Source organism: Lonchura striata, chromosome Z (genome assembly GCF_050655825.1).
Source record: "Lonchura striata isolate lonStrDom1 chromosome Z, ASM5065582v1, whole genome shotgun sequence".
Taxonomy (NCBI): domain Eukaryota; kingdom Metazoa; phylum Chordata; class Aves; order Passeriformes; family Estrildidae; genus Lonchura; species Lonchura striata.
Window position 1 is genome coordinate 3,820,454 of NC_140740.1, and position 108,782 is coordinate 3,929,235.

Here is a 108,782-nt window from a genome sequence, read left to right on the forward strand (position 1 = left end):
TTGTTTTGCTGGTTTAGTAGAGGAAAATTCCTGTTGATTTTCTCATTTCCAACAAGCAAAGATGCTTCTGCACAACGTTTCCTGACCTTTTCCAGCACTGGATGAGATTCAGATCCAGTTGTAGTTTTCCATGTCTGCAGCAGCAATAGCAAAGGCGTAGCTGTCTCTTTCTTTCTTTTCCATTTCAGAGCTTTCAAAAGCTAAAGCTCTGCATTGCAGAGACAACGTTGCTTGCTGATGGCAGCCAGGGAGGAATATCAGCTACATATCCATATGCAATTCTGTTGAATTGGCCTGTTTTAATTTGATCTGTGTGGCTTAGAATCCTTTTACTATCCTTTTACTCTGGAATTTTATGATGTGTCCTTGGACGATATGGAGGTAGGTGTGAGAAGGAAGGAGGTTATATGTGATAGGTAATGGCTTGTCCCACATGCTTCTCTCTTGTGCCAGAGCACAAAACCAGCATCGGTGTCTGCCCCAGCTCCCTCTGCTCCTGGAGAAGATGAAGAGGAGCAAATTGAGCAGTATGACCACGAGGCTCTATCAGTGGTTACACCAGAGCCTGAATCTTCTGAGCCAGTAAGTGCCAGTTGTGGGTGGTGCTGTCTTTAGTGCAAGGCAGAGCTGCAGGTTTTGCTTTTGCATTTCAGAGCTTTCAAGATTAAAAGATCAGTTACACAAGTAGATCATTTCTACCTGATAGTAGGCAGTGTGGAATATTTAAATCAGAGCAATTTGCATTACAGATGGATCCGCCAATTTTAATACAATGAATCCCATTTACAATCAAAGTTTCTGAATATTCCTTGGAAGATTTAGTGTTATATGTGAGAAGAAATGTTCTTATAAATGATAGGTAACGGTTCATCCCTCATGGTTCTCCATTGCTACAGCTGACAGAGGCAACAGCAGTGTCTGCCCCATCTCCCTCTGCTCCTGGAGAAGAAGCCAAAGAGGAGCAAATTGAGCAGCATGACCGCGAGGCTTCGGCAGTGGTCACAGCAGAGCCTGACACTTCTGTAAGTTCTGGGTGGTGCTGTCTATAGTGCAACACAGAGCAGCAAGTTTTCCTCTTGCTTTTCAGAGCTTTCAAGAATTAAAAAGTCAGTTACAAAGAGATCATTGCTACCTGATAGTAGGGAGGGTGGAATATTCATTTCAGAGCAATTTCCATTTCAGGTGGATTAGCCAATCTTAAAACCATGAGAGTGCATTGGAATCCAATTGCAATTAAAGTTTCCCAATTTTCCTTGGAAGAAATGGTGGTAGATGTGAGAATATAGAAGGTTATAAATGATAGGTAATGGCCTGACCCTAATAATTCTTTCTTGCCACAGATGACAGCGGGAACAGCCGTGTCAGCCCCAGCTCCCTCTCCTCCTGGTGAAGAAGCCAAAGAGGAGCAAATTGAGGAGTATGAGCGTGAGGCTGCATCAGTGGTTACACCAGAGCCTGACACTTCTGAGCCAGTAAGTGCCAGTTGTGGGTGGTGCTGTCTTTAGTGCAAGGCAGAGCTGCAAGTTTCTGAGCAGCCAGCTCTTGCTGTTGCTGCCTGAGGGTGCTGAGTACTGCAGTCCTGCCAGGAGCCAGCGATTTCCTGCAGGCAGTGACCACCAGCTACAAAATGGCTTTTGATCTGTCACCTTGAGGCACCAAAGAGCTGGGGGTTCTGGCTGAGCTTCTGGCTGCTCAGCTCAGGGAAGTTCTGTCTCTGGGCTTCTGCAGTTCTGTGGCCAAAGGCACAGGATGTAGTGCTGCAGGTAGCAGGGCTTGGTTTGTTTGTTTTCCCTTTGTGTAAAGGTGTGTTTGGCTTGTGGAAGTGATCTGCCGTTCTCTGCAATAGTTCTTCACTTGTACAGTCTCTTTTGACTTTTTCTAAGCTGCATGGAGATGATTGTGTTTGCCAGGAATCTGTGGGGTGCCATTCTTGTCAGGTGTGGCCCAAGAAATCAAGTGCCTCGTTGGGAAGGCTTCTTGTGCGGCAAAAAAGCAGAAGCAGCAATTTTCTGTGGATGCCTTTTGCAATGAAGCCTGCAGCTTTAGAACTGGCATTAGGGCCTAGGGTGGGGGTGAAGCTGCAAGTCCTTGACTGCTGTCTTGTTTTGCTGAGAAGAGGCAGGACGTCTCTGAACCAGAGATGCTGTATTTGAAATCAAACAGGCAACTTTGTGGCTGGGCAGCTGTGTGGACCAAAAGGACCCAGGGGTGCCAGTCAAGAGCAGCTGAAGGTGGGCCAGCGCCTGGCCAGGTAGCCAAGAAGGCCGAGGGCATCGTGGCCTGTGTCAGCAGCAGTGGGGCAGCAGGAGCAGGGCAGTGACCGTCCCCCTGGGCTGGGCAGCGCTGCGGCCAGAGCTGGGAGTGCTGTGTCCACTTGTGGGCCCCTGTGAAGCAGAAAGTCCTTGAGAGGGCTGGAGCGTGTGCAGAGAAGGACACGGGAGCTATGGAAGGCTGTGGAGCGCAAGGCCAAGGAGGAGGTGCTGAGGGAGTTTCAGCCTGGACAACGGGAACCTCCTGAGGGAACTTCAGGCACACTTCCATGGTTCCATACATGACAGTGCTCACCGCCAGGGCTGTTCCCCTGCCAAACATGCCCTCACTTCCTCCAAGTGTTTTAGCCACCATAGGAGGGGACACTTTTGACTTGTGGCTTGTTGCTTTGCTAGGAGGTGAAGCCCTGCTTGTGTTCTCTCTTTCCAACAAACGCAGATGCTTCTGCACAAATTTTCCTGCCCTTTTTACGCACTGGATGGGATTCTGATCCAGTTTGAGTTTTCCATGTCTGCTGCAGCAATAGCAAAGGCCTTGCTGGCTATTTCCTACTTTTCCATTTCAGGGCTTTAAAGAGCCAAATGATCCTTTGTGCAGAGGCAGAGTTGCTTGCAGATAGCAGCCAGAAAGGACTATCAAACACATAGAGTGCATCAAATAGAGTTCTGTTGGGTTAATGCGTTTTAATCTGGTCAGAGTGCCTTAGATTCCCATTGCTAACAAAGCTGATAATTTCTCCTTCAAAGAGGTGTTTGTGGATCCGAAGAGAAACAAGGCTATAAATGATAGGTAATGGCTGGTCATCATGCTTCTCTCTTGCCACAGATGGACGAAGGAACAGTGGTCTCTGCCCTGGCTCCCTCTCCTCCTGGTGAAGAAGCCAAAGAGCCCCAGCAAATTGAGGAGTATGACCACGAGGCTCCATCAGTGGTCACACCAAAGCGTGAATCTTCTGAGCCAGTAAGTGCCAGTTGTGGGTGGTGCTGTCTTTAGTGTAAGGCAGAGCTGCAATTTCCAGAGCAGCCAGCTCTTGCTGTTGCTTGCAGTCCTGCAGGACGTAGCCATTTCCTTTAGGCAGTGACAGCTAGAAATTGGCCCTCAGCTCACTACAAGGGGTTTTCCCCTACCAAACATTCCCTCGCTGCATCCCAGTGCTTTAGACGGTGTCATCAGTGACACTCCCTGCTGGTTGTTGGTTGCTTTTTTGTTTTGCTGGTTTAGTAGAAGAAATGTCCTGTTGATTATCTCGTTTTTCAACAAGCAAAGATGCCTCCACACAATGTTTCCTGCTCTTTTCCAGAACTGGATGAGATTCAGATCCAGTTGTAGTTGTCCATGTCTGCAGCAGCAATAGCAAAGGCGTAGCTGTCTGTTTCCTACTTTTCCATTTCAGACCTTTCAAAAGACAAAAGCTCTGCATTGCAGAGACAACGCTGCTTGCTGATGGCAGCCAGGGAGGAATATCAGCTACATATCCATATGCCGTTCTGTTGAATTGGCCTGTTTTAATTGGATCTGTGTGGCTTAGAATCTTTTTACTCTGGAATTTTATTTTTCCTTGGAAGATATGGTTGTAGATGTGAGAAGGAAGGAGGTTATACGTGATAGGTAATGGCTTGTCCCACAAGCTTCTCTCTTGCCCCAGACCACAAAACCAGCATCAGTGTCTGCCCCAGCTCCCTCTGCTCCTGGAGAAGATAAAGAGGGGCAAATTGAACAGTATGACCCTGAGTCTTCCTCAGGGGTCAGAGCAGAGCCTGAATCTTCGGAGCCAGTAAGTGCCAGTTGTGGGTGGTGCTGTCTTTAGTGCAAGGCAGAGCTGCAAGTTTCTGAGCAGCCAGCTCTTGCTGTTGCTGCCTGAGGGTGCTGAGTACTGCAGTCCTGCCAGGAGCCAGCGATTTCCTGCAGGCAGTGACCACCAGCTACAAAATGGCTTTTGATCTGTCACCTTGAGGCACCAAAGAGCTGGGGGTTCTGGCTGAGCTTCTGGCTGCTCAGCTCAGGGAAGTTCTGTCTCTGGGCTTCTGCAGTTCTGTGGCCAAAGGCACAGGATGTAGTGCTGCAGGTGGCAGGGCTTGGTTTGTTTGTTTTCCCTTTGTGTAAAGGTGTGTTTGGCTTGTGGAAGTGATCTGCCGTTCTCTGCAATAGTTCTTCACTTGTACAGTCTCTTTTGACTTTTTCTAAGCTGCATGGAGATGATTGTGTTTGCCAGGAATCTGTGGGGTGCCATTCTTGTCAGGTGTGGCCCAAGAAATCAAGTGCCTCGTTGGGAAGGCTTCTTGTGCGGCAAAAAAGCAGAAGCAGCAATTTTCTGTGGATGCCTTTTGCAATGAAGCCTGCAGCTTTAGAACTGGCATTAGGGCCTAGGGTGGGGGTGAAGCTGCAAGTCCTTGACTGCTGTCTTGTTTTGCTGAGAAGAGGCAGGACGTCTCTGAACCGGAGATGCTGTATTTGAAATCAAACAGGCAACTTTGTGGCTGGGCAGCTGTGTGGACCAAAAGGACCCAGGGGTGCCGGTCAAGAGCAGCTGAAGGTGGGCCAGCGCCTGGCCAGGTAGCCAAGAAGGCCGAGGGCATCGTGGCCTGTGTCAGCAGCAGTGGGGCAGCAGGAGCAGGGCAGTGACCGTCCCCCTGGGCTGGGCAGCGCTGCGGCCAGAGCTGGGAGTGCTGTGTCCACTTGTGGGCCCCTGTGAAGCAGAAAGTCCTTGAGGGGGCTGGAGCGTGTGCAGAGAAGGACACGGGAGCTGGGGAAGGCTGTGGAGCACAAGGCCAAGGAGGGGATGCTGAGGGAGTTTCAGCTTGGACAACGGGAACCTCATGAGAGACTTTCAGGCACACTTCCATGGTTCCATACATGACCGTGCTCACCACCAGGGCTGTTTCCCCTGCCAAACATGTGCTCACTGCATCCCAGTTCTTTAGACGCTGGTGTCAGTAACACTCCCTGCTTGTTGTTGGTTGCATTTTTATTTTGCTTGCTTAGTACAGGAACAGCCCTGTTGATTTTCTCATTTTCCAACAAGCAAAGATGCTTCTGCACAACGTTTCCTGCCGTTTTCCAGCACTGGATGATATTCTGATCCAGTTGCAGGTTTCCATGTCTGCTGCAGCTATAGCAAAGGCATAGCTGTCTCTTTCTTACTTTTCCATTTCAGATCTTTCAGGAGATAAAAGCTCGGTCTTACAGAGACAACATTGCTTGCAGATGGCAGCCAAGGAGGAATATCAGCTTCATATCCATATACAGTTCTGTTGAATTGGCCCATTTTAATTTGATTGGTGTGGCTTAGAATCCTTTTAATCTGAAATTTTATTATTTGTCCTTGGACGATATGGAGGTATATGTGAGAAGAAAGGAGGTTATACATGAGAGGCAACGGCTTGTCTCACATGCTTCTGTCTTGCCACAGATGACAGAGACAGCAGCAGTGTCTGCCCTGGTTCCGTCTCCTCCTGAAGAAGAAGCCAAAGAGGAGGAAATTGAACAGTATGACCACGAGGCTCCATCAAAGGTCACACCAGAGCCTGAATCTTCTGAGCCAGTAAGTGCCAGTTGTGGGTGGTGCTGTCTTTAGTGCAAGAGAGAGCTGCAAGTTTCTGAGCAGCCAGCTCTTGCTGTTGCTGCCTGAGGATGCTGAGTGCTGGAGTCCTGCCAGGACCCAGAGAGTTCCAGCAGGTAGTGACCACCAGCTACAAATTGGCCTTCGACCTGTCACCTTGAGGCACTGAAGAGCTGGGGGTTCTGGCTGAGCTTCTGGCTGCTCAGCTCATGAAAGTTCTGTCTCTGGGCTTCTGCAGTGCTGTGGCCAAAGGCACAGGAGGTAGTGCTGTAGGTGAAAGGGCTTGGTGTGTTTGTTTTCCCTTTGTGTAAAGGTGTGTTTGGCTTGTGGAAGTGATCTGCAGTGTTGTGGAGTAGTTCTTCACTTAAACAGTCTCTTTTGACTTTTGCTACATTCAAGGAGATGATTGTGTTGTCCAGGAATCTTTCATACAGATTACACAGCTGCCATTCCTGTCGCGTGTGGTCAAAGAAACCAGGTGCCTTGTTGGGAAGGCTTCTTGTGCGGCAAAAAGCAGAAGCAGCAAGTTCCTGTGGATGCCTTTTACAATGAAGCCTGCAGCTTTAGAAATGGCATTTGGGCCTAGGGTGGGGGTGAAGCTGGAAGTCCTTGACTGCTGTCTTGTGTTGCTGAGAAGAGGCAGGACATCTTGGAACTGGGGATGCTGTACTTGAAGTCAAACGGGCAACTTTGTGGTGAAGGAGCCGCGTGGGCCCAAAGGACCCAGGGGTTCCGGTCAAGAGCAGCTGAAGGTGGGCCAGCGCCTGGCCAGGTAGCCAAGAAGGCCGAGGGCATCGTGGCCTGTGTCAGCAGCAGTGGGGCAGCAGGAGCAGGGCAGTGACGGTCCCCCTGGGCTGGGCAGCGCTGCGGCCAGAGCTGGGAGTGCTGTGTCCACTTGTGGGCCCCTGTGAAGCAGAAAGTCCTTGAGGGGCTGGAGCGTGTGCAGAGAAGGACACGGGAGCTGGGGAAGGGTGTGGAGCGCAAGGCCAAGGAGGAGGTGCTGAGGGAGTTTCAGCCTGGACAACGGGAACCTCCTGAGGGAACTTCAGGCACACTTCCATGGTTCCATACATGACAGTGCTCACCGCCAGGGCTGTTCCCCTGCCAAACATGCCCTCACTTCCTCCAAGTGTTTTAGCCACCATAGGAGGGGACACTTTTGACTTGTGGCTTGTTGCTTTGCTAGGAGGTGAAGCCCTGCTTGTGTTCTCTCTTTCCAACAAACGCAGATGCTTCTGCACAAATTTTCCTGCCCTTTTTACGCACTGGATGGGATTCTGATCCAGTTTGAGTTTTCCATGTCTGCTGCAGCAATAGCAAAGGCCTTGCTGGCTATTTCCTACTTTTCCATTTCAGGGCTTTAAAGAGCCAAATGATCCTTTGTGCAGAGGCAGAGTTGCTTGCAGATAGCAGCCAGAAAGGACTATCAAACACATAGAGTGCATCAAATAGAGTTCTGTTGGGTTAATGCGTTTTAATCTGGTCAGAGTGCCTTAGATTCCAATTGCTAACAAAGCTGATAATTTCTCCTTCAAAGAGGTGTTTGTGGATCTGAAGAGAAACAAGGCTATAAATGATAGGTAATGGCTGGTCATCATGCTTCTCTCTTGCCACAGATGGACGAAGGAACAGTGGTCTCTGCCCTGGCTCCCTCTCCTCCTGGTGAAGAAGCCAAAGAGCCCCAGCAAATTGAGGAGTATGACCACGAGGCTCCATCAGTGGTCACACCAAAGCGTGAATCTTCTGAGCCAGTAAGTGCCAGTTGTGGGTGGTGCTGTCTTTAGTGTAAGGCAGAGCTGCAATTTCCAGAGCAGCCAGCTCTTGCTGTTGCTTGCAGTCCTGCAGGACGTAGCCATTTCCTTTAGGCAGTGACAGCTAGAAATTGGCCCTCAGCTCACTACAAGGGGTTTTCCCCTACCAAACATTCCCTCGCTGCATCCCAGTGCTTTAGACGGTGTCATCAGTGACACTCCCTGCTGGTTGTTGATTGCTTTTTTGTTTTGCTGGTTTAGTAGAAGAAATGTCCTGTTGATTTTCTCGTTTTTCAACAAGCAAAGATGCTTCCACACAATGTTTCCTGCTCTTTTCCAGAACTGGATGAGATTCAGATCCAGTTGTAGTTGTCCATGTCTGCAGCAGCAATAGCAAAGGCGTAGCTGTCTGTTTCCTACTTTTCCATTTCAGACCTTTCAAAAGACAAAAGCTCTGCATTGCAGAGACAACGCTGCTTGCTGATGGCAGCCAGGGAGGAATATCAGCTACATATCCATATGCCGTTCTGTTGAATTGGCCTGTTTTAATTGGATCTGTGTGGCTTAGAATCTTTTTACTCTGGAATTTTATGATTTTTCCTTGGAAGATATGGTTGTAGATGTGAGAAGGAAGGAGGTTATACGTGATAGGTAATGGCTTGTCCCACAAGCTTCTCTCTTGCCCCAGACCACAAAACCAGCATCAGTGTCTGCCCCAGCTCCCTCTGCTCCTGGAGAAGATAAAGAGGGGCAAATTGAACAGTATGACCCTGAGTCTTCCTCAGGGGTCAGAGCAGAGCCTGAATCTTCGGAGCCAGTAAGTGCCAGTTGTGGGTGGTGCTGTCTTTAGTGCAAGGCAGAGCTGCAGGTTTCTGAGCAGCCAGCTCTTGCTGTTGCTGCCTGAGGGTGCTGAGTACTGCAGTCCTGCCAGGAGCCAGCGATTTCCTGCAGGCGGTGACCACCAGCTACAAAATGGCTTTTGATCTGTCACCTTGAGGCACCAAAGAGCTGGGGGTTCTGGCTGAGCTTCTGGCTGCTCAGCTCAGGGAAGTTCTGTCTCTGGGCTTCTGCAGTTCTGTGGCCAAAGGCACAGGATGTAGTGCTGCAGGTAGCAGGGCTTGGTTTGTTTGTTTTCCCTTTGTGTAAAGGTGTGTTTGGCTTGTGGAAGTGATCTGCCGTTCTCTGCAATAGTTCTTCACTTGTACAGTCTCTTTTGACTTTTTCTAAGCTGCATGGAGATGATTGTGTTTGCCAGGAATCTGTGGGGTGCCATTCTTGTCAGGTGTGGCCCAAGAAATCAAGTGCCTCGTTGGGAAGGCTTCTTGTGCGGCAAAAAAGCAGAAGCAGCAATTTTCTGTGGATGCCTTTTGCAATGAAGCCTGCAGCTTTAGAACTGGCATTAGGGCCTAGGGTGGGGGTGAAGCTGCAAGTCCTTGACTGCTGTCTTGTTTTGCTGAGAAGAGGCAGGACGTCTCTGAACCAGAGATGCTGTATTTGAAATCAAACAGGCAACTTTGTGGCTGGGCAGCTGTGTGGACCAAAAGGACCCAGGGGTGCCAGTCAAGAGCAGCTGAAGGTGGGCCAGCGCCTGGCCAGGTAGCCAAGAAGGCCGAGGGCATCGTGGCCTGTGTCAGCAGCAGTGGGGCAGCAGGAGCAGGGCAGTGACCATCCCCCTGGGCAGGGCAGCGCTGCGGCCAGAGCTGGGAGTGCTGTGTCCACTTGTGGGCCCCTGTGAAGCACAAAGTCCTTGAGAGGGCTGGAGCATGTGCAGAGAAGGACACGGGAGCTGGGGAAGGCTGTGGAGCACAAGGCCAAGGAGGAGGTGCTGAGGGAGTTTCAGCTTGGACAACGGGAACCTCATGAGAGACTTTCAGGCACACTTCCATGGTTCCATACATGACCGTGCTCACCACCAGGGCTGTTTCCCCTGCCAAACATGTGCTCACTGCATCCCAGTTCTTTAGACGCTGGTGTCAGTAACACTCCCTGCTTGTTGTTGGTTGCATTTTTATTTTGCTTGCTTAGTACAGGAACAGCCCTGTTGATTTTCTCATTTTCCAACAAGCAAAGATGCTTCTGCACAACGTTTCCTGCCGTTTTCCAGCACTGGATGATATTCTGATCCAGTTGCAGGTTTCCATGTCTGCTGCAGCTATAGCAAAGGCATAGCTGTCTCTTTCTTACTTTTCCATTTCAGATCTTTCAGGAGATAAAAGCTCGGTCTTACAGAGACAACATTGCTTGCAGATGGCAGCCAAGGAGGAATATCAGCTTCATATCCATATACAGTTCTGTTGAATTGGCCCATTTTAATTTGATTGGTGTGGCTTAGAATCCTTTTAATCTGAAATTTTATTATTTGTCCTTGGACGATATGGAGGTATATGTGAGAAGAAAGGAGGTTATACATGAGAGGCAACGGCTTGTCTCACATGCTTCTGTCTTGCCACAGATGACAGAGACAGCAGCAGTGTCTGCCCTGGTTCCGTCTCCTCCTGAAGAAGAAGCCAAAGAGGAGGAAATTGAACAGTATGACCACGAGGCTCCATCAAAGGTCACACCAGAGCCTGAATCTTCTGAGCCAGTAAGTGCCAGTTGTGGGTGGTGCTGTCTTTAGTGCAAGAGAGAGCTGCAAGTTTCTGAGCAGCCAGCTCTTGCTGTTGCTGCCTGAGGATGCTGAGTGCTGGAGTCCTGCCAGGACCCAGAGAGTTCCAGCAGGTAGTGACCACCAGCTACAAATTGGCCTTCGACCTGTCACCTTGAGGCACTGAAGAGCTGGGGGTTCTGGCTGAGCTTCTGGCTGCTCAGCTCATGAAAGTTCTGTCTCTGGGCTTCTGCAGTGCTGTGGCCAAAGGCACAGGAGGTAGTGCTGTAGGTGAAAGGGCTTGGTGTGTTTGTTTTCCCTTTGTGTAAAGGTGTGTTTGGCTTGTGGAAGTGATCTGCAGTGTTGTGGAGTAGTTCTTCACTTAAACAGTCTCTTTTGACTTTTGCTACATTCAAGGAGATGATTGTGTTGTCCAGGAATCTTTCATACAGATTACACAGCTGCCATTCCTGTCGCGTGTGGTCAAAGAAACCAGGTGCCTTGTTGGGAAGGCTTCTTGTGCGGCAAAAAGCAGAAGCAGCAAGTTCCTGTGGATGCCTTTTACAATGAAGCCTGCAGCTTTAGAAATGGCATTTGGGCCTAGGGTGGGGGTGAAGCTGGAAGTCCTTGACTGCTGTCTTGTGTTGCTGAGAAGAGGCAGGACATCTTGGAACTGGGGATGCTGTACTTGAAGTCAAACGGGCAACTTTGTGGTGAAGGAGCCGCGTGGGCCCAAAGGACCCAGGGGTGCCGGTCAAGAGCAGCTGAAGGTGGGCCAGCGCCTGGCCAGGTAGCCAAGAAGGCCGAGGGCATCGTGGCCTGTGTCAGCAGCAGTGGGGCAGCAGGAGCAGGGCAGTGACGGTCCCCCTGGGCTGGGCAGCGCTGCGGCCAGAGCTGGGAGTGCTGTGTCCACTTGTGGGCCCCTGTGAAGCAGAAAGTCCTTGAGAGGGCTGGAGCGTGTGCAGAGAAGGACACGGGAGCTATGGAAGGCTGTGGAGCGCAAGGCCAAGGAGGAGGTGCTGAGGGAGTTTCAGCCTGGACAACGGGAACCTCCTGAGGGAACTTCAGGCACACTTCCATGGTTCCATACATGACAGTGCTCACCGCCAGGGCTGTTCCCCTGCCAAACATGCCCTCACTTCCTCCAAGTGTTTTAGCCACCATAGGAGGGGACACTTTTGACTTGTGGCTTGTTGCTTTGCTAGGAGGTGAAGCCCTGCTTGTGTTCTCTCTTTCCAACAAACGCAGATGCTTCTGCACAAATTTTCCTGCCCTTTTTACGCACTGGATGGGATTCTGATCCAGTTTGAGTTTTCCATGTCTGCTGCAGCAATAGCAAAGGCCTTGCTGGCTATTTCCTACTTTTCCATTTCAGGGCTTTAAAGAGCCAAATGATCCTTTGTGCAGAGGCAGAGTTGCTTGCAGATAGCAGCCAGAAAGGACTATCAAACACATAGAGTGCATCAAATAGAGTTCTGTTGGGTTAATGCGTTTTAATCTGGTCAGAGTGCCTTAGATTCCCATTGCTAACAAAGCTGATAATTTCTCCTTCAAAGAGGTGTTTGTGGATCCGAAGAGAAACAAGGCTATAAATGATAGGTAATGGCTGGTCATCATGCTTCTCTCTTGCCACAGATGGACGAAGGAACAGTGGTCTCTGCCCTGGCTCCCTCTCCTCCTGGTGAAGAAGCCAAAGAGCCCCAGCAAATTGAGGAGTATGACCACGAGGCTCCATCAGTGGTCACACCAAAGCGTGAATCTTCTGAGCCAGTAAGTGCCAGTTGTGGGTGGTGCTGTCTTTAGTGTAAGGCAGAGCTGCAATTTCCAGAGCAGCCAGCTCTTGCTGTTGCTTGCAGTCCTGCAGGACGTAGCCATTTCCTTTAGGCAGTGACAGCTAGAAATTGGCCCTCAGCTCACTACAAGGGGTTTTCCCCTACCAAACATTCCCTCGCTGCATCCCAGTGCTTTAGACGGTGTCATCAGTGACACTCCCTGCTGGTTGTTGGTTGCTTTTTTGTTTTGCTGGTTTAGTAGAAGAAATGTCCTGTTGATTATCTCGTTTTTCAACAAGCAAAGATGCCTCCACACAATGTTTCCTGCTCTTTTCCAGAACTGGATGAGATTCAGATCCAGTTGTAGTTGTCCATGTCTGCAGCAGCAATAGCAAAGGCGTAGCTGTCTGTTTCCTACTTTTCCATTTCAGACCTTTCAAAAGACAAAAGCTCTGCATTGCAGAGACAACGCTGCTTGCTGATGGCAGCCAGGGAGGAATATCAGCTACATATCCATATGCCGTTCTGTTGAATTGGCCTGTTTTAATTGGATCTGTGTGGCTTAGAATCTTTTTACTCTGGAATTTTATTTTTCCTTGGAAGATATGGTTGTAGATGTGAGAAGGAAGGAGGTTATACGTGATAGGTAATGGCTTGTCCCACAAGCTTCTCTCTTGCCCCAGACCACAAAACCAGCATCAGTGTCTGCCCCAGCTCCCTCTGCTCCTGGAGAAGATAAAGAGGGGCAAATTGAACAGTATGACCCTGAGTCTTCCTCAGGGGTCAGAGCAGAGCCTGAATCTTCGGAGCCAGTAAGTGCCAGTTGTGGGTGGTGCTGTCTTTAGTGCAAGGCAGAGCTGCAAGTTTCTGAGCAGCCAGCTCTTGCTGTTGCTGCCTGAGGGTGCTGAGTACTGCAGTCCTGCCAGGAGCCAGCGATTTCCTGCAGGCAGTGACCACCAGCTACAAAATGGCTTTTGATCTGTCACCTTGAGGCACCAAAGAGCTGGGGGTTCTGGCTGAGCTTCTGGCTGCTCAGCTCAGGGAAGTTCTGTCTCTGGGCTTCTGCAGTTCTGTGGCCAAAGGCACAGGATGTAGTGCTGCAGGTGGCAGGGCTTGGTTTGTTTGTTTTCCCTTTGTGTAAAGGTGTGTTTGGCTTGTGGAAGTGATCTGCCGTTCTCTGCAATAGTTCTTCACTTGTACAGTCTCTTTTGACTTTTTCTAAGCTGCATGGAGATGATTGTGTTTGCCAGGAATCTGTGGGGTGCCATTCTTGTCAGGTGTGGCCCAAGAAATCAAGTGCCTCGTTGGGAAGGCTTCTTGTGCGGCAAAAAAGCAGAAGCAGCAATTTTCTGTGGATGCCTTTTGCAATGAAGCCTGCAGCTTTAGAACTGGCATTAGGGCCTAGGGTGGGGGTGAAGCTGCAAGTCCTTGACTGCTGTCTTGTTTTGCTGAGAAGAGGCAGGACGTCTCTGAACCGGAGATGCTGTATTTGAAATCAAACAGGCAACTTTGTGGCTGGGCAGCTGTGTGGACCAAAAGGACCCAGGGGTGCCGGTCAAGAGCAGCTGAAGGTGGGCCAGCGCCTGGCCAGGTAGCCAAGAAGGCCGAGGGCATCGTGGCCTGTGTCAGCAGCAGTGGGGCAGCAGGAGCAGGGCAGTGACCGTCCCCCTGGGCTGGGCAGCGCTGCGGCCAGAGCTGGGAGTGCTGTGTCCACTTGTGGGCCCCTGTGAAGCAGAAAGTCCTTGAGGGGGCTGGAGCGTGTGCAGAGAAGGACACGGGAGCTGGGGAAGGCTGTGGAGCACAAGGCCAAGGAGGGGATGCTGAGGGAGTTTCAGCTTGGACAACGGGAACCTCATGAGAGACTTTCAGGCACACTTCCATGGTTCCATACATGACCGTGCTCACCACCAGGGCTGTTTCCCCTGCCAAACATGTGCTCACTGCATCCCAGTTCTTTAGACGCTGGTGTCAGTAACACTCCCTGCTTGTTGTTGGTTGCATTTTTATTTTGCTTGCTTAGTACAGGAACAGCCCTGTTGATTTTCTCATTTTCCAACAAGCAAAGATGCTTCTGCACAACGTTTCCTGCCGTTTTCCAGCACTGGATGATATTCTGATCCAGTTGCAGGTTTCCATGTCTGCTGCAGCTATAGCAAAGGCATAGCTGTCTCTTTCTTACTTTTCCATTTCAGATCTTTCAGGAGATAAAAGCTCGGTCTTACAGAGACAACATTGCTTGCAGATGGCAGCCAAGGAGGAATATCAGCTTCATATCCATATACAGTTCTGTTGAATTGGCCCATTTTAATTTGATTGGTGTGGCTTAGAATCCTTTTAATCTGAAATTTTATTATTTGTCCTTGGACGATATGGAGGTATATGTGAGAAGAAAGGAGGTTATACATGAGAGGCAACGGCTTGTCTCACATGCTTCTGTCTTGCCACAGATGACAGAGACAGCAGCAGTGTCTGCCCTGGTTCCGTCTCCTCCTGAAGAAGAAGCCAAAGAGGAGGAAATTGAACAGTATGACCACGAGGCTCCATCAAAGGTCACACCAGAGCCTGAATCTTCTGAGCCAGTAAGTGCCAGTTGTGGGTGGTGCTGTCTTTAGTGCAAGAGAGAGCTGCAAGTTTCTGAGCAGCCAGCTCTTGCTGTTGCTGCCTGAGGATGCTGAGTGCTGGAGTCCTGCCAGGACCCAGAGAGTTCCAGCAGGTAGTGACCACCAGCTACAAATTGGCCTTCGACCTGTCACCTTGAGGCACTGAAGAGCTGGGGGTTCTGGCTGAGCTTCTGGCTGCTCAGCTCATGAAAGTTCTGTCTCTGGGCTTCTGCAGTGCTGTGGCCAAAGGCACAGGAGGTAGTGCTGTAGGTGAAAGGGCTTGGTGTGTTTGTTTTCCCTTTGTGTAAAGGTGTGTTTGGCTTGTGGAAGTGATCTGCAGTGTTGTGGAGTAGTTCTTCACTTAAACAGTCTCTTTTGACTTTTGCTACATTCAAGGAGATGATTGTGTTGTCCAGGAATCTTTGATACAGATTACACAGCTGCCATTCCTGTCGCGTGTGGTCAAAGAAACCAGGTGCCTTGTTGGGAAGGCTTCTTGTGCGGCAAAAAGCAGAAGCAGCAAGTTCCTGTGGATGCCTTTTACAATGAAGCCTGCAGCTTTAGAAATGGCATTTGGGCCTAGGGTGGGGGTGAAGCTGGAAGTCCTTGACTGCTGTCTTGTGTTGCTGAGAAGAGGCAGGACATCTTGGAACTGGGGATGCTGTACTTGAAGTCAAACGGGCAACTTTGTGGTGAAGGAGCCGCGTGGGCCCAAAAAACCCAGGGGTTCCGGTCAAGAGCAGCTGAAGGTGGGCCAGCGCCTGGCCAGGTAGCCAAGAAGGCCGAGGGCATCGTGGCCTGTGTCAGCAGCAGTGGGGCAGCAGGAGCAGGGCAGTGACGGTCCCCCTGGGCTGGGCAGCGCTGCGGCCAGAGCTGGGAGTGCTGTGTCCACTTGTGGGCCCCTGTGAAGCAGAAAGTCCTTGAGGGGCTGGAGCGTGTGCAGAGAAGGACACGGGAGCTGGGGAAGGCTGTGGAGCGCAAGGCCAAGGAGGAGGTGCTGAGGGAGTTTCAGCCTGGACAACGGGAACCTCCTGAGGGACCTTCAGGCACACTTCCATGGTTCCATACATGACAGTGCTCACCGCCAGGGCTGTTCCCCTGCCAAACATGCCCTCACTTCCTCCAAGTGTTTTAGCCACCATAGGAGGGGACACTTTTGACTTGTGGCTTGTTGCTTTGCTAGGAGGTGAAACCCTGCTTGTGTTCTCTCTTTCCAACAAACGCAGATGCTTCTGCACAAATTTTCCTGCCCTTTTTACGCACTGGATGGGATTCTGATCCAGTTTGAGTTTTCCATGTCTGCTGCAGCAATAGCAAAGGCCTTGCTGGCTATTTCCTACTTTTCCATTTCAGGGCTTTAAAGAGCCAAATGATCCTTTGTGCAGAGGCAGAGTTGCTTGCAGATAGCAGCCAGAAAGGACTATCAAACACATAGAGTGCATCAAATAGAGTTCTGTTGGGTTAATGCATTTTAATCTGGTCAGAGTGCCTTAGATTCCCATTGCTAACAAAGCTGATAATTTCTCCTTCAAAGAGGTGTTTGTGGATCTGAAGAGAAACAAGGCTATAAATGATAGGTAATGGCTGGTCATCATGCTTCTCTCTTGCCACAGATGGACGAAGGAACAGTGGTCTCTGCCCTGGCTCCCTCTCCTCCTGGTGAAGAAGCCAAAGAGCCCCAGGAAATTGAGGAGTATGACCACGAGGCTCCATCAGTGGTCACACCAAAGCGTGAATCTTCTGAGCCAGTAAGTGCCAGTTGTGGGTGGTGCTGTCTTTAGTGTAAGGCAGAGCTGCAATTTCCAGAGCAGCCAGCTCTTGCTGTTGCTTGCAGTCCTGCAGGACGTAGCCATTTCCTTTAGGCAGTGACAGCTAGAAATTGGCCCTCAGCTCACTACAAGGGGTTTTCCCCTACCAAACATTCCCTCGCTGCATCCCAGTGCTTTAGACGGTGTCATCAGTGACACTCCCTGCTGGTTGTTGGTTGCTTTTTTGTTTTGCTGGTTTAGTAGAAGAAATGTCCTGTTGATTATCTCGTTTTTCAACAAGCAAAGATGCCTCCACACAATGTTTCCTGCTCTTTTCCAGAACTGGATGAGATTCAGATCCAGTTGTAGTTGTCCATGTCTGCAGCAGCAATAGCAAAGGCGTAGCTGTCTGTTTCCTACTTTTCCATTTCAGACCTTTCAAAAGACAAAAGCTCTGCATTGCAGAGACAACGCTGCTTGCTGATGGCAGCCAGGGAGGAATATCAGCTACATATCCATATGCCATTCTGTTGAATTGGCCTGTTTTAATTGGATCTGTGTGGCTTAGAATCTTTTTACTCTGGAATTTTATGATTTTTCCTTGGAAGATATGGTTGTAGATGTGAGAAGGAAGGAGGTTATACGTGATAGGTAATGGCTTGTCCCACAAGCTTCTCTCTTGCCCCAGACCACAAAACCAGCATCAGTGTCTGCCCCAGCTCCCTCTGCTCCTGGAGAAGATAAAGAGGGGCAAATTGAACAGTATGACCCTGAGTCTTCCTCAGGGGTCAGAGCAGAGCCTGAATCTTCGGAGCCAGTAAGTGCCAGTTGTGGGTGGTGCTGTCTTTAGTGCAAGGCAGAGCTGCAAGTTTCTGAGCAGCCAGCTCTTGCTGTTGCTGCCTGAGGGTGCTGAGTACTGCAGTCCTGCCAGGAGCCAGCGATTTCCTGCAGGCAGTGACCACCAGCTACAAAATGGCTTTTGATCTGTCACCTTGAGGCACCAAAGAGCTGGGGGTTCTGGCTGAGCTTCTGGCTGCTCAGCTCAGGGAAGTTCTGTCTCTGGGCTTCTGCAGTTCTGTGGCCAAAGGCACAGGATGTAGTGCTGCAGGTGGCAGGGCTTGGTTTGTTTGTTTTCCCTTTGTGTAAAGGTGTGTTTGGCTTGTGGAAGTGATCTGCCGTTCTCTGCAATAGTTCTTCACTTGTACAGTCTCTTTTGACTTTTTCTAAGCTGCATGGAGATGATTGTGTTTGCCAGGAATCTGTGGGGTGCCATTCTTGTCAGGTGTGGCCCAAGAAATCAAGTGCCTCGTTGGGAAGGCTTCTTGTGCGGCAAAAAAGCAGAAGCAGCAATTTTCTGTGGATGCCTTTTGCAATGAAGCCTGCAGCTTTAGAAATGGCATTAGGGCCTAGGGTGGGGGTGAAGCTGCAAGTCCTTGACTGCTGTCTTGTTTTGCTGAGAAGAGGCAGGACGTCTCTGAACCGGAGATGCTGTATTTGAAATCAAACAGGCAACTTTGTGGCTGGGCAGCTGTGTGGACCAAAAGGACCCAGGGGTGCCGGTCAAGAGCAGCTGAAGGTGGGCCAGCGCCTGGCCAGGTAGCCAAGAAGGCCGAGGGCATCGTGGCCTGTGTCAGCAGCAGTGGGGCAGCAGGAGCAGGGCAGTGACCGTCCCCCTGGGCTGGGCAGCGCTGCGGCCAGAGCTGGGAGTGCTGTGTCCACTTGTGGGCCCCTGTGAAGCAGAAAGTCCCTGAGGGGCTGGAGTGTGTGCAAAGAAGGACACGGGAGCTGGGGAAGGGTGTGGAGTGCAAGGCCAAGGAGGAGGTGGTGAGGAAACTTCAGCCTGGACAAGGAGAGCCTCGTGAGGGACCTTCAGGCACACTTCCATGGTTCCATACGTGACACTGCTCACCACCAGGGCTGTTCCCCTGCCAAACATGCCCTCACTGCCTCCAAGTGTTTTAGCCACCTGAGGAGGGGACACTTTTGATTTCTGGTTTGTTTCTTTACTAGGAGGTGAAGACCTGCCCATTATCTTGCTTTCCAACAAGCGCAGATGCTTCTGCACAAATTTTCCTGCCCTTTTCACACACTGGATGTGATTCTGATCCAGGTTGAATTTAATATTTCTGCCGCAGCAATAGCTACGGCCTTGCTGGCTATTTCCTACTTTTCAATTTCAGGGCTTTAAAGAGACAAAAGCTTCTTTGTGCAGAGGCACAGTTGCTTGCTATAGCAGCCAGAAAGGACTATCAAATACATAGAGTGTATCAAATAGAGTTCTGTTGGGTTAGTCCATTTTAATCTGGTCAGAGTGCCTTAGATTCCCATTGCGGATAAAGCTGATAATTTCTCCTTCAAAGAGGTGTTTGTGGATCCGAAGAGAAACAAGGCTATAAATGATAGGTAATGGCTGGTCATCATGCTTCTCTCTTGCCACAGATGGATGAAGGAACAGTGGTCTCTGCCCTGGCTCCCTCTCCGCCTGGTGAAGAAGCCAAGGAGCAGCAAATTGGGGAGTATGCCCATGAGGCTCCATCAGGGGTCACATCAGAGCCTGACACTTCAGAGCCAGTAAGTGCCAGTTGTGGGTAGTGCTCTCTTTAGTGCAAGGCAGACCTACAACTTTCGCTTCTGCGTTCCAGAGCCTTCAAGATTTAAATGGTCAGTTACAGAAATAGATCATTGTAACCTGATAGTAGGCAGGGTGGAATACTTTATTCAGAGCAATTTGCATTACAGGGGGATTAGACAAATTCATTACCATGAGAGTGCCTTAGAATCTCATTGCAATCAAAGTTTCTCAATTTTCCTTGGAAGATATGGTGGTCGATGTCAGAAGATAGGAGGTTATACATCATAGATAACGGCCTGTCCCTCATGCTTCTCTCTTGCCACAGATGACAGAGGCAACAGTAGTGTCTGCCCTGGCTTCCACTGCTCCAGGAGAAGAAGCCAAAGAGGAGGAAATTGAGGACTATGACCACGAGGCTCCATCAATGGTCATACCGGAGCCTGACCGTTCAGAGCCAGTAAGTGCCAGTTTTGGGTGGCGCTGTGTTGTCTTTAGTGCAAGGCAGAGCTGCAAATTTCTGACCAGCCAGCTTTTGCTGTTGCTGCCTGAGGATGCTGAGTGCTGGAGTCCCGCCACGACCCAGCAATTTCCTGCAGGCAGTGACCTCCAGCTACAAATTGGCTTTGGACCTGTCATTTTGAAGCACCAAAGAGTTGGGGGTTCTGGCTGAGCTTCTGGCTGCTCAGCTGAGGGAATTTCTGTCTCTGGGCTTCTGCAGTGCTGTCGCCAAAGGCACAGGATGTAGAGCTGCAAGTGGCAGGGTTTGGTTTGTTTGTTTTCCCTTTGTGGAAAGGTGTGTTTGGCTTGTGGGAGTGATCTGCAGTTCTCTGCAATAGTTCTTCACTTGTACAGTCTCTTTTGAGTTTTGCTAAGCTGCATGGAGATGATTGTGCTCTCAAGGAACCTGTGGGGTGACATTCTTGTCAGGTGTGGCCAAAGAAACCAAGTGCCTCGTTGGGAAGGTTTCTTCGGGGCAAAAAGCAGAAGCAGCAAGCTCATGTGGACGCCTTTCACACTGAAGCCTGCAGATTTTGGAACTGGCATTAGGGCCTAGGGTGGGGGTGAAGCTGCAAGTCCTTGACTGCTGTCTTGTGTTGCTGAGAAGAGGCAGGACATCTTGGAACCGGAGATGCTGTATTTGAAATCAAACGGATAACCTTGTGGCTGGGCAGCTGTGTGGGCCAAAATGACCCAGGGGTGCCAGTCAAGAGCAGCTGAAGGTGGGCCAGCGCCTGGCCAGGTAGCCAAGAAGGCCGAGGGCATCCTGGCCTGTGTCAGCAGCAGCGGGGCAGCAGGAGCAGGGCAGTGACCGTCCCCCCGGGCTGGGCAGCGCTGCGGCCAGAGCTGGGAATGCTGTGTCCATTTGTTGGCCCCTGTGAAGCAGAAAGTCCTTGAGGGGCTGGAGCGTGTGCAGAGAAGGACACAGGAGCTGGGAATGGCTGTGGAGCACAATCCAAGGAGGAGGTGCTGAGGGAGTTTCAGCCTGGACAATGGGAGCCTCGTGAGGGACCTTCAGGCACGCTTCCATAGATCCGTACATGACAGTGCTCACCACCAGCACTGTTTCCCTGCCAAACTTGCCCTCACTGCCTCCAAGTGTTTTAGCCACCTGAGGAGGGGACACTTTTGATTTCTGGTTTGTTGCTTTGCTAGGAGGAGAAGCCCTGCCCATTTTCTCTCTTTTCAGCAAGCACAGCTGCTTCTGCACAAACTTTTCCTGCCCTTTTCATTCGCTGGATGGGATTTTGATCCAGTTTGAATTTTCTATATCTACTGCAGCAATAGCAAAGGCCATGGTGTCTCTTTCCTATTTCTCCATTTCAGAGCTCTCAAGAGCCAAATGCTCCTTTGCGTGAAGGCACCGTTGCTTGCTGATATCAGCCAGGGAGGACTATCAAATTCATAGAGTTCATCAAATAGAGTTATGTTGAGATAGCCCATTTTAATCGGGTTGAGTGATTAAGAATCCCAATTATAACAAAGTGGATGATTTCATCTTTGAAGAGGTTGTTTTGGATCTGAGGAGAAACTCGATTATAAATGAGAGGTAACGGCCTGTCCCTCATGCTTCTATCTTGCCACAGATGGCAGAAGGAACAGCGGTCTCTGCCCCAGCTCCATCTGCTTCTGGTGAAGAAGCCAAAGAGGAGCAGCAAATTGAGGAGTATGACCACGAGGGTCCATCAGTGGTTACACTGGAACCTGAATCTTCCGAGCCAGTAAGTGCCAGTTGTGGGTGGTGCTGTTATTAGTGCAAGGCAGAGGTGCACGTTTTGCTCTTGCATCTCAGAGATTTCAAGATTTAAAAGGTCAGTTACACAAATAGATCATTGTAACCTGTTAGTAGGCAGTGTGGAATATTTAATTCAGAACTATTTGCAGTACAGTTGGATTAGCCAATTTTAAGACATGAGAGTGCCATGGAATCCCATTGTAATCCAGGGTTCTCAATTTTCCTTGGAAGATGTGGTGGTAAATGTGAGAAGAAAGGAGGCTATAATTGGAGGAAACAGCCTGTCCCTCATGCTTCTCTCTTGCCACAGATGGCAGAGACACCAGCAGTGTCTGTTCTGGCTCCCTCTCCTCCTGGTGACGAAACCAAAGAGGAGCAAATTGAGGAGTATGACCACGAGGCTCCATCAGTGGTCGCAGCAGAGCCTGAATCTTCAGAGCCAGTAAGTGCCAGTTATGGGTGGTGCTGTCTTTAGAGCAAGACAGAGCTGCAAGTTTCTGACCAGCCAGCTCTTGCTATTGCTGCCTGAGGGTGCTGAGTGCTGGAGTCCTGCCAGGAGCCATCGACTTCCTGCAGGCAGTGACAGTAGAAGGAGCCAGGTTCTGTGGATGCATTTTTTGGTGTAGTCTGTAGCTTTGTGAAGTGCATTGGAACCTGGAGGCAGGGTGAAGCTGCAAGTCCTTGACTGCAGTCTAGTGTGGCTCAGAAGAGGAAGGATGTCTTGAAATGGCGGATGCTGTGTTTTTAGTCCAATGAGCAACTTTGTGGCTCGGGCAGTCAAGAGCAGCTGAAGGTGGGCCAGCACCTGGCTAGGTAGCCAAGAAGTCCGAGGGCATCGTGGCCTCTGTCAGCAGCAGTGGGGCAGCAGGAGCAGGGCAGTGACCGTCCCCCTGGGCTGGGCAGCGCTGCGGCCAGAGCTGGGAGTGCTGTGTCCACTTGTGGGCCCCTGTGAAGCAGAAAGTCCTTGAGGGGCTGGAGCGTGTGCAGAGAAGGACACGGGAGCTGGGGAAGGCTGTGGAGTGCAAGGCCAAGGAGGAGGTGCTGAGGGAGTTTCAGCCTGGACAACGAGAGCCTCGTGAGGGACCTTCAGGCACACTTCCATGGTTCCATACGTGACAGTGCTCACCACCAGGGCTGTTTCCTCAGCAAATATCCCCTCACTTTATCCAAGTGTATTTTCCTCTGGCATTTGTGGCTCTCCTGTGTTTGTTCGTTTGGTAGGAAGAGAAGTCTTCTTCATTTTCTTGTCTTTTAGCTATGCAAGTCGATTTTCCTCCATCTTTTCTGTCCTTTTCCTGCACTTGTAAAGATTCTCCTTGCTTTTTCTTGTGTAAGGGGGCCCTTCTAAAGGATGCAGTATTTTTGCATGACACATTGTTTGGGACAGGGAGCTGTTCTGGTGCCAGGCCAGTCAACAGGCCCTTGCTCTTTGATGTCTTATTAACAGTCCCTGTGTCTTTTTGCAACCCACGGAACCAGTAGGTGTGGTGTTTGGGAATTGAGCAGGAAATCAATGCCCTTGCATTCCAGCTGGTCCCCAGAGATCAGAGGAGCTGGGAGGGGCTGGGCTTTATTTCTGCTTACAGCCCCTTTAGCACTGTCAGTGTGGTCAAGTCCATGAGAAGTACTTAGCCAAGTACAGATGCTGCAAGAGTGCAGTTCCCAGTGCAATGCTCTGGATCTGATTGTATTCCATAAGGATCTAAATGCTCTAAATTCCCTGAGAGTGTGGTTTATTGAAGGAACAGGAGAGCAGTCTCAGGATTGCTGCTGGCTGGGGCAATGGCTACCAAGTGTTGATGTGTATAGGAATGGAAATTATAGTAACAAGAGATTATAAGAGTGAGATCTGTCTGTCTGTCTGTCTGTCTCTCTATCTATCTATCTATGTATCTATCTATCTATCTATCTATCTATCTATCTATCTATGTAACATTTACATAATTGAATCTTCTTGGCTCTGGTCCAAAGCAGTTGGAGGTGCAAAGTTCACCTAAAGCATCCCTTTCAGGAGAGGATTAAAGACATATTCCATTGACTAATTCAGGCAGAGCTATTTCCTCCTCTAGATGTGGTGTTTTTTTCCCCTCAGACATGGTTTCCTCCTCCAGCCTCTTCTTCTTGAAGTCCCCAGTTAATGCTTTAATGTTCTGCCTGTCCCAGAGAGGTGGAAGAATTCCATATTTTAGGTGGTGAAGAGAACATGAACTCCAGAAGTGTCTCTCACAAGGGCTGAGCTCACCCAGGAAGCCACCTGCGGAGCCAGGATGGAGCTGTGGGACAGGGTGGGGTGTCAGTCACTACTGAAAGACAAACAGAGCATGGAAGAAGCAGAGGGAGGTCCTCAGCAGACCCTTGAGAAATGCCACATCTTCCCTGTCAGCTGCCTCAGAGGCTGTTGGACCTTCAGCCCCTGATTGCAGTGCCAGGGTCACTTTGGCATCTGTGCCTCTCCACAGGGAGAGAATGACGCAGGAGAGCTGCAGCACTGCAGTGCTTTGGGAATGTGTGAGCCCATCAGTCCTTGAGTCTTGGCCCACAAATGTCATATGGAAAGTTGAAACCCATCTTCTCTGGATTTCTGTGCAGGTCCTTCCAGAGAAAGAGCAGGAGCAGCCTGCTTTGCCAGAGATGCCATGGCAGACTCGGGGAGAGCTGCTCCCAGCCCAAGAGCAGGAAGAGCAGCTCAGGCAGCAGGTGAAAGAGCCACAGGAGAAAGGCCAGGTAAGCCTGACTCGCCAGGTGTCAGAGGGAAGGGCAGGAAGAGGGGCATAAAACGGAGGCACTGAAAGCACAGAGCCTTGGAATCTGCCAAAGTCAGCACTGGGACAGGAGGGTTACACTGGAAGCAGAGGTGGGTAGGGCAGCAGAAAGAAGTGGCTGAATAAATGTGATTTTGAGGCTGCAAGAGGAAAAAGCTGAGCCTGATGGCAGCTCCCAGTCACTTGCTCTGCATTTGTGTGTACAGAACATCAAGGCAGAGTCACAAGCAGAGCTGCCCGGAGCTCAGAGTGCCATCATGGACGTGAAGAAGGGGAACAAGGAAGACATGAGAAGAATTGAAGAGGACATGAATCTCCATCAGCAGAGGGGCGATCAACAAAACCAGGTGAGTGAAAGAGTGGCAGCCACTCCACTCGTGAAAGATCCTCTCTCTTGTATTTTACAGAACTTGAAGGAACAGCTGGACACGGAGTTTCAGAAAGTTCACAGTAAGATGAAAGCAAAGGAGAAGAGGCAGGAGGAAGAAATTAAAATCATCAGAGAAAAGCTTCATCCTCTCCCTCAGGCTCTACAAGAGCAAGTGAGTGAAAGAGGGATAGCCACTGCAGTCACCAAACTGGTGGTTTCTGCCCTTCTTGCCTTTCCAGTGCAGAGCTGCAGGGAGTGAGGTGATGCCTCTGAGTGCCATCCTGCTGTAGTGTGTATCACACTCACTCTGAAGGATTTCCTGGTGCTGAATCTCAACTGCTCCCCTGGACAGTGTGACTTGTCCTTTGGCCTTTTGGCCAGCAGTCATCCAAATTGATTCCTGCTGGCCTGTTCCTGCTCTCCTTGTTTCTTGAGGTGTTTTTACAGGGGAGCATGGTGACCCAGAGGGAGGATTGAAAGAAGCTGTCTGTACCCCTTGTAAATCTGTTCTCTCCCTTTCCTCACAGTCAATGACTCTTGACTGACAGAGGTAAGCCGTAGTCTCTGACTGTTTTCTTCTGTTTAACTTGAGGTGAAAGTGTTGACATCTCACCGGGCAGCCTACAAAGACTTCCAGCAAATGGGTGGCAATGAAGATCCCCAGGCTTGGCATGAGGTACAGAAACTGTCCCCATCAAAGCTGCTACAGGTTGAGCATGACCTGAAGATGGTGCAGGAAAAGAGGACACAGTGGGAGGAGGCAGAACATTTGAACAAGGAGCTGCAAGTGTGTCTGAAGCCTTTGGAGGGGGAAAGGAATCCTTAAGAGGAAGCAGAATGGCCATTGTGGCAGTGATCCTTCAGAAAATCCATGAAAATGGAACATGAATCTGGCCATGAACTTGAGTAGAGCTAGCCTTTGGTTTTGACCCATCCAGTTTGAGAAGTGGACATCAGAAAAAACCCATTTAAGAGCCCTGCATGTGGCTGAGAGCACCTTCCTAAGGGCTTGCATTTGAAGTGGGATCTCAGGCTAATCTCTGCCAGGCACCTTTCTGACATGAACTCACTTCTTGTCACAGATCTACAAGGGCTTTGTCAAACCTGCTGCAGGAGCAGCATTGTCTAAAGGAGCCTTTGCTCCCCAACCTGAGAAGTGGAACCGGGGCCATTTGCTCATCTCCAGCACTGCTCAGCAACAGGAGAACAAGGATGACTCCGTGGAGCAACTGAGTACGTCGGCTGTATTTCTTCTCTGAGGGACAGTGTATTGTGTGCATGTTTCAGCATAGCTGTACCAAATGGTTTTCCTGAGTTTGGTGTCCCAGGGACATTTAGAGACATTTCCCCATGGGAACTGCTGTAGAAAATCAGTCTCTGTGCTGGCCACTTGTGCTGCAGAGCTGTCTGCCTGGTTGATGTTGTTACCCAGGAAACCACAAGAAGTTCAAAGCTCCAAGCTCTGGGGCTGCCTTTTGCATTTCCTGGAAGCTGAGGTCTGTGCTTTAAAGTGAGCATCTTGCATTTTGTTTCCCTCAGGGAAAATAGTGAACATGGAAAATCCTGTGGGGAAATATTCTGAACTGGAATATATTGGAAGCGGGTGAGTCCAACCACAGTTACTTCTCCATAACCATGGGCCAGGTGTTTTTCTGGTGGAATATCTATGCAGTGTGAAGTCAGGCCAGCTGCAAACAGACATCTATGGCCATGTTCACACACTGGGGATAGATTGTCCCATCTCTCAGTGCTGCTCAGAATTTGTGAGTGTGCCCTGAAGGTGTTGTCAGAGACACATCCGTGCTGCCAAGATCTCTTGCCTTCAGCAAGGAACAGGACCTGGAAATTCTCCTTGTCTCTCAAGTGTGGGACAGTTCTCTGTTAATTTCCTTAGCATTTCTGTATCTCTCCAAATCATACAGCCACACTAATAAAAGGGCAAGAAACTTGCTTGCCTGAAAGAGCAACCTACTCCCTGATAGCTGTCAGATAACAGTTCTCAGGAACATTTCTTTCCAAGAGTTTGATGAAGGAAATTCTCCATGGTCAGGATGAAAACTATGAAAACTGCACAGTTTAGAACCTGAAACCTGAGATGAAAGAAGGAGCTCTCTTTAGGAGCTGAGGCAGTAAACCCCAACACTTCAGGGACAGGCCCAGTACCCATGCACTTGAGAGGAAAATGCATCATCTGCCTTCTGGCAGAGCCCTCCTGCATCCTGCAGGTCTTGGGCATTTACAGCAGAGATCTCCTGTGTGGGCTGGCTTTCACTGCACGATCTAAATGGCTTCTCCTTTCTTTGCTGCTTTTTTTGTTTCTAGGACTTTTGGATTTGTGGTCAGAGCACTCAACAAAGCCACAGGAGTAGAGGTAAATATCAACATCCCTCACAGACTCTGCTGCACTCAAGGGCTTTCCCCTCTGGTGTGGGCAGCTGTGGCCAGAGCTTTGGGTAGAGCTGTGCTGAGGAGGCACAAGAAACACAGACAGGTACCAGGCTGCAAAATACATTGGGGACAGTCTTTGTCCTTCTCAGCTGCCAGAAGGAAGTCATGCAGGGCAGCAGTTCATTTCAGAGAAGGATGTGCTCACTCGCTCTCAATTGCTAAAACAAAGGTGGTGCCTTAGAGCATCTCACTGCTCTTTGGGGCTACAGCTTCAGAGTCCTGAATTCTCACTTCTGGTTGCCAGCAAATACATCTGAAAGTTACTGGTAGCTCTTTAGCCACCTGCAGTGCTGCACTTGGGAACTGCACAAAGGGAGAGATCTGCAAGGCGTCCCTAGAAGCCCAAAGTCCTGCCCATAGCCCAGGATGTAGCCACAGAATATTCAGGCATGGATTACTTCTTCTGAATCCCATACAAAACAGCAGGGAGTGGGCTCAGAGGTTTGTGGGTGATAGTTGAGACACCACTGTCACCAAGTGTTCACGGCAAAACCTCAGCGGCCACGTGTCCTGTTACTGGCCCCCAAGGGAGCGGAGCAATGGGCTATTGCAATGTCAGTTCCTAATTACTGCAATGCCTGATCACAAGGCAGTTTGGCACAGATCGCTGTGTCATTGCAAAATTACTCGCTCCAGGTGGTCTTGTGCCACCAACTTCTCAAGTTACTGGTTTTCAATGTCATTTTAGGTGGTCATAAAGAAAATAAATCTCCAAGGACCGAGGAAGAAGGAACTAAAAGTCAATGAACTCATGGTCATGAAGATAAATAAGAATCCCAACATCGTCAACTATTTAGACAGGTGAGTTGTTGTAAATGTTTGTTTACATTCTGCAAACATGCAAGGATATTCAGTGGCAGAAAATAGAGCTGTAATTATTGGTGAATTATTACTGCTCTGCTCATGTCCAATGGATGGGAAGAGAGTGCATCTTGTCTGCAGGAGTATTCCCTGGCACACATAGTTTGAAAATTATTCAAAAACCTGCATCAGTCATATCTACCTAAATCAATAGGCTGTAAGTTCACAGCCACCACATTATTTTGGGGCTTGATTTTTTTCAACAGTCCTCTTACATCTGGGTAAACTAACATGGATTTTCCTTGGATTGTGTCCCCTCTTTTCCATTGCTTTGCATGCCAGGAAGACTAGGTGGTTATTTCCAGAAACATGCAGTGGGACAGGCTTTTTTATCTGTTCCTAAACTGCAGTTTTTACTTGCTGGCTATTTAAGGCCTCTCCTTTTTCAAAGCTGTGCCTTTCTTCTTGAGACAGGTTGCAAAAAATGCACAGCCCAGAGGGAATCTCTATTCCCTTTATTCTGTCCTTGTCACAAAGGGACTTGGAAATAAGAATCAAGAAAACAAACTAACCATGCATGTTTACCTCCATGCTCTTGTTTCCTTCTTTCAGCTACCTTGTGGATAATCAATTCTGGCTGGTTATGGAGTTCATGGATGGAGGCACTCTGAGCGATGTCATCAGCAAGACCTACCTGTCTGAAGAGGAGATAGCAGCCATCAGTCGCGAGGTCAGGGATCCCACCCGTGCTTCAGAGGGCTTGGGCAGGATTGTCTGGGAAACAGGGGCTCGGAACAGAGAGGTTCCATGTATAAAGCTTTGTTTCCCTAGTGCCAGTATGCTATGGGCAAGTAAAAGCATCTCAAGGGAACTGCCTGCCAGTGCCCCTGCACTCACTGTACTCAGTTCTTGTACTCTTCTCTCCTGCTGTTGTATTCTCGCTCTGCCTACTGTATTTGTATTTGCTCTTCTCCACCTTGCCTCCTTCTTCAACCTGTCTGCACTGAATTCCTTGCCTGTAAAAGCAAAGGTGCTGGTGGCAGGATTTGAAATGATCAGCTAAGAAACAAAGAGAGACTCATTTCTCACAGTCCTCAACTGAAAAGAACAGTAGTGCAGCCAAACTGCTCTTTGCTTCAGGAAGGTGACTGATGTTATACTTTAAGTCTGTGCTGAGGCCAGCAACAAAACCTTCGTCATGCAGCCTCCCACCCAAAAGTGATCCACTTCACACCAGAGAGAGGGACTTTTGCTTTCTTGGCCAAACCCCTCCTTTGCCCTCTGCATGGAGAAAGCACATCCACTGCAGCAGCAGTCATCCTGGCAGGTTTGCAGGGGACAGTCTAGAACAGCAGGTGCTGTTGCTCTTTCAAAAGCTGACATGCCTTTCCTTAGAAAGGTCCTCCTCTGCAAGTGTTGCAACACAACTCTTCCTCTCAATGGCATTGTGTTCTGCCATTACTCGCCATTCCCATGCAGAGGGAATCTTTTAGAGCTGTTTCCTTTCTGGTGTGATGAAATCACATCACTAATTTTTGTCCTCCTGTTTCTGTTTTCCCTCTCAGTGCCTGCTAGGATTGGATTTTCTTCACTGGAACCACGTGATCTACCGAGATGTGAAGAGTGACAACATTCTTCTCAGAACCAATGGCTCTGTCAAGCTGGGTCAGTATATTCCTGGTCAGGTGTAGCGTTCAGGGATGTGGGGTGAGGGGCTGCTTTGAGTGGCTGCCAGCTCCCCAGAAATGGTGCTGGTGGCAGTGCAGGGCCCCACCGCTGTGAGCTGAGGGCACAGTTGTAATGTGCACAGAGGTATAAGGAACCACGAGAAGTCAAGAGTGGCGTTGGTTGGTGTGTGTCCCTTCCAGAGGGAGGGAGCCACAAACTAAAGCTTCAGGGGAATAAAGGCCACTGCTGTGAGCAGCGTTAAAAAAACTGGGATTTTTTGGAAGTGGCCAATTTCATATGTCCTTGGCTAAAGCCCCAAGGAAACCGAGCATGGACAGTTCTCCAGGAGATTCAACAACACATAGACTGAGAGTGGGGAATTCTTTTGCTTGGTTTCCTAACTTGAGCTGGCTTTCATGGTATGTTTATTACTCCACAGCTGACTTTGGCCTCTTTGCTCAGCTCACCCCTGAGCAGCGTAGACGGAGCTCAGTGGCCGGCACTTCCGGCTGGATGGCGCCTGAAGTGCTGACAGGTCAACCATATGGCCCCAAAGTGGACATATGGTCTTTTGGAATCGTGGGCATTGAAATGGTGGAACGAGAAGTTCCTCACAGGAATGAAACTCCTGTTTCGGTAAGGTGCAAATACTCCCTGATCCCATCTGTTTTTCACACCTGTCCCATGTCCTGTGTGCCATTGGACAAATCCCATTGCCATCTGCTGGCACCACTTCCACCAAGGTCCCCTTCTAAACATGTCCCTGCAGCACATCAGCATCTGCTGTACATTTGGTTGCATCAGAAGTGAAGTGGCAGTTCAGAAACCTGCCATTTTGGCCTCCAGCCTGCCTGACATTTCTCATTTGCTTTTTGAACTCCGTTGGTGCTCTGTCTCTGAAGGGCAAGAATTTTTCAGTGGAGAGGTTAGACATGTGATAAATATCCTGAGAAACTGAGGTCAGACCTTCCCAGATTCAATTTTATCGGTAACGTAAAAAAAAAATGAAAAAGAAAAAGAAAAAAAGAAACAACCACCAAAGCAATGCCCAAGTAGTTTTGTGTAGGAGTTACAGTGGGTAGGATTGTCCGGATGGAGGGAGACGAGACATCTTTGAAGCCAGGTCTTGGAACTTTCAGTTTATTGCAAAGGGCGTGGGTGCAGGGCCCTGCTTGGAGCTGCCAGCCACAGCTCGGAGCAGGCCCAAAAGAGGAGCCCAAAAGAGAGACCTGAAAGAGTGAGGAAGTTCCTGTTACAGTACAATAAATCTTCTTCTGGGCTGAATATTCAATTTTTCACTAACCAATCTAGTACAAGATACAAACACTAGAGCATTTAGCTACAGCCTATAAGAATCATTACATTACCATATTGTGTTACATTTTAAACCCTAAAAACTAGTCTTTGGACCCCTTCTGCCAAGTTAGTAGGGTCTGCTCTGACCCTTGGACCTGTCTGCCAGCAGAGGGTATAGTTTAATCAAAAGGGGATTACCTTCAGCTGGCCATACCATTGTTTTCCAGTTGTTCATTAACTAAGGCTAGTAACTATCTCAAAGCTTACTTTCATTTCAATCTCACTTGCAGTTTCCATATTCTCAAAATCTTTTGCCAGGCATACATATTTGTAAGGTTTTCCCGTATCATCTTCCCCAATAGTTTTGCTTTCTTTTTCTTTTTTCAACCACAGCACATCAAGTTTCCTCCATACTGTAGCATCTTTTCCAAGACCTGTGGGTCTTCAAAACTTCCAGGCTTTCAAATCATCTGTACATTGTTCAGTCATGTGTGTGGGTGGCCTGGATAAGTTGAGGATGTGTTTTTCTCTGACTGCAGTAACACTAAACCCTTGGCTGTTCCTGGGTACTTTAACAAGTTGATGAGCTTGCAGCCCAGTGCCTGGGGCTGGGACCCAACATGGGCGGTTGATGCCGGTCCTGTGTTCCTTTACCACAGGAGCAGGGACATCCCTGGCTTGCACAGTTCTGAGGACAGTGAGGACTCCAGCTCCCCACCATGTCCAGTGGCTGAGCTCAGTTGCAAGCGAGACAGGATAAAACCCCCTTTGTGACCTCTGGGGGTGTGGGAAAAGGAAAGAAAGCTGCCATAATTATTTATACTCCAGGGGAGTGTGCTTCCTGTTTTAGGCTTGGAAATTTTCCTCTGAGTTGAAGAGGATAATCACGAAGTCTTTTTGGTCACCATCTATTTCAGTGCCACCAGCACAGAGCTGTTACTATTGTGATGGGAATTTTTATGGAGACCAGGGTGCAGTCTGGTGTCATGGAGAGCCTGTCAAAACCTCCCACTTCTTACCTACACTGTTTGCGATGGGGACGCCATTAATGCATTGACTTCTTCTTCAGATTTGACCTTGAAAAGGTTTCCTTTTGCCACATAAAGAGGCTGAAACTTGCAGCTGAGAGACAGAGCTGCAGGTGGCTCCTGTTTGCTCAAGCAAGCATTTTCATCCCAATACATTGTGCAGGCATCTTAAAGGGTCTGTGTTGAATATGAGATTCCAAATGTTTGTTTCCTTACTTTGAGGAATACCTGGTGGATTTCTTTTCTTGCCTCCCATGTACCACTGTTTTCTAGAAGAGGACAAGAAGCTCAATGAGTTTTGGTTTATGACCACTGTGCTTAAGGGACCAACAAGCACTGCAGAGATGCCTTTCCTGTACTAATCCTTGGAAATAGTAGAGTTAGTTAGTGTAGCAGAGTCCATCTTCCGAAAAGCCTGTCAGGGTGGTGTGAATCCTGCAAGAAGGAAACATGCTTTGCTGATGTAGCTCCCACTAAGTGGGTCAGTCAATGAAATTGACTGCCAAGGCACGATCAGCGGGATGTTGGAAAAGCCGTGGCTTTTTGTTGGTAAAGGAAAGTCATCTTTCCTTTACCATCTGCATCTTACCAGAACCTGCTCTGCAGAGTGGAGCTTAAACACTGGGCTCAGGGAGAGCAGTTACAGATGGGAAAGAAGCAGGTGGAGCCTCGTGTTTCCTTTTCCTGCAGGCTGAACTCCTGATAGCCAGAGGAGAGAGACCACAGCTGCGGCAGCCCAACCGATCCTCACCTCACCTGTGTGACTTCCTGAGCTGCTGCCTGCAGACAGACCAAGAGCAGCGCTGGTCTGCCAAGAGGCTCCTGCAGGTAAAATGCCAAGGGGCTGAGGTGAAACAGTGTCCGAGGGATGGGCTCCTCCTCCACTGAGGTCCGAGGCATCAGATGAGCCCCCTTCCTCCTCACCTCCAATCTTGGTGATGTTCAAATGAAAACAGTGAGGAGTGCTAGACTGGGCTGGGCTGGCAGGGCTCTGCAAAGTCCTTTGGTCCAACTGTCCTGAAATGAGCAGGGACATCTCTAAAGAGATCAGGTTGCTCAGAGCCCTCTACCACCTGAAGTGGAATGATTCCAGGGATGGAGGCACCTACAAGCTCTTGGGACAACCTGTGCCAGGGAGACACCATGCTCCAAGTAAACAAGTTCTTCCTTAGACCTACTCTGATTAGATCCCCATGTGTTTAAAACTATTCGCCCATACTCTCCTTTAACTGTCCCTGTTAAAAAAGGTGTTCCCCACTTTCTTCAAAGCTACTCTGAAATCTTGGAAAGCAGCAATAAAGTCTCCCTGGGGCCTGTTCTTCACAAAACTGAATAACTCCACCTCTCTGAGCATTTCCTGAGAGGACAGGTGCTCTGTTTTCTGGCTGTTTGTCTTGCCCTGATTTGGTGGGGTGTTCAGTTTTATCTAATGGCAAAAGAACTGAAGTACAGTAATGCAGGCTAGAGAGACATGAAATGGTGTTGGAGGAAGCCAAGGCTGCCAGTCCTGGCAGAGCACTCTGGAGAGATTTGGCTGTGGGCAGGAGGGGCTGTGAGGGACTCACTGTGAGCCTCTGAGGGGCCCCCACACCACCCTTAGAGTTTTCTGGCACACAAACAGGGACAGCTGAGAGGGACTTGTCCCAGCCCCATGTGCTGCCTGGCACACTCAGGCAGAGGGGAACTGGCCCAGGCTGACTGCCAGGTTGTGTGGCAGAGAGGGAACTGCAGGACCAGCACCGCTCGGCTGGCCCTGCTGGGAAGGAAGGTGCCATCCAGCACAGGAGGGGCAGGGCATGGAAAGGCAGACACTGCTCTGTGTGCCTGTGGAAATTAGCACGGTGCCTGTCTTTCCAAGACAGGGACCTATGGGAGTCATTGGAGCTTCTTGAAAGGAAGAAACCCCAGGGACAGAAAGCACCATTTCTAGGGCACTGGCAGGGCAAAAATCCCGGCAAGATGGAGAAACCAGAGTAAATGGATGAGTGGGATTCTGGGCCAGGTTTGCCTGTGATGGCAAGGTCCTGCACATGACGACTAGGGAGCAGATGGTCCCGTTGGTTTACTTTCTGGGTCTTTCTAGGAGTTAGAGGAATCCTGATTGAGTCTGTGACGCACTGAACTTGGAAACTCATGTTTCACTGTTCTTTGTTGTTTTTTTTCCTGTGGATTAGCATCCGTTTGTAACAGCAGCCAAGCCAGCATCCACCCTGGCACCACTCATCAGCTCAGTGAAGAAGAAGAAGACAAAGAAGACAAGAATGTAACAATCAAGATATTACCACCAAGTTAGAGTAGGAATGTAGAGTAGGACTCTAGGATTGTTAAGTAGTTTTGTAGTATAGGTTTATAGATAGGATTATAATTAAATAGTTTTCAAAACATCAAGTCATTTGGAAGATTCCCTTCCTTCTGGCCCCTTCACAAAACATTTCCTTCTGAATTGCCAGTTGTCTTTTATTGGTGCTAAGACATCCTTATGGCTCCTTTGGTATGGTTTGTAAGTGGAGAAGGCTCTTCTTCATTCATCCTCTCCAGACCACACTGCCTTTGGCATACGGCCCACGGGCCCTGTTTGGCACATCTGTGGCACCTCCAGTTGAGGCAGAAAGGGCAATGGCATTTGCAGGAAAAAGCAAAGGGGGAGTGGGGCAGCCAAAACATCCTGTGCAGATGCAGGCCTTCAGCTGTGACTCGAGAGCATTTGGGTGCCTGCCACTTGGATTTGTATCACGAAGGGCAAAGTCTTTGGCTGGAGGAGAGCCTCGCTCAGCGGAGAAAGCAGAAAGATCAGAGAGGTGCTCTGAAAGGTCTCCTGCGGTGCAGAGCTGTCAGCGAGTGTGAGCTGAGAGCGGGCCCGGCCCTGCCCGGCGTGGAGCCGCAGCAGAGCCCTGGCAGAGCCCGGAGCAGCCTGAGCCTCGGCAGGGCCAGGCTGCAAGGAGGCCCTGGTAGCTGCAGGAGGCACAGCCCGGCCCTGCGTGCCTCTTGCTGGCAGCGGGCGCATCCTCCGCTCTCAGAGCCCAAGCGCAGCCGGCTGCTCCCGAGGGCAAGCGGAGCCCTGCTGGGCACAGCCCAGCCCGGAGGCATTGGCCCTCTGGAGTCTGCCCGAGGAGAGAAAGGCCAAGGGCAGCCGAGGCCCGCTGGCCTGGCTCAGCATTCCCACTCTTGTGCCGCTGCCCTGCGACTCCTGGCAAAGGTCAGCAGTGTGTGCAGCACCCTGGGCACCGGGGCAGGGAGCCGGGCTGCTCGGCAGGCTGGAGCACAGGGCAGCGTCCTTCGGGCACGGCACTTGTGCCAGGGGACCCGAGGCCAGCGGGAGGCAGGGACAGCTTGTCAGCTCACGGCTGCAGGAGCCAGTGCCTCACACAGCTCTGGGAGGCAGCGCCCGCAATCCTGCAGCTCTGCACTGAGCCACAGCAAAGCTGGGAGCTGCAGAGTGCTCTGCAGAAATATTCAGGGCCGGCAGGCCAGCCTGCTTTGTGCTCCCTGGCACACAGCAAGCGCTGTGCCACGCCGCAGCTGGGAGCTGCTGGGAGAGAGGTACTAGAGATAAACTCTTATGTGCAATTAAAAGGAGACAAAGTCATTAAAGCAAAAGAGAACCTTCTTTTTAGCAGAAGGCTCCTCTTGAAAACAATAGCAGGTTTCTGAATATAGCAGGAATTGGATTAAACCTAAAAGTCTGCCACTGCTATGACTGAAATACTAATTTGCATGTTTTCTTATTTCGGAATCAAAATATGACCATGGCTTTTAATGTTGGGTTTTTTGCAGCTAAAAGTGCAGATGCAATAATCACAGAACTGAGGTCATTTGAGATTACAGAAAGTTTAAAAACTATGCATGGGAAGGTAATAACAGGAATTTCTAACTAATAACAAATGGTTTGTCCTGCAGTCTTGAGGTCATGTCCTTCTACCCTTCCCAAATGAAAACCTATTCACTGAAGACCCATCATCATCCCAAAACCATGTTTAAATTAATTGGACCTGTTGATTAGCCCATGTAAATTAGATCTTTTATTTTTATTTTCACTGACAAACTCTGATTCAATGTTAAATCATCAATCTTTCAAGGAAAAAATATACCATGCAGAGTAAAACCCAGGGCAGAGGCTTCTATACATAGTGTTGCCAATCCCTGTGTGACAGCTCCTGCTAGCTTCCTACATCAGCCAGAAGGCAACTTCACTGCAACACAGACTTTCTTAATATTGGTGACATTTTCAAATCCAAAGACACTGCTTGTTTTCAAAGTCCTGAAAAGTGCATTCTAAGTTCATGAAAGCAAACACAGAAGCACTGATTTGGTTTAGGAGAGAAGGTGTTTGTGCAGTTGAATAACAGCTTGCATGTTGAGGTGTTGGGGGGGATTTCTATGTTTGCGCTCACCTTGTTTGAGACAATGAGCACAGTGTCACCTGTGCATCCCTGGATATGCCTTGAAGGTGCAATGATTAATTTGTAATCAAAGGGGAAATGTATCTAAATTTATTAGGATAACCAGTTACTTTGCAAATAGACTGATAGAGAAACTTAGCAATTTTTGTTGGAGAATGGCTGCAGGAGAGGGGTCATGGATCAATGGAACAGTTATTCATTGATACCACTGTTTAAGACCCCAGAATCAGAATCAGCCTGTGTCTGGCCTGGGAACAAAGCTTGGGAAACAGGCTCTGTATCTAGGCCCGGGAAACTGTACAAGGTCTGTCTAGGCCTGGGAAATAGAACAAGGTCGGAATGAGATAATAAGGACAGGCATAGCCTTGAAGATATGCTCTGTCCTTGGAAGGCATGACTTAGCAATGAGAACTTGGCTTGGAGAGCTCAGCTACAGCTGTAACCACCCGTAGGAGAAGTAAAACAAAGACTGTTGCAGATGATAGCTAGATATGATTGTTCTCTCAGCTAGCTGGATGTCACGCCTGCCCTTGGATGAGTCCTGGAGTGAAATGGACTATTCCATTCCACCCCCCAGAAGATGTATGGCTCATCCCACACCTCTGTACCTGCCCCTAAAACATTAGTGTCTGTAACCCCATTGGCCCATGCCTTATCTCAGCCCACCTAGGAGCCCCGATAAGGGGGTCCGAGAAGCCATGCGGTCTCTTGGACCTTTCCCTCTCTCTTGGAACTCCTTCCCCCTCTTGGAACCTCTCCCCCCTCTTGGACCTCTCCCCCTCCCTTAGAACCTCCTCCCCTCCTGGGGCTTCCCCTCTCCTAAACCCTCCGTTTGTCTCTCCCCTCCCCCGTCCTCTTAAGCCCGGCCACGTGCTACGCCTGAGAGCACGAGGCACGGGCCTTCCTACACCCCCAATAAACCCCTTTCCCCAAGAGCAAGCTTCAGAGATCCCTGCCTCCCTCCACCCACACCGTGCTGGAGCGTGTTCGTCCCGCAAAAGACCTTTGTAAACTTGACCAATGAGAGCTGTTGCTGACTTTGCTTGTAGCAAACCCTACATAAACTGACAGGATTTTTGAATAAAAGAAGCTTGCTTATCAATCATACTGACTGTGCTTATCTTCCCTCCGCCCGCGTAATCACCACTTGTCCATTCTTTGTACAGAACAAGCTTTTAAACCTTTTTAACTTAATGTGAACATGATACATTCCTTACCTTCATATTGCAACATATTTTCTAATTACATGATTTCGTAAGCCCTTGTAGACCATGTGCAATTTCTACAGGACGTCATCGTCAGCCTCTGTTGGTCATTTTGGATGAAGGCTCAGAAGACTTCCTCAGGCTTCAGCTGTTTTACCTCTGTTTCTGCACATGCTCTACAAGACTGTCTGCTCAAATAGCCATTGGTTAGCCTTTTGCAGTTAGCTTGTTCTGCTAAATTTGCTGATTTCTAGAAAGTGCTTCACTCCCATCCCCTGGTACAAAGTAACTACTTCTTTCTGCATAGCTTTTAGCATAGCTCAAGCATTATCTCATTGCCTCAGCACCTAAAAGAAGGTAGGGAGGAGGGGGCAAACCAGTGAGGGTGATGGGTCATTATCTTGTTATCTAGGTATCAATTCTTAGATTAACTAAGGTGTATTCTTGTCCATAAAGTACGTGTGGGGATACCACAGGGACAGAGGCAATGTGTGGATTTGGAGCACTGGGCTTGGCACCAAAATCCTGCTCTTGAGAGGGGTGCAGGGACACAGGGAATGTCAGAGGACAATGAGAGACGGGGACATGAGGCCATAATGGGCCAGGCATGATCCTGCACAGGATGGCAGCAAAGACACTTCCTCACCATGGCCCTGGCACTCCAGGACACCCCAGAAAGGGCTGAGGAGTCCTATGTGTAACCAGGAGGGGAGACTGACATCACTGTGGGTCCCAGCATTCGCCAGTCCCTTGCTGGCCATTCAGTGCACACTGGGGACGCTGGGCATCTGTGGGACATGGGGATGGGGTGCACAAAGTTAAAGGGGGACCCCAAAGTGGAAGGAGTGGAAGCCAAAATCGCTGGGTAGAGATACCCAAAAAAGAGGTGTGCTATCCCAAAATGGACGGAGGACACCAGAAAATTGGGGCGACCCCCCAAAAGGACACAGAAAGCTGTTCCCTCCCTCCATTACTTACCAACAAGAACTATCTACCAACTGTGATAATGACATCAGGACCATTTACTCCATAACCAGCTAAGAAAAGGACTGAAGAGTAGTTTTGTAGAGTAGGATTGTAGAGTAGTATTATAATTTAGAATTGAAAATAAAGCTTCTGAAACTTTAACTTGCCTGGAAGATTCCCTTTTTTTTCACCCTGTGAATACACTCAGCATTTCCTTCTGAGTTGTCAGCTGTCTCTTAAAGCTACAAAGTGACATTTCTTGGTGTCTTTGGTATGGTTTAAAAGTGGGGATGGCTCTTCTTTATTCATGCCCTCCAGACTACACGGCCCTTGGCATATGGGCCACTGGCCCCACTTGGCACATCTGTGGCACTTCTAAATGCAGGCAGGAACCAAAGCAGAAGTGGTGCAGCCATGGACATCTCTGTGATGTCACTTTGATCCTATGAGCTCACACAACTTTTTGTGATGTCACAATGACATCACTGTGATGTCACAGAGCTGCCTGCAATGTCGCATGGACATCCCTATGATGTCATACTGACTTCTCTGTGATTTCACACAGTTGTCTGTGATGTCACACTGACCTCTTGGTGACATCACACAGCTCACTGTGATGTGACATGGACATCACTGGGATGTCACACAGACATCTCTGTGATGTCACACAGCTCTCAGTGCTGTCACATCCACATTTCTGTGATGTCAGGATGAGATATCTGTGATGTCACGCAGCTGTCTGTGATGTCATACTGACATCTGTCTGATGTCACACATATTTTTGTGATGTTACAATGACATCACTGTGATGCCACACAGCTATCTGTGATGTCACAAGGACATCTCTGTGATGTCACACTGACAACTCTGTGATGTTACTTCAATCTCATGAGGTCAAACAGCTTTTTGTGGTAACACACAGACATCTCTGTGATGTCACAATGGCATCTGTCCATGTCACACAGATTTTTGTGATGTCACAATGACATCACTTTGATGTCACACAGCTGTATCTGATGTAACACAGACATCTCTGTGATGTCATTTCCACCCCATGAGGTCACCCAGCATTTTGTTGTGTCACACGAACATCTCTGTGATGTCAAACAGACATCTCTGTGATGTCACACAGCTCTCTGTGATGTAACACTGACATCACTGTGATGTCACATTGCTTTCTGTGACGTCACAAAGCTCTCTGTGATGTTACACTGACATCTCTTCAATGACACAGAATCTCCATGATGTCACATGGATATCTATGTGACATCACACAACCTCCTGTAATGTCAAATAGACGTCTGTTTGATGTCACACATGTCTCTCTGATATCACACTGATATTTCTGTGATGTCTCAGAGACATCTCTGTGATGTTATTTTGACCCTATGAGTTCACACAGCTTTTTGTGGTGTCACACAGCCTTCACTGTGATGTCACACAGCTCACTGTGATGTCACATTGACATCTCTGTGATGTCAGAGTGACATTCTGTGATGTCACACAGACATCACTGTGATGGCACACAGCTATCTGTGATTTCACACTGACATCTCTGCAATGACACAAAACTCTCCATGATGTCACATGGATATCTATGTGACATCACAGAACATCCCATGATGTCACTTTGAACCTATGAGGTCACACAGCTTTTTGTGGTGTCACACAGACATCACTGTGATGTCACACAACTCTCTGTGATGTCACACTGACATCACTGTGATGTCATAGAGCTCTCTCTGATGTCAGAGTGACATCTTTTTGATGTCTCACTGATATCTCTGTGATGTCACACAGACATCTCTGGGATGTTGCAATGACATCACTGTGATGTCACACAGGTGCCTGTGACGTCACACAGACATCTCTGGGATGTCACAATGACATCACTGTGATGTCACACAGGTGCCTGTGATGTCACACAGACCTCTCTTTGAGGTCACACTGACATCTCTGTGATATCACACAGACATCTCTGTGATGCAACTTTGACCCTATGAGGTCACATAGCTTTTTGTGGTGTCACACTGACATCTCTGTTGTGGAAACTCAAAATGTCTCTCAGACATTTTTAGAGGTTCCGGGCCTTGGTCAGAAGCATTCTAGACCCGGGCAGACAGCTGGAAACAGCTGTGATTTTGAGCTTGAACCATGGAATGAATTACCAACTTTGAAGGTGGAACAAGCAGTCACAAAGGGTTAGATAGTATAGTAAATGTAGCTACAAAGTAGAGGGGAAATTTTTTTAGTATTGTACAGGGGGGTTTTAGCACCTGTACAGGGGGGTTTTTACTTTGTACATGGGGGTCAGAAGTTCTAAGATGGAGGAAAGTGGGCTGATCCTGTCCTTCCTCTTTCTTCTTCCTTGCCTCCATGTTCGTGGTGATGTTGGCATTCACAGATTGGTTTAGAGTAGAAAAACACTTGGTAATATAGGTAGTAGGTATTGGGGAAAGACTGTAAACAAGTTATATGTAATATATCTTATAAAAGATAACAGCAGCCCTGGGCGGGGCGAGAGAAGAAGAAGACACTGGACAGTCAGGGTGTCAGGAGTGTGTGTGTCTCTGCTGGGCCGCTGATCAAACAGCCGCAGTCCGTGAACACAATCTGTTAGATAACTCGCAATAAACTGCCTTGAGACCGAACAAGAGGCTGAGGAGTTTTTCTTTGGAAGCACGGGTTGGGGGAGAGACTTTACCACCGCTCGAGATGCCAAACCAAACCCAGGGTTCTCACATCTGGCGTCCCTGTGCGGGCATCAACAAGAACAAAAAGAAACATCAAACAACCTCCAACCTTCATCAGCGGAGAAGAAAAAAAAGAAGAGCAAACCACACACACTCTCCGCAAATTCCAAGAAGAGAGGGAGCAGAAAGCTCAAGGTAAGAACCTGACATTCATCAAGACAACTCGTCTCAGGGACTTTCCAGGGAGGAGACAACCCAGAAGCACGCCTGGGATCTCTCACCTGTGACCTGCTGTACGGTGATCAGTGCCATCTCCGGATTGACCTCAGACCAACTCAGCTTTTGGTGAGAAAGGTCAAAATTAAGAACATGGGTGGGCAATTCTCCCAAGAGGAAACACAAATTGTATCTGCCTTCCAGGGCATCATCTCTGCCCATCTGGTAGAGATCGCTCAAAAGGAGTTGAAAGATTTGTTATTGTGGGTGCGGTGTAACTTCCCACACTCAGACCCAGATTTGTTTTTTGAGCCAAATTTTTGGCTGGAAATTAATAAACAATTATATTATCAAGCTATAAGGAAAGATAAGCTTGCCACAAAACTTTTATCTTCAGCAAGAACAGTTTTAGAGTCACTCTCACAATGCAGCAGCTCAAGCCAGGCAGCTAAGGCTCCTGGTGAAAAACAGGGTGGGGGACAGTCCAGCCAGCAGCTTGGGACAGCCCGTCTCAACACAGGCACAGGACAGGCAGGATTGCTTCCTATGGAAAATCAGGGAGATGATACCCCATTGCATCCCGTGTCCCCGGGTTCTCACTGTTCCTCAGTTTCCCAAGAGTCCCTAAGCCCCGCCAATGCAGAAACTCCCCAGACGGAGGCAAACGAGCCAGGCACAGCCGCAGCCCTCAGTGGGAGGAAGGCATTGCCCAAGTCCAAACCCACGGTGGAGGGGGAGCGGCGGCAGCTCCAGTGGGGGAGGGTGCGAACGTGAGTGCAGAGCAGGGGGAGGAGGGAGAGGAAAGTGCTTTGCATCTGCGCGGGCTGAGAGTTCAAAAGAGCCCGTGCAGAAAGCAAAGCTGGGGAGAGCGGCAGGGCCGGGATGGATTGGGGCGAAAGCGGGGGGTGCGAGTGCGGCGGTGGTACGCTCAGAGCGCCCGGTGACGCGTTCGGTGTCGAGAATCCGTGAGGCCGCAGAAGCGGCCACTAAAAAGGCGCGGGAGGACAGCTCACTGATTGTGGCAGCCAGATCTGCTGAGGAAGCGGCAGAGGGACAGCGAGAGGCTTCCCTTGCTGCAGCTCAGGCAGCAGGCAGGCGCGTGAAGGTTGAGCAGAACCACCCGAAAGCCACAGGTGGAGAGGATTTCTGACATCTCGAACGCGCGGCACTGGTGCAGGTGGGGCAGAGCCGGCGCACACGGGCTGTGGGTGCTGGCACAGAACCAGGAGAGGGGCAAAGCGAGGCGGAGACATCGGGGCCGGAATGGGAACAGGAAGGTGGATACATCAGTCTCGGGGGGGATGACAGTAGCTCTGAATCAGAGGTGGTGCTGGCCAGAGCTAGGCTGGGGTGGGAGCAGGAGCGTCCACACTCCCGTGATGATGCAGGCAGGGACAGGGCGTGGCCAGGATGTAAACATTCCTCAGGGCACAGTTCTGTCGCAGTTCCCATGGCAAAAGCTAGCACAAGCCCACGGCCAATCCCTGTCAGCTTCAGACATGGCCAAATTAGAACAGTTATTGCAACAAGAGTCAGTTACACCGACTGCAGGGATTGCAAACGTGAACGAATTGTTAGGAGAAATGCTCAAAAGTTCATCAGGAATTAGTGCAGGATTTGCAAATATAAATCAATTGTCAGAAGAAATGCTCAAATGTTTGTCAGAAGTGCAGATTGAAGAGCAGAGTGCAGTTCCCACCTCAGCTGGTCAGGCGGCAGCGCCACCTAGTGGCGGAACCACAACATTGCAACAGGCTTCACAGAACTCGGCCGGTCAGGGCACTGCGCCACCCAGTGGTGGGACTGTAACATTGCAGGACTTTTTTTCCATTTTCTTATAAGAAAAACTCCAGGGTGAAAAAAGTCACATCTGCACGGCAGCAGGAACCTCCACTGACACCGGAACAGTGCGGGACTCAGGACACTTCTGCTGAGGAGCAGCAACGGGAGGAAACGATACGCATCACTGCTTCAGAGGGTGTCCCAGCTTGGACAATTCCAAAATCAAGTTCTGCCAAAATTTCAGAGCAGGGAGAGTCAATTTTAATATCAAAGGGGGTTGTTGAATTTCTTTTACGATATTTAAGCACAGCCTTGGAGTTACAGCCAGAACTGTTGGTTCATCTTCCAAACATTTTCCAAATAATGCAGGGCAGTCGTGTGTTCTCCTCCACAGCAGATGCGTCACTTTTCTCCAGAGACTTCCAGCCTTCATCTTCGCAGATGCTGCAGACACTGTTGGTATCGGTGAGTGCTGCTGCACCAGAGCTGCAGTCACAACAGATGACTCCACTCTACAGGCAAGTACCCACTGAATTTACAGCTTTGCAGAGTGCAAAAGTGGACTGGCAGGACATTCTAGCAGAGTTGGAGAAGGGGAAAGGTTTATTACAGGGTTAGGGAAATATAATGATGCCGGTGAACTATGACGCTCAGGGCCAAAACCTGAGATGGGAATGCCTGGATCATGGTGCAATCAAACATTTAGCTAAGGCCATTCGGGACAATGGGCTGTCATCACCATATTTCAAGCAGATGTTAAAAAGCATTTTTGGCCTGTATGACTTAACACAATATGATCTTAAATATCTTGCAACATCAGTTCTTACAGACACCCAAGCTCTCATATGGCAGAAAGCGTGGAGGAGATCCCTGGAGGATCTGGGAGCCAGATACCAGGGCGGGCCAAACGCGAACCTCACCATGGTGCAGCTTGCTGGTGATCCTCCTGAGGACGATCCAACTCAGCAGGCAGTGAGGCTCCCGCATCACGTGCTCAGCGACATCAAAGAGGCAGCACGGAGGGCAATTCTTCAGATTACTCCAGCGGGGGTCCAGGACAACATCTGCACCGAGATCAAACAGGGTCCTTCGGAGCCATTTTCTTAATTCGTGGATCATCTTTCCCAGGCGGTGGAGCGGCAGGTGACCGAGGAGGGAGCGAAACCACACCTGGTCAAAAGCCTCTCGTTCTCCAATGCCAATCTGGAATGCGGATGGATCATCAGCATGATGCGCACCAGGCCACCTTGGCAGATACGATCGAGGCGTGCAGCAAGGTGGGGACACCACAACATGTTGCTTCCATCATGGAGGAACATTTGGGGGATCGAATTGAAAAACGTGTTAGGGAAGTTCTTGCAAATTATACAAAGGGCAACTCTAATGCAGAGAGACGGTGCTTTGGGTGTTTGGCACAAGGACATATTAAAAGGAACTGCCCACAACTTGCAAAGCCCAACAAGCCACCAGACCTTTGCCCTCGATGCAGGAGAGGGAAACATCTCGCAAGTGAGTGTCACTCACAGACAGATGTGGATGGGAAACTTCTTCAGATTCCGGGAAACGGGAAAAAGAGCGCGAATCAATGCTAGCGCACTCAGACACAAATCCTGGCAGTGACACAAAACCAACAGGAACAATCCTCAGGGAGCAACAAACAGAACCCCTTGGCAGAGCAATCTCCAAAATCCCCAGCAACCCAGACTTGGTACCACCCGGATTCCAGTGCATCTTGGCAACCTCCAAATTGACGTGTCTTTTGGACAATAGCCATGCAGTGATACCCACAGGTGTCACAGGGGCTTCTTGGAAAAGGCAGGACTTTTTAATAATGGCCAGGGACAGGAACAGTATCTTTGGACTTGTTGTTTATTCATGTTTGATTTCAGCAAACCATAATGAGGAGCTGATGGTCATGGCAAAAGCCTTGTGACTACCTCTGAAAATTCCACAAAACACACCGATTGCTCGAGCTATGTCTTTGCCATCTCATCCAGAAAGGCAAGCCACGGTGGTGTTCAACAAACGGGACTCTTTTCCTGATGATCAAGCAGAGGTGCATGCATCTTGGGTGAAACATCTGAGCCGAGATCGGCCCATCGTTACTTGTCAGTTGACTTGTAACGAAAAGACAATTGCCATCACGGGGATGCTCGACACAGGAGCAGATGTTACAGTTATTTCATACATTTTTTGGCCTTGGGAATGGGACTTGGTTGCACCTTTGCATTCTCTCACGGGCATAGGGGGGAGTTCCCTGTGCATGCAGAGTGAAAATGCAATTGTTGTCACAGGTCCAGGAAAAAAGACAGCAGTTATCCGTCCTTTCATCGTGCAAAAGCCCATCACAGTATGGGGAAGGGACCTTTTGACACAATGGGGACTGAAATTAGAATTGGATTTTTAACAGGGGTCACTGTGGCACTTGCCACTCTGAAATTGACCTGGAAAACAAATGACCCTCTTTGGGTGGATCAGTGACCCCTGGAGCGGAAAAAATTGAGTGCATTGAAAAAGTTGGTCCAGGAACAGCTGCAGAAGGGACACATCAAACCAACAGACAGCCCATGGAACTCCCCAGTGTTCATCATTCACAAGAAAACTTCAGGGTCTTGGAGACTGCTTCATGATCTCAGGAAAATCAATGAGGTCATCGAGGACATGGGGCCACTGCAGCTTGGGCTTCCATCTCTCTCGATGATCCCCAGGGACTGGTCGCTTGTGATCATTGATCTCAAGGACTGTTTTTTCAGCATTCCACTTCATCCAGATGATGCTCCACGCTTTGCATTTTCTGTCCCAAGCATCAACAGAGAAGAACCTCTGCAAAGATACCACTGGACAGTTTCTTCCTCAGGGGCTCAAAATTCTCCAAGTATTTGCCAATGGTACGTGGCCCAAGCTTTGCATCCAGCATGAGAAAAACATCCAAACCCAAAAATTATCCATTATATGGATGATTTGCTCATTGCAGCATCAATAAAACAGGAGGTGCAAGAGGTTCGTGACTGTGTGATTGCGCAGGTGCAAAAAGCAGGACTAGAAATCAGTGCACCAAAAATACAAGAAATTGCACCTTGGAAATACCTGGGATGGAAGATCACGGAGGAAACAATAAGGCCACAGAAATTGGAAATCAACACGAAGGTCACCAATCTCCAGGACTTGCAACAGCTTTTGGGGGAGATCAACTGGATGAGACTGATCCTGGGAATCACCAATGATGACATCTCGTCATTGCTCGATCTTTTGAGAGGGGACAACAACATCAAATCTTCGAGAACTCTGATGCCTGAAGCAAAAAGAGTCCTTGAAAAGATCACAGACATGATTCAGCAGAGACAAGCACATCGCTTTGTAGAATCATTGCCTTTTCAATTAGCAGTGTTGGGGGAAACAGCACAGTTATATGGGTTGATTTTTCAGTGGGATTTGTCTCAAATGGATCCTCTTTTGTTGATAGAGTGGGTTTTTTTAGCTTACAGGCCCTCAAAAACAATTCTCACAGATCTAGAAATAGTAGCACAGATTATTATTAAGGCGAGAACCAGGTTGCTGACAATGTCAGGCAGAGATATCTCAGTTACTCATGTACCTTTGAAGAAAGTGTATTTTGAATGGGCAATGCAGAAATCACAGGATTTTGCAATTGCTTTGTTAGGATATCCGGGAGTTTGCACAATTCATTTTCCAGCTCACAAGATGCTGAACGCAAAAGTAAGTTTCAGGGAAAAACAAAAAATAAGCCAGGAACCAGTGGAAGGGGTGACAGTGTTCACTGATGGTTTGGGAAAAACTCACAAATCGGTAGTCCCATGGCAAAACCCAAAAACAGGGGAGTGGGAATCAGATACTAAAATGGTACAGGGTTCACCACAAATTGTGGAATTGGCAGCAGTGGTCAGGGTTTTTCAATTGTTTCAGGAACCTCTCAATCTGATCACAGATTCAGCATATGTTGCAAATGTGGTCAAACGGTTAGAGGGATCACTTTTGAAACACACTGACAATGAAATTTTATATTCATATTTATCGTGCATGGGGACAATTCTAGAAAGTAGAGAACACGAATATTTTGTTACACATATCAGGGCACATTCATCACTCCCAGGGTTCTTAGCAGAAGGAAATGCTCACGCAGATAGACTTACAATGACCATATCTCAGACATTGCCAGATATTTTTGAGCAGGCAAAACTGAGCCATGCATTTTTCCACCAGAATGCACAGGCATTGATGGAATCCTTTTGCCTTTCTAAAAGTCAGGCAAAGGAGATCATCAGTGCTTGTCCAGACTGTCAGCTTGTGCAGCCTCCTGCATCTACAGGAGCTGTCAATCCAAGGGGACTGCAGACTCTTCAGCTGTGGCAAGCTGATGTCACAAAATACCCATCCTTTGGGAGGATCAAAAATATCCATGTTTCAACTGACACATTTTCAGGGGCGATTTTTGCATCATTACATACAGGGGAGACCACAGAACATGCCTGCAGACACTTTCTACAAGCATTTGCATAACTCGGGGTGCCACAAGACATAAAAACAGATAATGGTCCAACTCATACAGGCAAGGTGCTTGACAAATTTCTGAAAAAATGGGGAGTGAAGCACATTTTTGGTATTCCTTATTCTCCCTCAGGTCAAGTAATCATTGAAAGAACACATCACACCCTGAATCCCTTTTGGATAAACAGAAAAGGGGAGAGGCAGGCACAACACCGTATATGCGGCTGAACGAAGCTCTGTATGTGTTGAATTTTTTAAATGGTTCTTTCTCAGAGCCCACACCACCAATTGTCAGGCATTTTACAAACAGTGCACAAGCAAAGTTAAGGGAAAATCCTTTGGTTTTGATCAGAAATCCGGAATCAGGACAAATTGAAAGTCCATTTACATTAATAACTTGGGGCAAGGGTTTCCACAGAGCGAGGACCGAAGTGGGTGTCGGCGAGGCACGTGAAACCTTTTCGGGTGCAGACGCAGGTGGACGCGGACCCGAGAAGCAGAGAAACGAGCACGCAGACGGAGGCAGACAACGACGCTGCAGAGGTCTCATCAGACAACGATTGATTACCCAGAGACTTGGGTTTTTTCTGGGGAATCAAGTGTTCTTTGAGTGTTGCTGTATTGCAGGGTTTTTCACAGAGGTTGGGGACATGGACATGGAGTTTAGACAGGCAGTGTTCATGTGTCTCACATGTGTCTCATTCTCTTGCCTGTTTCCTCGGGCAATGGGACAGACTTTCCCATGAAACAACCAAGGGAAAATGTGTGGGAAACTTTGGCAAAGGCAGCGGGTCTGGACAGTATTTGCCTGACTCATTCAAAGCCAGGGAAACCATTTTCAACATGTTTGGTAGATGTGCCAGTGAAGGACTGGCCAATTCCAAAAAATATCCCTCCAAAGGTTTTGAAAACTTCTTCGGATCCTATGGAAGGGTGGCATGTTTGGACGCAATACCTTCCTGTGGCTCACCTGGAACCCCCAGAGTTAGACATTTTTGGGTCAACAAAAATTAAATACTGCATCCAATTTAATCCAGTGGGAGTGGCAAAGACAGATAATCATACAATAGATGTCACTTCAAATCAGTCTTTTTATAAAAATGTATCAACCTGGTGCAATTACACCAAGGTGACGAGCAAATCATCCCTTCAACACCAAGCCACTTTACTGAAGGGAGTGTTTTTGATTTGTGGGGACAGAATTTGGCCTGCTATCCCTGCAAAAGTCAAGGGCGGTCCATGCAGCACTGGGGAGCTCTCATTGATAACACCTGATTGGAAACTTTAAAGGAGCAGACACGCAGGGAAAAAAGATCCCTTGATCAATATAGTCCGAATTGTGATGATGATGTTTATACCTGGGACAAGGCTCGGAGAATTGCAGTAGCAATTTTCTCACCCCAAACAGCATTGGGGGTGGCCTTGACACAATTAGACCACATAGCTTGCTGGTTGAGTAAACACAGTCATGCCATTTCGTCTGCACTGAGTGACATGTTAACAGATATCAGCAGTGCAAGACAGGCAGTGCTCCAAAACAGGGCGGCAATTGATTATTTGCTGCTGTCACATGGGCACGGATGTGAAGAATTTGAGGGGATGTGCTGCATGGATTTGTCTGATCATCCAAAATCCATTCATGAAAATATAAAACAAATAGAAAGTAGTATCACCAAATTGAAAAAAGTAACAGGGTCCTGGTGGGATGATTTCTTTAACCTTTTTGATCTCTCACCAGTGTGGAAAGAAATTTTGAAAGTAATATCTTACATTCTTATAGGGCTTGTAGTTCTTCTGCTTGTCATGCCATGCATTTTCATGTGTATTCGAAGGGCCTTGAACAAAGTGGCAAAGCAGGTGTTTTTGGTTCAAACAGGGAGTGGAGATGTGGGAACTCAAAATGTCTCTCAGACATTTTTAGAGGTTCCAGGCCGTGGTCAGACGCAGTCTGGACCCCAGCAGGCAGCTGGATTTAGCTGTGATTTCGAGTTTGAACCATGGAATGAATTACCAACTTTTAAGGTGGAACAAGCAGTCACAAAATGCTAGATAGTATAGTAAATGCAGTCACAAAGTAGAGGGAAAAATTTCTTGGTAGTGTACAGGGGGGTTTTAGTGCATGTACAGGGGGGTTTTTACTTTGTACATGGGGGTCAGAAGTTCTAAGATGGAGGAAAGTGGGCTGAACCCATCCTTCTTCTTTCTTCTTCCTTACCTCCATGTTCTTGGTGATGTTGGCACTCACAGATTGGTTTAGAATAGAAAAACACTTGGCAACGTAGGTAATAGGTATTGGGGAATAATTGTAAACATGTTATACGTAATGTATCTTATAAAAGATAGCAGCAGCCCTGGGAAGGGGGGGGGAGAAGAAGAAGACACCAGACAGTCAGGGTGTCAGGAGTGTGTGCCTCTCTGCTTGGGCCGCTGACCAAAGGGCCGCAGCCCGAGAACCTAATCTGTTAGATAACTAGCAATAAATCGTCTTGAGACCAAACAAGAAGAGGCTGCGGAGTTTTCCTTTGGGAACACGGGTTGGAGGAGAAGCTTTACCACCACACGAGACCCCAAACCAAAGCCGGGGTTCTCACAAGGAGCAAGAAAAGTAAATTCTGTGCTGGAACAATGAAGTCCTGTCACTCTAAATCAGTGTGATGCCTAAAGGGTTTTATAGCAGGTTTGCACCTATGTCAGTGCTAAAGAAGTTTATAAGGTCCAACAAAGACCTAAGGTTTGCACAGCAGAGTTTAGGCTGACAGCTAAGGGAACATAAATTAAATGGTCTTTCCAACCCAGAAGGCTGATGAGAAATGCTTTTATTTCTGCTCTCCTTCCTTGTTTAAAGCATGGCAACGTATTTGATAAGATTTTGGAATTGCAGCTAAAAATCATGGCCAGATTAAGTAATGGAAGTGGTTCTTGTGCATTTATAATTGTGGAGATCACTATCAATGTAGCTGCTTCTGGTAATACAGAAAGCTCTTTCAAGACACTTCTTAAGAGAAATATCTTTTTCCTTTTCACTCTTAACTGCAAGGTTTCTTCCAGGATGTACAGCAAACAGGTTATCTAGATTGTCTTTTCACAATAACAGAAAACTTCCCTTTTAATCATCTTGAATTGTACAATTGCAACATCTGTATTAAGGAATTTCACTTCATCTCTACTGTAAAGAAGTGATTGGTATGCAACAGGGCTGATAAAGGACAGACCCAAATTAAGAGGAGGGATACTTGTTAGAGCTACCATTCCCCATCAAACACTTTAAACAACACATACCATCAAGCCCAAAGCTAATATGGCTCCATGTGAAATATTCCTGATGGATTATACATCCTTGTGTGAAGATGGAATTAGGATTTAAAGCCAGTATTTATGCATATACAAACATTGTGAAAGAACATTGCATATTCAAAATAGAAACCAAGTATCACCTGTACAGGGTAAACACTGCAATAACATGAGTACACTTCTCCCATCAGGTTCACAGGCAGTTTAACCAATTCTTTGCTTGCAAATAATCTCTTCTGGCATCTTCTGGGACCCTGAACCAGGAAAGTCACACCTAAATACTGTGGGACCATGAAAACGTCTCCAGATACATTTTGGAGACAAACCAGTCTCCGGGTGACACAGGTGACTAAGGCAGCCTCCAATAATGTAGCGGGACCCAGGTTTGCTGTGTTCTCTTTGTCATTGTGGGTTTGGAATTTAGACTCACAGAGGAGTTTGACTTGGAAGGGACCTTAAAGACCCTCTAGATCCAACCCCTCTGCCATGGGCAGGGACACCTTCCACTGAAGCAGGTGACTCAGAGCCCCTCCAAGCTGTTGCAAATACCCAAGGACCCCTTTTTCTCTGTTTTGCAAGGTCAGATTTCCATGCTCACGTACACAGATGGCCCCAGTCTCACACAGAGCATTGGTGGCTGGTCACTTATCTCCACAACCCAGCAGAGATCCTATTTTGGATGGCTCTCACTGCTCCCATGTCCTCCAGGGACCAGCCACTGCCTCTCCTCCTGCTTGTCCAGGATCAATGATTTCCTGCTTCTTCTTGCAAGTCAGAGACAACTGGAAGAGATAAGGGGCTGAGGATGCAGCTTCTGGCAGAGAGTGGATAACACTCAGCTGAGTGTTTTATTCTCCTGCCACTAAGCTGTCAGGCTGCTTCCACAAATTCTTCCTGCTTGGAAAGCGGCTGGTGTGAGCAGCAGGAATTGTTGCTGGCTGGAACATTTCAAAGAGCTGGACAAAAGAAAGTTTTTGTGGAAGGCCACCAGCTGTCCTTTGTCAGCAGCTCAAGGTGTGAGGTCCCCTTGAAGGCCATCCCTGCACAAGGACAGCCTGGCCTTCTCCAGTACCCACAACACCTTTCAGGCTTTCGGGCTGGCCTCGTCCCTCACTCTGGAGAAGCAGGTTGCTGTTGGAACTCTCATATCCACCGTTTCTGGCTGGATTGCCGTGTCTTACCACAGACAGCCCTGGAGACAACAGTACAGACAGGCTCCAGCTGCAATAAAAGGGGACTCGGTTCCAGCTTTTCCCTTGGACCAGAGTGCAGCAAGCACACCTGGGCCTCGTTCAGGTCTGTGTGGGCTGGTAGTCAGCTTCTGCTGGGAATTTAAAGCTTTTACCCTACTTTCCACTGCAAATAATGGAGCAAACCCAGCTGCACCAAACCCCAAATTTCACATTTACAATTACAATTTTCATTTTCCTCTATTCAAGCCTTGAAGAAAACAAATGTTACTTGAGCTGGAGGCACAGTGTCCTCCAAGATCATCCTTGAGTAGCACAATAGTCCAGGGGAAGACTGGCAAAGCCAGAGTTTACTGATGCTCAGGAAGCTTTGCAAAACCTTCCACCTGCAGAGCTCTTGCACCCTCCTGAGCTCCTGGAGCCCTCACTCACCTCAGGCACAGTTTGGACAGGAAGGGGATGGTTCCCTTTGTGAGCTGTGGGGACAGGAGGAGGGAAGACTTTGCAAACACTGTCACGAGGGCAGGGCTGTTTTCATTTAGGGTGCCACATGGTAGTACATAACCTTTGATTTCATGTCAGGTGACGAAGGGCAAACATTCTCAGTGAAAAGGAGAGAGTGTCTCCACTCACAGAGCAAGGTAAGTAAAGGGGAAAGTGAAATCTGTTATTTCATGGGAGGTGCTCAGTTTTGGAGTTCTACTCTCAGTGGAGTCCTGGAGTTTCCTCAGCAGGCCTTTGCAGCGAGTTCTGAGCCAACGTGTGGCTCTGCTGCCATCCAAAATCTGCGCTTCCCTTGCCCAGCCTGAGTGCAAGTCCTGGGCATGGCCAGAGATTTTCATGGACAAAATCCTCGAGCATTTCCATCTGCTCATGGCTTTGGGCAGCACAAAAACCAAAACACCCAGTGCAGCTGACAAATGGCATTTCCTGCAGATTGCTACAGCCACACTGCTGATTGACAAATGCACAAGAATCAATTTCAGTTGGAAAACGTCATTTATTACAAATTGCTACATCCGCACTGACAATACGGAACTATACAAATCTTAATTAAGGCTAAAGTCAGGAATTTATTAGATTATTACAATCTAGGTAAAAATATACAAATACAATTTCAGTTAATTTATTTCCAACCTCTACAACAATTCACTATATGCAAATATTAATTAGTTGTCTCACAACTTAATTTATTACATATTTCTACAAGAGTAAAGCCCATCTAGGAATACAAAAATATCAATAACTCTCCCTAAATAGCCTTGTACTAAAACTCAATGGATAGAATTATACAACTATACAACTGCATCCATGGTTAAATAGAAAGTAATACATATATAACCACCACCACATACAGGTGTAAATAGAGATTAAATACTGCATATTACATACAATATATAAAAATAGATGCATGAAAAAAACAATCTGTAAACAGACAACTGCGGCAATCTAAATATCCATCCAACTGCATCAATTGACATATACAGCTATACATCTCTAGATATGTAAAAAGAAATACATCCAGAAAGAGATAAATATATATAAAAAAATAGACATATATATTTATACAAATACCAATATATCTTTTAAAAGCCAACTACTAATGGAAATAAACCCATACAAATAGTAAGACACATATGGAAATATCCACATAATTATCACTGTCTATGTGCAGGTCCGTGTATCTCTAAACAGAATTCCAAGCAGAGGGATCCCAGCTGCCCCATCCCCAAAGCCTCTCCCTCGGTCTCTTCCTCCTGTGCAGAGCAGCTCTGCTGGACAGGGACGGCAGAAGGCACAGCCGGCAAGCAAAGGGAACACCGAGTCAGTACGGGGACCTTTCCCTCGGCAGCAGCTGCACTTCCATCGGGGAGGAGAAGATCTCAGAGCCTCCCCAGGAGGGCCAGAAGGAAAAAGCAGCCGAGCGGGCCAGGCCGCGGTGAGCGCAGCCGCGGCGGGCCCGTCCCGCAGCCCCGGCAGCCCGGCACGGCCGGCACAGCTCCCGGCCCTGCCGGCACAGCTGCCTGTCCCAAGGACAGCCCCTGTGCCGGCCGGGGCAGCTGCGCTGAGCAGCCCCAGGCCGGGCAGGGCCCGCTCCTGCCCCGCCGGGCAGTGCCCGCGGCCTCAGCCCCGCCGCCCGCAGCCCCACCCTGCCTCCCCGGGCCGTGGCCTCCCCGGGCTCTCTCCAGGCTGGCAGCAGCAGCTCCCCGGCCCCTGCTCCTGCTGCTGGCCGGCAGCTTCTCCCTGCTGGCTCCCGTCAGCCTCCGGCTGTCCTCGAGCTCTTCAGTGCAGCTGTGGCAAAAGCGGAGGCTCTGGAATTGCTTCCAAGGCCCGGCAGAGCTGCAGTCCCGGAGCCCTCTGTGCTCCCTGCCGGCCCCTCCATCCCCTCAGCCCCGCCATGCTCCGGGCAAAGCCCCAGCCCCCTTCAGTTTCTTCAGCCCTCACAGTCCTCTCACCCCTCGGGCCCTTCTGACCCTTCCCGTCCCCCTAGACCCGCCACGGCCTCGGCCTGTGCCACTTCCCTGTCCCCTCAGTGCCACCATCGCCCTCGGCTGCCCCACACCCTCAGCCCCAGCAGCTCCTCAGGGTCACCGTCCCTTCAGCGTCCCCGGCCCCTCGGCCCCTCGGTGTCACCGTCCTTCAGCAGCTCCTCAGGGGACAGTGCCCGGGGCCAGCGGCAGCTCCCAGCGCTCCAGGGACACCCGGGCTGGAACTGCTGCTCCGCCCGGCCCGGCCCCAGCTCCGACCCAGCACAGGGAGAGGGGACACAGGGGGCACAGGGGAAAAGCGAGAGCTGAGGCAGGAGGCAGAGCAGGGGAGGAACTTACAAAGAGGACTATAACTATACAGATACCAATCTATGTAACTAAACTCACATATATCAAAATAAAGATGCCTTTCTAGAAATGTAATTATATTGCAGCTATAAATGCGATTATACACATGTATAAATGCAACTATGGACATCTATAACTATAACTGCACATCAAAAAATATAAATATATACACCTAAAATTAAAAATAAATTATCTATACAGATCTCTAACCATCTACCTAGATAAATAGAACTATATAAACCTATACATACAACTACATACATAAATATAACTATACACATCTATTAATATAACGAGAGACAGAGGAATTCTACCTGCCCGACGGTCACAGGCTCTCCCTCTGTCTCTTCCAGCCACATAGGGCAAACCTCCTGGGGAAGTCAATCGCACTGGATCTGGGAAGCAAAGGAAACACGGAGTCAATATTGGCCTTTGCCCAAGTGTCCCCTGAGCACCAATTGTCCGTCCATGAGGGACTTCAAAAGATGGCCTGAAAGGCAGACTCTCACTTGGCAATTTGAAGCCTGCTCTTTAAAAAACAGGGATCCTTCCAAGTGTTCAAAACTGCACAGTATAAAGTATTTAAGTATCCTGATGAAGTCTCAGCACTCACAGCACAAATGGCACCCACGAGAGCTTGAAACAGAGACGGTGCCAGTGACAGAGACACCACAGCCCTCACTGAAATGGCTGAAGGCTTCTGGGGGCTGAGTTATGAACCAAACTGGGACACCCAGCTTGGTGACACAACTCCCACAAGGTCAGGTTTATTCCCTGCTCCCCTGCCACAGCAGAGGACTCGGTGTCAGAGCCTCTGCAGAAGTGTGGAGGGCAGGGCTCGGGCAACTTGTGCCTGTGCAGGATTTGAACTAAAGGCACCGGGGAGCACCAACCCTGCAGACAAGAACTCAACTCTTCTCATCTCCCTTCCTGCCAGAGGCAGGCTCAGAGCAGCCGTCTCACACCTCTCTAAACCAATGGGGGCTCTGTCCTTACCAGGCTCCTCGGGCTCTGGAGAAAGAACTGTTCCCGCAGCTCTCGGTGCCAGATGGAGTTTCCTCGGCTGAAGCTCTCTGCACAGGCTCCCCTCCTGAAGACTCAGGAGCAACATTAATACTCCCCTTGAAAGAACAGTAGAAAAAAAGAAAATTAGAGATCATTCAGTATTTCGTTGGAATCACATCAAGGTACAGTTACTCTCCTTCTCCATGTAACAACGTTCAAAATCTCTCAGCCCAGCCTCTTCCATTCCTCTCCAATGGGACTACCTGAGCAGAGGGAGACCTTTCAGACACGGACCTCCTGATCTCCCGAATTATTTGTTCTATGGCAAAGCCCAGATCCACTGGTGGCAATTGCTCTTCCCCAAGTGCCTTCTGTGCTGAGCTGGAGGCTGTCGATGCTGCAAAACCAGCACTGCCAGGTGGAGCACTGGGGGCTGAAGTGCCCGAGGCAGCTGCCAGAATCCAAACGCATTGGTCAGGCTCCACAATGTGGCTCTAGGACACAGATCTCTGTTGCTGCCTTGGATCAAACATCACAGGAAACACGCAGGAAAACCAGGCAGAGAATCTTTTGGCTGTCTAGGTACCCCTTCTTAATAGGCTTGACGATTTTGGGCCAAGAATGACAGAGTCTTGTGGAAAAATAGTTCAGGCACTTTTCATGACCTTTTGGAAAAGCAAGGAGCTACAGCTCTTTTCCTACCTCGTGGGACGGAGGCTGGGGGCTGCTGCTCCCTGTGGAGAGCCTGGAAGCTGAAGGGCTGCATCCTGAGCAGCTCCTGGTCGACCGGAGGCAGCTGCTCTCCGTAGAGGTCCTGGAAGCGGCTGCGGGGCTGCGCCCCCCCGAGCGGCAGCAGCGGCTCCCCGCAGAAACCGAGCAAGTCTCAGGGGAGGATCGGGAGCACCTCCTGCTCGGCGGGCGGCGGCCGCTGCCCATAGAGCTCCTGGAAGCGGCTCGGCCCCTCCCGCCGGGCCGGCACCGGCCGGTCCCGGTGCAGCAGGTGCAAGCCGCAGGGCGGGCGCCGGGCGAGCAGCGGCCGCTCCCCGGGCGGCTGCTGGAAGCGGCCGGGCCGGGGGCTGCGCAGCTCCCGCCCGTCCGGCCGCGTCCGCTCCCGGTGCAGCAGGAGGAAGCCGCTGGGCGGGCGCCCGGGCGGCAGCGGCGGCCGCTCCGTGGGCAGCGGCTGGAAGCGAGCGCGCCCGCCCCGCCCGTCCGGCAGCGGCCGCGCCCCGGGGAGCTGCCGGGAGCCGCAGGGCGGGCGCCGGCGGCCCTCCCGCCCCGCCGCCGGCCGCTGCCTGGTGGCCGCGCTCCGGCGCCGGATGCGGAGCAGGAGGTCGGGGCGGTCGCGGCGGAAGCAGGGGTTGCTGTAGTGGAGCCGGGCCCCGGCATCGCCCGGCGCGGCTGAGCCAGCCCGGCCCGGCACGCTGCGGAAGCCGTAGCGGTGGAGCTGGCGCACGAAGCTGCGGAACCGCGTGGCTCTGAAGGTGCGCGGGGCCGGCCCCTGGGCGTCGCCCGGGCCGAGCAGCTCCCGCTCGAAGAGGGAGCGGTCGATGAGCAGCCCCTGGGCCCGGCTGTCCCCGCGCACGGAGCGGACGCGGGGGCTGTTCGCCAGGCGCCACAGCTCGGCGGGGAAGGTGCTGGGCAGAGCCCGGCGGGCAGCGGCAGCTCCGCCATGGCACCGATCGCCGAGTGCCGCCACAACGGCCGCGGCTGCGCCGGCGGCGCGCGGCCTGAGGGGGGCGCTGCGCTCGGGCCCCCGGCGCGGGCCGGGCTCGGCGGGGACGAGCGCGGCAGAGCCGGGGCCGCGGGCACAGCGCGGGCGGGGCGGCTCCGGGGCTGGCCGGGCTCGGCACGGCACGGCACGGCACGGCACGGCACGGCTGGGCAGGGCAGGGGAAGCCCCTGGCGAGGGCGCCGGGAGCGGCGGAGGGCTCTGTCCCCACGCTGCATCCCGCGCCTGCGTCACCATCGGCTACAGAGGGAAAGGACATTGCTCTGTCTTGGTTGGGGAAAAGATGAAAAGGGGGGATTAGAAAACATCCCTGTGGCCTTCTTTTCAGCAGACTAGCTGGTTTTATCTCAACATCTCTGCCTGTCTTGGCAGAGTAAGCACATTTCTCGTGATTTAGAGTCAGCAGCAGGAAGGGGCAGCAATTTTGTTAGCCTTGTCATCAAAACCATACTACTGCCCCACAGATGGATATTGCTTATCCCAAGGGATTATAATGCCTGGGCAACAAGATAATGTTATCCCATCATCCTCTCTGGCTTGCCCCATCCTACTTCTCTTCGTTTTGGTGTTGAGGCAAGGAGGTAATGCTTGAGTTGTGCTAAAAGCTGTGGCTATGCAGAAAGTAGTTCCTTTGTACCCGGGGATGGGAATGAGGTGCTTTCTAGAATTCAGCAAATTTAGCAGAACAAGCTAACTGCAAAAGCTAGCCACTATTTGAGCAGACAATGTTGTAGAGCATGTGCAGAAACACAGGTAAAAACATTCAAGCCTGAGGAAGCCTTCTGAGCTTTCATCCAAAATGACCAGCAGGAGGCTGACAATCATTTTGTGCAGAAACCACACGTGTGCTACAAGGGCTTTTGTAATAGTGTAATTAGAAAACATGTTACAAGTGGGAGGTTAGGAAAGTATAATGTGTAATACTAAGAAAGAAAGTGTAAAAGTACTACTGTGCAAAGAATGAGCAAGTGAGTTTGAGGTGTAGCTTTCCCCCTCACAACTCGTGGTGAATAAACAAATACATGCTCTATGAGCTCCACACTATAGAGCTCTGTTTTCTTGCCTGGTTTCCAGGCAGCAATTAATGGCCTACAGTTGTAGTGAACTCATGCTGGTACCTTCCCAGAAGGTGTTGCATTTTTCTTTCCTCAGGAATCACCTCTCCTTCCCTCCCCATCTAGGGTAAGTGCCAATGCAAACTCCTCCTAGAGCAAACCCTTGTCACTGTAGACTGACAAAGGAGGTCTTGCAATGGAGAGAGACTCCCTAGAGCTGCTTGTGGAGAGCTGGAGGGGGAAGCTTTGTCCTTTAGTCTTCAAGTCTTGTTGGGGAGCTGCTTGTGCTCTGGGAGACAGACACCGACAATGCTTATCCAAGCCTTGCAGGTTCATTCCTGAGCTTCCTGACACACCACAGAGACTTTGGGGATGTCATGTTGGGGCACAAATTTCAGTCTGGGCACTTTTTGAAGTGCTTCACTTAACTATTTTTGTTTTATTTTTCTGCAGAAATGTTGTCATCATCTGTTGCTTCCAGAGAATCTTTTCCTATTTTTTGGGGAACTTCCCTTTGCTGCCCTCCCAAATCAGGCCGTTTCCTAGGGCTCCTTCCAAAACCACAGAGTAGGCCATGGTCTCCATCCTTCAAATGGAAAAGAAGGAAACATAAAGGTTTCTATGAGAGAAACCTCTCATAAAGGTTTCTGCTGTGGGGACCTTTGATTTCATTCTGCTCTTGGTTTTCTCCCCAACCCTGCCCAGGGCACAAGGAGGAACCAAGGCCAGATTGGCCTTATCCAGTTCCCTAATGCCAGAAGGTGAAGCTGTGTTTCACCAATGAATGTATACGTCAATCCTTTTTGGTTAAGGAGCAGATACGTAGAACGCTTGGCTGGAAAGATCATCTAGAGGGCAGCTTTGGCTCAGGTCCTGTTGTTGAGGCTTCAGTCAGGGCCTGTTGTTCAGCCCTCAGTCCTTCAGTATTTTGTGGTGCAATCAGTGCTGTGCAGGGCTGGAAACAAACAAGACTGTCTTGGGGACATTTGAGACAGGGAAGAGGATTAGCCCTGCAAGGCTGGGCTAGGGCCAAGAGCAGAAGGCCAGCACCCTGCATTGCCCACAGGGAGCTGTCCAGAGCAAGAAGCCACTCCTGCCCAGGGCTGGGGTGCCCGAAGCTGCCTCCCCGCTGTGCAGCTCTGCAGAGCCCGCGGAGCGCAGGGCCCTGGGCAGCCAGGGCAGCCCGGCTGCCTTGGGGCACAAGGAGTGTCCCAGAGAGAAGCTGCTGCCCTTTGCTTTGGAGCTGCTGCTCAGAGTCTTGTCATTAATCCGCAGCGTCAGACATGTTTTCCTTTCCTCCCACAAATGTAACACAACATTTTGAGAAAATTGACTGGTGTAGCTTCTGCTGCTGGTGGTGCTTTTGTCTGCAGGTGAGAGCTAGTGATTTGAACCAAGGACAGAATCCACTGTTAACACCCCAGTATTGCCAAGTCAAGAAAACCATTCCCAAATGGGCTACTGGTGCTGAGCAGTTTTCCTAGTTTTTGGATAGCTACAACCTTAAGAAACCCAACAGATTTTCCTCCATGAGGATACCAGCAGTAGCATGATGCCAATTTTTTTCACCTCTTTTCTGTGTCTTGGGTGCTTTTAGGAGTTCCTCAGTGGCCAGCAGGAATGAAAGGACCTGTGATAATGCGGTTTGAGAGCTCTGTGTTGTGCCCTGCCACATGAGTATTCATGACAAGCTGGACACCCTGCTTGTGGGTCTGTCAGGTTAAATTCATCCCAATTCTGTGCACACAGCAGCCCCGAGATGCTGAGAAGAGCAAGGACAGTGAGTGGGTGTGCATGCACAGACTCAGGGCTGACTGCTGTGTGGGCAGAAGGTTTTGGACAGCAGAACATCTCCCAAGTTGGAGGAATATATCAGATCTATATGAAATGAAAATATAGAAATCTATATGAAATCAAAATAAATCATATTAAATAATGCGTAGTAATTTATCATCTATGTAATTGAAATCTATATGCTTTTGCCAGCCAGAGGTCTGTGTATAAATCACAAACAGGATGGGACTGTTGCGGAACACACCTTGAGCTGTTTGTTTTCCAGCATCAGTCTCATTACATGCTTATGACAATGGGAGGATGCCAGCAGCTCACATCCCTGGCAGAAGACAAAGAACTTATTGTTACAGCTTACTTGAAAAGTTTTCTGACCAATCACACAAAGCAAAAGCATATTGACAGTAGTTCCTTCCAACCACTATAAACACACATACCTTTTATTAAAACAATGTTTGCTTATTTTGAATACAATACCTGCTTGTAAGCTTTAGGATACAATGCACAGAGCTTCATTATTAAGCTTAGAACTTCCTAATATTTTGCTAGATATACTTCTCTGTAGCTTAGGGAGTTATTCTGTCCAAGCGTTAATACACAGACCACTGTTCTATTTATGCTTACGTTTCTACTTATTATATAACTTTTCTGCTGACAAATCTTATGGCTCCTGCTTAGTTCTAACCGCAGTTCTGCTGCCTCTGAGGCCTGCCTTTTGCAGCTTTCCCAAAAACTCTCTGATTTTAAGGATTCCCACAGACGCCACAGGAGTGAGGGCAATAGGTCCACCACAAACTCACTTGTCCATTCTTTGTACAGTAAAAGATTTTAAACTTTTTAAACTTAATGTGAACATGATACATTCCTAACCTTCATATTGCAACATATTTTCTAATTACATGATTATGTAAGCCCTAGTAGCACATGTACAGTTTCTACAGGTCAGTCTCTGGTGGTTGTTTTGGATGAAGGCTCAGAAGACTTCCTCAGGCTTCAGATTTTTTACCTCTGTTTCTGCACATGCTCTACAAGATTGTCTGCTCAAATAGCCACCGATTAGCCTTTTGCAGTTAGCTTTTTCTCCTAAATTTGCTGATTTCTAGAAAGTGCTTCACTCCCATCCCCGGGTACAAAGTAACTACTTTTTTCTGCATAGCTCAAGCATTATCTCATTGCCTCAGCACCTAAAAGAAGGTAGGGAGGAGGGGGCAAACCAGTGAGAGTGATGGGTCATTATCTTGTTATCCAGGTACCAGTTCTTAGATTAACTAAGGGCTATTCTTGTCCATAAAGTACGTGTGGGGATACCACAGGGACAGAGGCAATGTGTGGATTTGGAGTGCTGGGCTTGGCACCAAAGTCCTGCTCTTAAGAGGGGTGCAGGGACACAGGGAATGTCAGAGGACAATGAGAGACGGGGACATGAGGCCATAATGGGCCAGGCATGATCCTGCACAGGATGGCAGCAAAGACACTTCCTCACCATGGCCCTGGCACTCCAGGACACCCCAGAAAGGGCCGAGGAGTCCTATGTGTAACCAGGAAGGGAGACTGACATCACTGTGGGTCCCAGCATTCGCCAGTCCCTTGCTGGCCATTCAGTGCACACTGGGGACGCTGGGCATGTGTGGGACATGGGGATGGGGTGCACAAAGTTAAAGGGGGACCCCAAAGTGGAAGGAGTGGAAGCCAAAATCGCTGGGTGGAGATACCCAAAAAGGACATGTGGTATCCCAAAATGGAGGGAGGAACCCACAAAATTGGAGCGATGCTCCAAAAAGCCACATGAAGCTGTTTTCTCCCTCCGTTATTCACCAACAAGAACTCTCTATCAGCTCTAAGTTCAGCAAATAATTTCAAGTGTTTTAGCTGAAACTCATTCTGAGCAAACTTTGTAGAACTGATCACAGAACCACAGAATGTTCTGTGTTGGAAGGGATCCACCGAGTCCAGTTCTGAAGGGAATGGCTTGCTGGCAGGGTCAGCACCAAAGACGCCCCCTGCAACTTAAGGAAGAAGTGTAATTTACTGTAGGGCAAAGCAGCAAAGAAGTACAAAATGAGAAGCTAAACAATGCACCTGATTATTACTACAAAAGATACATCACCAGTTACCCTAATGCTTGACCATTGTCCTGACACGCACATCAGCTGGGGATGCCCTGTCACACCAAAGGATTGGAGAAGCACTCCCAGTAACTGGGAATTCCTGTGTGGTTTGCCCACCCTCAGGAGAGGCCGCCAACTTTGCTGTGAGAGGGCCCAGATTTTATACTGTTGAATAAACAAGCTACCATAACTTCTAGTGCAGGAACATCTGGTTTCATCCTCTCCTTGGCCAGGGCTCAGGGAGGAGCCAAGGGAGTTTGCTTTGACCCTGTACCTTCAAACAAAGCCAGATAGAATTGTGATAAGTGAATATGATTTGTGCTAATAATTGTAACTTTATCAATATTTTAGAAAATATTTGTTAAAAAGCAATAGAAGTGATATGTAATTAGCATCAAAAAACAGATGTTCGCGGATGTTCATAAGATACAGGATAGAGTACTGAGATATTTTAACACAAATGACCTGGGGAAGGACAAAGCTGGGAAAAACTCCAAGAGCAGAGTCATCACTGAGACAAATTAAATTCCTGGCAACTTCATAGGCAAGAACGCCCTTGAAGACTAATAAGTTGATATAATTCCAAATAGAGAGCCCAAAACTGGAACATAATTCTTATGTTTATAACACCAAGCTCAGTGTTCATGTGCAACCTGCCAGGTTATTCAGAGGACAGTGAAGAAGGCCATTGGCCTTCATGCAAGAAGACCCCTGAAGAGTCTTCCCTTTTCCTTTGTCTTGGACTCCTTGTGTTGTGCCTCTGCTGTGTCACCCACACCGCAGCAATCACCACCACCCTAGGCGATCTCGGCAGAGATCCGGGGGTGGCCGCTCTTGTCAGTGTCCTCTGGCCACCAGGAGTGTGCTGGCCAGCAAATCTCCACTCTGTGGCCACAGTGTGCCACCACAGGGGAGGAGCTCAGGGTGGAAGGGGTAGAGATGGGGTCCAATGCAATGTTGGTTATTTCTGCATGCTTATTGTTCTTATTGTCGATCGATTGTTCGTTTCTAATGGTGCTTGAAGAATAATTGTCTATAGTAGGCATTGCAACTCAGTAACATTGCATCTGCTTTGAACTTTGGGGGCACCACCACTCCAAACACCCTGGTCAGATCATTGCAGTGGTGCTGCAGGAGCTGCTGAAGCCACTGCCTTCCCAAGAGCATCCTCTAAGAGAAGAGGATAGCTCAGTGCGCACCAGACGCTCACACCACACGTTGTTATCTGAGGGTTGATGAAGAAGCACAGAGGGGCTCTTTGTATGGTATTCCAGTGGCCTTTATTATCAGCACACTGAAGTGGACCAGGGAAAAAGAGCGAAGAACAAAGAAGGGTCCAGGATTAGGGATGAGAGAGGTGAAGCATTGAGTAAAGAGAATAGAGGCAGTACAGAGGCAGGGTTATAGGGTAATAGCCAGTTGGGATTCAGGGGAGGAGCTGTGAGGAATGAGGATCGATAGGGAAGGCAGGAGCAGGGAACATTCTAGAATGGGGGAGGAGGAAAGGGATGACAAGGGATAACTTGGATTATTAACATATAACAGCAGGGAACTGTGGCAGAGCAACTCTTTGTGTCATCCTAACTTAAAGGGGTGTTTATTCCCAAGGTGTCCCTGCCTCAGCATCCTCTTCTGTGTCTTGGAATGCAACAGATCATGACTGTGGTTCTGGGGTAGAGTGTGGCAGAGGCACCCCCTATCCACACTCTTGGCATTGGCACCAGTGTTGATGCCTTGCTGAAGTAAAAAGTCTTCTGGGTTTTGCTTGTACTGTCCTTTTATTGTGAACAAGCAAGGTGACTTTGATGTGGTGTGTTTTGTTTCCCTCTCTCTTTGGGCTGTAGGATGAGAGGCTGTGAAGTTGCAGTCTGACCCACTGGGACAAACAAAAGAACCCTAGAGGATGAAGACACAGGGGGTGAGAAAGGATCAGACAAAAAACCCGGGTAAAGAGCATTGGTGGAGACATCCTCAAAGCAACACATGGCAATAGTTCTACTGTATGAACATGATCTCTCCATCAATAAACATGGCAACCACCCACCATGATATGGGCACTGTCAATTGGATGGCACATGCCATGGACCCCTGTGTGATTCACTGTGACATAGGCACTGCCAATTGGATGTCATCGTCATGGGCTTCTTTGTGACCCATCACCACTGACATATGGACACTTTGTGACCCATCTCTGGCATCAAAGCATCCACCCACATAACCCTAGAGTGCACGAGAGGACAGGAAGGAACAGAGCGAGGCTGCAAGGAGGCCCTGCATAGCTACCTCATGTCTCTCATGTCTTGCTGAGCTCTGTCATCCTTTCCAAGGCATCTCCCATCCCTGTGAATGAAGTCCTCAAAGCCCAAGCTCCATCAGGATCAAAAGGCAAGAACTCCCAGTGAAGAAAACCCCAAGCATGCCCAGATAGATCTCTGTGAAGGGGAGGGAAGGGCATGAGGGGGAGGAGAAGGAGGATGATGATAAAAGCCCTGGGGCTGCTCTAGAACAGCAGCCTTAAGAAGTGGAGGGAGTCCAGCTGCTGCAGGCAGGTAAGTGGCTGAGCTGGGCCATCCCATGCACTGTGGACATCCCCAGGGAAGGAGGGGAAAAGGGGAGGGGCTGATTCCCACAGTAGCCCTGCTCTATCCACCAGGCACCCTCAGCCCCAGGCTGCAGCCAGAGACACAGGGATTGGTGACCCCACAAGCTGTTTTCTGTGAGCTGGTCCTTGCTGGGGAGTGCAGGGCTCAGCAGTGTTCTCCAGCCTCCCCTGCACTCCCTCACTGACTGTGCTTGCTTTTTGCCAAATCCAGTTGAGAAACTGCCAGAAAAGAAGAAACACAACCATTGCTACTTCCACAGAAATGCACAGGTACTTGCAGATTTCCCTGCCTGGGCGGAACATGCTGTTGCAGCTCAGCCAAGCACTGCTGCAGAGCACTAGATTTTCCATCTATATTTCTTCTGTCTTAAGATATTTTGAACATCAATAAGCCTACTGATCCTGAAGACAAGAACAGCATGGCCCCTGAAGACATGGCAAATGCTGACTCCTATAAAGCAGAAGACAGTGCCATGCTGGATGTGATCATGGGAAGTGGCACCTCCAGAATGAAGAAAGTAAGTTGTCTACAGAAAGGATTTGGCCAATGAGCAAATGTGTACATTCTCAAGCTGTGTCTGCTGAGCACCCAATGGATTTTTAGGGCAGCAAGTGTGCTAGAAAATGAAGTACTGCTTGGGGGTAAGCTGTGCAAATGGCTCTCTCTAGTGGCAATCCAATTCCATCACATATCTCCTTCAGGTGCCGACCATTGTGAGGGACATTTACCAAAATCTCTCATTCATCAAGGATGTATCTACTGACTACAGTCCGGATGAGAACCTGCAGGAGATGGCCCTTGCACAGCCACATGATGTGGTGGTGACCCTCCTGCGGTGTGCCCCATCATGTGACAGGTACGAGGCCCACTGGCCTGGAGGGCTCAAAGATTCATCAGCCTGAGACCCCATCAACATGTAGACACAGCCTCACATGTGGTGGCAGAAAGAGGGAAATTTTCAGAAGCCCCTCTGATGCCATTATTTCCCAGTCATGGCACGTCAGCCCAAGAGCCTGCTTCCGTGCTCCTTTCCTGTCCTGCAAGGCACCATCACTTGGCTGCCTGCTACTCACAGTGGCAGTGTGGCTGGGTGCAGCTGGAGATGGGCAGAGGGCAGGGACAGAGCTGCTGAGCCGCTGGGGACCCTGCAGCTGGCCAGGCTGCGGTGTTGCGGCCAAAACCCCAGTGACACAGGGTTCTGGTCCTGCAGAGTTGCTGTGACCATGTGGAGGGCAATTATCTCCTCACATAGAACTGCAGAGAAGGTGCTGCCAGAGCTCCTCTGTGTGCTGGAGGACTGGCCGCTGCACAGCACATCCACCTCTGATAAGGACGACTCAGATGTCTTTCCTCTGGCCGTGAGTTTCTGGACTAGACCCAAGCACATCCTCAAGGGCTGTCTCTATGGCATCTGTCCATCCTTAGTCCCCCATCCACCATTGCATCCCGTGCCTCACATGGTGTTCTAGAAACCTGGGTTCATGGCAGTTGCAGAGGCAGCCAGGGCAGATGCTGCTCCCCCTGCATCTGCCCTGGCACAGGGCAAGGCCTGAGCTTCATTCTCCCATGCCTGGACTCTGCCACGGAGATGTCTTGGTGTTGAGCATGGTCTCTGGCTGTTTTGGTTTTTGCAGGCAACCAGAGCACTGTGGGAGATCATTCACCTGCCCGAGTGCCCAGAGATGTTGATTCTGTATTTTCCCCGCCTCTTTGTGGTCCTGCTCTTCCAAGTTTTCTCCAGCACAGAGCGGATGCCAGTGAAAGTCAATGCCTTCTGGAGGCAATGCCAGTACAAGCACTTCCTGCCCAAGAATCCCAACAGGTGCTCCACATGTTCTCCCATCTCCACAGTGCCCTTGGAGCTGGGTCTAGGATTCCTGGCATCAGCTGGGCTTTGCTCTGCACGCAGATTTGCATTGATGACCATGAAAGCACTGCTCTGTGAGCTTAAGTATGAGGATGTGGTGTCTGAAGTTGAACGTGAGTGTGGCTGGGACACACTCCTCAGCACTGATACCCACCACCATACAGTGGGTCTTCTGGCCAGGTGAGAGCCCCATTCTCCCTGCTCCAGCTGTTATTTCTCCACAGTGACCACAGCATCCCTGTGATCATGGGTGAGAGGGACTTGTCACTGAGGGATGGTGCAGCAGAGTGACAAAGCCTTGAAGGTCAGGGTGCACTGGAGGAGCCAGAACCCAGCATCTCTTTCCCTGAGGAGTGCCAGGGTCTCAGTGCTGATGGCACAGGGCAGGAGCTCTGTCTGTGGGCAGCCTCACTGAGGACAGCCTGCTGGGAACAGGGCGGTCGCATTGAGGGCCACTGACAGCCTGGGGGACAGGACTGCCCCGTAGGCAGAAAGGGTGGTTTTCCAGCCTCTTTGTTCCTGAAATGAGCCTGCTGGTGTTCAGCTCCACCTTCCTCCTTGTAAGAGCTAGTGGTGGAAGAAGAGGCTTCTGTGAGTCAGTCCCAGGAGAGTTCTGCCTACCCTCCTACCCCGCTCAGAGTCAACAGTGTCTTTTTTCCCCTGGCAGAGCAATGCTCAGGATCTCACAGCCTTTGTGTTGCCGCATTGCACGCTACCTGTTCAGGCTGCTCCGCAGAGAGGAGGCACGCTGGGAGGTGGCTGCCATGGCCTTCCTTGTTGAGGTGAGCCTGATGGCAAGCACTGCCTTGCCAAGCTGTGTCCCACCACTCTGCCCTCTTGGAGATGCAGATGCAGGGGAGTCCAGTCAGTGAAGGAGGGGCAGAGGTGGGCTCTGCTCTGTACCCTTTGTCCCTTGCTGCTGGGGTGACACCAATAGTTTGTGCTATTCTAGTGACAGCTCCTCCAAACCTCATCATGCCTTGTCAAGTCCAAGATATTGGGCCAAGGACTGATGGAGAGAGTGGAGCGAGTGAGCATCCTGTTCAGGGCAATGGAAGTGCAGGGTGCTCTGCAGTTTTTACTTCCTTTGGGCTCTGGTGCCTTTGATATTGCGTATGTCCTTCTCTTGCCCATAGCTAGCCCTGTGCAGTGATAGGTTTGTATCAGCTGTGCATCCCTGTCACTGATTTGTGTTTCAGATCCTGCCTTGCCTTAATGTAAAGCAATGTGGTGAATGCATCCTTCAGCTTTTCCCAATCTACCTATTGAGGCAGTGCACAGTTATGCGTCTCCTGGTGCTTAGATGCCTCATGGTACTCTGCAGGAGGCCCTCTATGGTAAGAAGTAGGCAGGCAGCCAGCCAGTGTGGGGTTGAGTAACACAGTAGCTTGCACTTGGAAGGGCTTCAGAAGATGTGCAGCTTCTTCCAGCTCTGCTGACTTGCCATTCACCTACCAGAGTCCATCAGACCAGGCCTTTGGCTTCTGGGCTCTGAGGCATCAGCAAGGCATTGAACTGCTGGAGCGTTTGGCAGTGCAGCCTTTCATGGCTTCACAGCATTATATTGTGTTCCACGCAGGCTAACACAATGTGGGCCCTGACTGAAAGCCTCACAGAGGTGCTGAAGGATGAAGATGGGGAGGTGAGGGAGATGACTCTCTCTGTGCTCAGTGAGATGGCCCTGAACAGAGATGTGCCAATTGCCAGTTCCCTCGCTCTGCAGCTGGTTGAGGCACTCCGGCCACTCATTGACAATGTAAGGCTCTGTGCCCCCCACCGCAGGTGCTGGGTGCTGCCAGGAAACTGTCCCTTGTGGATTTTCAGTTCCACACCCAGTTGGCGTGGAGCAGTGAGTTCTGAGGTTCTTGCTCTCTTCCCTTTAACTAGGATATGATCCATGTGCAGCTGCTCTCCATTCACCTCTTTCAAGCACTGATGAAGTTGGTAGAGGAAGAGGGGAAAAAGCCCCTAGAAAGAATTGTACGCCAGAGCCTGTTCCCACTGTTCCGCCACTTGCATGACAGGAATCAGTTTGTGGCTGAGGTTAGAATTCTGAAATGGTGTCCAATTTGGACATGACTTGGCTGCCTCTTGTGCAGATGCCTGGTGGAGCCAGTGGCCACGGCATCCTCCTCCTCTTAGCTAAAGAGCAGCAGTTCTGGGTTACATCTTGTCTGCTGTCCTGGCAGTACTAGGTGCCTGGGATGGGAGCTGACCCATCACTCTGCCCAGGCTCTTGAATTTGCTTTCTCAGTTGCTGCATCTTCCCACTAAGGACCAGGAAAGGCCCTGAGCCTTGTCCAGGTGCAGGAGATACAGGTTCTGTAGTCTCAGCAGTGGTTAAATCTCCTGATATCTACTGCTCTACAGGCCTCCTGGGGAGCTCTGCTTCAAGTTAACACATTCCTGCAAGAAAGGAAGTTCAAGAACCTGTTGGAAATGAAATGGAGAGGTGAAAAGAGCCTGGTAAGGATGGACACAAAGAGCCAGACAGCCTTGTCAATGCTTTTTATGTCCAGCACAGTGAAATGCAAAGGAAAACATTCTTCAGGTAAGCTGGGAAATGGCTCTCTAGTGGCAATCCAATTCTTCACGTATCTCCTCCAGGTGCCGACCATTGTGAGGGACAGTTACCAGTGGCTCTCATTCATTAATGATGTGGCTGCTGAGTCCAGGCTAGATAAGACCCTTCAGGAGATGGCCCTTGCACAGCCACATGATGTGGTGGTGACCCTCCTGCGGTGTGCCCCATCGTGTGACAGGTACGAGGCCCACTGGCCCGGAGGGCTCAAAGATTCATCAGCCTGAGACCCCATCAACATGTAGACACAGCCTCACATGTGGTGGCAGAAAGAGGGAAATTTTCAGAAGCCCCTCTGATGCCATTATTTCCCAGTCATGGCACGTCAGCCCAAGAGCCTGCTGCCGTGCTCCTTTCCTGTCCTGCAAGGCACCATCACTTGGCTGTCTGCTACTCACAGTGGCAGTGTGGCTGGGTGCAGCTGGAGACGGGCAGAGGGCAGGGACAGAGCTGCTGAGCAGCTGGGGACCCTGCAGCTGGCCAGGCTGCGGTGTTGCGGCCAAAACCCCAGTGACACAGGGTTCTGGTCCTGCAGAGTTGCTGTGACCATGTGGAGGGCAATTATCTCCTCACATAGAACTGCAGAGAAGGTGCTGCCAGAGCTCCTCTGTGTGCTGGAGGACTGGCCGCTGCACAGCACATCCACCTCTGATAAGGACGACTCAGATGTCTTTCCTCTGGCCGTGAGTTTCTGGACTAGACCCAAGCACATCCTCAAGGGCTGTCTCTATGGCATCTGTCCATCCTTAGTCCCCCATCCACCATTGCATCCCGTGCCTCACATGGTGTTCTAGAAACCTGGGTTCATGGCAGTTGCAGAGGCAGCCAGGGCAGATGCTGCTCCCCCTGCATCTGCCCTGGCACAGGGCAAGGCCTGAGCTTCATTCTCCCATGCCTGGACTCTGCCACGGAGATGTCTTGGTGTTGAGCATGGTCTCTGGCTGTTTTGGTTTTTGCAGGCAACCAGAGCACTGTGGGAGATCATTCACCTGCCCGAGTGCCCAGAGATGTTGATTCTGTATTTTCCCCGCCTCTTTGTGGTCCTGCTCTTCCAAGTTTTCTCCAGCACAGAGCGGATGCCAGTGAAAGTCAATGCCTTCTGGAGGCAATGCCAGTACAAGCACTTCCTGCCCAAGAATCCCAACAGGTGCTCCACATGTTCTCCCATCTCCACAGTGCCCTTGGAGCTGGGTCCAGGATTCCTGGCATCAGCTGGGCTTTGCTCTGCACGCAGATTTGCATTGATGACCATGAAAGCACTGCTCTGTGAGCTTAAGTATGAGGATGTGGTGTCTGAAGTTGAACGTGAGTGTGGCTGGGACACACTCCTCAGCACTGATACCCACCACCATACAGTGGGTCTTCTGGCCAGGTGAGAGCCCCATTCTCCCTGCCCCAGCTGTTATTTCTCCACAGTGACCACAGCATCCCTGTGATCATGGGTGAGAGGGACTTGTCACTGAGGGATGGTGCAGCAGAGTGACAAAGCCTTGAAGGTCAGGGTGCACTGGAGGAGCCAGAACCCAGCATCTCTTTCCCTGAGGAGTGCCAGGGTCTCAGTGCTGATGGCACAGGGCAGGAGCTCTGTCTGTGGGCAGCCTCACTGAGGACAGCCTGCTGGGAACAGGGCGGTCGCATTGAGGGCCACTGACAGCCTGGGGGACAGGACTGCCCCGTAGGCAGAAAGGGTGGTTTTCCAGCCTCTTTGTTCCTGAAATGAGCCTGCTGGTGTTCAGCTCCACCTTCCTCCTTGTAAGAGCTAGTGGTGGAAGAAGAGGCTTCTGTGAGTCAGTCCCAGGAGAGTTCTGCCTACCCTCCTACCCCGCTCAGAGTCAACAGTGTCTTTTTTCCCCTGGCAGAGCAATGCTCAGGATCTCACAGCCTTTGTGTTGCCGCATTGCACGCTACCTGTTCAGGCTGCTCCGCAGAGAGGAGGCACGCTGGGAGGTGGCTGCCATGGCCTTCCTTGTTGAGGTGAGCCTGATGGCAAGCACTGCCTTGCCAAGCTGTGTCCCACCACTCTGCCCTCTTGGAGATGCAGATGCAGGGGAGTCCAGTCAGTGAAGGAGGGGCAGAGGTGGGCTCTGCTCTGTACCCTTTGTCCCTTGCTGCTGGGGTGACACTTATGACACTGTCACTGCTGTATGTCTTTCAGGTCCTGCCTTGCCTTAAGTTACGGAACTGGGATGAACGCATCCTCCCACTTGTCCAAATCTACCTTCTCAAGGACTGCAGAGCGTTGCGTCTCCTGGTGCTCAGATGCCTTACCTTCCTCTGCAAGAGACCCTCTATGGTGAGAAGCATGCTGCCCAGCTGTGCAGGCAGTCTGGAGCTGAGTAACACAGTAGCTTGCACTTGGATGGACTTCAGAAGAAGGCCAGCTTCTTCCAGCTCTCCTGACTCCCCATTTGCCTGGCCAAAGCCTTTGGCTTCTGGGCTCTGAGGCATCAATATGGGATCAAGCTGCTGGAGCGGTTTTGGCAATGCAGCTTTTCATGACTTCACAACATTACATTGTGTTCCACACAGGCTGAAAGCATGCAAAGCCTGAGTGAAAGCCTCACAGAAGTGCTGAAGGATGAAGACAGGGAGGTGGTGTGGATGACACTCTCTGTGCTCAGTGAGATGCTCCTGAACAGAAATGTTCCAATTGCCAGTCCCCTCGCTCTGCATTTGGCTGAGGCATTCCGGCCACTCTTTGACAATGTAAAGCTCTGTACTGACCTCTTTTTTCCCCCCAGCTTGAGATGCTGCCAGGAAATTGTTCCCCTGTGGATCTTCAGTTCCATGCCCAGTTAGGCCTAGAATAGGCAGTGCTGAGGTTCTTGCTCTCTTCACTAGGATGACAGCCATGTGCAGCTGGCCTCCATTCACCTCTTTCAAGCAGTGATTGGGTTAGTAGAAGAAGAAGGAGAATGGCCCCTGCAGGACTGCGTGCACCAGAGCCTGCTCCCACTCTTCTACCACATGTATGATGAGAACCAGTTTGTGGCAGAGGTGAGGACACCGAGCTACTAGTGTCCCCTGTGAGCGGGTTCAGCTGCCTTCTGCTCTAATGTCTCAAAGACCGCAGCACTCCGGCCTCCTTCTGGCCTTTGTCTGGGCCTGTGCCCTGGGATGCTGTGCCATCTCCCAGTCTCTGCTGCTCTGCAGGCCTCTTGGGAAACCCTGATTCAAGCAACGATATTCCTGAAGAAGTGGAATCTTGTGCAGCTCCTGGAGACACATAAGCTGTGGACGTTTGGTGAGAGCCTGGTAAGGGTGGCTTCAAAGCCCCAGACTGTCTGAACAAGCCCTCTGCCCACAATACCCTCTGTGAGGGGCTGGCAGCTGTGGCCCCTGCCTACTGCTGCACTCATCACCGACAGCCTGCTCCCCACACACTACTCCCTCTGGTGTGTGGCCCAGCAGGCTCTTCTCCAGGCTCCTGTGCTTCCCTGAGCCAGGCTGCCAAGAGAGCCCAAGCCCAGCTGTGCTCTGGCATCAGGACAGCACTGAGGCTCCCTGTGGAGTAACCATCTCTATGCTCCCTCCAACCCAGCTGTTGGCTGGCCATCAGGAGCATCCATGCAGGGATGCCAGTTCTGGATGCAGGGGCTGCCTGTCCAAGGGGAAGAATCAGTGTCAACCCTTCCCTCTGTCCCCTTGTGCTCTCTTCAGCTGCAAGAGGACAGAGACAGAGCAGATGGGTACCTGCGCCAGTCCGTGATGTACCTGCAGAGCCCACAGAAGTCCGTGCGAGAGGCAGCCGTCAGGCTCCTTGGTGAGCCAAAACCCTCAGGGTCCCTCCCTGCCCTACTGTACCTTGGTCCAAGCCCCAGCAGCAGGACTCAGCCCAATGGCTGTGGTACCCTGACTATGCCTTAGGACTCCCTGCCACCCTCTGCCACCCTTGCACTTGTAATTTATATATATATATGGCTCAGCCCTGCCAAGGGGAGGAGGACGTGTGGCCCGGCTGGCAGCACTGGTGCTCGGGAGCTGTGCCACTAGGGTGATGACAGGCTTGGTATCCCTAGTGCTCAGCAGCTGCCACTTGAGCAGGCAGCAGGAATTGCTCCACTTCACCTGTGAGGATCAATGGGAACAGTGGGATGTCAGAAGGGACAGCTGTGAATGCATAAAAGATCCTGGGCAGGGCTCTGCTCTGTCCACAAGAGGGTTGGTGTGGGCAGAGCAGACAGAGATTTAAGCATGAAGTATTCATGGCAAGCACCTTACTTGGGCTTATCCTCTTTCTTGAGCATGGGAAGATGTGGGATTGTGTGGGGTGGGACAGAGTGGGGCTGCCATGACAAGAGAGATTCCTGGGGTCCCCAAAGGTCTGGGCTCTGACCCTGTGACCTTGGTGAACGGTGCTGCATCCGGCTGGTGGCCAGTCTTCAGTGCTGTGCCTCAGGAGTCTGTGCTGGGGCCAGTTCTGTCCAATATCTTTATTGATGACACAGATGAGGGTATTGAGTAATTTTGTGGATGACACAAAGCTGGGATAGTGTGTTGATCTGTTGGAAGGTAGGAGGGCTCTGCAGAGAGACCTGGAATGGTTGAATGGATGGGCAGAGTCCAGTAGGATGAAGTTTAATAAATCCAAGTGCCAAGTCCTGCATTTTGGCCACAATAACCCCTGCAATGTTATAGACTGGGGACAGTGTAGCTGGACAGTGTCCAGGAGGAAAACGACCTGGGGGTACTGGCAGCCGTCTGAGCATAAGGCAGCAGTGTGCCCTGGTGGCCAAGAAAGCCAACAGCATCCTGGCCTCTGTCAGGAATAGCGTGGCCATCAGGAGCAGGGATGTTATCCTTCCGTTATACTCAGCACTGGTGAGGCTGCACCTTGAGTGCTGTGTCCAGTTCTGGGCCCCTCAGTTTAGGAAGGACGTTGAGATGCTTGAGTGGGTCCAGAGGAGGGCAGCAAGGCTGGTGAGGGGCTTGGAACACAAGCCCCGAACAACTGAAGGAGCTGGAGGTGTTTAGCCTGGAGACAAGCAGCCTCAGAGGTGACCTTATCACTCTCTACAACTTCTGAAAGGTGGTCATAGTCAAGTGGAGGTTGGGCTTTTTCTACAGGCAGCAACTGAGAGAACCAGAGGACATAGTCTCAGGCTGCATCAAGGTTGGATATTAGGAAAAAGATTTCATGGAGAGAGTGATAAAGTACTGGAACGGCCTGCCCGGGGAGGTGGTGGAGTCACCATCCCTGGTTGTGTTTAAAAAATTATTGGATATGACACTCGAGGCCATGGTTTAGCTGAGGTGTTAGGGCATGGGTTGGATTCAACAGTCTTGAAGGTCTCTTCCAACCTAGTCATTCTGTGAATTCTGTGAATTGTCTCTGTTCCAGCCCACCAAGATATGACAAATTACTTTAGCTCCTCCATCTGGAACCTTGTAACTCGAACCCGGCACTTTCTAAGGCCTGCAGAGAGAAATCCTTGCTCCAGATTCAGGCTGTTGCAAAACCAACTCCGTGAGGCATGGAGGAAAGGAGCTTCTCTCTTGGAAAATCACTGGTCTTCTCTCCAGTAGAGTGTTGGGTTACAAAGCTGGAGGTCCCCGCACTACTGATCCCAAGAACTCTCAGGGTTATCTGAATGGAAATATTCAGTGGCTTCTGGCCTCACAGGACAGCTTTCCTCTTAGATCACTTTTCTCCAACTCACAGGACAGCTTTCCTTTTAGATCACTTTTCTTCACCCCTTTTAAGGAAACTATTCCCCTTTTAAGGAAATGATTAAAATGCAAAATAAAAAGGCACTAATTCAAAATCACTTTCCTTGGATCCCTGCCTTGGTTTCCTGTGCAGCTGGCACTGCAGCTGCACACTGAGCTATTGACTATACACATTGACTATATATCTTAACACTCCCACCCGTGTTTTAATTGAGCATACCTGCTAATATAGTAAGAGGGAAACAAAAACATTTCAATGCATTTAACCGCTGCTCTTACATCCAGCATTATAACAAGTAACAAACTTAACAGTATGAAGGTGAAAAAGAATGTCATAGGACAAAAATATTTATTGATATGAAACCACAAAGGATCCTCAAAATTCAGTTACTGATCGAGAGACTGAAAGTTCTCTACATGTTATCATAATGAGTCAAGCATTCTTCACCATCAAACGGGGCTTAACTGATGTAAGTTCACACGGAGAATATTCTGAAGGGACCTACAAAGATCATTGAGGCCAACTCTTTAAATAAAAGGTTAATACGAGGCTTGAATGTGTACATGACCTTGATATTATTAGCAAGCTGATTGATTGTATTTGATAAGGACAGTAGAACAGAACAGCATGGCCTTGGAGAAATAAAAATGGGATGTAACTTAAGTCATTCAAGACACAAGCAGGATGCCAGCTAAGCTCTGCAAGGCTGACAAAGCAGGAGTTACAAACAATATTGCGCTTACTCAAAAGCGGAGGTTGAGGAGCAGCCACCTAAAAAGGACACCAGATGTTGAAGACCATGGAAGAAGACCCCCAAAGAACATATAAGGAGTTCTGACAAGGGGTGTCACAATGTAAAATAAAGTAAAACATATACATCAAGTATGTGGGGCTAGCTAACTGTACATCAGTGTGTATGATAAAACCTCTGCTTACCCAACACTCGGGGCAATTAATTAGAGGAAGGGTCCTTTGAGTGACCAGCATGCTTCAATAAAGAATGCCTGCTTTCTAATACTCAAAACCTTTGTAGAAATTTTCTATCTGGAAAACTTTGGAATGATATTTGCTATAAAATGAGCACTGATTTCTTTAAGAAGGCTTCTATTATTCTTCCTAAGACTTTTTTGTTGGAAAAAAAGGCCTCTGCCCAGCCTGACAGCTGGTCTACTACCACCCAGCCACAGGTGGCATGCCTGCAGGGTCTCTTTGCAGTTCCTGAAAGTGGAAATCAGTCCATGGTCACCCTCCTAACTATCAGCACTTGAATACTCAAGTCAAGTCTGGCAGCCATTTGTGATTCTCTTTTGTGGTGGCATACATTCCTGGAGCTGGCCATATTTTTTGTACTTGTATAAATATTGCCTGCGTCCCTCCATAGGATTTATCATGAAACCATCTAGCTAGAGTGACTAAATATTCTTGTCAGAATTGGTATTCTGATTTACCATGAAATATGTATCATTTGCTTACACTGGTGGTGTTTTTCTCCATCATCGGATACTGCTATTAGATTTTTGGATCAAAGGTGTTAAGATGTGATATCAATGTGTTTGTTGTGGCATTAGAACTTTGGGTTCCTCCTGCTGTTGCCACTGAGTTAAAACGAGCTGGTGCTCCTGCTGTGACTGTATATAGTTGTCTTTTGAGGTCCTAATTTCTGCATTACCTCTCTACTAGCTATTCTCAAAGTTCTCAGTTGTCTCAGTCAAAGACTTATTCAAATTCCCTAACCAAGGAATCTGTGGATGTCAGATGCCACAGCTCTGAGAAAACGTCATGCCTACTTTTTGTGATCAGACATGGGAGCTTAATTATGGCCTCTCTTTGTTATAATTTATTGCCCCTTCCCCAGAATACAGCCTAAATACTTACATTTCCTTTTGACACAGCTGAAACATGGATGGAGATGCACTCTGTTTCGTTTCTGCTAGAACAACACAAACTAGTATTGCAACCATTTTTTCTCATCACAATTTTCTTATGACAAGTGATTTTCATGATCTGATTGTTTAAGAGCTGATTCCAGTGATTTTGTATCTTAATTGCAGTGCAGGAAGTGTCAAAGTGCTCTGCCGATTCAAGAGCCCTAACATACCTCCTAAAGGTAAAACTAATCCCTCAAATAATCCGACAGTGTTCACAGAGCAATGCTGGGATTTGGGCAGTTCACCTTGGAGACTGGCTGTGAATATGGTTACAGTCTGAAATGGACTTTCACTTCCCCTGGATGGCCACAGGCTGTTGAGAACTCACTGGGCACTGTCAGAACTCTCCCTGGAGCTCCTGATGGCTTCTCTGGGATGGGTTACATCAGCACACTGGGTGCCTTGTGACACCCATTGGTGCCATTCTGGATTTGGGTATCTGAGTTCGTCACACCACTCCAGCTGGTGAAGAGCAGCAGAGATCACAAATCTGTTCTGAACAGCTTTTGCCTGTTGTTTAGGACTAATTGACCCTGTTCAACAGCTGATCCTAAACCTCAACCCCTGCAGGCCTTTCGAGGCACCCCAGCCCCTGTGTGCCTTACGAGGGACTCCAAACCCCCTGCATGATTTACAGGGAACCACAGACCCCACATGCCTTAGGAGAGACCTCAATCTCCCCTGCACACTTAACAGGTGACCTCAGTCCCCTGTGCAACTTGGGAGAGACCCTAAAAACCCCTTGAAGTGTGCCTTTTGCTGATCAGGCTGTGCACACATACTCAATGCACTAACCTAATTTCATCAACTATGTATATAATGCTGCAGGAAGGAAAAGTCTGCAATAATTACAGAAATTTATTAAAAATCGTTTGAGACCCTTGTAGTTTATGTTGAATATACTTGGGGAATTTTAGCATTCATCCTTTGTATCCTCCCTGCTTCAAGGATCTCAGGTGAACTCACACAGTTCCCCATGACCTCCACTGCAGTTGGATGTTTGAAGAAGGGAGTCTGTAAAGGTGGTGGCCTGGGGTCCCATTTGGATTGCCAAACTGTTAAGAAAACTTCCCTATCTGACCATATCATAGCTCATTTGGTTGGGGATGTGATATTCGCTCTAAATTCTTTATTCCCTTGAACAAAGACACCAGTCCATATGTCAGGAACTTTTATCCTTTAACGATACAGTCACCTAAAATCCAGCAACCAGCCCTTCCAGCTCTTCTATGTAATTGCAGAAGTGTTGGCTAACAAGCTCTCAACTTTTACAACAAACAACCTGACAGTCCTCATCACAGACTTTGGCCCAGAGCAAGGGGTAATGAATGAAGATAATACATTTCTAATGAAAATGAATGCACTTGAACAGCAAAGCCAAGTTAAAGAATTCTGTCATAAGGCTAGAAGATGAGCCTCAGAAGATTAGAAGAACAAGTAAAGATGAATTGCAAGTAAAGTGGATGATTATTGTGTGGAAGAATTATGTTGAATGAAGAAAAACAATGTATAGGTCAGATGGGAGAATTAATGGACGCAGTGCAGAAGAGCCAAAGAGTTCGCCTGAAAAAGAGCAAAAGGGAGAGATGGCACTGTTTCTGTCTTGGCAAAAAATGTTGGATGGAATGTTCACAGTAATGCAGAAATCTGGTTTTTAAAGTTTTAGTGTCTATTAGACAGTGGAGGTGATTTCTAGAAGGCTGATGAAAAAGAGAGAAGAGATTTAAAAAGTAAAGTACTTCTGTCTGGTATGTGTTCCATGAATTCAACATGTAAGAGTATTTTTGAAGTGAAAAAAGAATTCCAAACTTGAAAGAGACATATGCATGTGTGTTCCTTCGTTTAGTACTCTACAGTTTTTTGTGTAAGTTTTATTTAAAGTGTCAATGTTGGAGGAAGTAATTGCTGTTTTTACTTGCACAACTAGCACTGCCACAGGAATTAGGTACTTTTATAGAATTTTAGATTCTTGTAAAATCAAAGCATTTGAAAAAGTTCAGCTTATTTCTTTGCGATTCAGTCAAGTATAGTGTTTTGGGTTTGTATGGCAAAGTTTTGGTAGTGAGTGGGATGTTTTTGTGAGGAGGAAGCTTCCCACATGCCTGATAAAGCCTCTGGCAGCTGGCTGTAAGAGAGGCCGGCCTCTAGCCGAGCCCATCAGCAGCAGTGAGTGTGACTCTGGAGCAGCATTTTTGAGAAGAAAATCTGTGCGGCAGTACAAAGAGAGGGTTGCGAGTATTTGAGAGGAATAGTTGTGCAGACAGCGAGGTCAGTGCCAAAGGAGTGTCAGGAAGTGCTCCAGGTGCCAGAGCAGAGATCCCCCTGCAGCCCGTGGTGAAGACTGTGGTGAGGGAGGATGTTCCCCTGCAGCCCATGCAAGTCCACAGTGGAGCAGTCCACCTGCAGCCTGTGGAGGACCCCAATACCAGAGCAGGTCCTTGCCCAAAGGAGGTTGGGGCCCTGTGGGAAGCCTGTGCTGGAGAAGGCTCCTGACAGGACATGTGGCCCCAAAGGGAGTGCAGTTTTTGCTGGGGCAGTTTTGCTGGTGGGACTTGTGAACCCATGAGGGTCCCACGCTGGAGCAGTCTGTTCCTGAAGGACTGCACCACATGGGAGGGACCTACAGTGGAGCAATTTGTGAAGAGTGTGAGAAATCCCCTGTGAGGAGGAAGGAGCAGCAGAGACAAGATGTGGTGACTTGACCACAGCCTCCATTCCATGTCCCCTGTGCACTGAGGGGTAGAGTTAGAGAAAAATGGAAGTTAAACCTGGGAAGAAGGGCAGGGTGGGCGGAGGTGTTTTAATATTTGATTTTATTTCTCATTATCCTACTTGGATTTAATTGGTAATACATTCCACCAGGTTGTGCAAGTCACCCGTGATGGTAACTGGTGAGAGATCTCACCCTGTTCTTGCCTTGACCCTTGGGCCTTTTGTTGAATTCCTTCTCCCCTGTCCAGCTGAGGGGGAGAGGGATAGAGCAGCCTGGGTGGGTGCCTGGCATTCAGCCAAGGTCAACCTACCACATGTAGACAAGGACTATATCTGGGAGAATTGTAACCTGTTTTTTCAAGGCAGTCCACACTGAATTTTCTGGTAAATTAACATAGCATGGCAAGGTTCTTAAGATCTTGCTTGTTAATTTAGAAAGAAATGAATCTCTCCTTGTTAATTAATCTGAAATAAAATTTATTGAAATAAAATTTATCGGATTTACTTGTCTGAAGTTTTTGAGCATTAGCACTAAGAATCCTTAGGAACTCTTAGGGAACAGGCATCGCTTATAACAAGTAGTATGTGTGAGCTCTTTGGTGACAGAACTGTGATTCCACTTCTGGTGAGGAGCCATTCAGTCTTTAATTTTCAGTAAATAGTGGGAAGAGCAGCATTTAAATGGTGAAAAAAGCTGAAGCATCTTTGTTCACTATTGACTAGGGTTTCTCCAAAGACACCGGTAACCTTTTGCACTAATGGCATACTGCTTTGCACACTGATGGCAGGAGACAGCATCCTATCAACCGTGACACATGTTATTGTGGTAAGGATCTTGTATTTTGTGTGAGATGCAGCATATGTATTGCTCCTTAAGTGGAAATTGAGACCCTGGTTTTCTGTATTAATTTGGTGGACATTTAAGGTATTTTTGTTGAGTTAGAATCTGAATTAACTTTAAATAGTTGCTGATTTCTTTATTGTAATATGCATATTTTTCTGGAGTTCGTTGTTTTATTTCTTTTCTTGTAAAAGCATCTTATATTAGGTTTTTGTCAACAGTTAATTTTGGAACTGTGATGTGCTTGTGGAGGGCAGGAGTCAAAATTTTTCTGAATTTCCTCTGTCAGCAGAAAAGCCTTAGGAAGGCTTATGTACATATGGTTCAATGCAAGTTTGTCAGAATTTCTGTTACCATGTACTTGATTTTGCAGTACCAAGTTTGCAGTCCCTTTGTTTGCCCAATGTTTTCAACATAAAATGTAGTCTAATTTCTAGCAAATTATTTGTGTTCATGTATGATCATGTGAACTTCATATTGTGGAATTTGATAAGTCAGCGGAACCAGAATGTTTACTGCAAGTTCTCCACTGCTGGAAAAGAAAAAAACAAGGTCATTTTAGCTGCCTGTCTGTTTACCAAGGAGGAAAAAAGCAGAAGAATGGTTTGTGCATTCTTGACTTCAGCCTGGAAATCTTGTTCTTGATTCATACATTCAGAATATAAAACTAAACAGAAGATAGGCAAAGATGATTAATCAGAAATGTGCCTTAATGTTAAGCTTTGCTCATGATTTAATGGATCTAATAAATATATCTCTTTTTTTTCTCATTATGTGGTATCGTAAGAGTTTTTTTAATTCTTACCAGTTGTAAAAGGTAATTTTAGTGGAAAAAAAATTTGTTGGATTTGCAGTTTGTGGCTTTATCTTGAATATGAGGTTCAAGGTCAAGAATTAGTGAAGTTTTAGATGCACATTTTGATCTCTGAAATTAAGGTCTGTGGTGGGTTGTGCATTACAGTGCAGTCTACTCAGATACCATTAAAAGACTTTTTGAAGTATTTTTTTTTTTTACTTTTTGATAGTTTTTTAAATAATTGTTCTTAACATAGGCTTAAACATTTTAATACCTCTGCAATGCACTACCAAATTATTTGTTTTAGCTTTAAAAAAATCGTATTTGTGAGAAGTTATGATCTTGGACCTGTGATGTTTACATGTTCTTTTTTGTTGCTGTTTTTCTTTCCATTCATGCAGGATGAAGCACATGAGAGGGATAGGTTCAGTGACTTTTAGCTAATAAAAGTGAGAGATGTGTTGCAAAGCCAAGCTAATTGAAAACAAATTATTTGTAGTGCTGCTCTAGATGCGGCTCTCTCTATTAGGTATTTTAGATGTTGCCCAGTAATACACAGTAAATAGTTAAGTAAACTCTTTAATCTCAGTATAGCTGTCCAGAGACTCATAGATCTTAAGTGAACTGTACCAAACCATTCTGAGTAAAGGCACGTGATAAATACACTTACAGTTACCAGCAGTAGTTGTTCCTTGTTCAGTTATGTTTTTTATTTCTTAACTATTTGCATCTACCTCAGAGGGAATTGTTTTTATCAGTGGATATTCTGTAAATGCAGGGATGCCCAGGCCCCCTCCATGTTCAATTCAAGGAGGAAAAGGTCCTTGAAATGCTGGTCTGCATAGCGATACAGACCCTAGGATTTACAGGAGTGTGATACCTATTAGTATATTCCAGTATATTCTAGTTCTGGCTTCAGAGATTGCTAATAGTTAGAGGATAAAACTCAGATAACTCTGTTCATTTCAGAAATGCAGTCCTAGGCAAATTGGGGTTTATGTTTCAATCATATGATTCTTCACTTTTAGAATTTTCTACACAAGTCATTGGTTGATTTTAGTGGATGTTAATGAGAAAGAGTTATTTCTTCTTATTTACACATAAAAGTGTTCATTTCTGGTTTTCAGTTTTAAATTGTTGCCTAGGAAAATAAGGCTTGTGGCTTGTTTAATATTTGGCAATGCTTATTTGGAGGAGAAAAAACCTCATTGTAATTTTTGTGTGGCTTTCCAGTTTATTTTTTTTTTGCAGCTTTTCATCCTTTTAGATCAATAGATTTATTTTGGAAGTTCTGGCTATAGTCTCTTTCTTCAGTTTACCACAGGGCTTATGCTGTTACCGCATACTGGACTTCACAAGTGAAAAGATGCTTTTTCCAGTTTTGCTAATTTAAGAACTAAAAATAGAGGGTTTACATACTTTGTCTATTAATATCATGAAAAAAGGTTTGATTCTCCAGCAGTATAGACAACACAATCCTGACCACAGAAACCAACATTTTTTAGTTATGGGTTTCTGTTGAGCACAGAGTTTGTGATTTGTGTTAGAAGCTTCTAAAAATATGTGAACTGTAGCTTGCTCTTTCTGAAGGAAAGGTAAGTCCTAGGTGACCTGAACTTAGTTGTGGTAAGTGCTAAGTTGTGCTAAGGAACCAAAAATAGATACAAATTTTTCCTGTGTAGAAACATAATTTAATATCCATAAATAAGGTCTAGAAAATAGTGATGTTAAAAGAGAAATGTTAAAAGAGCGTAAGTGCTTAGGAGACAAAGAGCATGGGAAGTAGTCAGTAAAGAAAGCCAAAATTGGCTGCACTAATTGAGGACATTGAGAGAAGTCCATCTCCTCATACATTTCTCATGAAAGGAGGTAGTTGAATACAGACATGGCAGTCTGTTCATGGGATCTTGTGCTAAAACTCTGTTAATTGCTCTTGTATTGAGTAATTCAGGTGGCTCACACAGTAAATTCTTTTCTGTGCACCTAAACAAAAGTGACTATTTTCTTCTGCTCATTTGATAAAATTGCAGCAAATGAATGTCAATCTTATAGCTCTTGCTATTAACACTCAATAGAATTGAAGAGGTTAATGAAAAAGAAGGTATGCACCTGGCATTTCCTTTTTGATTTTTTTTGTGGCCCATTTGCTTAAAGAAGATAAACTCAAGTGAAGATACTCTTACAAGACGTTCCAAGGAATATAGTCATTCATTAAATCAGGCCCTAATCATGTTTAATTCACTTCCCTATCTACAAAAACTATTTTTAAGAACTGATGTTCTTAAAGCAAAGCTTGGGAATATCTACTTTTTCCTTAATTATTTCTACTTCTAGTCCAAGGAAGACCTTTTGAAGTTAAAGAGATGTTTTTGGAGGACACTTTATGAAGTACTGGGTATACAAACAAAGAGATGGTAAAATACAAAAAAGAAGCAGCAAGGTTGGTGGACTTGTTAATTGTTATGGCTTGACAACGGGTCTCTTTGATTGGACAACAAGTAAAATGATTCTCTGTTAAAATTCTAAAGTTAAATTGTTAAATTAGATGACGGCATGTATCTTTAAAACTCTGCATTTACATTATTGATGTAAATTGTGATTGAAAAAAGTGTTTCTACTTTCAGTAATTATATTCTTGGTTTTTTCTGTTGATAAATGTTTTATTTTTCCTAATTGTTACGAAGTAGAATTACATACATGCATGGGCTTTGCCTACATGAACACTACAGAAACATAAGATACAATATGCATACAATATGCTATTAACATTTTTAAGTGCATTCTTCAGACATGGATGCATTTAAAATATTTAGGTCAAGGAGTACTAACAACTTGACCCAAAAATAGGAGGTTCTTTTCAATTGATTAAATATTTGAGTATATTGATCTCAATATTTGAGTAGTTTTCCTGACAGCAGAAAGTAATTATTCTCGTGAGTATTAAAAATTATTTTTAAAAGGCCAACCCCAAAGCTGTAGCTTGCAGTCCAAACTACGCATTTATCATGGTGCTCAGCTCTGATCCCTGTGGTAGAAAAGCTCATTTGGGACACTGATGGCTTCTACTGTTTCTTTCACTGGTACACAAAAATTATTTGTTACATGCAAGAGTTATATCACTGCTCTTTGGCATTTCGCTTCTGGAGAAAGATCTGGATTGAGAATTGTGTAGAAGTTATTTATTAATCTCGTTTGAATGCAGCAAGTTGCAGGCTTAGTGGGGTTAAGCAACCTCCTTACCTTGTTCTTATAGCAGATTTTTGCAGTGGTGCACTTTAGGTGCCCTTAATCATGGAATTTATATTGGACTGGTAATAATGTTCTAGGTTAAATAAGAGATCAAATAGTTTTAACTTTGTGATTAGATATAACTATTTTTTAAAAACTGAAATTAATGGCTAATTAGAATGACTGTAAAATGGATACCCTTTATCTTACTGAGTGGTGTTCTGCTCGAGGAAATTATAGTAAGCCGGAACCTGAGAGACCAAGATTTAATCCAAGGACAACTGAAGAGTGTAGTCTGTTGGGTGATGATGGTGACAGAGTATTTAATCAACTAGTAAGTTTTTCCTTTTGTTGGGAGATGGATTTAAATCTGCTTTAAAAAGTGTTTTCTGAAGATGCTACTCCTAGTATATTAACATATTTTATAGATTATTTTTTTTAATTATCAAAAACTACTCTAAGAAGAGAGCCTGACAGAGGAATGGTTGAACGACAAGGGACATGATACTGTAAAATTAATCCAAATAGGGAGGGCTACGTGACTGCTGCAAAGTTTGCATGGCCCTGAAGAGTAGATGGTGTGCAGAAAGCAGGATATTGAAACTGCTTGGTATGTAGAAGTAGATAGAGAAGAACAAAGGGGTACTAAGCTGTTCTAACTGCAAGGCCAGCTGGACAGGCATGTATCGATCATAAAGATAGTTTTAAGATAATAGTACAAGTCACATAGCAACCAATCATGAGCTTGGCTTTTGCAATATGTATGAGCTAATTAACGAACATATATAAACTGTGTAATCTGTTACAATAAACTGAGACTTGATGATCATGATATCATGAGTCTTGTCTCCCGCGGCATTCCCTCTAACAACTCTAGCCAAAATGTGCTTTTCCTTTACAATGGTTTGCACACAACCTTTCTTCAGCTTAAATGGCTGAAGTGCCATTGCTTAAAGTACTTGCATGATGCAATAAATGCTTTAACTAGTACCTGAATGCTGGATTTCTGATTGTTACTTGGAAAAGCAACTGTTCCAGTTTTTCGTGTGTAATATATGAGAATAAAGGTAAAGGAAGACATCTATCTTTCAATACTGTTCTTTCTCTTCAGACTGAAAAGGATGTGAGTTGCCTTGAACTATAGTTAATAAAAGAAATGGATTCTTGTCTTTCTGACATCTGATTGCATAAAGATATTGATGCCTTTGCTCAGGTGTTCCATCTCGATTTAACTGAAAATGTCAGTGGTAACTGTCATCTTATTACAGAAGAGAAAAAATGATAACACAATGACTTTGTATCGGAAAAGTGAATAGAATTAGCAGAATTAATGAATTGTTTATTTTTTTTTTTGTCTGTACTTGTTTTGAAGTATGAACAGATGCTACAATGTGCCTAAAGTAGTGTTAAATTCATATTAACTGAGTGGTGGGATGAAGTCAGAAAACAAATTCTGTCTGGCCTGGATTTTAAAAGTCATGTAAGCTGTGAGAACCCCGGGTTTGGTTTGGGGTCTCATGTCATGGTAAAGTCTCTCCTCCAAGCCGTGCTTCCAAAGAAAAACTCCGCAGCCTCTTGTTGTTCGGTCTCAAGGCAGTTTATTGCGAGTTATCTAACAGATTAGGTTCACGGGCTGCGGCTGTTTGATCAGCAGCCCAGCAGAGACACACACACTCCTGACACCCTGACTGTCCAGTGTCTTCTTCTTCTCTCTCCCCGCCCAGGGCTGCTGCTATCTTTTATAAGATATATTACGTATAACATGTTTACAGTTTTCCCCCAATACCTACTACCTATATTACCAAGTGCTTTTCTACTCTAAACCAATCTGTGAGTGCCAACATCACCAAGAACATGGAGGGAAGGAAGAAGAAGGAGGAAGAACAGGATCAGCCCACTTTCCTCCATCTTAGAACTTCTGACCCCCATGTACAAAGTAAAAGCCCCCCTGTACAGGTGCTAAAACACCCATGTACAATACTAAAAAAGTTTCCCCTCTACTTTGTAACTACTTTTACTATACTATCTAACCCTTTGTGACTGCTTGTTCCACCTCCAAAGTTGGTAACTCATTCCATGGCTCAAACTAAAAACCACAGCTGTTTCCAGCTGTCTGCCCGGGTCTAGAATGCTTCTGACCAAGACCTGGAACCTCTAAAAATGTCTGAGAGACATTTTGAGTTCCCAAAACAAAAGCTGTGTGACCTCATAGGGTCAAATTGACATCACAGAGATGTCTGTGTGACATCACAGAGATGTCAGTGTGACCTCAAAGAGATGTCTGTGTGACATCACAGTGATGTCATTGAGACAATCCAGAGGTGTCTGTGACATCCCAGAGAGCTGTGTGACATCACAGTGATGTCATTGTGACATCAAAGAAATGTCTGTGTGACATCACAGAGATGTCTGTGTGATATCACAGAGATGTCCATGTGACACCACAAAAAGCAGTGTGACCTCATGGGGAGAAAGTGACATCAAAGAGATGTCTCTGAGAGATCACAGAGATGTCCGTGTGACATCACAGAGATATCAGTGTGACATCAGAGAGGGCTCTGTGACATCCCACACACATCTGTGCGACATCACAGGAGGTTGTGTGATGTCACATAGATATCCATGTGACATAATGGACAGTTCTGTGCAATTGCAGAGATGTCAGTGTGAAATCACAGACAGCTGTGTGCCATCACAGAGATGTCAGCATGACATCAGAGAGCTGTCTGTGTAACATCACAGACAGCAGTGTGACATCACAGTGATGCCATTGTGACAGCCCAGAGATGTCCTTGTGACATCACAGAGAGCTCTGTAACATCACAGCAATGTCTGTGTGACATCACAAAAAGCTGTGTGACCTCATAGGGTCGAAGTGACATCACAGAGATGTCTGTGTGATGTCACAGGGATATCCATGTGACATCACAGAAAGCTGTGTGACATCACAGAAATGTCAGTGTGACATCACAAAAAGCTGTGTGACATCACAGTGATGTCAGTGTAACATCACAGAGAGCTGTGTGACATCACAGTGATGTCTGTGTGACATCACAGAGAGCTGTGTGACATCATGGAGATGTCAGTGTGACATCACAGAAATATCCATCTGACACCACAAAAAGCTGTGTGACCTCATAGGATCAAAGTTACATAACAGAGATGTCAACGTGACATCGCAGAAATGTCTGTGTGACATCAGGGAGAGATATCAGTGTGACATCACAGAGAGCTGTGTGACATCACAGTGATGTCATTGAGCCATCACAGAGAGCTATGTGACATCACAGTGATGTCAATGTGACATCTCAGAGAGCTGTGTGTCATTGCAGAGATGTCAGTGTGACATCACAAAGAGCTGTGTGACATCACAGAGATGTCAGTGTAACATCAAAGAGATGTTTCTCTGACATCACAGACAGCTGTGTGACATCACAGTGATGTCATTGTAAAATCCCAGAGATGTCTGTGTAACACCAAAGAGAGCTGTGCGACATCACAGACATGTCCCTGTGAAATCACAGACAGCTGTGTGACATCACAGTGATGTCTGGGTGGCATCACAGAGAGCTGTGTGACATCAAAGTAATGACATTGTGTCATCACAGCGAGCTGTGTGACATCCCAGAGATATCTGTGTGACATGACAGGGAGCTGTGTGACATCACAGTGATATCAGTGTCACATCACAGAGATGTCTGCGTGACATCACAGAGATGTCACTGTGACATCACAAAAATCTGTGTGTCCTCATAGGGTCAAAGTTACATCACAGAGATGTCTGTGTGACATCACAGAGATGCCATTGTGACATCAGAGAGAGCTGTGTGACGTCACAGAGATGTCAGTGTGATGTCATAGACAACTGTGTAACATCTCAGAGATGTTCATGTGACATCACAGAGAGCTGTGACATCAGAGTGATGTCATTGTGACACCACAGAGAGCTGTGTGAAATCACAAATATATCTGTGTGACATCACAGAGAGATGTAGGATATCACAGAGGTCTCCCTCTGTCATCACAGGAGGTTGTGTGATGTCACAGAAATGTCCATGTGACATCACAGAGAGCTGTGTGAAGTCACAGCGATATCAGTGTTACATCACAGACAGCTGTGTGACATCGCAGATATGTCCCTGTGACATTCCAGAGATGTCTGTGTGACATCACAAAGAGCTGTGTGACATCACAGTGATGTCATTGTGTCATCACAGATATGTCTGTGTGACATTACATTGATATCATTGTGACATCACAGAGAGCTGTGTGAAGTCACAGATATGTCAGTGTGACATCACAGAGAGCTGTGTGACATCAACATGATGTAATAGTGACATCACAGATATGTCTATGTGACATCACAGTTATGTCAGTGTGACATCCCAGAAATGTCAGTGTGACATCACAGAGAGCTGCGTGACATCACAGATATCTCATCCTGACATCACAGAAATGTGTAAGTGACATCACTGAGAGCTGTGTGACATCACAGAGATGTCTGTGTGACATAACAGGAGGTTGTGTGACATCCCAGTGATGTCCATGTGACATCACAGTGAGCTGTGTGACGTCACCAATAGGTCAGTGTGACATCACAGACAACTGTGTGAAATCACAGAAAAGTCAGTATGACAGCATAGGGATGTCCATGCGACATCGCAGGCAGCTCTGTGACATCACAGTGATGTCATTGTGACATCACAAAAAGCGGTGTGAGCTCATAGGATCGAAGTGACATCACAGAGATTTCCGTGGCTGCACCACTTCTGCTTTGGTTCCTGCCTGCATCTAGAAGTGCCACAGATGTGCCAAGTGGGGCCAGTGGCCCATTGTAAGAGGCCGTCTGAAGACCCTCACTCATTTGCCTGCCGATTGCCACGAGCAGGAACTCCCTTCCCCTCTGCAGTTCCGGCTTGGAGAAGGCAACAGTGCAGGTGCAGCCGCTGCACCCTTACGTTGCTGTTCCCAACGAGGCCCGGCAAGAACTTGGCAAGGAGTTGGCAAGGACTTGGTGAAGACCCAGCGCAGACACAGCACGGAGCGGCCTGCTGCAATTCCTGCTTCACTCTCCACCTATTAGCCAAATGAACTGTTGGGGTGACTCTGGTGGTCTCTCACTGAAGACCCCTCATCTGCCTTGCTACCACCATGACAGATGGAGATCAAGAACCCTCTCCCCAAGGACTGAGACTGAGACCTCTACACCAAAGAGTGGGGGGGGGGGAATGACCTGACCTGTTCTTCTCCAGTAACTTCAATGGACTTATTCTTCATTGTGTTTGTTCAGCCTGGGTGATTTTCTGTAGATACACCTGTACCCCCCAGAGCAATTTCAATAGACTCTCATTGTTCTGCCTGTTCCCCCCTTTTCCCTCTGTGGACTATAACTAGACCCCTGGGTTAGGTAGGACTTTGGAGACTCTCCCCAACACAAGACGGATCCCCATCGTCCGGACCAGTGAGGACTCCGCCTGTGTTGGTAGCTATTCCCATCTCCCCTTCTCTCTCTCTCTCTCTCTCTATCCTTTTCTATTTCTTTTCTGACCCCACTATCGCATTTATTGTTTTGATCCCTAATAAAGGTGCATTTGTTGTGATTAAACTGAAAGTCCTCTGCTGTTTGTCTTTTGCACTTTGGGATCGGCTAACGAACCATCACGACACTCCGCTATAAGCGGATCGTGACATTAAAATTGGCGTCACGGATAGGATTTCTGTCCAGACAGAAGGGTCCAGGTTCTGTGTAGTCTGTAACAGGGGAAGGACGTTTCTTGCCAGCCGCACCTAACCTGCCAGTCCAAAAGACTGAGCATGGTCTGGAGAGCAAGGGGTGAGATTCGAATTTCCTGCAGACTGCACATTGCCTAGGTGAAAAAGCACCCACACTGTCTTCAGAAATTGCAAATGATCTCTTAGTGCAAAAGGCAGGACACTGTTGTTTTATGTGTGTGTTTGGACTGTCTGGGAAGGAAGAGACGACTTGAAGAAACTAAGCAGAGCCTCCCAGGCAGGTTTTGTCTCTTCACCCACCCAGGGAAGTGAAGGGCGACACAGCAAAGGCTGTGTGCTTTGTGTAACTTAAGTTTGTACCTCCCTGACGTGGTTTTTGGTCCCTTCACAAAATGAGTGATAACCTTAACGATAAGGGTAAAGTTGAATTTTATGCTTTACTAGCTAAATACAATGCCAAACCTTCTCCGGGAGGAGAAGGATGGGCACAAAGTAATTGGTTTAATTTGGATAATGTGGTTGAGAGAATATGTTCTTTACAACATGATACAAAATTTAAACTGGGCAGAAATAAATCCATCTTATGCTCAGTTTTGGGAGCTTGTCTTACGGCAGCTGTAGAAACTCGCTTCCAGCGAAGAGGTGAGCAAGAAACAATAATAGACTCCCTTCAAAACTTGGTTGAAATTTTACAAAAACAATTACATGAAGAAAGGAATGAATAACATTCATTGAGAAATGAGAACTATGCATTGAGAGCTGCCTTAAAAGAGGAACATATTAACAAATCACCTAATGCTGATTCCTCTATAAATCCTGAGGAAAAGGAAACTCCTCACATTAACCAAATTTATCCTCACAAAGAACTTGAGGCAGTAAATAATTGTGAGGAACATTGCTGCTCTCACTTAAGACCCTTAATTAAAACAGAATATAACTATCTCAGTGATTATGATCTTGACCCCCACATCACAACCAAACACATACCATACACTGCCACTGAATTGGCTAAGCTTAAAAGAGAATATGGACGCCTCCCATACGAATCAGAAACAGAATATGTTTTCTGGGTGTCCCTCACTGGTGGTGATCAAATTAAACTAACTGAACAAGAAGCCAGTGGGTACTGGGGACATGGTGTCTTCTTAACAACAGGAGATAAACATGACTCATGGTCCCTGACACAGCGCACGGCTTTTTGGGCTGGGGGAACAAACCCCTTGGAAAGGGGAGATCCTATAGCTATAATTAGCACCCTCTACTAAATCCTAGAAAGTGTACACAAAGCCGCTTGTCTGCAAATGATTCACGAAAAGAAATTAATTCCTGGCTTTGAATCCCCAATGCAATTACCTGTGAAGCCTGAACTAATGACTCCTTTAATTCGTGGGCTTCCAGAAACACTCAAACCTACTGCCATAGCCTTACAGAAAACTATCATGACATTAAGCCCTGCAGAAAGACTAGACAGATTTCTTGGTAACCCCACTGATCGCACTGGATCTACTGATCCTGGTTTTACTCCACCCTATTCTCCTTTCCAAGCTGTAAATTCACAAACCAGTTCACCTGGCAGTAATCATAAAATTTGGACATGGGGTGAAGTTGCAGAGGATTTGATCAATTATTGTAGAAAATATGGACCTGTAAAAACCCCGAAAGAGAAACCAGAAAAATCAGAGAAAACAAAAGGGATTCGGTCTATTGAGACTCCTTACAGCAAAAATCCAGGAAAGGGAAAACAGAATCCTAACCGCCAGCATTGGTGGTCACTCGGAGTCCGGAAGGGGGTCCCCAGAGAAGTGATGGTTGGTCTGCCCCTTGATAAATTACAGAAAATAATAACTAATTGGCACTATCGAAAATCAAATCCATCGGTTCAACCCAGTACACACCCTAGTGCACCCACTCTTCCTCAGAACATGGGCAGCAAACCAACTCTCCCTCAGCCTCTCCTTCCTCTCCCAAACATGGGTAAGGAAACAACTTTCTCACCGTCCCTCCTGCAAAACAGGGGCAGTGGACAAAAACTAACCATATCACAGCTTTCCTCTCAGAACTCAGGCTGTGACCGAAAATTAACATTCTCCCAGTTTCTCTCTCAAAATCCAGGCAGTGAGCTATCTCTTTCTCAGCCTTTTCCTCAAAATCCGAGCAGTGATTCCCGTGGTTTCAGAGATGCTGAGAAAAGGTATACTACCTTGGAGAAGGGATTGTTTGTGGTCAGCCTGGCTCTCATTGAAGTGGAAAGACTTGCACTACAACTACCAATTGTATTGAGAAGCCCTTTCAATGATATTAAGACAGTCACTACTGGGACCCTCCCTCCTGACGGGATGGCCCAGAGGGCCTCGGTAAGAAAGTGGTATGCTCAGATTGAACATTACTGTCACTTTTTCTCAATAACAGACGGAGTTGTGAAAAATTTGGCAATACAAGAAACTGAGAGCTTGGATAGCAGCCAGGACACACCTGCCTCTGTAATCAAAATGGCCCCTCCTTTTTCCCCCCAAACAATCAGCAAGTTCTTGGTTCACTGATGCCTCTGCTAAACGAGAAGGGAAGGTGTGGACATACAGGGCAGCAGCTCCCCACATTTCCTCTGGTGAACTAATTATTACTGAGGGAGAAAGCAGTGCTTGGGTTGGGGAGCTGATAGCTGTTTGGAGTGTTTTCCAACGTAAGGTACAGAATACCTCTCTTGTCTCGATCTACACTGACTCCTACGCTGTGCACCAAATGATCCTGATAATCCAGCACATTTCTCTGGCCAACCTGGTGGACATCTGGTGGACATCCCTTACTACAGGTCTGGTACCACTTGTGCTAAAACCCCCTTGGAATGAATGTGCATGGAAAGCCTCTGGTACTCTAGGGGAAGACCATTGGATAAATACATGCTGGATAATTCCATCATTCTAACCTTTTCTGCTTCTCGCTGGCAGGAGTCTGTTGTGTTTACTTTTACAGAAGAAATCCGAGGGACATGAAGACCACCTAATCCATGATAAAATTGGTAATACTTTCCTGCATCCTACCACAACCCCAGAGCCAGAAATCAGCTGAGTGGTTGTGGCCTGAAATAATTGTGGTAGCATGCAGAAAAAGTGAAAAGATCTCTTTAAGCACAAAAAGGTTTGTACGCACCAAAGCGTACAGGATTGTTGACACAATTTTACACTAACACAAACTGCAGAAGTAGTTTGTCTTTGGGGCAAAGATACTGAAGGACTTTCTTTTAAATTTATAATAAATGCTATAACCCAAACTACTACAGTTCATACCACCATCACCACTCAAACTCAACCACCAGTTATGCTTACCCCGAAAATTTCTGAAGTTGGACCATATATAATCAGGAAAACTGGCCAACAACAAATATTGTTCAATCCGGCATGGTCTCTTAGACAAGTTAAATTCCTAATGCAAAGCAATGTCTCTGAAATTCAGCCAGCTTGTTCACCTTTCTTGCAAACTTCTTTCCATGGTTGGACGACCTTGTTGCAACAGTGAAACCCTTCTAAAACACGGATGCCAAGAGTGTTGTGAGAACAGGATTGGGAATTCTAAATAGTATTAATTCAGAAGTATTATTGAATAAATTGACTGCTACAACTAAAGATTTGACCCAATTACAACAACCACCGCAATCGTCCTTATCGGCCTTGGGAACGCATCAGTGGTTGCTAACATATTACCAACTTGGGAAAAGGTAAATGTGAATGACCATGAATTGATAATTGCGGCACTCAGTGCTACACAAAGCAATGTTTCCTTAGCCCTTATCTGCATCCAGGCACAATTATGGATGCAGTCAGTTGCTGCTTCAATTATAAGAGAAGGTGAAGAAGGCACATTTCGTACTGAAATTCAGAAAATAGTTTGGGACAGTGCCACTGACTTTGAAAAATATTTCCAATCCTGGTGGAATTTGGTGAACTTTACTTATGATCCCACCACAAACGTAGCCATGAAGAGAGCCTGACAGAGGAATGGTTGAACAACAAGGGACATGATACTGTAAAATTAATCCAAATAGGGAGGGCTACGTGACTGCTGCAAAGTTCGCATGGCCCTGAAGAGTAGATGGTGTGCAGAAAGCAGTTTCAATATCTGCTTGGCATGTAGAAGTAGATAGAGAAGAACAAAGAAATGCTAAGCTGTTCTAACTGCAAGGCCAGCTGGACAGGCATGTATCTTTCACAAAGATAGTTTTAAGATAATAGTACAAGTCACATAGCAACCAATCATGAGCTTGGCTTTTGCAATATGTATGAGCTAATTAACGAACATACATAAACTGTGTAATCTGTCACAATAAACTGAGGCTTGATGATCATGATATCATGAGTCTTGTCTCCCGCGGCATTCCCTCTAACAACTGGCGCCCGAAAACAGGGACTTCATCCGAGCCAAAGGCGAGAGAGGTGCTGCGTTGGGGTTCGGGTCCTGTGGCTGGAAGGACGGCGAAAATAAAGAGAAGAGGCGAAACGCTCTTCTCCGCGCCCTGAGTGACCGTAGAGGAGGGCTCAGCCGATACGTGCTGCCGAAGCCTGAAGGAGCCAGCAACGGTACCGACGTAATCATGGAAGGGCAAGCAGCATATGATTTATTTAGTGCTTCTCTTAGAAAAAGGCAGATTAGGGGGATTGACTTAGATAAGGATCTCCCTTCGCTATTGCATCATGCTGAGTCTTACGGCTTTTTCATTAACCGCCATAGTGTTCATAAACTTTCAGAATGGAGAAGATATAGGGATAAGTTCTGGGAATTAGTGTTAGATGAGGATAAACCGGGCAAGAAAATGAGTAAACTTTGGAGAGTGGTTGATAACGAATTGTTAATGTGTCAGGCAGAAAAGAGGGCGGTGGAAGTGATACGGACAGCTCTGGAGAAAATAAGGAATGTAAACCCTCGCTTCTCTCCAGTGAGCCAAACCCTCCGGTTCTCACAAATTTTCCCATTCCCATCTCTGCTTCTGAAATGCCTGTACCTCCCATAGACACTAGTAGCATTGAGGTGCTGGAAATTGAGATCCAAATTGCTTTATGGCAACGGGACTGGGATCCCAAATTCACTTTTTGTGAACGGGAATCAGGTAGAACGGAGCGGGCGCGGGGCCAGACAGAGCGGGGCCGGCCAGCACCGAGCCGGAGGCGAGCCCGGGGCGGAGCGGACATCAGCCGAGAGACGGAAGGCTCCTTGCTGCCGAGCAGCAGTGCAAGGGGGGAGAGGGGCATTCCTGGGGCTCAGCCGCGCTGGAGCCGGAGCAGGCGGGGCGCGGCCGTGGCGGGGGTGTCTCTTCTCCCATCCACAAGGTGACACAACAAGGACGGGAGCGAGGCGGCGCCGCCCCTCATCTCCCCGCAGCGCCCAGCAATGGCGGCGGAGATGGCGGCACAGTCCTGGTTGCCATGGCAGCGACAACGCCGAGAGCAGCAGCGCCACCGGTGGCGGGATCGCAACACTACAGCAAAAATTTCAACAGCATCTTTCCAATTTCTTACAAGAGTCAGAAGACGTAATGAAAAAGTACAGCAGGACCGAGTGTTTTCCAAGATACCAAGAAGGATGAACATTATGTGAATCAATGTTATTTCAAATATGATATGGATAAAAATCACTGTATAAAGATAGAAATGTTAGTAATGATTTAATTACCAAAAATGTCTCTGCAAACAAAGAGTTGAGAAAATGTCATCTGATGGAATTTTAGTATTGAGTTTGTAATCTCCGTCTTTGGGTTTTTATAGATAATAATATAAGTAATAGTGATTTTTAAGTTTTATAGATAATACGATAAATAGTGATTGTTAAGTTTTTGTAAGTAATGATAAGTAGTGATTGTTACTAATGTTATATGAGTGCTTTAAAAGGATTTGCTTAAACTATTTTAAACATTTCTTGTTAATAGGTTAATCATAAAATGTGAGTTGTCTGATTTTTGTGTTAAGAATTATTATTAAGGTATTAAGGTGTTGTTATAGTATTTACAGTCAGTTTTCATATGTTTTATTGTCTCTTTAGGTGATTAATTACAAGATGTTTTTTCAGGATCCTGTGTTTTTGATTTTTTAACTACTCATGTGTTTTCTTTATCCAATCTTTTATGCAGCTGCAATTCATCTTCCTTTAAAAATTCATTGTCCAAATTTTAGTTCAAGATTTCAGACTTCAAATTTTCAGATTTCTGAAGAAAGGGTTTGTTGTATTTAGAGAATTTTTGTCTTGAAAGAGATTTTAGACAGGTTCAATTATTTGATAGTTTGATAAAGTTTTAATAATAAGGTTTTTTACTTATAACTGTTATTTCTAGGACTTTTGTTTTATATTGTGTTAAAACATATCCTCCAATTAGAGTTTGAGCTCTGGCCAAGCTCTGGCTCTACGTGGATGGTGTGATTGACCCAGGTGTTTTCTGCATCAAAAAGTATTCGAGTCCTTTTGGCTTGACAATTTGACCATGTAGGGCAGCTGAGCCTCAAAGGGAGTTTTGGAGAAACATGATCCGGACATGTTTTATTCAAATCTCTGTTGTTTTAAGGTTTATCAGCTGCTGCAGACTCTGAGATGACAATTTGATAGTGTAGCACTTGGTAACTGTGATTTTATATGTAATATTAATTGTGTATTATCTAATTGATTTTTATTTGTTGTTAGTTTCTTTACTGTATGCATTGTTTTGTTCTTGATGTTTTTTCATGTTTATAACAAAGATGTTGATATTTCCATTTCTTCATGCAAATTTTAAGAAACAGAATTGAGAGAGGACCCTCCAGTCCCTGTGGGGAGTGTTGAGTTTGTTTGTGTTTTAGCAGGTGCAGAATCTAGATAGATTTCAGTGAAGAATGTTAAACTTATCAATTTCAAGAGAACACTAATCTCTCCACAAGTAAATCAGAGGATGCACAGCAAAAGTGGATTGTGCAAAGATTTGTGTTTCACCCACAGAAGATTGTAGACTTTGGGTTTTTTCATAAGTGTGTTTTTAATTATGTTATAGACTTTTTTGCTAAGTTTTAATGAGTTTTAGTAATGCCTGTGATTTTTCTGTTCATTTTACCATTGCTTTTCAATGGCAAAAGAAAAATTAGATAATCAAAAGCATAACATTAAGTTTATCATAAATATAGTTTGTATTTAGAATTAAGTTTGTTCCTTTCATGTTAAACAGAACAATCAAAAACATGAGAAATATGAAGTGGGGTGCACTTCTGTAATACTAACCTCATTTTTCACCCCACGAGTTGCTTCAGTGCAAGCTCTCACACAATTAAAAATCCTAGCCTACTGGACAGAAAAATAAATAGTTCATCTAAAATGTTAAGTGAGCTTGCCACAAATATAGGTAGTATCTGTCATGCAGTTCTGCAAAACAGAGCAGCTGCCACTAATTTACTTCTTCTAGCCCAAGGTCATAGTTGTGAAGAATTTGAAGGAATGTGCTGTATGAACTTATCTGATCACTCTACATCCATCCATAAGCAAATACGAAAATTGACCGAGCTAACTCAAGAGTTGAAGGTGGAGGACGGATTGGGCTTAGAAGGCTGGCTGAAAGGATTGGGGATCGGACCATGGTTGAGGGACATCATCAAATATGGCATAATAGTTCTAAGCATAATTGTGATACTTTTGCTTGTTTTGCCCTGTGTGTTTACTTGCTTGCAAGGCTTGATGCAGCAGCTTTTGCAGAAAATGCTGAATGCACACCTTCTTGTACAAAAGGAAAACGGGGGAGATGAAGAGAGCCTGACAGAGGAATGGTTGAACAACAAGGGACATGATATTGTAAAATTAATCCAAATAGGGAGGGCTATGTGACTGCTGCAAAGTTCACATGGCCCTGAAGAGTAGATGGTGTGCAGAAAGCAGTTTCAATATCTGCTTGGCATGTAGAAGTAGATAGAGAAGAACAAAGAAATGCTAAGCTGTTCTAACTGCAAGGCCAGCTGGACAGGCATGTATCGATCATAAAGATACTTTTAAGATAATAGTACAAGTCACATAGCAACCAATCATGAGCTTGGCTTTTGCAATATGTATGAGCTAATTAACGAACATATATAAACTGTGTAATCTGTTACAATAAACTGAGACTTGATGATCATGATATCATGAGTCTTGTCTCCCGCGGCATTCCCTCTAACACTTTGGCCCAGAAAGGGGCATTAGACACGGGAACGCTCTGCCCTCGGGGCGCCGGTGGAGTCACCGCTGTGGGAGGTGTCCAGGGGAAACGCGGCCATGGCACTCCGGGCTCCAGCCTGCTCGCCGTGGTGGCCACGGGGCACAGGTTGGACTGGACCTCGCAGGGCCCTTCCGAGCATGCTGTGATTTGTGACATCACAGCCTCTGGGGACAGCAGGGTGGCTGGCAAGTGCCCCCAGCGTTCCGTGCCCAGAGCCCAGCAGAGCTCGGTGCGCAGCCACGTCCAGAGCCTGCGTGGTGGTGGCAGCTGCTCGTGCGGAGCACCATGGCCGGCCAGGGCTGCTCCTGGGTGCTGCAGCTGTACCTGCTGGTGCTCCTGCTCCATCCCCTCGACCCCTCCAGCCGTCCTGAGCGGGGCACCTCGGGCCTGCTTCCCGAGGAGCTGGAGCTGCCGGACACGGCCTACGAGGCCGGCCCGTGGGGGGACCGGGCGCTGCTGTCCTGGACGTGCGTCCTGGGGCAGCTGCTGCTCACGGGCCTCGTCCTGGGCTGCCGCCTCGGCAGAAGGCTGCGGAGACGCCGCGGAGAGGTGAGGGAGGGCTCGGGCAGGCAGGACGGGCAGAGCCGAGGCTGCGGGGCTCCGGGGCAGCCCTCGGCCGAGCCCCGGGGCAGAGGGGAGCGGAGCCTCCGGGCAGGCATCGGGCCCGAGCCGGGCCGGGCCGGCAGCCGCAGCGGGGCCGGAGCTCCGCTCGCTGCGGCCTCAGCCGGGCAGCCCCGGCGGGCCGAGCCTCCCTCGCTGCGGCTTCGGCCCCGCCGCACTGCTCCCGCAGCATCCCTCCTTGTGCTTTGCCTTGCAGGATCAGTGCCAGGGCCGCTCGGGCCGGGCCGGGCCCCGCTGCCGCTGCTGCCAGGGCCGCGGCTGCCCCAGGACGCTGATCCAGCTGCTGAGGCAGAACCGCGCCCTGCTGGAGCTGTGCCTGCAGCACCCTCCCCGCAGGGCCCCGGCCCGAGGGAGCAGCGCCGGGGCCGTCGGAGAGAGGAGGAGGCTCCGGCCGAGCTCAGCGCCGAGCTCCGGCCCCAGCGCGGCGCCGAGCCCCGGGGCACGTGTGACCGGCGCCATCCCCATCTCCGGAGCTGGAGGCGCCCCAGCCTCAGCCCAGCGTTCCCCAAAGCCTCGCCCTGAAGAAGCTGACCTTTCCCTCAGTGTTCCCTTTCTTGAAATTCATGTAGTTTAGGTTAAGGTTCGTACCCCGTAGTTTTCTAGTCCCCCTGTTGTTCAAGTAGTTTAGGCGTAAGGTTCTTCCCCCATAGTTTTCTAGTCCCCCTGTTGTTATAAATGAATTTGTTTTAGTAGGTAGGATTAAGGATGGTTAATTGTTTTAAATGAATTGCTAGTGTACATAATTGTTGTATTGTATTGAATTGTTATAATTAACAAAATAAATTACAAAGTTATATGAATTGTTAGTTACGTGTGTGTAGCTGTCAATCTGAAGAAAGGGGTAGGGCTGTGTCCAAGAGTGGAGACCGCAGCTCAGCTTGTGGTCGGGAGAGCCGACCAGCCAAGGGTGCCTCAAGCCTCTGGAATGATTGGCCAGGAATGCACCACCCTATGAACAATCAGTGACCAGAAGAAGGACCGCTCCTCGGCCGGATCAAGGACACACCAGTCCTGTCCCCTTCAAGAGACTATAAAGATCCGTGGGTGTCGAACACCCAGGTCTTTTTCCTGTGGATTCTCTATCCCTGGGAAAAACACGCTGTGTTGTTGCACAGTTACTCTGGCTCGCTGTTGAGGTCCTGGGCTTATCCTGGGGCCTCGTCTTCGCTTCTCTGTATTTTAATAAACAGGCGTGCAACTTTCCAACTGCTCCGACTCCAATTTTGCCTGTTTGTAACAATTATTGGGGGCTCATTCGGGATAACCACGCCCCAGAGGGGGTCCTGAAAGAGGACAGGTTCGGGAAGACCGGTCCAGCTGCTAAATCCAGAACTGTGTTGATGATACAGATTATCCAGGACTCCAGTCCTGAGCAAAAGTACCTCCTGTAGCTCATATAAAGGAATTTAGAAGGTAATTGCTATCCTGCTACCCTGCCCTTCCGAGCTCCAGCACCACTGTGCACAGCCTCTCATGGTGCCAAACAGAAATGACTGCTGTCCCAAAAAATGAGTCTGTGAGAAATTCCCAGTGCCCTTCATGCCTTCAGAAAACGAACGAGCAGTCACTGGTGGGGTGAAATTCAGTTCTGGTGAAAAATTTTTCAGGATGATCTCCCTCCTTTTTATATTCTAACACAACTACAAACAAGCAAAATGAGAGATTATAGAAGGAACATGGGATGTTTAAAAGCAAATCTCTGAACTAAGCCTGGGATGCTCACCCAGGAGTTAAACACAGGAAGGCAGGCACTCTTCCCCACTTATTTCATGTTTAAAGATTTCTAAACCCTACCAAATTAAGAAATTAAACAGCAATATAACAATATTTTAATTATTTTAAAAATACATAAGAACACAGAATGTTTTCCATGAAACCAGGGATTTTTTTTTTTCATATTTAGTGCCTGAGTGGGATTAGCAATTGGAAAAACCCACTGAAACTGTAAATGCACTTTGCCCCAGGATAGAAACAAAAGGTAATTATTTAGAGACGAGGAAAAAATCCAATCAGGAACATAAAAGATTATTTATTATGACCACATATTACCTTATACCCCCCAAGAATTCCCCACAGAAAAGGCAAGGAGAACACCTTAATTCACAAGTGGGAAACAGAGGGACTGTAGAAGTGCAGTGGAGCTCTGACAAATGACACTGTGCAGAACATGGATCCACAGACCAACAAAACCAAACAGCCCAGCAGCAGCAGCAGCAGCAGCAGCAGCAGCAGCAGTCAGCTCCAGAAATGCACATTCCAGCTGAAGCACAGGTGATTCTGAGTGTTCATCCTGTGCACTGGCACACTCACTTGCCAAGGCTGCTGAACTTCTTCTTTCACATCTTCAACCACAAAATCCCCCAGTCCTTTCACAGGAACCATTTCAGCAAACGAAGACAGACCAGAAATGTTGTTTTCACAGTTCACAATAACATCAAGGTACGTGCCTAAGATACATCATCTTTAACTACAACGAACAAGCCAGCAAGTGCATAAACCTGGTATTTGAAGAAGTGATAAAAAGAAAGGAAACTCAAGCCCATGGCTAACACAAAACCTCATGATTAATTTAACACAAATGCAGATGGTCAAGGACATATCTTGCCAATTTGGGGATGTAACAGGCCGGCATTATTGAAGCAAAAATGATTTCTAACAAAAACTGTGTTTCCCAGAATTGAATACCACTTGGGGTGGCCACTCCTGATCTCTACATAATATTTCAGGAGTTCAATTGGCACCAAGGTGTTTTCCTAGACACAGGCAGGGAAGAAGTTCAGTTCCTAATAACGTGCAATTCTGTAACTTCATTAGAAACCTTTCATCTTTCACAATTTTAAATAAAAGCTAGAAAAGCACCTGTTTTGACACCAACTATCCTTAGTAGCAACATTTTGCAGCACACAATCTGAAAAGGTCAGCCCGCCAGACAATAATACATAAAGTCAAAATTAAAGTGAGGGCAAAGAAAATCATCTCCATGTGAAACTGCTCTCCTGCAAAAGCAAAGTGATATTAAGATTCAGCCTGGCAACAACACATTCCTCAGCTATGAGATAAAACATGATTCTTAAAAACCTGATCACTAGAGACAGAAAAACAACTACAAATCAGGTGTTAGCTTGGTTAGTACTCAGACACCATAATTATTACCACAATGTTACCACAACAATCAAATAAATACATTCTAGATATGCATTTTAATTCATTTACTAATGCCAGCTATGCTCTGCTTTGATTCTATCAATAGATCCTGCTGCAGAAATGTTAAACTGTCTTTTCAACATCATGTAAAATCATCTCTGTGACTCACAGCTCACCACAGACCTCTAAACAGGAGGCAAAGACCGACATCAGATTGCCTTCCAGAACTTTTCACACATGTGTTACCTTTCTGTGGGCAGCTTCAGAACATGGGGAGAAAACCATTCCAAAGAACAGTACCAAGGAAATCACACAGAAACCACGGACTTTTTAACCATGGCGTGAAATTTTTAATGGATTTTGTGAAATTACACAGAAGCAACTCCTGCTCACAGAAAAGATTTTAAATCTTTTTTAAAAGGTTTTTGTTTCAAGGACAACTACTGGATGTTTAACATCTCTGGTGCTGAAAGCTGCATTAGGTCCTGTCCTGGGTTGTAAGATAAGCTTGTATTCCATTTGCCATCTGTCGAAGGCGAACCGGTTGGACAGGTTTTTGTTATCTCTCTCAGAGACAATGGTTTGTCCTGTAGAGGCAATGGTTTGTTTATACACCATTGACTGATTCAATGAAGGGCTGAAAAAATGTAACACCGTGAGGGGTCCCACCCAGAGGGGGGAAGCAGCTCTCCCTCTTCTTCGCGGGACTCGGGGAGAAGCAGCTCTCTCTCTCTCTGCGCGGGATTCCCGGGGAAGCAGCTCTCTCTCGCTCTCTCTTCGGCGGCACTCGCAGCGAAGCAGCCGGCGCGCGGAGGCGACGGCAGCGGAGCTCAGAGGCAACCCCGGCGCAGAGGAAGACCGGCCCCACTGCCGCCAGATCTTCAGAGGAAAATTATACCCTTCTAAAGATCACCACTTCAGCTGCAACTCATCAACTATTGCAAGGGAAAGCAATTGTCCCAGCAAAACTGATACTGGCATTCCTCAGGTTCTAGACTTTTTCTTTCACTGGTTTTGTTTGTACCGATTGCATTTGCCTTTTTAAATTGTTGTCTAGTTTTCTCCTAGTAAAGAATTGTTACTCCCACTCCCATATCTTTGCCTGAGAGCCTTTTAATTTAAAGATCCTGGTAATTCAGAGGGAGGGGGGTTTGCCGTTCTCCATTGCACAGGAGGCTTTGCCCTCTTTCACAGACTCCTGTCTTGTCTAACCAAGACAGGTCCTCAACACTGAGTAACCAATATCCCCACAACTTAAAACTGTGAAATTACTATCTCCCCAAGGAAGAAATTTTCAGGATTTGCAACTCATCTCAAAGCCTCAGTAAAATGACACCAGCAGAACTTCCCTGAGATGGCATTGTGTTCTACTGAAGCGATACGCGGAATAAATAAATAGACTCCACAACTCGATGTAGTTATGAAGTGGGTATGTATGTCAGCGCCCGGCACAAGTGAGATAGCTCTCCAAAATCTTGTGCCCCTAGCTGAAGTTTGTCTCACAATTTTATTCACAAAGGTGTTCTATATGCAATATATTACACAACTTTCCTATGCATATTCAACCCCTGGCCCCGCCTGTCTTTGCCTCTCATGCTAAATAGGTCCACGCCCTTCTGGGCATGTGTGGTTTTCTGTTGTGGTCTTGCGGGGGTCTCTGGTGGTCTTCTGAGGTTGAAACCATAGTCTTCCTCTGCATTGAACTTTTGAACTCTTCTCCTCTGCGCATACGTTTTTGGTGTTCTGCTATCTTATCTGGATAAGTCCATCATCCTTGAGATGTTGGGAGACAGAGGGGCCTCTTTATCTGAGTTCTTTGCATTCCTGGTCTTCTCTGGTATTTGTCTTTTTCCAAGAAGCTTTAAAGATTTAGTTTTCCCTATGCCTTTTGTGCCATGGCAGAGGGTTCTTAAAATTCAACACATGATTCTACAAACATGATACATTCATTTTTGATACATTCATTTTTGATACATTCATTTTGTTACCTCAAGTGATCTCTGGGAAATCTCTTTTTTAACTACTACCCTTCAAATACGCATGAAAACAGACTTGCTTTCACTAGGACAGGTGTCCATGAAAGTCTGGGGTAAAACCTCTAAGAAATGGCAACGTGCACAAGCGTTCCTTTCACAGCAGGCACAGCCTAGCGCTCCTGTGAGTGGCTAAAAGCTGAGCAGCACTCGCTGGCACAGCCTCTTCTCCCACGCCCAGCGAGTGCCCAGCGGGCAGCGCAGCCTCCTCAGAGACGGGCCTGACATGAGAGAGCAGATGCCAGCAAGGGTCTGAAGCTGTGCCGAGGGAGGTTTACATTGGACATTAGGAAGAACTTTGGCCCAGAAAGGGGCATTAGACATGGGAACGCTCTGCCCTGGGCGAGCCGGTGGAGTCACCACTGTGGGAGGTGTCCAGGGGAAACCCGGCCATGGCACTCCGGGCTCCAGCCTGCTCGCCGTGGTGGCCACGGGGCGCAGCTCGGGCTGGACCTCGCAGGGACCTTCCGAGCATCCTGTGATTTGTGACATCACAGCCTCTGGGGACAGCAGGGTGGCTGGCAAGTGCCCCCAACGTTCCGTGCCCAGAGCCCAGCAGAGCTCGGTGCGCAGCCACGTCCAGAGCCTGCGTGGTGGTGGCAGCTCCTCGTGCGGAGCACCATGGCCGGCCAGGGCTGCTCCTGGGTGCTGCAGCTGTACCTGCTGGTGCTCCTGCTCCATCCCCTCGACCCCTCCAGCCGTCCTGAGCGGGGCACCTCGGGCCTGCTTCCCGAGGAGCTGGAGCTGCCGGACACGGCCTACGAGGCCGGCCCGTGGGGGGACTGGGCGCTGCTGTCCTGGACGTGCGTCCTGGGGCAGCTGCTGCTCACGGGCCTCGTCCTGGGCTGCCGCCTCGGCAGAAGGCTGCGGAGACGCCGCGGAGAGGTGAGGGAGGGCTCGGGCAGGCAGGACAGGCAGAGCCGAGGCTGCGGGGCTCCGGGGCAGCCCTCGGCCGAGCCCCGGGGCAGAGGGGAGCGGAGCCTCCGGGCAGGCATCGGGCCCGAGCCGGGCCGGGCCGGCAGCCGCAGCGGGGCCGGAGCTCCGCTCGCTGCGGCCTCAGCCGGGCAGCCCCGGCGGGCCGAGCCTCCCTCGCTGCGGCCTCGGCCCCACCGCACCGCTCCCGCAGCATCCCTCCTTGTGCTTTGCCTTGCAGGATCGGTGCCAGGGCCGCTCGGGCCGGGCCGGGCCCCGCTGCCGCTGCTGCCGGGGCCGCGGCTGCCCCAGGACGCTGATCCAGCTGCTGAGGCAGAACCGCGCCCTGCTGGAGCTGTGCCTGCAGCACCCTCCCCGCAGGGCCCCGGCCCGAGGGAGCAGCGCCGGGGCCGTCGGAGAGAGGAGGAGGCTCCGGCCGAGCTCAGCGCCGAGCTCCGGCCCCGGCGCGGCACCGAGCCCCAGGGCACGTGTGACCGGCGCCATCCCCATCTCCGGAGCTGGAGGCGCCCCAGCCTCAGCCCAGCGTTCCCCAAAGCCTCACCCATAAGAAGTTGACCTTTCCCTCAGTGTTCCCTTTCTAGAAGTTCATGTAGTTTAGGTTAAGGTTCTTCCCCCATAGTTTTCTAGTCCCCCTGTTGTTCAAGTAGTTTAGGCATAAGATTCTTACCCCGTAGTCTTCTAGTCCCCCTGTTGTTATAAATGAATTTGTTTTAGTAGGCAGGATTAAGGATGGTTAATTGTTTTAAATGAATTGCTAGTGTACATAATTGTTGTATTGTATTGAATTGTTATAATTAACAAAATAAATTACAAAGTTATATGAATTGTTAGTTACGTGTGTGTAGCGGTCAATCTGAAGAAAGGGGAAGGGCTGTGTCCAAGAGTGATGAAACCAGCTCAGCTTGTGGTTGGGAGAGCCGACCAGCCAAGGGTGCCTCAAGCCTCTGGAATGATTGGCCAGGAATGCACCACCCTATGAACAATCAGTGACCAGAAGAAGGACCGATCCTCGGCCGGATCAAGGACACACCAGTCCTGTCCCCTTCAAGAGACTATAAAGATCCGTGGGTGTCGAACACCCAGGTCTTTTTCCTGTGGATTCTCTATCCCTGGGAAAAACACGCTGTGTTGTTGCACAGTTACTCTGGCTCGCTGTTGAGGTCCTGGGCTTATCCTGGGGCCTCGTCTTCGCTTCTCTGTATTTTAATAAACAGGCGTGCAACTTTCCAACTGCTCCGACTCCAATTTTGCCTGTTTGTAACAAACTGGAGGGAGGCTCGTCCGAGATAACCACACCCCCAGAGGTAGTCTTGAAGAAGGACGAGTTCGGGAAGACCGGTCCAGCTGCTAAATCCAGAACTGTGTTGATGATACAGATTATCCAGGATTCCAGTCCTGAGCAAAAGTACCTCCTGTAGCTCATATAAAGGAATTTAGAAGGTAATTGCTATCCTGCTACCCTGCCCTTCAGAGCTCCAGCACTGAAGAGAGCCTGACAGAGGAATGGTTGAACGACAAGGGACATGATATTGTAAAATTAGTCCAAATAGGGAGGGCTATGTGACTGCTGCAAAGTTCGCATGGCCCTGAAGAGTAGATGGTGTGCAGAAAGCAGGATATTGAAACTGCTTGGTATGTAGAAGTAGATAGAGAAGAACAAAAGAGTACTAAGCTGTTCTAACTGCAAGGCCAGCTGGACAGGCATGTATCGATCATAAAGATACTTTTAAGATAATAGTACAAGTCACATAGCAACCAATCATGAGCTTGGCTTTTGCAATATGTATGAGCTAATTAACGAACATATATAAACTGTGTAATCTGTCACAATAAACTGAGACTTGATGATCATGATATCATGAGTCTTGTCTCCCGCGGCATTTCCCTCTAACAACTGGCGCCCGAAAGCAGGGACCTGATCCGAGCCTAAGGCGAGAGGGGTGCTGCGTTGGAGTGCGGGTCCTGCAGCTGGAAGGACGGCGAAAATAAAGAGAAGAGGCGAAACGCTCTTCTCCGCGCCCTGAGTGACCGTAGAAGCGGGCTCAGCCGATACGTGCTGCCGAAGCCTGAAGGAGCCAGCAACGGTACCGACTTAACCATGGAAAGGCAAGCAGCATATGATTTATTTAGTGCTTCTCTTAGAAAAAGGCAGATTAGGGGGATTGACTTAGATAAGGATCTCCCTTCGCTATTGCATCATGCTGAGTCTTACGGCTTTTTCGTTAACCCCCATAGTGTTCATGAACTTTCAGAATGGAGAAGATATAGGGATAAGTTGTGGGAATTAGTGTTAGATGAGGATAAACCGGGCAAGAAAATGAGTAAACTTTGGAGAGTGGTTGATAACGAATTGTTAATGTGTCAGGCAGAAAAGAGGGCGGTGGAAGTGATACGGACAGCTCTGGAGAAAAATAAGGAATGTAAATCCTCGCTTCTCTCCAGTGAGCCAAACCCTCCAGTTCTCACAAATTTTCCCATTCCCATCTCTGCTTCTGAAATGCCTGTACCTCCCATAGACACTAGTAGCATTGAGGTGCTGGAAATTGAGATCCAAATTGCTTTATGGCAACGGGACTGGGATCCCAAATTCACTTTTTGTGAACGGGAATCAGGTAGAACGGAGCAGGCGCGGGGCCAGACAGAGCGGGGCCGGCCAGCACCGAGCCGGAGGCGAGCCCGGGGCGGAGCGGACATCAGCCGAGAGACGGAAGGCTCCTTGCTGCCGAGCAGCAGCGCAAGGGGGGAGAGGGGCGTTCCTGGGGCTCAGCCGCGCTGGAGCCGGAGCAGGCGGGGCGCGGCCGTGGCGGGGGTGTCTCTTCTCCCATCCACAAGGTGACACAACAAGGACGGGAGCGAGGCGGCGCCGCCCCTCATCTCCCCGCAGCGCCCAGCAATGGCGGCGGAGATGGCGGCACAGTCCTGGTTGCCATGGCAGCGACAACGCCAAGAGCAGCAGCGCCACCGGTGGCGGGATCGCAACACTACAGCAAAAATTTCAACAGCATCTTCCCAATTCCTTACAAAAGTCAGAAGACGTAATGAAAAAGTACAGCAGGACCGAGTGTTTTCCAAGATACCAAGAAGGATGAATGTTATGTGAATCAATGTTATTTCAAATATGATATAGATAAAAATCACTGTATAAAGATAGAAATTTTAGTAATGATTTAATTACCAAAAATGTCTCTGAAAACAAAGAGTTGAGAAAATGTCATCTGATGGAATTTTAGTATTGAGTTTGTAATCTCCGTCTTTGGGTTTTTATAGATAATAATATAAGTAATAGTGATTTTTAAGTTTTATAGATAATACGATAAATAGTGATTGTTAAGTTTTTGTAAGTAATGATAAGTAGTGATTGTTACTAATGTTATATGAGTGCTTTAAAAGGATTTGCTTAAACTATTTTAAACATTTCTTGTTAATAGGTTAATCATAAAATGTGAGTTGTCTGATTTTTGTGATAAGAATTATTATTAAGGTATTAAGGTGTTGTTATAGTATTTACAGTCAGTTTTCATATGTTTTATTGTCTCTTTAGGTGATTAATTACAAGATGTTTTTTCAGGATCCTGTGTTTTTGATTTTTTAACTACTCATGTGTTTTCTTTATCCAATCTTTTATGCAGCTGCAATTCATCTTCCTTTAAAAATTCATTGTCC

At 48.0% G+C, this 108,782-nt stretch overlaps 6 protein-coding genes across 17 annotated transcripts; 5 read left to right on the forward strand and 1 right to left on the reverse strand.

The window, feature by feature from the left end:
- The first annotated feature begins 459 nt into the window (after nucleotides 1-459).
- On the forward strand, nucleotides 460-33,776 carry LOC146763573 (uncharacterized). Its single transcript, XM_085567550.1, has 24 exons — nucleotides 460-582; nucleotides 3,097-3,231; nucleotides 5,681-5,812; nucleotides 7,447-7,581; nucleotides 10,034-10,165; nucleotides 11,801-11,935; nucleotides 14,385-14,516; nucleotides 16,151-16,285; nucleotides 18,725-18,856; nucleotides 19,183-19,314; nucleotides 20,942-21,076; nucleotides 21,401-21,532; nucleotides 23,680-23,814; nucleotides 24,059-24,394; nucleotides 24,815-24,898; nucleotides 25,305-25,455; nucleotides 25,762-25,825; nucleotides 26,545-26,593; nucleotides 27,359-27,471; nucleotides 28,084-28,201; nucleotides 29,037-29,136; nucleotides 29,579-29,775; nucleotides 32,154-32,291; nucleotides 33,638-33,776. Exons 2-24 carry the CDS (start codon nucleotides 3,097-3,099, stop codon nucleotides 33,728-33,730), a joined length of 3,045 nt encoding a protein of 1,014 aa, XP_085423676.1. The 5' UTR covers nucleotides 460-582; the 3' UTR covers nucleotides 33,731-33,776.
- Nucleotides 33,777-52,692: 18,916 nt separating this feature from the next.
- Nucleotides 52,693-56,715, reverse strand: LOC146763574 (uncharacterized). Of its 3 annotated transcripts, XR_014951189.1 has the most exons (5): nucleotides 56,257-56,715; nucleotides 55,818-56,005; nucleotides 55,546-55,670; nucleotides 54,864-54,944; nucleotides 52,693-54,506 (listed from the first exon to the last, which is right to left on the reverse strand). XR_014951189.1 is itself a non-coding variant. In XM_085566451.1 (4 exons), coding segments are annotated over exons 1-4 (378 nt in total). In that variant the 5' UTR covers nucleotides 56,321-56,714; the 3' UTR covers nucleotides 52,693-54,943. The 3 variants fall into 3 exon arrangements, 1 of the variants encoding a protein (XP_085422577.1); XM_085566451.1 differs by having other exon boundaries at nucleotides 52,693-54,944; nucleotides 56,257-56,714; XR_014951190.1 differs by lacking the exon at nucleotides 55,818-56,005 and having other exon boundaries at nucleotides 52,693-54,944; nucleotides 56,257-56,698.
- A 102-nt stretch (nucleotides 56,716-56,817) lies between these two features.
- LOC146763575 (uncharacterized) lies at nucleotides 56,818-75,976 on the forward strand. 10 transcript variants are annotated; one of them, XM_085568045.1, is made up of 9 exons: nucleotides 56,891-57,035; nucleotides 64,082-66,198; nucleotides 66,475-66,887; nucleotides 67,375-67,489; nucleotides 69,078-69,173; nucleotides 70,248-70,435; nucleotides 70,523-70,660; nucleotides 71,148-71,262; nucleotides 71,444-75,976. In XM_085568045.1, exons 2-9 carry the CDS (start codon nucleotides 65,833-65,835, stop codon nucleotides 71,729-71,731), a joined length of 1,719 nt encoding a protein of 572 aa, XP_085424171.1. In that variant the 5' UTR covers nucleotides 56,891-57,035; nucleotides 64,082-65,832; the 3' UTR covers nucleotides 71,732-75,976. The 10 variants fall into 10 exon arrangements, with proteins under 10 accessions (XP_085424169.1, XP_085424171.1, XP_085424172.1 ...); XM_085568046.1 differs by having other exon boundaries at nucleotides 66,475-66,662; nucleotides 66,750-66,887; nucleotides 70,248-70,660; XM_085568042.1 differs by having other exon boundaries at nucleotides 64,082-65,357; nucleotides 65,542-66,198; nucleotides 70,248-70,660.
- LOC146763576 (uncharacterized) lies at nucleotides 72,406-75,976 on the forward strand. The gene is made up of 3 exons (XM_085568050.1): nucleotides 72,406-72,543; nucleotides 72,949-73,051; nucleotides 74,630-75,976. The coding sequence occupies exons 1-3, from the start codon at nucleotides 72,406-72,408 to the stop codon at nucleotides 74,812-74,814; spliced, it is 426 nt and encodes a 141-aa protein (XP_085424176.1). The 3' UTR covers nucleotides 74,815-75,976.
- An 8,796-nt stretch (nucleotides 75,977-84,772) lies between these two features.
- On the forward strand, nucleotides 84,773-95,680 carry LOC146763577 (uncharacterized). Its single transcript, XM_085567341.1, is given in 4 exon segments — nucleotides 84,773-84,798; nucleotides 89,374-89,478; nucleotides 90,813-90,839; nucleotides 90,934-95,680. Coding segments are annotated over 4 exon segments (1,962 nt in total). The 3' UTR covers nucleotides 92,738-95,680.
- Nucleotides 95,681-97,466: 1,786 nt separating this feature from the next.
- Nucleotides 97,467-103,246, forward strand: LOC146763578 (uncharacterized). The gene is made up of 2 exons (XM_085566733.1): nucleotides 97,467-98,937; nucleotides 99,206-103,246. Exons 1-2 carry the CDS (start codon nucleotides 98,674-98,676, stop codon nucleotides 99,581-99,583), a joined length of 642 nt encoding a protein of 213 aa, XP_085422859.1. The 5' UTR covers nucleotides 97,467-98,673; the 3' UTR covers nucleotides 99,584-103,246.
- The last annotated feature ends 5,536 nt before the right edge of the window (nucleotides 103,247-108,782 follow it).

Excerpts from the sequence above, each read along its gene's own strand:
- LOC146763573 (XM_085567550.1), top strand. The coding sequence starts at position 3,097 with ATGGACGAAGGAACAGTGGTCTCTGCCCTGGCTCCCTCTCCTCCTGGT. Across the intron at positions 3,232-5,680 it reads AGCGTGAATCTTCTGAGCCA|ATGACAGAGACAGCAGCAGT; the intron begins GTAAGTGCCAGT and ends GTCTTGCCACAG. Across the intron at positions 24,899-25,304 it reads ATCCCCAGGCTTGGCATGAG|ATCTACAAGGGCTTTGTCAA; the intron begins GTACAGAAACTG and ends TTCTTGTCACAG.
- LOC146763574 (XM_085566451.1), bottom strand. The coding sequence starts at position 56,320 with ATGCAGCCCTTCAGCTTCCAGGCTCTCCACAGGGAGCAGCAGCCCCCA. Across the intron at positions 56,006-56,256 it reads CCCAGCCTCCGTCCCACGAG|CTGCCTCGGGCACTTCAGCC; the intron begins GTAGGAAAAGAG and ends GGATTCTGGCAG. Across the intron at positions 55,671-55,817 it reads AAAGGTCTCCCTCTGCTCAG|GGGAGTATTAATGTTGCTCC; the intron begins GTAGTCCCATTG and ends TGTTCTTTCAAG.
- LOC146763575 (XM_085568043.1), top strand. The coding sequence starts at position 65,833 with ATGGCACGTCAGCCCAAGAGCCTGCTTCCGTGCTCCTTTCCTGTCCTG. Across the intron at positions 66,199-66,474 it reads CAGATGTCTTTCCTCTGGCC|GCAACCAGAGCACTGTGGGA; the intron begins GTGAGTTTCTGG and ends TGGTTTTTGCAG. Across the intron at positions 71,263-71,443 it reads CCATGGCCTTCCTTGTTGAG|GTCCTGCCTTGCCTTAAGTT; the intron begins GTGAGCCTGATG and ends TATGTCTTTCAG.
- LOC146763576 (XM_085568050.1), top strand. The coding sequence starts at position 72,406 with ATGCTGTGCCATCTCCCAGTCTCTGCTGCTCTGCAGGCCTCTTGGGAA. Across the intron at positions 72,544-72,948 it reads GGACGTTTGGTGAGAGCCTG|CTGCAAGAGGACAGAGACAG; the intron begins GTAAGGGTGGCT and ends TGCTCTCTTCAG. Across the intron at positions 73,052-74,629 it reads GGCAGCCGTCAGGCTCCTTG|CCCACCAAGATATGACAAAT; the intron begins GTGAGCCAAAAC and ends TCTCTGTTCCAG.
- LOC146763578 (XM_085566733.1), top strand. The coding sequence starts at position 98,674 with ATGGCCGGCCAGGGCTGCTCCTGGGTGCTGCAGCTGTACCTGCTGGTG. Across the intron at positions 98,938-99,205 it reads TGCGGAGACGCCGCGGAGAG|GATCAGTGCCAGGGCCGCTC; the intron begins GTGAGGGAGGGC and ends TTTGCCTTGCAG.